Source organism: Pan troglodytes, chromosome 2, assembly GCF_028858775.2.
Source record: "Pan troglodytes isolate AG18354 chromosome 2, NHGRI_mPanTro3-v2.0_pri, whole genome shotgun sequence".
Taxonomy (NCBI): Eukaryota; Metazoa; Chordata; class Mammalia; order Primates; family Hominidae; genus Pan; species Pan troglodytes.
Genome location: NC_086015.1, coordinates 112,627,678 through 112,756,108, shown reverse-complemented (window position 1 = coordinate 112,756,108; position 128,431 = coordinate 112,627,678). Strand labels below are relative to the sequence as shown.

Below are 128,431 nucleotides of genomic sequence, written 5' to 3'. Positions count from 1 at the left end.
CCGAGATCCTGCCACTGCACTCCAGCCTGGGCGATAGAGCGAGACTCCATCTCAGAAAAAAAAAAAAGAAGAAGAAAGAAAAAGAAAAAAATTCTCTTCTTCCTGTTATTGGTGGTTATGAAGGTTAGATATTTTTTTTCCATGGGGTCAAAAGATACCTAAGTGTATGATTGCAAGTGGAAAAATAGGGGATAGGAATCAGGTAATGGCAGTTTTTCAATTTTCATTTGTGTGTAAATTTTTAATATAAATGTGGAGATGTAAAGCATTAATGCAAGTTAAAATGTTTCAGTGAACAGATTTCAGCAGTTCAACTTTATAATAATTATAAATAAACCTGTTAAATTTTTCTAGACAATGCCAGCATTAGCATTTTTTAAAAAACAAGTAAATTTCTTATTGACAGCAACTAAATGGTGTTTGTAGCATTTTTATCGCACAGTAGATTCCATCCATTCACTATGTTTTTCTAACTGAGTTGTCCTACATGCAAGTACATGTTTGTTTGTTTTCTTTTTTTTTTTTTTTTTGGAGATGGAGTCTTGCTCTGTCGCCCAGGGTGGAGTGCAGTGGCAAGATCTTGGCTCACTGCAACCTCCACCTCCCAGGTTCAAGCAATTCTCCTGCCTCAGCCTCCAGAGTAGCTGTGACTAAAGGCATGTGCCACCACACTGGCTAATTTTTCATATTTTTAGTACAGATGGGGTTTCACCGTGTTAGCCAGGATGGTCTCCATCTCCTGACCACGTGATCTGCCCACCTCAGCTTCCCAAAGTGCTGGGATTACAGGCCTGAGTCACTGCACCCAGGCAAGTACATGTTTTTAATGTTGTCTGTCTGCTGTGCTTTTCCTGTAAGTATGCTATTAAAATATATTAAACTATTAAAAAAAGAAACATTCAAAACTACAAAATACACGTAAACTGAACAACCCACTCCTGAATGACTACTGAGTAAATAACAAAATTAAGGCAGAAATAAATAAGTTCTTTGAAACCAATGAGAACAAAGACACAACATACCAGAATCTCTGGGACATAGCTAACGCAGTGTTTAGAGGGAAATTTATAGCACTAAAAGCCCACAGGAGAAAGCAGGAAAGATCTAAAATCAACACCCTAACACTACAATTAAAAGAACTAGAGAAGCAAAAGCAAACAAATTCAAAAGCTAGCAGAAGACAAGAAATAACTAAGATCAGAGCAGAACTGAAGGAGACAGAGACATGAAAAACCCTTCAAAAAATCAATGAATCCATGGCCGGGTGCAGTGGCTCACGCCTGTAATCCCAGCACTTTGGGAGGCTGAGGCTGTTAGATCACGAGGTCAGGAGATCGAGACCATCCTGGCTAATGCTGTGAAACCCCGTCTCTACTAAAAATACAAAAAAATTGGTCGGGCGTGGTGGCAGGCACCTGTAGTCCCAGCTACTCGGGAGGCTGAGACAGAATGGCGTGAACCCGGGAGGTGGAGCTTGCAGTGAGCCAAGATCACGCCACTGTACTCCAGACTGGGCGACAGAGTGAGACTAATAAGGAAAGAGAGAAGAATCAAATAGAGACAATAAAAAATGATAAAGGGGATATCACCACTGATCCCACAGAAATACAAACTACCATCAGAGACTACTATAAACACCTCTACGCAAATAAACTAGAAAATCCAGAAGAAATGGATAAATTCCTGGACACATACACCCTCCCAAGACTAAACCAGGAAGAAGTTGAATCCCTGAATAGACCAATAACAAGTTCTGAAATTCAGGCAGTAATTAATAGCCTACCAACCAAAAAAAGTCCAGGACTAGACAGATTCACAGCCGAATTCTACCAGAGGTACGAAGAGGAGCTGGTACCATTCCTTCTGAAACTATTCCAAACAAAAGAAAAAGAGGGAATCCTCTCTAACTCATTTTATGAGGCCAGCATCATCCTGATACCAAAGCCTGACAGAGACACAACAAAAAAAGAAAACTTGAAGCCAATATCCCTGATGAACATCAATGCGAAAATCCCCAATAAAATACTGGCAAACCAAATCCAGCAGCACATCAAAAAGCTTATCCACCACGATCAAGTCGGCTTCATCCCTGGGATGCAAGGCTGGTTCGACATATGCAAATCAACAAAAGTAATCCATCACATAAACAGAACCAATGACAAAAACCACATGATTATCTCAATAGATGCAGAAAAGGCCTTCGATAAAATTCAACACCCCTTCATGCTAAAAACACTCATTAAACTAGGTATTGATAGAACATATTTCAAAATAATAAGAGCTATTTATGACAAACCCACAGCCAATATCATACCAAATGGGCAAAAGCTGCACTCATTCCCTTTGAAAACCGACACAAGACAGGGATGCCCTCTCTCACCACTCCTATTCAACACAGTGTTGGAAGTTCTGGCCAGGGCAATCAGGCAAGAGAAAGAAATAAAGGGTATTCAAATAGAAAGAAAGTCAAATTGTCTCTGTTTGCTGATGACATGATTGTATATTTATAAAACCCCAAAAACTCGTCTCAGCCCAAAATCTCCTTAAACTGATGAGCAACTTCAGCAAAGTCTAAGGATACAAAATCAATGTGCAAAAATCACAAGCATTCCTATACACCAATAACAAACAAAGAGCCAGATTATGAGTGAACTTCCATTTAGAATTGCTACAAAGAGAATAAAATACTTAGTAATACAACTTATAAGGGATGTGAAGGACCTCTTCAAGGAGAACTACAAGCCACTACTCAAGGAAATAAGAGAGGACACAAACAAATGGAAAAACATTCCATGCTCATGGATAGGAAGAATCGATATCATGAAAATGGCCATACTGCCCAAAGTAATTTATAGAATCAATGCTATCCCAATCAAGCTACCATTGACTTTCTTCACAGAATTGGAAAAAACTACTTTAAATTTCATATGGAACCAAAAAAAGAGCCCACATAGCCAAGACAATCCTAAGCAAAAAAAACAAAGCTGGAGGCATCACACTACCTGACTTCAAACTATACTAGAAGGCTACAGTAATCAAAACAGCATGGTACTGGTACCAAAACAGATATATGGGCCAATGGAACAGAACAGAAGCCTCAGAAATAACGCCACACAGCTACAACCATCTGATCTTTGACAAACCTGACAAAAACAAGCAATGGGGAAAGGACTTCCTATTTAATAAATGGTGTTGGGAAAACTGGCCAGCCAAATGCAGAAAACTGAAACTGGACCCCTTCCTTACACCTTATACAAAAATTAACTCAAGATGGATTAAAGATTTAAACATAAGACCTAAAACCATAAAACCTCTAGAAGAAAACCTAGGCAATACCATTCAGGACATAGGCAGGGGCAAAGACTTCATGACTAAAACACCAAAAGCAATGGCAACAAAAGCAAAAATTGACATATGGGATCTAATTAAACTAAAGAACTTCTGCACGGCAAAAGAAACTATCATCAGAGTGAACAGGCAACCTGCAGAATGGGAGAAAATGTTTGCAATCTATCCATCTGACACAGGGCTAATATCCAGAATCTACAAGGAACTTAAACAAATTTACAAGAAAAAACAAACAACCCAATCAAAAAGTGGGCAAAGAATATAAACAGACACTTCTCAAAAGAAGAAATTTATGCAGACAGCAATCATATGGAAAAAAGCTCATCATTACTGGTCATTAGAGAAATGCAAATCAAAACCACAATGAGATACCATCTCACGCCAGTTAGAATGGTGATCATTAAAAAGTCAGGAAACAACAGATGCTGGAGACGATGTGGAGAAATAGGAATGCTTTTACACTGTTGGTGGGGGTGTAAATTAGTTAAACTATTGTGGAAGACAGTGTGGTGATTCCTCAAGGATCTAGAACCAGAAATACCATTTGACCCAGCAGTCCCATTACTGAGTATATACCCAAAGGATTACAAATCATTCTACTATAAAGACACATGCACACGTATGTTTATAGCAGCACTATTTACAATAGCAAAGACTTGGAACCAACCCAAATGTCCATCAATGATAGACTGGATAAAGAAAATGTGGCATATATACACCATACTATGCAGCAATAAAAAAGAATGAGTTCAGATCCTTTGCAGGCACATGGATGAAGCTGGAAACCATCATTCTCAGCAAACTAACACAGGAACAGAAAACCAAACACCGCATGTTCTTACTCATAAGTGGGAGTTGAACAATGAGAATACATAGACACAGGGAGGGGAACATCACACACCAAGGCCTGTCGGGGGGTGGGGGGCAACGGGATGGATAGCATTAGGAGAAATACCTAATGTAGATGATGGGTTGATGGATGCTGCAAACCACCATGGCATGTGTATACCTATGTAACAAACCTGCACGTTCTGCACATGTATCCCAGAACTTAAAGTACAATAAAATAAAAATAAACCTATGACTTAATAGTAAAATGAGTAACACTTTCCAGAAAATAAAACACAATGGCTATAAAAAATACAAAAAATAAACCTGGCACAGTGGCTTACACCTGTAATCCCAGAATTTTGGGAGGCCGAGGCGGGCAGATCACCTGAGATTGGGAGTTCAAGATCAGCCTGACCAACATGGAGAAACCCCGTCTCTACTACAAATACAAAATTAGCCAGGCATGGTGACATATGCCTGTAATCCCAGTTACTCGGGAGGCTGAGGCAGGAGAATCGCTTGAACCCAGAAGGCAGAGATTGCAGTGAGCCGAGATCACGCCACTGCACTCCAGCCTGGGTGACAGAGCGACACTCCATCTCAAAGAAAAAAGAAAAAAAATATATATATATATACACACACACACACACACACACATATATACACACACACATATATATATATAATGAAAAAATAATAAAATAAATAAAAATTGGCCGGGAATGGTGGCTCACACCTGTAATCCCAGCACTTTGGGAGGCCAAGGCAGGCAGATCAACTGAGGTCAGGAGTTGGAGACCAGCCTGGCCAACATGGTGAAACCCCGTCTCTACTAAAAATATAAAAATTAGCCGGGAATGGTGGTGGTTGCCTGTAATCCCAATTATTCGCAAGGCTGAGGCAGGAGAATTGCTTGGATCCAGGAGACAGAGGTTGCAATGAGCCCACAGGGTGCCATTGCACTCCAGCCTGGGTGACAGAGTGAGACTCCATCTCAAAAAAAAAAAAAAAAATTAGCTGTGCGTAGTGGCTCACACCTGTAGTCCAGCTACTCAAGAGGCTAAGGTGGGAGGATCACCTGAGCCTGGGTAGGTTGAGGCTGCAGTGAGCAGTGATCGTGCCACTGTACTCCAGCCTAGGCAACAGAGCAAGACCCTGTCTCAAAACAACAACAACAACAATTTTTAGAAGATGAGTCCTAGGCTGGGTGCGGTGGCTAACGCCTGTAATCCTAACACTTTTGGAGACTGAGGCAGATGGGTCACTTGAGCCCAAGAGTTTGAGACCAGCCTGGCCAATATGGCAAAATCCCATCTCTACCACAATTAGGAAAATTAGCCAGGTGTGGTGGCACATACCTGTAATCCCCACTACTTGATTGAGGCTGAGGCACGAGAATCACTTGAGCCCAAGAGGCAGAGGTTGCAGTGAGCCAAGACTGCACCACTGCACTAGCCTGGATGACAGAGTGAGACCTTATCTCAAAAAAAAAAAATGAGTCCTGACTGAAAATGTTTGAATGGCCTAAAGCTAATGATCTTTAACCATCTGGGCAAGAGAGGAAAACAAAATAAGTATGTTTTTCTTGGGCTTAAAAATTGAAATGCCCTCTCTCAATGGATCGGGAGAAAAAAAAGAGAAGGTCGCTGTAACTCTTCCCCATTCATTAAAAATCATCAAAAGTAAAAATATGAGGAAGAGAACATTAGACATCTCCTAAAAGTCTCTTTTATTTTAAGGAAACAAGGAAAGCTGACTGAAATAATTTTCTATCAACATTAAATTTATTGTTGCCTTCAAGTTTTCTGAGTCCAGGAGATGACAACCACATTATATTAAACAGCCCTGCTATGAACTGAATTGTGTCCCCTCAAAATCCATGTATTGAGGCCCTAACCCCCAATGTGATCCCATTTGGAGATGGCGATTTGGTGACATAATCAGGTTTACGTGGGGCAAGGAGTGTAGGTTCTCATGATGGGAGAGATGCCCTTATAAGAAGCAACAGAGATTTTCCCCTTTTTCTCCTTCTCAACCATGTGAGAACATAGACAGCAAGCGTCCATTTGTAAGTCAGTAAAAGGGCCCTCACCAGGAACCAAATCTGCCAACACCTTGATCTTCGACTTCTCAGCGTCCAGAACTGTGAGAAATAAATGTCTGTTGTTAACACCACTCAGTCTATGACATTTTGTTATAGCAGCCCAAACTCAGACAAGCCCCCTGCTTCTCTCTCTTACACACACACACACTCTCTCTCTTTCTCTCTCTCTCTCTCTCTCATACATACAGGTGTCAAATTTCCCAAGAATTGTTTAGCTGGAGCAGTTGGGTGTATGACACTCTATAAGGTTAGGCAGGTTGGTGAAGTTTGTCCTTGGATGATCTGTGTGATAGTACGAATACCATTAGCAACAGCCCAGTAGGAACATAATAACAAGCTGACATCTAGAAATGATGCTGAGAAAAACAAAACTTAAAGTACCTATGTAACCGGCTTATATAGGAGCCAACATAAGCAGCTTCTGGAAGCTATCCTTGGCAAGAGGAGCTCTACTCTTGCCCTGACATTTGCCTTGGGGACCAGCGGAAAGAAAAAAGAAAAGATATAGATTACAACTCCAAAAAGAAAAATTAAAAGCCAAAACAGGAACTAACTGTAACTCTTTAAGGAAGAAGAAAAATTCATATTATCTTCCTCCGCTACCGGGGCCACACTGAGAATTAAAGGAGCCCCCCAAGAAATTGTATTGGTTAGCATTCTAGGGAAGGGATGGCTGAGAAGCCAAGCAGGGCCACTAGAATCTATGAGCACAGAGCTTGTGGAGGCCTGAAACACGGTGCCAGGGCTGCTGCTGTCTCTCAGGCACCTATTTCTGCTCTTCCCTTAACAAAGTAACAAAGACAGAGGGAAGCCCAAATGCTTCATTTCTGGAAAAAGAAGAAGGAAAGGATCTAACAATATTCTCTGCCCTTTTTAAAACTTCTGCTGAGAATGTACAGAAACGGGCCGGGTGTGGTGGCTCACGCCTGTAATCCTAGCACTTTGGAAGGCCGAGGCAGGTGGATTGCCTGAGCTCTGGAGTTCGAGACCAGTCTGGGCAACACGGTGAAACCCCATCTCTACTAAAATACAAAAAATTAGCTGGGCGTGGTGGTGTGCACCTGTAATCCCAGCTACTTGGGAAGCTGAGACAGGAGAATCACTTGAACCCGGGAGGCAGAGGTTGCAGTGAGCCGAGATCACGCCACTGCACTCCAGCCTGGGCGACAGAGTGAGACTCCATCTCAAAAATAAAAATAAAAAAGAATGTACAGAAACGTCAGCTCCAGTTTCTGTAGTTCAGCTATAGTAGGATTGTCTGCTAAAGTAGGTAATGTATTGGGTTCAATAGTGTCCACCCAGTCTGGCACAGTGGCATGTGCCTGCAGTCCCACCTATCAGGAGGCTTAGACTGGAGGATGGCTTGAGCCCAGGAGTTCAAGGCTGCAGTGCACCATGATCGTGCCACTGTAGTCCAGACTGGGCAACATAGTAAGACCCCATCTCTAAAATAATAATGACAATAATAATGCCCCCCCCCCCAAAATTCATGTCCATCATGAATCTCAGAATGTAACCGTGTTTGGAAGTAGGATTTTTGCAGATGTAATTAGTTAAGATGACATCATGCTGGAGTAGGGTGGTCCATAAGCCAATGACTGGTCTCCTTTTAAGAAGACCCTGTAAAGACACAGAGACACAGAGACGCATGGGGAGAATGCTTTGTGAAGACAATGGCAGAGATAGGAGTGATGCATCTATAAGCCAAGGAACTCCAAGAATTGCCTGCAACCACCAGAAGCTAGAAGAGAGGCATGGAACATATCCTTTTTCAAAGCCCCCAGGAGGAACCACCCCTGCCAACATCTTGACTTCAGACTTCTAACCTCCAAAACTGTGAGACAATAAATTTCTATTACTTTAAGCTGCTGAGCTTGTGGTAATTTCTTAGGGCAGTCCAAAGAAAGTAATGCAAGCCGGGCAAGGTAGCTCATGCCTGTAATCCCAGCACTTTGGGAGGCCCAGGAGAACGGACCACCTGAGGTCGGGAGTTCAAGACCAGCATGAACAACATGGCGAAACCCCATCTCTACTAAAAACACAAAGTTAGCTGGGCGTGGTGGCACGTGCCTGTATTTCCAGCTGCTCAGGAGGCTGAGGCAGGAGAATCGCTTGAACCAGGGAGGCGGAGGTTGCGATAAGCTGAGATCGTGCCATTGTACTCCAGCCTAGGCAACAAGAGCGAAATTTGGTCTCAAGAATAAGTTACATCGACCATCCCATATTTGGCCGGGGCAGCAGCTCACGCCTACAATCCCAGCACTTTGACAAGCTAAGGTAGGCAGATCATCTGAGGTCAGGAGTTTGAGACCAGCCTGGCCAATATGGTGAAACCCCATCTCTACCAAAAATACAAAAATAACCAGGTGTGTTGGCAAGCACCTGTAATCTCAGTTACTCAGGAGGCTGAAGCAGGAGAATCGCTTGAACCCAGGAGGTAGAGGTTGCAGTGAGCCAAGATCACGCCACTGCACTCCAGCATTCCAGCTGGGCAACAGAGCAAGACTCTGTCTCAAAAAAAAAAAAAATTCATATGTACTATAAATTGCAAAGTAAATCTTTGCCAGTGCTTTTACTTCTTTCCAGACTCTTCTGGGCCACTGAAATTCTCTTTGCTATGTGCTTTTTAAGCTTCCTGATAAGAGGGTTTTATTTTTTAACAGTCCCTATCCCGACACACACTTAGCTTTCACAGTGAAAAACTAAATCTAATATCTCTGTTTTGATCAATCCAGCTTCAGTTATTAATACCTTATAACTAAATGATCTGACAAAGACAGCAGGAGAGAAAAAGTTTTCAACCCATTTTCTAGGGACACTCAATTGATCCCTGAGTTCTTTTGTGTTTAAAATGGCAACAATGAAGTTATCTTTGACCAAGATTTTCCTTCTCATTTCTCCGGAGAGGTCAAACATAAAATCTGGTCTAGAAAATCAATATGGAGGAAAAAGCAGAACCATTAAAATTCACTTAACAAACTTAAGAGTACACAGGAGTCGTTCATCCAAAATATGTGTGACTCTAGTTTCTGCTCTCCAGGAGTTAATCGGGGCCTGTGCCTCAAATCTAGTTTTTACAGGGAAATTCCCTGGGGTCCTTTTAAAAAATATGGATTTCTAAGTTTTACTCTTAAAGGTTTTTGTTCAGGAGGTTTTTCTGTAGATGCCAGGAATCTGAATTTTGTTTTCAGTGTATGCCATGACATGATATTCATGACACATGGAAAAATTTTAAAAGCAAGTAGGGGGGAAATATGTATACTGTGGGCCAGGCCCAGTGGCTCACGCCTGTAATCTCAGCACTTTGGGAAGCCAAGGTGGGCGGATCACGAGGTCAAGAGATCGAGACCATCCTGGCCAACATGGTGAAACCCCGTCTCTACTAAAAATACAAAAAAACTAGCTGGGTGTGGTGGCGCATGCCTGTAATCCCAACTATTTGGGAGGCTGAGGCAGGAGAATCACTTGAACCTGGGAGGCAGAGATTGCCGTGAGCCGAGATCGGGCCACTGCACTCCAGCCTGGGCGACAGGGCAAGACTCCGTCTCAAAAAAAAAAAAAAAAAAAAATATATATATATATATACACACACACACACACACACACAAACACACACACACACACACGAATATTTAAGGTAACTTTATTTATAATAGTCCACACCAGAAGTTAATCCAATGTCCATCTATATTTGGGTGGAAAAATAAATATTAGTTACTTTGGATGACAGTATTTACTGAAAACACACCTCATATTACCTTCTGGGCTGCTGCATATATTCAGATAATTTTAACCGAATTGTGGTTAAAAGGTGTTTTCATATGTAAAAGTTCATGGAGCACTTAAGGTTGGTACACTTTATTGTGTATATTATATGAGAATAAAAAATTTTAAAATGAACCAAAAAATATGATCGTGTGTGTGTGTGTGTGTGTGTGTGTGTGTGCCCTATTCTGGACTATTTTGTGTTCCTTAGTAAAACTGGAGCCTGCCAGCTTGTAGCAAGAGAGCAGTAGCAAGAGGATTCTCCCTGACCACATCCAGTTCTTACCTCTAGGTGGAATTAGAGGACCAGCTACAACCCAAACCCTCCCTGGGCACATCCAGAGTCTACATCAAGCTTTCCTTCCTACCTAGCCTCACCCTCCTGCCACTGGTGATCAAGAGAAGAAAAGCAGAAAGAGTGGGAAGCAGTCACTAATTCCAGCACTGGCCCAGGTACAAATGTTTACCCAGAAAATAAAAGCTTTAAAGGATCCCATAGAGTCACTGCTTATATTAATTATGTTATACAGTAGAGTAATTTCAACCACCTCTCATCTATCTCTACTCTAGGCCTGATAATACCCCTTTTGGGGAACGTCTGACCTAAAAGTGTAGAGTGGAGGCAAAAAGTAAGGAAGATCCACCCCTTTAATGCTTCCATTATATGTTCCCTATACTCAATCTATCAAAGGTCACATTCCTTTATTAGTGGAACAGGAGTGTTGTACACATAGCACAGTCTTCCCAATACTTGTTTCTGCTTTCTCCCAGTCTTTTGTAATTTTGTGGGGGATGAGGTCTCACTGTGTTGCCCAGGCTGGAGTGCAGTGGCATGATCTCAACTCACTATAACCTCCACCTTCCTAGCTCAAGCCATCTTCCAGCCTCAGCCTCCCAAGTAGCTGGAACCACAGGCAACGCACCAACATGCCCAGCTAATTTTTGTATTTTTGGGAGAGATGGGGTTTCACCATGTTGCTCAGGCTTGTCTTAAACTCCTGAACTCAAACGATTCACCGCACCCAGCTATCTTTTGTAGTTTTTAACAGGCGTATTCTTTTTTCTGTTTTGCAGATTGTCTTCTCTTTTTTTTTTTTTTTAATAATAAAACTAATTCTGGCCAGGTGAGGTGGCTCGCCCCTGTAATCCCATCACTTTGGGAGGCCAAAGCAGGAGGATCACTTGAGTCCAGGAGTTCAAGACCAGACTAGGCAACACACTGAGACCCTGTCTCTACAAAAAAAATTTAAAAATTAAAAACATTAGCCAGGCATGGTGGCATGATCCTATAGTCCCAGCTACTCAAGAGGCTGAGGTGAGAGGATCATTTAAGCCTGGGAAGTCGAGGTTGCAGTGAGCTGTGATTACACCACTACACTCCAGCGTGGGTGACCCTGTCTCCAAAAAATAAATAAATAAAACTAATTTTAATTGCACTTGCATTTTATATGTCAAGTATTACATCTTTAAGCCTACTAAATTTCTGATTTTAAAAAATTATTAAACAGTATCAAAAGCATAGTCATATTTGTTAAGTTTCATATTGGTAATTACTGGTTTTGAATTCATGTAAACATCTGCAATTGGCCAGTGTAAACAAAGAGGATAGACGATGGTAATGGACCTTAATTAAACAGCCATCACTGCAATCCCATACTATTCCTTTCACTTTACCTACTCTGCAGCTTTCAAACCAGGACAACAGATCATTGTGCTTCAACATAGGCAGGTTTCTTTTTTTGAGTCGGTGTCTCGCTCTGTCACCCAGGCTGTGGCGCAGTGGTGCGACTCTGCTCTCTGCAGCCTCTGCCTCCTGGGCTCAAGCGATTCTCCTGGCTCAGCCTCCTGAGTAGCTGGGATTACAGGCGCCTGCCACCACGCTCAGCTAATTTTTGTGTTTTTAGTAGAGAAGGGGTTTCACCACATTGGCCGGGCTGGTCTCGAACTCCTGACCTCAGGTGAGCCGCCGACCTCAGCCTCCCAAAGTGCTGGGATTACAGGCATGAGCCACCACACTCGGCCCAATGTAGGCAGGTTTCTTATTTGAAATGGTCCATGTAGTATAACATATTGTGGATGCTTCTTCCTTCCTAACCCATATGGGTTTCCATTGATATTTGTTCCTATAAGCTGCAATGTTTGTTCCAAGAAATCTGATAATGGCACGGCACTAATTTCCAAAAGCCTAGGATCCTCAGGATGATGCTTTAGTACCAGATCAATTGCAAATTCATAATTAACCACAGAGGAATGCCAGTAATGCTATTTGTTATTTTTCTCTACTGGTGCCCCACCAGGAATGTGTCCATGTTTCGTCATGGACCAGATTCCTATTTAATTTTTCTGTTTCCTTTGCTGCTAGCCAACACTCTGGAGTAGCTTTGAAGTACTCCTCAACATTCCAAGAAAATTCTTTGAAGTTTTCTTTTGAATGTAGAAAATTTTAAAACCTTTTAACAGGTTGTTTGTTAGGTTTTCTATCTAATCAAACCGAAAGGTATCTCTGTAAGTAGCAACGTAACAACATGTTCCATCCACTTTTTCTGTTGGAATTGCACTGTATATACCTGCATCTAATGCCTCATGACTTACAGTTTTCGTTGCCAAAACTTTAAATGGCTGATTCTGCCTTTCGGTGGAGGGCTCCTTTTTCACCTCCCTAGAAACACACGGCATTTTCCGCTACACGGAGCCCAGGCGCCTCGTGGTGGGCCCAGCAGGCGGTGCTAGAGGAGAGCGCGTTTGTGAGCAGCGCCAAGCACACGCGGGAAGAAAGCCCTGAGCAAGTAAGCCGGAGGCTCAGACCGCCCACACCACGCGCCCAGCGACAGCTGCAGCCCGCGCCCCCAAAACCTTACCTCCGATTTTTTTTTTCTTTCTAGACTTCCTCCTTCAGGATTATGATGAATGAAGGGTTAAGAATATGGAAATAGAGGCCGGGCGCGGTGGCTCACGCCTGTAATCCCAGCACATTGGGAGGCCGAAGCAGCCAGATCACTTGAGGTCAGGAGTTCGAGACCAGCGTGGCCAACATGGCAAAACACCATTGGGCATGGTGGCACACGCCTGTAATCCCAGCACTTTGGGAGGCCGAGGCGGGCGGATCACTTGAGGCCACGAGTTTGAGACCAGCCTGGTCAACATGGTGAAACCCCGTCTCCACTAAAAATACAAAAATTAGCCAGGTGTGGTGACGTGTGCCTGTAGTTCCAGCTACTCAGGAGGCTGAAGCAGGAGAATCGCTTGAACCTGGGAAGCAGAGGTTGCAGTGAGCTGAGATCGCGCCACTGCACTCCAACCAGAGCGACAGAGTGAGACTCCATCTCAAAAAGAAAGAAAAAAAAAAAAAAAGAATATGGGAATAGTAGAGATACCAGAATAGCTCCTGAAGATTATCAAAATATTGTCCCAATAACAACTTTAAAGGGGTAAATTGTTGAATAATTAAGGTTTATAGCTCTGCCATTCTTAGACAGCATAATTAAATAATTTAGTCATTTGCAAGAAAAATGATGGCAATAAATCCTTGGAAATGAAGATTGGAAACGGGGCTTGGAAACAAGGCCATCCATCCTGCTTTGTTTCCTCATGCAGTGTCCAAGTCGTAACTCGGCAAGGAGAGTCTGAAAATAATTTTGATTTTCTAATGGGAATATTGTCTTTAGGTTTTCCAAGACAGTGCATTTATTTATTTATTTATTTATTTATTTATTTTTGAGATGGAGTTTCGCTCCTGTTGCCCAGGCTGGAGTGTAATGGCGAGATCTTGGCTCACTGCAACCTCCGCCTCCCGGGTTCAAGCAATTCTCCTGCCTCAGCTTCCAGAGTACCTGGGATTACAGGCGCACGCCACCAGGTCTGGCTAATTTTTTGTATTTTAGTAGAAACCGGGTTTCACCATGTTAACCAGGCTGGTCTCGAATTCCTGACCTCAGGTGATCCACCCACCTCGGCCTCCCAGAGTGCTGGGATTACAGGCATGAGCCACCGTGCCCAGCCGACAGTGCATCTAAGAACAAGCTCCGGAAGTAGAAGTGAGTTGAGTCCAGAGGGGAGGAACATTCATCACCCTCTTCTTTCTTGACAATTGCCTCTTTTCTTTAGCTTGTGTGAACACCAACCTTCAGGCATTCTATTTACTTCTCCATTAACTTCCTCTCTCCTCAGATTTGCTCCCCACAGTCATTTCCTCAAGAACACCACCTTACTTCCACCAGCTATGTGTCCTCAGTTCCAGCTTTGCTTTTTTATGTTAAAAAGAGGCCTTTAGGCTGGGCGTGGTGGCGCATACCTGTAATCCCAGCACTTTGGGAGGTCGAGGAGGGCTGATCACCTGAGGTCGTGAGTTCGAGACCAGCCTGACTAACATGGCAAAACGCCGTCTCTACTAAATACACAAAATTAGTCAGGTGTGCTGGTGGGCACCTGTAGTCCTAGCTACTTGGGAGGCTGAGGCAGGAGAATCGCTTGAACCCAGGAGGTGGAGGTTGCAGTGAGCCAAGATCGTGCCATTGCAGTCCAGCCTGGCCAACAGGAGCAAAACTCCACCAAAAAAAAAAAAAAAAAGCCTTAGTAGAGACATCTTATTTTATTGTCTGGGTCTTTCCTGCCAGCACAGTGGACAGACTATGTAGTAAAGATGAACCAAACCCTAACTGTTTACTAGCTGGATAGCTGTGGGGAAGCTATTTAACTTCTCTAAACCTCAGTTAACTCATCTTTTTAAAAATGAAGATTAAGATTTATATTGATTTAAATTTAGATTTAGATTTAAGATTAGGATTACTAAAAGACTTTATATCATTGAACCTTTGTAAACACCTGCTGAAATATATATGATTATTAATTCCATTTTACAAGTAAGGAAACAGGTGAGAGGATAAGCGATCTGTCCAAAAGTTACCCAGCTGCCAAGTGGCAGAGTTGAGATTTGAACTGGCATATGGATCCTGAGTATAAACTTTTTATCACTCTGCTCTATTGTCTCACATACTTGTTTACTTAATATTAACTATTACTGCTTGGGAATTTAGGGTAGTGAACAGATTATACCTAAAATCATATTCTAAAGATGAACCTGGGCCGCACACAGTGGCTCAAGCCTGAAATCCCAGCATTGTGGGAGGCCGAGGCAGGCAGATCACTTGAGGCCAGGAGTTCGAGGCCAGCCTGGCCAACATGGCGAAATCCCATTTGTACTAAAAATACAAAAATTAGCCAAGCGTGGTAGTGTGCGCCTGTAATCCCAGCTACTCAGAAGACTGAGGCACGAGAATTGCTTGAAGCAGGGAGGCAGAAATTGCAGTGAGCTAGGATCGCCACTGCACACCAGCCTGGGTGACAAAGCAAGACCTTGTCTCAAAAAAAAAAAAAAGTAAGGGCTATCCTGTAGCAGGACGAGCCGCAGACAAAACCTCTCAGACACCGAGTAGTAGAAGGAAGGGCTTTATTCAGCTGGGAGCATCGGCAAGCTACTGCCTTAAAATCCGAGCTCCCCGAATGCACAATTTCTGTCCCTTTTAAGGGCTCACAACACTAAAGATTTCACATGAAAGGGTCGTGATTGATTTGAGCAAGCAGGTGGTACGTGACAGGGGCTGCATGCACCAGTGGTCAGAGAGAAACACAACAGGGCAGGGAGTTTCACAGTGTTCTTCTGTGCAATGTCCGGAATCTATGAATAACATTGGTTTCTAAGTTATGAGTTGATTTTTAACTACTGGGTTTAGGCCAGGCAGGCCCAGGCCTGGTTTCGGGCCTGGCGCCGGGCTGCCTGTGTTTGGTTTTACTTCCTTGTTGTTTTTTCTTAAAACAGGTACTGAGTATAAAACAATATAAAACAATACGAGAGGGTCTCTCTCTTCCCTCAATCCCAAATCCCCTAAAGCTTTCTTGAAAAATAAATAAATAAATAAATAAATAAATAAAAGATGAGCCTGTGCCTGTGTTTACATAGAAAGAAACTAGTGGTTAGCCATCACTGATAGAAAAGAATTGATTGGTGGCCGGGCGCGGTGGCTCACGCCTGTAATCCCAGCACTTTGGGAGGCCGAGGCGGGTGGATCACGAGGTCAGGAAATCGAGACCATCCTGGCTAACATGGTGAAACCCCGTCTCTACTAAAAAATACAAAAAATTAGCTGGGCGTGGTGGTGGGTGCCTCTAGTCCCAGCTACTCGGGAGGCTGAGGCAGGAGAATGGCGTGAACCCGGGAGGCGGAGCTTGCAGTGAGCCAAGATAGCACCACTGCACTCCAGCCTGGGCAACAGAGCAAGACTCCATCTAAAAAAAAAAAAAAAAAAAAAAAAAAAGAATTGATTGAGGCCGGGCATGGTGGCTCTCACCTGTAATCCCAGCACCTTGGGAGGCCGAGGCAGGTGGATCACTTGAGGTCAGGAGTTCGAGACCAGCCTGGCCAATGTGGTGAAACCCCATCCCTACTAAAAATACAAAAATTAGCCGGTCGCAGTGGCACATGCCTGTAATCCCAGCTACTCGGGAGGCTGAAGCAGGAGAATCACTTGAGCCCGGGAGGCGGAGGTTGCAGTGAGCTGAGATTGCACCATTGCACTCCAGCCTGAGCGACAGAGGGAGACTCTGTCTCAAAAAAAAAGAAAAAAAAATTGATTGATCATTATGAGAGTAGTTAACTCATTGATTTATTCATTTAACAAATATTTGAGGGCTAGAGAATAAATATCTAACTATGTATGAGACAAAATGTCATGGTTTTATCTCTGTACCTTTTCACATATTCTTCCCTTTGCCTGGAATGTCCACACATACACACATACATACACACACACATATATATACACACACATACACATACACATATACATACATGTACACACACATACACACACACCCCTCCACGATCTGGTCAGCGCCCCTACACTTTGTCCTCACTCTGGTAGAAAGCAGCTACTCCTCAGTCTGTTCTGGGTTCCCATCTTCTGCACAGATCTTTGATTCCCCAGTTAAACTCACAGAGGAATAAAGGAACAAAGGAGGAACATTTAAGAAGGAGAAAGAAAAGAAAAAGAGATGTATCTGGAGAGGTGCCAAAGGAAAGAAACCAAAAACAGAATTTAAAAAGTAGAGATGAAAACAGAGAATTAAAATAAAGAATGAAAAAGATGAGACCAAGCAGCAGTTTAACAGTACTTTTTAACACATGAAGGACCTTTACCTGGAGAATAATAATAGGCTTTTCTCCTTAGGGGATTATAAGGAAGGAAATCATTTACAGTGAAAGTGGCAGAGACAGAGTCAGAGAGCTTTACTGGGTACTTACCATAGGCGGGGCATGATTTCTACTATCAAGGGGCTTACAATTTAATGGAAAAGACAGCTGTGCATAGAAAAAAATGACTAATAATCAATTTAATGGAACAGATTACAAGAGCAATGAATTAAGAGGAGAGAGAGATCTCTATGAATTCATGAGCTGGGATAAAAAGGAAACACTTTACTGAATAGATAAAAATGGGGGCTTCTATCAATGAGAGACAGAATGGACTCAGGCAAAGAGAAGAACAGGAGGAGAATAGCACAAAACATGATTGGAAAGTCTGAAAACTGCATTCTTAGTAGCTCCTTATGAAACTCAATATTTCCACTTGCCCACTACAACCTGCACCAGCCTAGGCAAATCTCTTCTCTAATTTTTTTTCTCCTCTTTCAGTTGGACAATTTCTTTTTTAATTTTTTGAGACAGAGTCTTGCTCTGTTTCCCAGGCTGGAATGCAGTGGCATGATCTCAGTTCAGTGCAATCTCCACCTCCTGGATTCAAGTGATTCTCCTGTCTCAGCCTCCGGAATAGCTGGGATTACAGGCTCCCGCCACCATGTCCATCTAATTTTTCCATTTTTAGTAGAGACGGGGTTTTGCCATGTTGGCCAAGCTGGTCTCGAACTCCAGACCTCAGGTGATCTGCCTGCCTCGGCCTCCGGAAGTGCTGGGATTACAGGAGTGAGCCACCACACACGGCCTCAGTTGGACAATTTTATCAACATTCTTTTTTTCTATCAATACACAAAAACAAAGCTACTTCTATTCTAGCTATGTTCTCATTTCTCTTTCTTTTTTTTCTTTCTTTTTTTTTTTTTTTTTTTTTTTTTTTTTTTTTTTTTTTTTAGACAGAGTCTCGCTCTGTCACCAGGCTGGAGTGCAGTGGCGCGACCTTGGCTCACTGCAATGTCCACTTCCTGGGTTCAGGCAATTCTCCTGCCTCAGCCTCTCGAGTAGCTGGGACTACAGGTGCGCACCACCATGCCCAGCTAATTTTTGTATTTTTAGTAGAGGCGGGGTTTCACCATGTTGGCCAGGATGGTCTCAATCTCTTGACCTCGTGATCTGCCCCCCTCGGCCTCCCAAAGTGCTGGGATTACAGGCGTGACCCACCGTGCCCAGCCTTCTTTTTTTTTTAAAAAAAAACATGAAAATTCTTTGAAATAATTATCTATACTCCCAGTCTCCTATTCCTCCCCTAGAATTCTCTTTAGATCCCACTACAATCAGGCCAACCCCACAGCAAACACCAAACTGCACCAATCAGGTCATCAGTAACATCCATGTGGCTAAATTCACTAGTCAATCCTCAGTCATCTTACTTGACCTCATCGAAGCATTTGACTAACCTGATGCCTCTCCCCTTCTTGAAATGCTTTCTGTCTTAGCTTTCAGGATACCTAACTCCTTTGGGGTTTTTTTTTTTTTGGTGTTTTGTTTTGTTTTGAGAGAGGGTCTCACCCTGTCTCCCAGGCTGGAGTACAATGGCTTGATCATGGCTCACTGCAGCCTCGACCTCCCGTGCTCTATCAATCCACCCATCTCAGCCTCCCAAGTAAATGGGATTAGAGGCACATGCCACCTCACCCAGCTAATGTTTTTGTATTTTTTGAAGAGATGGGGTTTCACCATGTTGCCCAGACTGATCTTAAACGCCTGGGCTCAAGCAATTCACCAGCCTCAGCCTCCCCAAGTGCTGAGATGACAGGTGTGAGCCACTGCACCCGCCTACTCCTTTGTCTTCACTCCCTTGGTGATCTCATTCTATCTCATGGCTTTAAATATCATCTATATGCATTCTTGTGTTTTATTAAAAGGAAGATGTAAGTAAACGAAATTGGTCAAGGTATTTCTAATACTTCTTCACATTCACAGGCTGGATTTTCTGAATTACTTTTCAACTCAGTATTACTGATGTTCAAGGTTTTCCACCAACTTTGTCCATTATACCGTCAGAGCAAAAGAACACTGTGATCTCTGGGGGCTTTTGTGATCTCACTATAAAGTGTGTCAGTATAAGATTTCTAATCCACAACCAGGATTTATAGTCATTCTCAAATGTTCCTGAAATGATCCATTGCTTGCAATGCTGAAGAGTTGCAGTTTTCCAGTCACTCCACCAGGAATAATAATGTGGGACTCTCGGCCAGGCATCGTGGCTCATGCCTGTAATCCCAGCACTTTGGGAGACCAAGGCGGGTGGATCACCTGAGGTTGGGAGTTCGAGACCAGCCTCACCAACATGGAGAAACCCCATCTCTACTAAAAACACAAAAAAATTAGCCAGGCGTGGTGGCCCATGCCTGCAATCCCAGCTACTCCGGTTGCTGAGGCAGAAGAATCACTTCAACCCAGGAGGTGGAGGTTGCAGTGAGCCGAGATCACGCCATTGCACTCCAGCCTGGGCAACAAGAGCGAAACAAGTCCTAATAATGTAGGACTCTCATACCTGGGCAAGGGCAACTAGTCACATCTACCCCAGCTAATAATTAATGTAAGATGCCCTAGGTGGTACAATCGTTCATATATGATGCCCTAGACACATCCCAATTTTGGAAATGTTAAATGCGTCTCGATACTGATAACATATGGTAATAAACGTCACTTTTCTTCTGGTATGGGTGCACCAAAACTTTCCCTGCAAAGTTCTGTGTCACACAGAATCTTTTACTGCTCCATAGCATGGAAAGATTTGATTTGGGGCAAGAGATCTTTAAACTAGTGTGGAGGCTGCTATCAGAGGTTAATAGAAGAAAACTGATAGAAACTCGAGTCCTGCTCAGGCTGGGTCACGTGCAGAGAAAATGTCACAAGTTAGTTTAGAGGGATACCTGTGTCAATTTGGTTTTACTTGACCACTTGCAAATAAAGGATTTTGCGAATTTTTCACTTTTTTGTTTGTTTGTTTGTTTTGCTAGACTAAGTTGGAATAAATGGCTTGGATAGAGAAACTTGAAGATTGACAATTTAATACATTTGTGTTAAAAAAAAAGAAGAAGAAAACTCACATTTGATATCATTATTTAACATTTATTGAGTTCCCTAGTTCTTATAACAATTTATGAAATACGGTATAAAAGGTAATCCTATAATCCTCAAGAAAAAAATGTTGACTTTCAACCCTAGCACGAAAAGAAGGAGCTTCCTGTATTATAAGCCAATTCACAGTCTTAGAAATCCTATTAAAATAGCTGAATATTATGCTTGAATCTCTTAGACTCCTTTGGTACAAGACAAGGATTAGAAACTTGGCTATAGAGAAATGTTTTAGACCTGTGCATCATTAAATTTACTCATAAATTTGAGATGGCTGGAGTTTCCCCTGTGTAAGAAAACATGTGATTTTTTTTTCTCTTCTAGCATTATAGCAATGTTAAAATAATAAAGCAAAAAAAAAAAAAACCCTTAAATAAATGTATCCAAAAAATAAATGTCTCAGTATTCAGGGGAAGGGAAGAAACTAAAAGGGGTTAAGCATCAGCACTGCACTAGGCTCTTGATGGGGATCATCTTATTTAATTCTCACAGCATATTTATGAGGTGGGTATTTTTGGAAACCAAGACTTGGGAAGCCTAAGTAAGATCATGAGGCTAGGCAGGGCGCAGTGGCTCACACCTGTAATCCCAGCACTTTGGGAGGCCAAGGTGGGGCAGATCACCTGAGGTCAGGAGTTCAAGACCAGCCTGCCCAACATGGTGAAATCGTCTCTACTAAAAATACAAAAAATTAGCCAGGCGTGGTGGCACGCACCTATAATCCCAGCTACTTGGGAGGCTGAGGCAGGAGAATCACTTGAACCCAGGAGGTGGAGGTTGCAGTGAGCTGAGATCTCACCACTGCACTCCAACCTGGGAGACAACAGTGAAACACTGTCCAAAAAAAAAAAAAAAAAAAAAAAATCACAAGGCTAGTGGAAGCAGGGCTGAGATTGAAGCGCACTCTGCTTAACCTTCACCGTTTATGCTCTTGACACCTTCACACTTGCTAACAGATGATTTAGTCTACCAAAAAGTCATGATTTCTGCTTCATATATTCCTAGATTTCTGAAAGAGGGAGAATTAAGGAAGAAGCCAATTCACATGAGACAGAAGCAGAGATTCTGTTTCTGTCTGCCTGGTAATAACTTTAATAGTCTATTTATTAAGCAGAATTTTTAGAATACCCTCTGGCTATAGGTTACTTTGCTGACACCACTAATTAGATCCTTACCCAGGGCCCAGTCAAGGCCATTTCGTAACCCTCTACCTCCCTTCTTTGTTCGACTCCCTCTGCCTTATGCAACATTGGATAATTGGTAATGGAAATCCAAATAGAGGAGGCAGTGCTCCTGCACCCTAATTTTATAGCCTAAAGTCTTGGGGCTCTAAATCAAGCTTTAATATTGGAACGATTAAGCAGCTTCCTGCAGCTTCACCCATAATTATGACAAGTCCTGCAAATCCAGCCAGAATTCAGGGTGTTTAAACTACAATATACTCTGCTAGAGCCTATAGCAGGCGCATTTTTTAGTAGAATGGGCCGCTGATTTTTTTCCAGATGTGATTTTTCTTCTTCTTTCTTTAAAGACCTCATTTTATGTGTTGAGACAGCAACAGGAAATCTCTTTGGCTTTCTTCCCCCTCCCTGCTACTCTATTTATAGTTCCAAATGTTGCCAGGTGTCAGCAACAAAATTAAAGAGGGACCATTAGAGTCTCTCCAAGCTGTTGTTGTTATTTAGGGTTCATCTAATATGTTACATTAGCAAGTTGCAGTGCAGTTGCATTTATTCGAATATTCTGAACATTTTAAAGATGCCTAATGATTTACTGTTTTCCAAGCCCCAAACAAAGTCCTTCTCTATACTGTGTACATTTAAGCTGCTAAAACCTAAAGAATTAAGCCTGAGGGAATTATGATCTAAGCTGAAACAGTTCACTAAAAGTGGCTGTGCGAGCTAGAGTGTACTCAACTTCATTTTGTGATAATGCAGATAAGTAGCTATGTTTTTGTTTTTTTGAGACAGAGTTTCGCTCTTGTTGCCTAGACTAGAGTGCAATGGCGCAGTCTCAGCACACTGCAACCTCCGCCTCCCGCGTTCAAGCGATTCTCCTGCCTCAGCCTCCTGAGTAGCTGAGATTACACCCGCCACCACGCCCAGCCAATTTTTGTGTTTTTAGTAGAGACGGGGGTTTCACCATGTCGGTCAGGCTGGTCTTGAACTCCTGACCTCAGGCAATCCGCCCACGTCGGCCTCCCAAAGTGCTGGGATTACAGGCATGAGCGCTATGTTTTAACACCAAAAAAATGGAGCACATGCTTAAGGTTTAAAGGCATTCCCATGGCTTTAAAAGTAGCTGTACATGTTTGTCAACAGGTTCAATTTATTCATCTAGAAAATGGGAATAGTTTTAATTAAGTGATAACTTATGGGGATGGGGGAGAGAATGCTTTCTCTATTGCTCTTTCTATTGCTCTCGCTTAATTAGCTTTACACAAAAGGATGTGGTGGCTCATCTGTAATCCCAGCACTGTGGGAAGCCGAGGCGGGCGGATCACTTGAGCCCAGGAGTTCAAGACCAGCCTGGGCAACATGGCAAAAACCCTCTCTTTACCAAAAATATGAAAAAATTAACCGAGTGTGGTGGTGCACTTCTGTAGTCCAGCTACTCAGGGGGCTAGGATGGGAGAATCACCTGAGCCCGGGAAGCCAAGCCTGCAGTGACCCGTGATCGCACCACTGCACTCCAGCCTGGGTGACAGAATAAGACCCTGTCTCAATAAAAAAGAAAGAAAGAAACCTAGAAACTCATAGTGTACCAAGTTTCATAGCCATGACTAGAAGTATGCAGGTGGGTGTATGAAGGGACAGGAGTCACAGAACACAGAGTCTGTTTGCTGTATTTCTCAGTAGAATCCATTATGAACAAGCCTATACTTTGACCAGTGGATGTGAGGCATGTAGCCAGGTACTGCCATCTCCTCCCAGTCCTGCCAGGCAGCAGAAATGAAAAGAAAGCCACAGTGAAAAAATAAATAAATAACCAAACCTCAAAAAAGTGACCATGAGTTTCCCAAATAATAAATGGTTATGAGGGCCTAATTATAATGAGGCAATTGACGTTTGAGACTGAACTCACCAGGAAAGGTTTGAAAGTTAGCAGGGCATCTTTTATAAGACCAAAAGATGGGGTTAGAGAGGGACATGAGAAAACTAAACTTCTCTTCTACTATTTGCTTTGAGCAATTCTATGTGTTTTAGAGTTAATTTTTATCAAAATCTTTGGAAGATAAATATTTTTATAGCGACTTAAAAGATGATAAAAATGCCTGGTGTGGTGGCTCTGGTCTATAATCCCAGCACTTTGGGAGGCCAAGGTTGGTGGATAGCTTGAGCTCAGGAGTTCAAGATTAGCCTGGACAACATAGTGAGACCTTATCTCTACAAAAACAAAGAATCAGCTGGGTGCAGTGGCATGAACCTGTAATCCCAGCTACTCAGGAGGCTGAGGTCAAGGGCTGAGGTCGGAAGGATCGCTTGAGGCCTGGAGGTTGAAGCTGCAGTGAGCCGAGATCACACCACTGCACTCTAGCCTGGGCAACAAAGCAAAACACTGTCTCTCTCTCTCTCTCTCTCTCTCTCTCTCTCTCTCTCTCTCACACACACACACACACACACACACAGATGAAAATAAGGTGCACAGAAGCTCTGAAGTTGGTGACATGCCAACATAAAGCTGACCCACCCCAGAACCGTAAATAATCATGATATGCAGGTGGAGTGGAGAATCAAACTCGAGTCTGTCTGGCTACAAAGCCCACACTTTTTTCACTTTAATTTTTCAGTTTTTTTTTTTAATCACTATTCTAGGAGAAGAAAAAAAAATAGCCTGCATGGGCCGGGCGCAGTGGCTCACACCGGTAATCCCAGCACTTTGGGAGGCCGAGGCAGGTGGATCACGAGGTCAGAAGATCAAGACCATCCTGGCTAACACGGTGAAACTCCGTATCTACTAAAAATACAAAAAAATTAGCCGGGCATGGTGGCAGGCACCTGTAGTCCCAGCTACTCGGGAGGCTGAGGCAGGAGAACGGCGTGAACCTGGGAGGCGGAGCTTGCAGTGAGCCGAGATCGCGCCACTGCACTCCAGCCTGGGAAACAGAGCGAGACTCCACCTCCAAAAAAAAAGGGACAGCATGAATAATGTTTTACATATGTTTAGTTATACTTAAATGTATTTCAGTTCTAAAAAAAAAAAACAATAGAAGAGCCGGCGCGGTGGCTCACGCCTGTAATCCCAGCACTTTCGGAGGCTGAGGCAGGCGGATCACCTGAGGTTGGGAGTTTGAGACCAGCCTGACCAACACGGAGAAACCCCGTCCCTACTAAAAATACAAAATTAGCCGGGCATGGTGGCACATGCCTGTAATCCCAGCTATTAGGGAGACTGAGGCAGGAGAATCACTTGAACCTGGGAGGTGGAGGTTGCGGTGAGCCGAGATCACACCATTGCACTCCAGCCTGGGCAACAAGAGCAAGACTCCATCTCAAAAAAAAAAAAAAAAAAAAAAATAGAAGTACTACTACAAAGGAGATATGACTAGATGTCTAGGAATGAAAGCAAATCAGAAGCCTTCGGAAATCAGAAGAGATTCACAAGGTCATTTTATGGCTTTCTACAAAAATTATCTATTAACCAAATTATCAGTTTCTTTTACAGCACACACACCCCATCACCACGACCACTGAAAGGGAATAGAAAGTAAATGCCCCAGGTTAGCTCAGGCTGGAGCATTCCCAGAAAGAACTATCACCAGTTACTCTAAATCATGCCTCAGGCTCTCACCACTTAACTAGCAACTTAATTATAAAATAAAATATAATATCTGTGATGTATTCCAGCACTCACCATGGCCCCTGGCCCCAACTTCTGCTCCAGGGCCCAAGTCCATTTGCACTAGCCCACTTCAGAATAGTTGAGGGCAAGGCTTGATTCCCAAATCTCGTTGTGTTGATCATTAGCATGAACATTAGTCTGTCTAAGGCCAGGCGTGGTGGCTCATGCTTGTAATCCCAGCACTTTGGGAGGCTGAGGCGGGTGGATCACGAGGTCAGGAGATCGAGACCATCCTGGCTAACACGGTGAAACCCTGTCTCCACTAAAAATGCAAAAAATTAGCCGGGTGCGGTGACGGGCACCTGTAGTCCCAGCTACTCAGGAGGCTGAGGCAGGAGAATGGCGTGAACCCGATAGGCGGAGCTTGCAGTGAGTCAAGATCTTGCCCCTGCACTCCAGCCTGGGCGATACAGTGAGACCCCGTCTCAAAAAAAACAAAAAACAACCAAAAAAAAAAACCCATTAATCTGTCTAGCATCTAATGACATTTTAATTGCTCTAGCGTTAGCTAAGCTGGGACATTTACTCTCTATTCAATTTTTAGTGGCAGTGGTGGTAGGGTGTGTGCATATGTGTTTGCGGGTAGGATAGGGGAGCTATTGACAAAGGATGCTTCAAACTTAAAACTTTACGAAATTTCTGAAAGCCTTTCCCCGCCCCCTACCCAGAGACGGAGTCTTACTCTGTCGCCCAGGCTGGAGTGCAGTGACACCATCTTGGCTCACTGCAACCTCTACCTCCTGGATTCAAGCGATTCTCTTGCCTCAGCCTCCCCAGTAGCTGGGACTACAGGCGCGTGCCACCAGCCCCGAAGCCTTCTTTTTTACCAAGAACAACAACAAAAGATGTTTAGACAAAACGCTTGGTTTTCATAGTCCCAAGCCTTTTATACTTGAAGTTTCTCATTTCTTTACAACTGAAATCAGTGTGTAAATGCTTGTATTAAAAGGCAGAATGTGCTGTTTGAAGGTGTCCTAGAGCTTAGAGAATGGTTGGTTTATCTGCAGCTATCTCATGTTGATCTTTCAGTCATCTTCAGGATTAATTGATTTGCTTCAAATAAGATTTTTATACTACCAGCATCAGGGAGAATTTCAAAACCTCAATAGGGAACTTAAATAAGCAGAAAATATATATAAAGTATCATAGCAAATAAATATTTTTTAGTTTACTCTGCAAGTTATTCCAAAGAAACTTCTGAATTGCATGAATGAAACACATGGTTATAGAAATAAATGACGACCAATCAAATGAGAAATGCAAGTGCTATTTTTTCACAGCCTGTTATACAGCAAGGGAGGTAGCTACTGTCGCTGTGTTTTGGCAGTGATTCAAAGGCAGAGAAATGAGAAAGCTTTATAGCAGGGCAGTGCGTGGGGAGGGAAGGGTTCAGGTGTATCCCGATTGGAGGCTGTTGCCATGGGGAAGCTGTAGGCGGGCTAAACAGAAGTAGGGGCATTCTGCATGATCGGTTAGGGGTGCGTGTTTCGTTTTCTCTGTTTGGTCTTAAATTGGATGTAGGCACAAAAATTCGGGTAGATGTCAGTCATTAATCAAGTCCTGGCCGTGTGGGTCCAGTTGTTACAGAAGTTATCCGTTAGCTTCCTGGATTGTTACCAGCGATAGCAACCTGGCTTCCAGCAAGTCTGTCAGAAGAAAAACTTCTCTATATTCTTATCTTCAGTACCTGGGGCCTATACTGACGAAAGAAAGATTAAAAAGGAAAAAAAAGTTTTCTTCACATACAACAAAGAAGTAGTTTGCTCACCGAAGTTAGAGGTTCATATAGCTAATTTAGTAGAGAAAGGGGAGAGGGCAGAAATGGCTCTCATAGAACAAATAGGTTTCTTTAGGAAAAACAAATGAGTTTTTAGAAGAACAAACAGGAGTTAAGAAAATTTGCTATAATGTTTGTTTATGCAGGTGTGGGTGGTCTTTCCATCTTCTTCATGGCCATGAAACTCCCCAGGAGAGGGGATTTATGTAGCCTCATTTTTCAGAAGTTGCTGCTGTTAGTCAGATAAGACAAGCTCCAAGGATGCTATCCCTTGCATCTGTTGAATCTCAGATATCTTCAGTTTAAAATAATCTTCATATCAACTCTCGTGTTTCAAGTGGGTCCCCGCAACTTATAGCAGGCTGGCGTCCTGAACTACTTATTGTAGATAAAGAAGTTAGTTTCCTAAGCAGGTTGCAGCATAATTCAGAGTTCTATTTTTTTTTTATATGGTCCAACCATTTTTCATTTGTACATTCAGTCTCTGATCGTCATGTGTGATGCCATTTTGCAGGGAAGGAAGGCAGATCTTTTTTCTCTTCCTTTTCTTACAAATTCGTATTGCCACGAATATAAGCATATGTGCTACAGTTTAAAGGAATTCAGAATGAATATGGCATATTTTCAGCAAAGTTAGCTTCTCCTTTTTGTTTCAATTGTAATTGTGCTGCAATCACACTCTGTATTGGAAGAACATCTGTATCCCTTAGTTAGTAGATACAAAGAAAATGTAATGGAGATAGATATAGGGGAGTGAAATCTAGAGGCAAAATGAAGGGTAGAATCAAGGGAGGGGTTCGGTGCTCTTGCAGTACCTGGTTGTCTGGCTTTTACCCAAGAAAAGCCATGGGGAATGCTCAACAAGATGGTGAAGAGAAACAAGGGAAGAGAGAAATAGCACAAATAGAAAAAAGACACTGAGACTCAATAATTCTGATTAACATTTAACTGTCATCCACTCCAGAATGGTTAGAATGACTAACCCTCTTCATCCACACAAGCTAGTGTCCTTTTCTATCTTCTCCTTTAACAATTCTAAATTGAGTTTTTCTGTAATTCTGAGGCTAACCCCGTAGTCTCATCCTCACTAAAAGAGAGTACGGAAACTTATAGGACAAAATCAGGTGATCAAAGCAAAACAGAAATTACAAGGGAAATAAAAGGTAGGAATCAAATATTGGCCAGGCGCAGTGGCTCACGCCTGTAATCCCAACACTTTGGGAGGCAGAGGGGGGCAGGTCACTTGAGGTCAGGAGTTTGAGACCAGCCTGGCCAACATGGTTAAACCCCATCTCTACCAAAAATACAGGCTAGGCACGGTGATTCATGCCTATAATCACAGCACTTTGGGAGGCCAAGGCGGGCAGATCACCTGAGGTCAGGAGTTCAAGACCATCCTGGCTAAAGTGGCAAAACCCCGTCTCTACTAAAAATACAAAAAAATTGGCTGGGCACAGTGGCGCACACCTGTAGTCCCAGCTACTCAGGAGGCTAAGGCAGGAGAATTGTTTGAACCCAGGAGGTGGAGATTACAGTGAGCCAAGATCGTGCCATTGCACTCCAGCCTGGGTGACGAGAGTGAAACTCTGTCTCAAAAACTAATAAAAAATAAATAAATACATAAAATAAAATAAATAAATAAATACAAAACAAATAGCCAGGCGTGGTGACACACACTTATAATCCCAGCTCCTTGGGAGGCTGAGGCAGGAGGATTGCTTGAACCCAGAAAGCGAAGGTTGCAGTGAGCTGAGATTGTGCCACTAAACTCCAGCTTGGATGACAAAGTGAGACTCTGTCTCAAAAAAAAAAAAAATTGATCAGTGATATCAAGGGAAAGAAGATGTTCAGTGAAAATTTTGTCCTCATTTTACATAGCACACTCCACAACTTGGTATCTCTAAGCAGACTATGTTTTCAAATTTTAATCTTAATTTTTTATTAAAATAATTGTAATTTAATACATGTAACATGCACTGTCTGTACCAAGAGAGGGGCAGAAAGTCAAGACTGGCTTGTCTTGGGAAGAAAATGTCAAAATGTGCTTTAGATAGGGAGGGCTAATTGGCTTCCAAATTAAAATACTCAAGAAATGAGTCTACACTGCCAGGCCATTATCTCTTACTAGGGAACACTGGGAGACAAAACATATGTGCTGTGGTTGAAAAGGGCAGAAGTTATATTTGTTTTTAATTAGAAAAATTGTGATGGCCCTATAAATTATAGAATATGCAACTTTCCTTGGAGTCCCAAGAAGATGCTGGGTTTACTCTTCACATAATCAGTCCAAAAACACCAACAGTGCCACGTATGGAAGAATGCTCAGCCTGACTCTGATTCTCTGAAGAGAATCTCATCAACCCATTTGCTACTCTGCTGTAAGAGTCTAGCAGGCTATATAGACAAAGTAAATACAACTGATGGAATGTTGTTAGACTTGAATAAGATTTTAATTCTATAATATGTGATTTTCTCATCTACAAAAAGGTTTAAAGTTATAGCATAAAATTTTAAAACCTTGGCAAAAGCTTATATCCAATGCATTCAAAAGCTTAAGAACTCAATATTGCCAGAAGGACATTTTGAAGAGTGTCCCGTTTAAAGGCAGAGATTAACATTTTGATCACTACCTGAGGCTTCTGGAGCCCTGTCATTACTCAGAAAAAGGCACCTTCTCACCAGAAGATGGCTGGATGTCAGCTCATGCTTATCTCTGCCCAAATATCCTTGTGCAGGACGCAGCTAAGCAGGTAGTCTGACTGCAACCCCCTCCACCATTCTCTGACTCCTTTTTCCCTGCTTTATTTTCTCCACAACATACAACAGCATACAGCTTGCAGCATACTGTATGTGTTAGCTTATTTCGCTTATTTTTTATCTCCATACTATAATACATGCTCCATGATTACAAGAATTTTTGTCCGTTTTGTTCACTGTTCTTGTCACCAGCACCTGGTGTGCCTGATTAATCATGATAGTGTTCAATAAATATTGCTGAAATAAGAAACTATAGAGGAAATGAACCAGGTCAAGTGAAATAAAGACAAAATAAATTTTGAAGGCAAAAGGAATAGGATTTCCCTGTTATTACCCGGCTTGTCAGTAAAGTCCTACCGTGATAGTCAAAGTCAAGAGACAATCATATGAGACTCATTGTTCTTGACCTAGACCTGAGCACCACTGCACAGCATTAAAATCTTCCCTCTTCCTCCTCCTTCTGGTCCTCTTCTTGAATTCACCAATACCAACTCCATTTCTAAGGCAGTGCGACGTTTGCCCTCTAGTGATTTGCCACTCTGCAAGTCTGTGAAACCAAGATGAATTGGGTATACTGGTCTCATCATTTCCTACGGCACAAAAGAAGCACTTCTTTTTGAAGAATTTTCAGAAAATTTCCACATAGAAAACATTATAACGAAAGACCACTATTTTTTTTTATTCTTTTTTGAGACGGAGTCTCGCTCTATCACCAGGCTAGGGTGCAGTGGCACAATCTTGGCTCACTGCAACCTCCAACTCCCTGGTTCAAGCAATTCTCCTGCTTGTAGCGTACTGTATGAGTTAGCTTATTTCGCTTATTTTTTTAAATAAGCCTGGGAATAGCAGAAGTCAGTATGCAAAATGAAGATGACAGTTTTTTTTTTTTTTTTTAGACGGAGTCTCGCTCTGTCGCCCAGGCTGGAGTGCAGTGGCGCCATCTCGGCTCACTGCAAGCTCTTGCCTCCCGGGTTCACGCCATTCTCCTGCCTCAGCCTCCCGAGTAGCTGGGACTACAGGCGCCCGCCACCACGCCTGGCTAATTTTTTGTATTTTTTAGTAGAGACGGGGTTTCACCATGTTAGCCAGGATGGTCTTAATCTCCTGATCTCGTGATCTGCCCGCCTTGGCCTCCCAAAGTGCTGGGATTACAGGTGTGAGCCACCATGCCCGGCCCAGCTTCTTTTTATTAGGAGGTCTCTGATGCTACTTCTGAAGTCCTGAGGTATAGGTCACCAATACTTAGAAGTGGTTATCATGAAATATTGAAAAGAATTGCATAGGCCGAGCACAGTGGTTCACACCTGTAATCCCAGCACTTTGGGAGGCCAAGGTGGGTGGATCACTTGACGTCAGGAGTTCAAGACCAGCCTGGCCAACATGGTGAAACCCTGTCTGTACTAAAAAAATACAAAAAATTAGCCAGGCGTGGTGGTGCATGCCTGTAGTCCCGGCTACACGGGAGGCTGAGGCAGAAGAATCACTTGAATCTGGGAGGCAGAGGTTGCAGTGAACTGAGAGCAACTGCACTCCAGCCTGGGCAACAAAGCAAGATCTCACCTTGAAAAAAAAAATACATACATGGTTTAGTTTTTCATTACATAAAAATATTTAAAATAATTTTCAGACCAAGCGCAGTGGCTCAATCCTGTAATCCCAGGACTTTGGGAGGCCAAGGTGGGCAGATCATGAAGTCAGGAGTTCGAGACCTGCCTGGCCAATATGGTGAAACCCCATCTTTACTAAAAAAATACAAAAAATTAGCTGGACATGGTGGCAGGTGCCTGTAGTCCCAGCTACACAGGAGGCTGAGGCAGGAGAATCGCTTGAACCTGGGAAGCAGAGGTTGCAGTGATCCGAGATCACACCACTGCACTCCAGCCTGGTGACAGAGCGAGACTCCGTCTCAAAATAAATAAATAAATTAATTAATTAAATAAATAATAAGAATTTTCAGAAACTGGCACTCCCAGAAAATGGAGTCACTGAACATCCTTGAAGAGAGATCTGGGCATGGGTCTTCCTTTCAGGTATCCACCACAGTCACTAAGCCTGTCAATTTTACCACCTTGAAATTTCTTGGATCAATTCTGTCTTCTCAATTGACCCTGCTAGTCTTGGTTAAGATTATCATCATCTCTCACATTAACTGCTGAAATAATTATTTCTCCACTTCTGTTCTAGCCTTCACATTCCCCCTATTGCAAATGAGACTGTCATTCTTATTCTTAAAATACTAAATGGCTTCCTTTTACCCAAAAGATTAAAATCTAAACCAACGTTTCTTCTTTTTTTTTTTTTGAGACTGAGTCTCACTGTGTCACCCAGGCTGGAATGCAGTGGCGTGATCTCGGCTCACTGCAACCTCTGCACCTTGGGTTGGAGCAATTCTCCTGCCTCAGCCTCCCGAGTAGCTGGGATTACAGGTGTGCACCACCACACCGGCTAATTTTTATATTTTTAGTAGAAAGGGGGTTTCACCATATTGGCGAGGCTGGTCTTGAACTCCTAACCTCAGGTGACCCACCCACCTCAGCCTCCCAGAGTGCTGGGATTACAGGCATGAGCCACCACGCCTGGCCTAAACCAACATTTCTCAAAGTGTGTTTCATAAAACACTAGTCTTCAAAGTAAAAAATACATATGTATATGATGCTGGCAATTTTTCTTCTGAGTTGTTTTTAATATATTCATATAATAAAAAACTAAACCATTTATGCAATTGTTTTTACTATTTCATGATAACCACATCTAAGTATTGGTGATTTACACCCCAGAACTTCAGAAGTAGCATGACAATGTCTCGCTCTGTCACCCAGGCTGGAGTGCAGTGGCGCTATCTTGGCTCACTGCAACCTCTACCTCCAGGGTCCAAGTGATTCTTGTGCCTCAGCCTCCCAAGCAGCTGGGATTACAGGCTCCCACCATCACGCTTGGCTTATTTTTGTATTTTTAGTAGAGATGAGGTTTCACCTTGTTGACCAGGCTGGTCTTGAACTCCTGGCCTCAAGTGTTCTGCCCGCCTCGGCCTCTCAGAGTGCTGGGATTACAGGCATGAGCCACCATGCCCGGCCTAGACTGGGTAATTTTAAAACAACATAAATTTGTTGCTCATGGTTCTGGAGGGTGGGAAGTTTAAGGTCAAAGAGCCAGCAGATTCAGTGTCTCATGAGGGCTTCCTCTATGCTTCAAAGATTGTTCCTTCTATGTATCCTCATGTGACAGAAGGGGCAAACAAGCTCCCTCAAGCCCCTGTTATAAGGATTATGATCCCATTCCTGATCATGGAGCCCTCCTGACCTAGTTGTCTTTCAAAGGGCCCACCTCTTAATACCATTGCACTGGGGATTAGGTTCCAACATATCAGTTTGTGGGGGATGCAAAGATTCAGACTATCACTCTTATAAACATTTTATTAAATAATACATACATAAATAGTACACCCGGAAAGATACTGTGCATAGGTTATACAGCCTGATGAATAATCACAGTTAACATACTGGTGCAACAACCACCAAAATCAAGAAATAAAGTATTATAGGCCAGGCGCAGTGGCTCACGCCTGTAATCCCAGCACTTTGAGGCCGAGGTAGGTGGATCACGAGGTCAGGAGATCGAGACCATCCTGGCTAACACGGTGAAACCCCGTCTCTACTAAAAATACAAAAAATTAGCCGAGTGTGGTGGCGGGCACCTGTAGTCCCAGCTACTCGGGAGGCTGAGGCAGGAGAAGTGTGAACCCGGGAGGCGGAGCTTGCAGTGAGCAGAGATCTGGCCGCTGCCCTCCAGCCTGGGCAACAGAGTGAGACTCCAACTCAAAAAAAAAAAAAAAAAGAAAAGAAAAAGAAATAAAGTATTACAATCTAGCTACTTTCCTTTTGCTCTTCCAGCCACTATTCTTTTCCTCTTTCCCAGTTAATCACTAACCAACTTCTACGATTTACAATCTACTTGTATCCAAGGTTGACTTACATGAGCCCCTGTTGACATGTCATTAGTACACCAACTAATAGTAGAGATGGGATTCAAATTCGACTCTGTCTGTTTGTAAATTTTATGCTTTGGGAATGTTCTTAATAGTCGTTTCCATTCCCTACTGATACAGCAGAATTGCTAAGAAAAAGAAAGCCTAATTATTTCTTCAAATCACCAATGTTCCCACACTGCACCTTGACAGAAGAGAAAAATGCCCTTCACAGACAAACAAAACATGTGAATGAAAAAGAACATTAAATTCAATTGTTTATTAAATAATAAAGCTACTGATTCTAACACCTTTGGCTGGACACAGGAACTATATATAGGATATAAGAACTGTACATAAGTGTGTGTGTGTGTTTATATGTACATATGTATATTATATATATATACATACAATATACAAACACATACACATTTATGTGTATTAGAGCGAGAGAGAATAAGAGTCCACAACCAAATGTCTGTAATGAAATATCTTTCTGTAAGTTTGGCATAAACTCATTTGGTAGCACAACCTGCCCTGAACCAATATGAAACTAAATATAGTATGTTTATTATGACAATATAATTTATTATATAAATATAATACATAAATATATCTTTATGATCAAATGTTAATGTGTTTAGACAACTTATACCATCCCAAACTTCACTAGGTGTGTCATGTAACATGGCATATGTATTATATTATCTGATTTCTAGTATCATTAGTGTGACCAGTATGCATTCTCTTCCACTACCACACACCTCAAACAAAAAAAAGAAAACAGAAGGCTGGGCATGGCAGTTCATGCCTATAATCCCAGCACTTTGGGAGGCCGAAGTAGGTGGATCACCTGAGGTCAGGAGTTCGAGAACAGCCTGGCCAACATGGTGAAACCCCATCTCTACTAAAAATACAAAAAAATTAGCTGGACGTGGTGGCAGGCACCCGTAATCCCAGCTACTTGGGAGGCTGAGGCAAGAGAATTGCTTGAACTCGGGAGGCAGATGTTACGGTGAGCCAAGATTGTGCCATTGCACTCCAGCCTGGGTAACAAAAGCAAAACTCCATCTCAAAAAAAAGAAAGAAAGAAAGAAAGAAAGAAAGAAAGAAAGAAAGAAAGAAAGAAAGAAAGAAAGAAAAGAAAAGAAAGAAAGAAGAAACAGAAAAGAAATCTGGTAGTGTATACATAGATTGTTAAGTACTTAAAAACAAAACTGTTCGGAGGCCTAGGTGGGCGGATCACTTGAGATCAGGAGTTTGAGACTAGCCTGGCCAACATGTTGAAACCCCATCTCCACTAAAAATACAAAAATTAGCCAGGTGTGGTAGCACACGCCTGTAGTCCTAGCTAATTGGGAGGCTGAGGCAGGAGAATCTCTTGAACCCAGGAGGCAGAGAAGTTGTCGTGAGCCAAGATAGTGCCACTGCACTCCAGCCTTGGTGACACAGTGAGACTTTGTCTCAAAAAAAGAAAAAAAAGACTGGGCACAGTGACTCACACCTGTAATCCCAGCACTTTGGGAGGCCTAGGCAGATGGATCATGAGGTCAGGAGTTCAAGACCAGCCTGGCCAACACAGCGAAACCCCATCTCTACTAAAAATATAAAAATTAGCCAGGCGTGGTGGCACGCACCTGTAGTCCCAGCTACTCGGGAGGCTGAGGCAGGAGAATCGCTTGAACCCAGGAGGTGGAGGTTGCAGTGAGCCAAGACCGCGCCATTGCACTCCAGCCTGGGTGACAAAGTGAGACTCCATCTCAAAAAAAAAAAAAGAAAAAAAAAAACGGAAGGAAATTGAGATTGCTGAACTACTGTAACCAAAAGAAAGTAATGCAAACAATGTCCTCTTCTGCTGAGATGACTTGAAAACGGAATGAGACATTGGAAAACAATAATCATACTTAATGGAAAGTCTTCATAATCCTGTAGTATAACAAGCTGCCTCTTTCACCTGTCTCTAACAAAGTATACAGAAATGCCATTTAAATATCACGTATACTTGACTGCAGGATTTTTTCCATTTGATCATTTCTGAAATCCAAATGTACCATTCAATTAACGTATGCATGTGGTGTATAAGTAAAACATCTATGACTAAATCAGCAATGAGTCTTATAGCCATTGATATCTCAGGATATATATTATGCCCCATCACACTAAGGCATTCACCTAGCTGTTTCTACTAGAAGGCTATAATAATAAAATTACAAGGCCTTCAGAGGAAAGACAGTCATAGAATTCTAAGCAATGTGTTAGTGTGTAAGGCTTTAAATTGGAGCCATACAGACCTATTCAGCAATCCTTTCACTATGACTAAATTACTTTTGGGAGTAACTCCCTCAAGTTAGCAGAGCAGAAAATACATTTATTCATTAAGCAAACTGTTGTATCATTAATATATAAATATAAAAAGGTCATATTAGACTGTAAAAACACCAAAACAAGGTGCACCTAATTCTTAATAATTAGATAATATATAAATATAAAATTATATGTTGCATGTTATATTTTTGTGTTTGTTTAAAAGGTAGATATCACAATGAACACATATTTTGCAGCCTGCTTTTTCAAATTGCCACATAATATCCAAAGGGTGGCTATTCCACAGACATTTCCCAAAGTAATGAACATTTTTATTGTTTCTAATTTATTGCTATGTCAAATGTACTTCAGAATATCTCTAGAGGGCATGTTAAAAAATGGTATATCCTGGTTGCCTCTAGGAAGAACAAATAGTAGAACAGACACAAGGGTTTGAGAAAGATCTTTACTTTTCCCTGAATAACCTGTTATACATTTGAATTTTTTATGTGAAAATAATAATTACATTTACAAAAAGGTTTAAATACAATATCAGTATTGTATAGCCATTAAAATTGAAATACACAAAGAAAAGCTGCAATGAACTTGCTTTGTTGGATGTATTCTTTGGTTGCAATCTACCAGGCACTGTGTTAAGTGCTGTATGTACGTTGTCTCATTTTGCCTCACTTAATCTTCATAGTAATCTTATAAGACAGGTGTTGGCCCTACTTTTACAGATAAGAAAATTGAGTGTGAACAAGTTATCTTCTCAAGTCACAGAGAGAGGCTGTGTGTAACAAAACCAGAATTTAAACCAGATTTTTCTGGCTCAAAAATCCTTGCTCTCAGCCACTGACCTGTAATAACTACTCTGTTTCCAGAAAATGCTAAACTCTCCTACCTCTGGCTGTGCTACAACTTTGGTGAATCACTTGCAGGACTCTGGTGAACTAGATTTTCCCATGTCTGTGGACTTTTGTCTTTTCTGATTACAAGCCTTCCCCTCTTGATTAATCCCTACCTTTCCTTCAATGGTCAAGGTTGATCTCTTGCAATCTTTCCGTAAGCATCAGACTTAGTTGAAAGCCTTCTGTCTGCCTTTTGCAGCATTCTGTGCTACCAATGTGTTCATTAACGTATCAGATGACTTGTATGTCTCCCAGCCAAATGGCACATTCTTAGGGTCAGAAAAGTCTAAATATTCCTCATATTACTAGTCCCAATGTTTGTAATATTTAGCACATTTATTTAGCTAGTAATATTTAGCCTCAATCACTATATGCTTAATTCAAGTTAAGGACTAATATATACAAAGAATCATAGAATGTTGGAGCTACTTCAGTGGTTTCCAACCTCAGCTGCACACTGTAACTTCAGGAGTTTAAAAAATAGATTATCTGGCTTACTCTAGACTTAATAAATCAGAATATCTACAGGTGGAAATCCACAATCTATATTGTTTAAATGGCCTTCCAGTTGATGCCAAGCTTGGGAATCTCTGATCTACTCTACTTGTCTCGTTTTATGGAATATGAAGATGGAGATCTAGAGGATAAATAACTGGCCAATGTCACAAGCAGAAGTAAAGATAGGACTTGCACTCCAGTCTCTTGATTTGTAGCTGCTTCACTTAATCACTCAAAACTATTTATTAAATATCTTTGGCAGGGCACAGTGGCTCACACCTGTAATCCCATCACTTTGGGAGGCCAAGGCGGGCGGATCCCGAGTTCAGGAGTTCGACATCAGCCTGGCCAAAATGGTGAAACGCCATCTCTACTAAAAATACAAAAATTAGCCAGGCATGGTGGTGCATGCCTGTAGTCCCAGCTACTCGGGAGGCTGAGGCTGAAGAATCATTTGAACCCGGAAGCCAAGGTTGCAGTGAGCTGAAATTGTGCCACTGCACTCCAGCCTGAGTGACAAAGTGAGACTCAATCTCAAAAAAAAAAAAAAAAAACCCGTATATATATATGGTGAAACCCTGTCTCTACTAAAAATACAAAAATTAGCCGGGCGTGGTGGCAGGTGCCTGTAGTCCCAGCTACTCGGGAGGCTGAGGCAGGAGAATCACTTCAACCCAGGAGGCGGAGGTTGCAGTGAGCCGAGATCACGTCACTGCACTCCAGCCTGGGCAACAGAGCCAGACTCCGTCTCAAACAAATAAATAAATAAATAAAAGAGTACCTGGTGGTATAAAGCATATATATATAATTGGGGGACCTGCCTTACTTTTGGGGGTTGAGGGTAGTCACATAATCTTACTTAAGATGAGCTCTCTGAGCACTGGAAAGAACATACAGAAATAAATAAAAAATATTACCTCAAGATGGTCTTCGGCCCATGGGTTCTCTATGAGACATCTTTTAATTTTCTGTTTTCACTGTGATGACAACCTTAAAAATTAACAGAAACACTTTCTGGATCATGTTTTATAACTGAGTTCTGCCCGAAGCTCATATTGAACATGTGTGTTTTTTACTGAGTTGGCCACAAGTAGTACAACTGTAGTAATCTCAGGCTAAGGTGAAAAGAAGCTATCAACTTAGGCCAGGCATGGTAGCTCATGCCTGTAATCCCAGCACTTTGGGAGGCCGAGGCAGACAGATCACGAGGGAGTTCGAGACCAGCCTGGCCAACATGGTGAAACCTCATCTCTACTAAAAATACAAAAATTAGCCAGGTGTGGTGGTGCGCACCTGTAATGCTCAGCTACTTGGGAGGCTGAGGCAGGAGAATTGCTTGAACCTGGGAGGCAGACGTTGCAGTGAGCAGAGATTGCGCCACTGCACTTCAGCCTGGGTGACAGAGCAAGACTCCGTCTCAGAAAACGAAAGAAAGAAAGAAAGGAAAGAAAAGAAAGAGAATAGACTAATTTAATATGTATGTGTTGTATTCCTGCCTAGAGAAGATCAAATGTGCATCATGAATGCTGAAAGAAACACAGTTTCACAGTAGTTCACATAGAGGAGAGTGGTGAACGGTGTGTGTCATGACACAGAACCTATAGACCAGTCATGTTGAGCTCAAAAAGACCTGTAATCCCAAAGTGCTGGGATTACAGGCATGAGCCACCGTGCCTAGCCACATGGTCTCTTTCTTTTTAGTTAATAGCCATTAAGTAAAATTTATTTTGGGTGTGATGTTGTATATGAACTGTGAACATAGGAGTTATAATTTTATATTTGTATCCAATCAGGCATGATGGCTCACACCTGTAATCCCAGCACTTTAAGAGGCTGAGGGTGGATCACTTGAGGTCAGGAGTTCGAGACCAACCTGGCCAACATGGCAAAACCCTGTCTCTACTAAAAATACAAAAATTAACCAGGCGTGGTGGCACCCACCTGTAATCCCAGCTACTCGGTAGGCTGAGGCAGGAGAATCACTTGAACCTGGGAGGCAGAGGTGACAGTAAACTGAGATCACACCACTGCACTCCAGCCTGGGCAACAGAGTGAGACTCTGTCTCAAAAAAATAAATTTTATGTTTGTATATATTTTATGTTGTAATAAAATGAATCAATATTTGGACACAAGCATATATATATATTTTTCTTTAAACTGATGCCGGCTGGGTGCTTACATCTTTAATCTCAGTGTTTGGGAGGCCAAGGCATGAGGATCACTTAAGGCCAGGAGTTCAAGACTGGGCCTGGACAACATAGCAAGACCCCATCTCTAAAAAAAAAAATGTATTAGCTGGGCGTGGTGGTGCACACCTGTAGTCCTAACTACTATGGAGGCTGAGGCAGGAGGATCACTGGAGCCCAGGAGTTCAAGGTTACAGTGAGCCATGATCATACCATTGTACTCCAGACTGGGCAATAGAGTGACACCCTGTCTCAAAAATAAATGAAAAAGTTAATAATAAACTGATTCATACATTACTCACTAGGCAAGGGGGCAGATGTGTGCACATGTATTGGAGGGTCAGTGGGAGGAAGCATCCAGCAGAATTAAAAAGGTTCATAGGGGACCTAGGGAGAACTCCATAAGTGGCCCTGAGCATGGTTGGTGCAGAACCAGCTGCTGACATGGGCTACTAAGAGGAATTTAGCCTTTTTCCCTAAGAACAATGAGAAGCCCTTGCTCCTCACATTACATTAACCGTTCTGGAAATCTATTTCTGTTGTGGCATTTAAAATTCTAAAATAACTTTTTTTTTTTTTAATTGAGACGGCATCTAGCTCTGTTGCCCAGGCTGGAGTGCAATGGCACGATCTCGGCTCACTGCAACCTCTGCCTCCTGGGTTCAAGCGAGTCTCCTGCCTCAGCTTCCCGAGTAGCTGGGATTACAAGCACGCACCACCACACTCAGATAATTTTTTTTTTTTATTTTTAGTAGAGACAGGGCTTCACTTTGCTGGTCAGGCTGGTCTCAAACTCCCGACCTTAGGCGATCTGCCCACCTTGGCTTCCCAAAGAGCTGGGATTACAGGCGTGAGCCACTGCACCCAGCCACCACATCCATGAGTCACATTTTTTGTGAACTCCTGTGCATGCATACAATTAAATTTGTTGTATTTGTGTATTAATCTGTCTTTTGTCAATTTACTTTGCAGAGACCCAGCGCTGGACCTAAGATGATAGAGGAAAAAAAAAAATTCTACCTGCAATTCATGGACTTTCTCTATAAAATACAGTAGCTACAACCAGGCGCGGTGGCTCACGCCTGTAATCCTAGCACTTTGGGAGGCTGAGGCAGGCAGATCACGAAGTCAAGGGTTCGAGACCAGCTTGGCCAACATGGTGAAACCCACCTCTACTAACAATGCAAAAATTAGACAGGCGTGGTGGCGCATGCCTGTAATCCCAGCTACTCAGGAGCCTGAGGCAGGAGAATTGCTTGAACCTGGGAAACGGAGGTTGCAGTGAGCGGAGATCATGGCCACTGCACTCCAGCCTGGGCGACAGAGCAAGACTCTATCTCAAAAAAATATATATATATATTAGCTACTATCGATATGTAGCTATTAGGCACTTAAATCAGAAATGGTCTCAGTTGAGATGTTCTGTAAGCATAAAATACAGCCTAAATCTCAAAGACTTAATACCAAAAAAGAATACATCTTATTAAAATATATTTTATTGATTACATGTTTAAATTATATTATTTTGAATACATTGTGGTAAATAAAATATATTATTAAAACGTTTTCTTTTTTTTACTTTTTTAAAAATGTGGCTACTAGAAAATTTAATATTACATATATGGCTTACATTATATGTCTATTGGACAGACCAATATATAATCTTCATACTAGTACATGCATAATAATTTTTAAAACTTTTAAAACGTGAGGTATGTACAACTGGTACTACAGAAATGCAAAGGATCATGAGAGACTACTATGAATAACTATGCCAACAAATTGGATAATTTAGAAGAAATGAATAAATTTCTAGCATACAACTTAATCAGACTGAGTCGTGAAGAAATAAAAATTTTTAACAGAAAAATAATGAGAAGATTGAAGCAGTAATAAAAAAAAATCCCAACAAAGAAAAGCCCAGGACTAGATGACAGAGTCTGAAGAATTAACACCAATCCTCTTCAAACTCTTCTAAAAAATTAAAAAGAAAGGCGACCAGGCGCAGTGGCTCACGCCTGTAATCCCAGCACTTTGGGAGGCTAAGGCGGGCGGATCACGAGGTCAGGAGATCGAGACCATCCTGGCTAACATGGTGAAATCCTGTCTCTACTAAAAATACAAAAAATCAGCCAGGCGTGGTGGCAGGCGCCTGTAGTCCCAGCTACTAGGGAGGCTGAGGCAGGAGAATGGCGTGAACCCGGGAGGTGGAGCTTGAAGTGAGCCGAGATCGTGCCACCGCACTCCAGCCTGGGTGACAGAGTGAGATTCCGTCTCAAAGAAAAAAAATAAAAAATTAAAAAGAAAGGAACACTTCTAAACTCATTTTAAGCCACCAGCATTGTTCTCATACCAAAGCCAGATAAAAACATTATAAGGAAAGAAAACTACAGGCCAATATTCCTAGTGAAAATGAACATAAAAACCTTCAACAAAATCCAGCAAAATGAATTTAACAGCACATCAAATGATTATATGACATGAACAAGTGGTTTGTACATGGCACCTTTGTAACTGGCACCGTTGTGCTTATGTACATGCTAATGCATTTAATCCTCACAAGAGCCCAGTGAGACAGGCACTATTACTATCCCGATTTGCAGATGAGTAAACTGAAGCACAGACGGTACACAGAACATATTTGGAAGAATGTACAAGAACTGACAACAGTAGTGGCCTTTGAGGAGCAACTGGGGGATTAAGGTCAGGAATAAAAATGAGACTGATATTCACTGTTTATCTTTTTGTGCAGATTGAATTTTGTTACAATGTGAATGAATATATGTTACCTCTTTAATTTTTTTTTTTTTTTTTTGAGATGGCGTTTCGCTCTGTTACACAGGTTGGAGTGCAATGGCGCTATCTTGGCTCACTGCAACCTCTGCCTCCCCGGTTCAAGCGATTCTCCTGCCTCAGCCTCCTGAATAGCTGAGATTACAGGTGCCCGCCACCATGCCCAGCTGTTTTGTTTTTTGTATTTTTAGTAGAGACAGGGTTTCTCCATGGTAGTCAGGCTGGTCTTGTACTCCCGACCTCAGGTACTCTGCCCACCTCAGCCTCCCAAAGTGCTGGGATTACAGGCGTGAGCCACTGCCCCTGGCTTAATTTTTTTAAATAGAAAAATATATTGGCTCTTATATTACCTGTTTTTCTTACAAACAGAGTAATAATAATAATAAATAAGGAAATGCGGCCAGGTGCAGTGGCTCACGCCTGTAATCCCAGCACTTTGGGAGGCATAGGTGGGTGGATCACCCGAGGTCAGGCGTTTGAGACCAGCCTGGCCAACATGGTGAAACCCTGTCTGTAGTAAAAATACAAAATTAGCCAGGCATGGTGGTGCATGCCTGTAATCCCAGCTACTCCAGAGGCTGAGGCAGGAGAATCGCTTGAACCTGGGACGCGGAGGTTGCAGTGAGCAGAGATCGCGCCACCTGCACTCCAGCCTGGGTGACGGAGGGAGACTCTCTCTCAAAAATAAGTAGATAGATAGATAAAAATAGATTATAAAGGAGCTGAAAAATCCTATTGTCCAGTAACATTGTAGCCATCATAATGTTACAGTGCAAGTGTTTCTGGTGATGCTGGTATAAAAAAACCTACTGAACTGCTAGTCATATAAAAATATAGAATGTACAATTATGTACAGTACATACTACTTGATAATGATAATAAATGACCACATTACTGGTTTATGTATTTACTATACTATACTTTTTATTATTATTTTAGAGTGTACTCTATTTAAAAAAAAAGTGCTAACTGCAAAACAGCCTAAGGCAAGTTCTTTAGGAGATATTCCAGAAGGCATTTTTATTATAGGAAATGACAGATCCATGCATATTATTGCCTCTGAAGACCTTCCAATGGGACAAGATGTGGAGGTGGAAGACAGTGATGTTGATGATCCTGACCCTGTGTAGGCCTTGCCTAAGGTATGTGTTTGTGTCTTAGTTTTTAAAATAAAAGTTTAAAACTTTAAAAATAAACAATTTTAAAAATAGAAAAAGCGTATGAAAAAATATAAAGACATTTTTGTACGATGTACAATGTGTGTTTTAAGTTGTTATTACAAAAGAGTCAAAAAGTTTTTAAAAATTTAAAAGTTTATAAAGTAAAAAAGTTACAGTACTCTTAACTACTTGGGAGGTTGAAGCATGAGAATCGCTTTGATCCAGGAGGCAGAGGTTTCAGTGAGCCGAGATGGTGCCACTGCACTCCAGCCTGGGTGACAGAGTGAGACCCTGTCTCAAAAAATATAAAGAAAAAAAAAGTTAGTAAGCTACGGTTAACTTATTACTAAAGAAAGAAAAAAAATTTTAATAAATTTAGTGAAGCTTAAGTGTAGTGTTTATAAAGTCTACAGTAGTGTTCAGTAATGTCCTAGACCTTTACATTCACTCACCACTCATTCACTGAGTCACCCAAAACAACTTTCAGTCCTGCAGACTTCATTCAGGGTAAGTGCCCTATAGAGGCATACCATTTTTTATCTTGTATACCATGTTTTTACTGTATCTTTTCTAAGTTTACATGTGTTTAAATACAGAAATACTTACCATTGTGTTACAACTGCTTACAGTATTCAGTACAGTAACATGCTGTACAGGTTTGTAAATAGGCTATGCCACACAGCCTAGGTGCGTAGTAGGCTATATCATCCAGGTTTATGTAAGTACACTCTATGATGTTCCTATGACAAAAATCATGTAACGATGCATTTCTCAGAATGTATCCCTGTCACTAAGCAATGCACGGCCGTATATAGATTCATTAGAATTTTCTTAATAACAGAGATTAGCCAGGCACGATGGCTCGCTCCTGTAATCCCAGAACTTTGAGAGGCCGAAGCAGGCAGATCGTCTGAGCTCCAGTGGTGGAGACCAGCCTGGGCAACACAGTGAAACCCCATCTCTACTAAAATACAAAAAATTAGCCAGGCTAAGGTATGTGTTTGTGTCTTAGTTTCTAACAGGCATGGTGGCGTGTGCCTGTAATCCCAGCTACAAGGGAGGCTGAGGCAGTAGAATCGCTTGAACCTGGGAGGCAGAGGTTGCAGTGAACCCAGATTGTGCCACTGCACTGCAGCCTGCGTGACAGAGCTAGACTGTCTCCAAAAAAAAAAAAACACAGAGATTAAAAATCCTGTGTGAGCCAAGGAGAGATTCACTATGGATGTGCACAGGTGATCCTGTTGTTTCAACCACACTTCTACACTAATCACCACTATCAGAGAAACCCAAATCATTAAGATCTCTTAAGCAACAGCTTGTAGTTACTGAAAATTTACACTGAGTGGGAACTATGGAGTATTCAAGAGAATAAAATAAACACAGCTTCTGCCTTCAAGGACAGGAAAATGAGATGTCTACTTAAGCAATGATAATGAGCAATGCACAGAGACCTATTATTAAGCAGTAGCTAAATGTGTGAATTAGACAAGTGATTGAGTACTTCAGAAAAGGAGAACTCTGTGTTGGCTGCAGGGAGCTGGGGAATAGGTAGAACTTGGGCTGATCTTTAAAAACGAATAGGATTCAACTTGGATAAGCTGCGATGTGGGAGACTAAAAGATGAAGCACTCTGGCTTATTGTTTTATGCATATAGTCATATTACAGCTATGGAACCATGGTTATTATTACTAGCACATCACTTACATAGTATTCCAGACAAAAATGCATAGTTTAGATCTAGTTGTGAATCCTAGAGTTCCATGTGGCTGGGCCCTTCCCACAGCTACCCTGGAGAGCAGCAGCCAGGACTTTGCGCTACCCTATGGCCCAGGGCCTCCACCAGGGCAACCAAGAAGGTGAGCAGGGCACAGCACAGCCACCACTGCAGGTGCCTCACCAAGCATACAAAATCCAAGGGACATGATCCAAGAGGTGTGTGGCTCTCACCCTTACAAGCTGCGTGCCATGGAGCTGCTCAAGGACTCCAAGCACCAAACGGGCCCTCAAGTTCACCAAGAAAATGGTGGGAACACACGTCCGTATCAAGAAGCAGCAGGAGGAGCTGCGACCCAGCCTGGCTGCTATGAGGAAATTGCCAAGAACTGAGCCCCCTCCCCCTCTCTGTACACAATAAAACCTTCAGTCAATCTAATTGTGAAGAAATATCAGACAACCCCAGATTAAAAGTCATTCTAATAACTAAACTATGTTCTTCAAAAATGTCAATGTCATGAAAAAGAAAACAAACAAAAAAGACTGACAATCTGTTGCAGATTAAGGAAGACTGAAGAGATGTGGCAATCAGTACAACACATAATCCTAGACCAAATCCTTGATTTTTTATCTTTCATCAGGCAACACCTCATTCTGAGTCATAGAATGTCTTCCCCTTAAACTTCATTTATGTATTTTTGTAGAGACAAGGTCTCACTATGCTGCCTAGGATGGTCTTGAACTCCTGGCCTCAAGCCATCCTCCTGACTTGGCCTCCCTAAGTGCTGAGATTAAAGGCATGAGCCACCGTGCTTGGCCTTAAACTTTATTTTTAAAATTGCAGTAAAGGACATTACCGGGACAATTTACAAAATTGAAATAGGGACTGTAGATAAGACAAAAATATTGTATCAATATTTGAATTTGATAACTATACCATATGTGGTTGATACGTGGTTACATGAGAAAACGTCCTTCTTCTTAGGAAATAATGAAGTGCTGAGGAAGAAAGAAACATGATCTATGCATCCTATTCTCAAATGATTAGGAAATTTGTGCCCAGGCGTAGTGGCTCACACCTGTAATCCCAGCATTTCTGGAGGCCAAGGCAAGTGGATCGCTTGAGCTCAGGAGTTTGAGACCAGCCTGGTCAACATGGTGGAACCCGATCTCTAGAAAAAATTAGCCTGGCATGGTAGTGAGTGACCGTAGTTCCAGCTACTCTGGAGGCTAAGGTGAGAGAATCGCCTGAGCCCAGGAAATTGAGGCTGCAGTGAGCTATGATCATGCCACTCTATTACAACCTGGGCAACAAAGTAAGATCCTGTTTTTTAAAAAGAAAGAACATTTTGTGTGTGTCTGTGTGCGTGCATGTATAAAAAGAGAGAGAGAAAGCAAATATAGCAAAATGTTAAACATTAGTCAATCTGACTAAAGGGTACACAGTGGTTATTTGTACTATTCTTGCAATATTTCTATGAGCTTGAAATTGTTTCAAAATAAAAGTTAAAAATACAGCCGGGTGCGGTGGCTCATGCCTGTAATCCCAGCACTTTAGGAGGCCGAGGCAGGTGGATCACAAGGTCAGGAGATGGAGACCATCTTGGCCAACATGTTGAAACCCCGTGTCTATTAAAAATACAAAAATTAGCCAGGGGTGCTGGTGGGCGTCTATAGTCCCAGCTGCTCAGGAGGCTGAGGTAGGAGAATCGCTTGAACCCAGGAGTCCGAGGTTACAGTGAGCCAAGATCGTGCCGCTGCACTCCAGCCTGGGGGACAGAGTGAGACTCTGCCTCAAAATAAATAAATAAATAAATAAATAAAAATACACTCTCTATGCTGAATAAAAGATATTTACTGTGTTCCTTGAAAGGTGTAGTGGCAAATGGAAGCAGTTTGAGAACAGATTATGTAAAACCTTGACAGGGAAGGAGTCTACTTAATTCTATAGAAAATAGAGAACGATAAAGATTTTCTAGCCAAGGACTAGCTAAAAATCTGTGTTTCGGACGGCTCAACTAGGGGTAATAGTGAGGACTGGGTAAGGGGAAGGTGGGAGACCTCATCAGTCAGTAAGTGGTAACAGTAATTCAGAAGAAAACTGGTTAAATAACAGTCTGAATTAAGGAAAAGAAAAGAAGAAACATATTTAAGAATACTATGTTCAGGCCAGGCGCGGTGGCTCACGCCTGTAATCCCAGCACTTTGGGAGGCGGAGGCGGGCGGATCACGAGGTCAGGAGATCGAGATCGTCCTGGCTAACACGGTGAAACCTCGTGTCTACTAAAAATACAAAAAATTAGCCGGGCGTGGTTGCAGGTGCCTGTAGTCCCAGCTACTTGGGAGGCTGAGGCAGGAGAATGGCATGAACCCGGGAGGCGGAACTTGCAGTGAGCCGAGATCGCTCCACTGCATTCCAGCCTGGGCGACAGAGCGAGACTCCGTCTCAAAAAAAAAAAAAAAAAAAAGAATACTATGTTCAGCCGGGCATGGTTGCTCACGCCTGTAATCCCAGCACTTTAGGAGGCCGAGGAGGGCGGATCATGAGGTCAGGAGTTGGAGACCAGGCCAACACGGTGAAACCCCGTCTCTACTAAAAATACAAAAATTAGGCAGGTGTGGTGGCAGGCGCCAGTAATCCCAGCTGCTTGGGAAGCTGAGGCAGGAGAATCTCTTGAACCCGGGAGGTTGCAGTGAGCCGAGATGGCGCCATTGCACTCCAGCGAGACTTAGTCTCAAAAAAAAAAATAAAAAAACTATGTTCACTATTTGGGTGATGGGTTCAATAGAAGCATTATGCAATATATGCATGGGAGGCCAAGGCTGGCAGGTCCGCTGAGGTCAGGAGTTCAAGACCAGCCTGGCCAACATGGCAAAACCCCATCTCTACTTAAAAAATACAAAAATAAATCCCAGCACTTTGGGAGGCCGAGGCGGGCGGATCACGAGGTCAGGAGATCGAGACCATCCTGGCTAACACGGTGAAACCCCGTCTCTACTAAAAAAAATACAAAAAATTAGCCGGGCGTGATGGCAGGCGCCTGTAGTCCCAGCTACTCGGGAGGCTGAGGCAGGAGAATGGCGTGAACCCGGGAGGCGGAGCTTGCAGTGAGCCGAGATCGCGCCACTGCACTCCAGCCTGGGCGACAGAGCGAGACTCCGTCTCAAAAAAAAAAAAAAAAAAAAAAAAAAAAAAAAAAAAAAAATAAGCCAGTGTGGCGCATGCCTGTAATCCCAGCTACTCCGGAGGCTGAGACAGGAGAATTGCATGAACCTGGGAGGCAGAGTTTGTAGTGAGCAGAGACCTTGCCACTGCAGTCCAGCCTGAGTGACAGAGCGAGACTCTGTCTCAAAAAAGAAAAAGAAAAAGAAAAAAAGAATTAATGGCATTATTGGATATGGAAGACTAGGATGAGCTGCAGATAATTTTCAATTTTCTTATCTATGGTTTTGTTGATTGTTGTATTTTAGATCCAGAAGTAGTTTAGGGTAGTCTATTAGGGTAGTCCAGTAGTTAACATAGTGTACAGAAGAAAAAGTGTGATTTTTGAAGTCACGCAAACATGTCTTCAAATCCTGGCTTGAACATATATGATGTGTCTCTGAATATGTACTTTTACTTCTCTAAGCTTTTATGTTCTTATCTGCAAAAGTATAAAATCAGAACAAGTATATCTATCAGAACAATATTACTGAGTGACTAACAGTCTCATAGTCCAAAATCTATGTTTGAATCCTAGCTTTTTTATTTCTTAGCAGTGTGCCTCAGGACAGGGTATTTTTCTTTCTAAATTTCAGTTTCCTCATCTATAAAATAAAAACTGCAGCCAGGCGTGGTGGGTCACGCCTGTAATCCAAGCACTTTGGGAGGCCAAAGCGGGTGGATCATCTGAGGTCAGGAGTTCGAGATCAGCTTGGCCAACACGGTGAAACCCTCTCTTCGGATCATCTGAGGTCAGGAGTTCAAGACCAACCTGGCCAAGATGGTGAAACCCTGTCTCTATTAAAGATACAAAAATTAGCTGGGACTCAAGGCAGGTGCCTGTAATTCCAGCTACTTGGGAGGCTGAGGCAGTAGAATCGCTTGAACCTGGGAGGCGGAGGTTGCAGTGAGCCAAGATCCTGCCACTGCACTCCAGCCTGGGCAACAGAGTAAGACTCCGTCTCAAAAAAAAAAAAACAAAAACAAAGACCTTATTATCTTTGCACTGCTTTATCCCCATCACCTAATGGAATGGTATGGTTAATTTTATGTGTCAACTTGGCTAGGCTATGTGCCCAGCTTGGTTACATACTAGTCTAGATGTTGGTATGAAGTTATTAGGTAGAAGTGATTAACATTTACAGTCAATTGATTTTAAATAACGGAGATTACTCTCCATGATATGGGTGAGCCTTATCCAATTAGATGAAGGTTGTTTTTTGTTTTTTGTTTGAGACGGAGTCTCGCTCTGTCGCCCAGGCTGGAGTGCAGTGTGCAGTGGCATGATCTCAGCTCACTGCAACCTCCACTTCCTGGGTTCAAGCGATTCTCCTGCCTCAGCCTCCTGAGTGGCTGAGACTACAGGTGCCTGCCACCATGCCCAGCAAATTTTTTTTTATTTTTAGTAGAGATGGGGTTTTACCATATTGGCCAGGCTGGTCTCGAACTCCTGACCTTGTGATCTGCCCGCCACTGCCTCCCAAAGTGCTAGGATTACAGGCATGAGCCAACTCGCCTGGCCTAGATGAAGGTTTTAAGAATAAGGTTACTGGCGGAAGAGGTGGCTCACGCCTGCAATCCCAGCACATTGGGAGCCTGAGGCAAGCGGATCACCTGAGGTCAGGAGTTCGAGACCAGCCTGGCCAATATGGTGAAACCTCGTCTCTACTAAAAATACAACAATTAGCTGGGCATGGTGGCACGTGCCTGTAATCCCAGCTACGTGGGAGGCTGAGGCAGGAGGATCACTCAGACCCGGGAGGCAGAGGTTGCGGAGAGTTGAGATTGCGCCACTGCATTCCAGCCGGGGCAACAGAGTAAGACTCTGTATCAAAAAAAAAGAATAAGGTTCCTAGGCCGGGTGTGGTGGCTCACACCTGTAATCCTAGCACTTTGGGAGACCGAGGTGGGAGGATCGCTTGAAGTCAGGAGTCTGAGACCAGCCTGGCCATCATGGTGAAACCCTGTCTCTACTGAAAATACAAAAATTAGCCAGGCATGATAGCAGGTGCCCATAATCCCAGGTACTCGGGAGAATGAGGTAGGAGAATTGCTTGAAACTGGGAGGTGGAGGTTGCAGTGAGCTGAGATTGTACCACTGCACTCCAGCCCAGATGACAGAGTGAAACTCCATCTCAAAAAAAAAAAAAAAAGAATAAGGTTAAGGACAACAACATCCTGGTTGGGCACCATGGCTCATGCCTGTAATCTCAACACTGGGAGAATGAGGCAGGAGGATCTCTTGAGCCCAGGAGTTTGAGACCAGCCTGGGCAGCATGGTGAGACCTTATCTCTACAAAAAAATTGTAAAAATTAGCCAGATGTGGTGGCCTGCACCTGTAGTCCCAGCTACTTGGGAAAATGAGGCAGGAGGATTGCTTGAGCAAAAAGGTCAAGGCTGAAGTGAGCCATGTTTGTGCCACTGCACTCCAGCCTGGGCAACAGAATGAGATCTTGTCTCAAAAATGAACAAACAAAAAAACTGAAGTTGGCCGGGCACAGTGGCTCACAGCTGTAATCCCAGCACTTTGGAAGCCCAAGGCAGGTGGATCACCTGAGGTCAGGAGGTCGAGAACAGTCTGGCCAACATGGTGAAACCCCATCTCTACTAAAAAAAAAAAAAAAAAAAAAAAAAAAAAATTAGCCAGGCATGGTGGCAGGCACCTGTAATTCCAGCTACTCAGGAGGCTGAGGCAGGAAAATCACTTGAACCTGGGAGGCGGAGGTTGCAGTGAGCTGAGATCGCGCCATTGCACTCCAGCTTGGGAGACAAGAGTGAGACTTCGTCTCAAAACAAACAAACAAACAAAAACAAAAAAACTGAAGTTTTCCAAAAGAGAAAGAATTCAGCCTGAGTTTCCAACCTGCTGGCCTGCCCCATGGATTCTAGATGTGCCAGTGTCCACAATCATGTGAGCCAATTCCTGAACCTCTCTGTCTCTCTTTCTTTGGAAAACCCAGACTGATACTTTTATCATTCATTTTATTATTATTATTATTTTTCATTTTGTTGAGACGGAGTTTCGCTCTTGTTGCCCAGGCTGGCGCAATCTCGGCTCACCACAACCTCCGACTCGCGGGTTCAAGTGTTTTCTCCTGCCTCAGCCTCCCGAGTAGCTGGGATTACAGACATGTACCACCCGCCCAGCTAATTTTTGTATTTTTAATAGTGATGAGTTTTCTCCCTGTTGGTCAGGCTGGTCTCAAAATCCTGACCTCAGGTAATCCGCCCACCTCGGCATCCCAAAGTGCTGAGATTACAGGTGTGAGCTACCACGCCTGGCTTCATTTTCTCCTTTTTTTTTTTTTTTTTTTGAGACGGAGTCTTGATCTGTTGTCCAGGCTGGAGGGCAGTGGCGCGATCTCAGCTCACTGCAACCTCTGCCTCCCAGGTTCAAGCAATTCTCTGCCTCAGCCTTCTGAGTAGCTGGGATTACAGGCACCCGCCACCACGCCCAGCTTATTTTTGTATTTTTAGTAGAAAAGGGTTTTCACCATGTTGGCCAGGCTGGTCTTGAACTCCTGACCTCGCGATCCGCCTGCCTCAGCCTCCTAAAGTGCTGGGATTACAGGCGTGAGCCACTACGCCTGGCCTTACCATTTGCTTTCATTTTTTTTTCTTCTGTGTCCTTCTATGGGTTCAGTTGTGTTCTAGGATCTGGGAATGTAGCAGGGACCTAGAACAGAGGCTTTTCTCTCATGGCTAATATTCTTATGGAGGGAGACAAAAACTTGTAGGGGTAAGACAAATCTCTTTTGCCCTCTGAAAGTTCACTAGAAATCAACTGACAAAAGGCTGATTAAAAGGAGAAAGGCAGACAAAACATTAATGTACACATGCATGCATGGGAGGAACACAGATTTTAAAAACTCAAAGAAAGGGCCAGATAAGCTGGGCGTAGTGGCTCACGCCTGTAATCCCAGCACTTTGGGAGGCTGAGAAGGGCGGATCACATGAGGTCGGGAGTTGGAGACCAGCCTGACCAACACAGAGAAAGCCCGTCTTTACTAAAAATACAAAATTAGCCAGGCATGGTAGTGTATGCCTGTAATCCCAGCTATTCAGGAGGCTGAGGCAGGAGAATCGCTTGAACCTAAGAGGTGGAGGTTGCGGTGAGCCGAGATTGAGCCATTGCACCACTCCAGCCTGGGCAACAAGAGTGAAAAAAAAGAAAGGGCCAGATAGTTGATGCTTTTATACCACCTGAGGTTACAGAAAGAAGAGGGGCTCAGCGCATGGCAAGAGAGGTTATGGGAGGGAGAGAAGAGAAAAAGCTTTTTAGCTATTCTTATGTTTTCAGGCTCTCTAAATAGCCATCTTTAAATATGTCAAATAAGTATATCTGGTGTAAAATATTTTTTTGTTTCCTTTAGTCAATAAGCAAACAAATAAGCAGACCAATTTCAAATAGCTATCAGTGCCATGTGGGGAGAGGGCTATGAGACAGAGAAGCAGAGGGAAAGTGGTCTCTCCAGAATGGGTGCTCAGGGAAGGGCTGAAGAGGTGACATTTGAGCTGAATGAAAAGGGAGCAAGCCATGAGGTTATGGAGGGGCAGGTATTCTAAGCAAGAATTCCAAGGAGCAGCAAGTTTGAAGGCTGTGAAGGGAAGACGGGTCTGGCATGTATGAGAAGCAGCAAGAATAACTCTGCCCTGAAGAAGAGTAAGCCAGAGGAAAGTGATGGGGGAGAGTTCAGAGACCTTGTCAAATTGAAAGACTTGTAAACAGTAGTAACGCATTTAGATTATACTCTAAACTTACTGTGATTTTCAAGATTTACATTTTTAAATTTCTGCTACTTACATGTCGATCACTGGCTTAATGGTAGGCATTGAAATCATTATGCAGAATCTACTTCTGCTAGAGTTAATGTCTGTCCAAGGGTTTGCATTGCATTGATCCCCCTGCCCCAGCAGAATAAGTAGCTTCTGGGAGCTGAGTTGAAAATGCAGAACTCAGGCCCTGCTCCAGACCTACTGAATCAGAATTTGCATTTTAATAAAATCCCCAGGTGGTTCATGAGCACCTGAAAGTTTGAGGGGACTCAACCTTGACTGCATTATGGAAACACCTGGGAACCTAATTTGTTTAAAAAAAAACAAAAGTGTTACCTGGGTCACCCTAGAGTAATGGCATAATTGGTCTGAGGTGCAGCCTGTGCATCGGAAATTCTGGAAGCCACTTATCTTCCAAAGGTCAAAAAGGCCGCTGCCCTAAAGCCACAGTGGGTGACAGGCAGCTGTTTTCATGCTCAGCTGATTGCCCATGCTCCGTTTTCCTTTATGTCTTCTTGTAGCAGTTCCCACGGAATCACCTTGTTTTCCTTTCTTTGGTCACTAGAAAAAGTATTTCTCTCCCCAGGGATTCTCAGGGATGAGAAAGGCAGTCTGGTTGGCCCTGAATACACACATACTGGCTTTTAATGTTGAGTTAACTGCTCTCATTAGTAGGCAACAAGATGTCAAATAAAACAATCCTGAAGAAGTTGCAAAACACAGTGTTCTTACAAGTGTGATCCTGAGTCTAAAATTCCTAATTCCCTTCATATGGAAAGCCTAGAATGAAGTACTCAACTTCTCTGTCAGTCCCCAGCATTTCAAAAGTCCATTTTGTCTTGCATTCAGGAAAGCCTTTTCTTTAAACTGAATCTATAGAACAATAGGTTGTATTCTGCAGTTAATTTGCATCTCTGAAGACTTGATTTCTCCCAGGTCTCACCAGGCAGCGAATGAGCCCCCTGTGCGTTTCCTGACAGCCTTTTAAGTCACTTCCTAGGCTGACTTACGGAGCAAGTAAGAGTTCACAGGTCTCATGATTCCTAAGTTGCAGGAAAGGGTCTATGACAGCTATTCTTCCCTTAATAAAGTTATTTCTTTTACATTAAACTTCTGACACTGGGGTAGATTGGATGTAAGGGAAAAGGGAGACACTCCAAATTATCACACAATGATTTAGCCTCTTCAGTGTACTGTTGCAAAATGTTTAGTTTAAAATGCCTTTCTATAATTTATCATTCCTTTTCTTTTTTTTTTTTTTTTTTTTTTTTTTGAGACGGAGTCTTGCTCTGCCGCCCAGGCTGGAGTGCAGTGGCAAGATCTCGGCTCACTGCAACCTCTGCCTCCCGGGCTCACGCCATTCTCCTGCCTCAGCCTCTCCAAGTAGCTGGGACTACAGGCGCCCGCCACCACGCCCGGCTAATTTTTTTGTATTTTTAGTAGAGACGGGGTTTCACCGTGGACTCAATCTCCTGATATCGTGATCCGCCCGCCTCAGCCTCCCAAAGTGCTGGGATTACAAGGGTGAGCCACCGCGCCCGGCCTCATTACTTATTTAAGAGAACTATGAAAACAGTATCTCATTCTCTTTAGGTTTTCTGAACTTTGAGCCTCAACAAGTAGTTACCATTTTAAATCTGCAGCTTGACAGCTTGTAAGCAAAAGCATTGAAACTACTCACGAAGGGTCAGAGTAGAATGAATAATTTCACGGAAATGCAAATTTCATTTAAAACTTATTTAAAAGTATTAAATTGGGAGGAGATGGAAGTCTAAGATTTATTTCCCTTACTGATGATAAATAGTAATATTTACTGGCCAATACTACAAAAGAACTAGAAGATTGTATAAAATATTTTTACAGTGCTTTTTAAAGAGAGATTTAAAAGTGGAGGTGAGAGTGAGGATTGGGTTTGTTATAGGCCATTGCCCTTTTTTATTTTTTTTGAGACGGAGTTTTGCTCTTGTCGCCCAGGCTGGATAGTGGCACGATCTCGGCTCACTGCAACCTCGGCCTCCCGGGTTCAAGCGATTCTCCTGCCTCAGCATCCCGAGTAGCTGGGATTACAGGTGCCCGCTACCACGCCCAGCTAATTTTTGTATTTTTAGTAGAGACGGGGTTTCACCACGTTGGCCAGACTGGTCTCGAACTCCTTACCTCAGGTGATCTGCCTGCCTCGGCCTCCCAAAGTCCTGGGATTACAGGCGTGAGCCACTGTGCCTGGCCAAGCCATTGCCTTTTACAATGGTGATGTTATAGTCTGACTTCTTCCTAAAGTTCGAACTGCAGAAAAAATATTCTACTCTTTGGATCCATTCTGATGATGTTCTTATGATGGCTTTGAGTCTAGGCTAGGAGTCACTGGAATTAATTCAGGAATTAAACTCACTCATTCTGTAACATCCGGACCTTTGTAAACGTGTCTGGCTCATTTTTGTGACCACATTGCAGTTATCAGCACCATTCTTGGACACTTTAAATTTATTTCCTCTCCTAAGGATTTGTTATCTACTATTTGTACTGTCATTGCCATCATATTTAATGCAACCAGTAATTTCATCACACACACATTATATTTTCCATGCTTTGTTCCTAATGATGTTTATTCCTGCCTTAGGACCTTAGCACTAGCTCTGTCCGCTGTCTAGAATGTTCTTGCCTCATTCTTTATGTAATTGGCTCCTTCCTGTTATTTAGTTCTCCATTTATATGTTCCCTCCTCAGAGAGCCTGGGCAATAGAACGAGACCCTGAATCCGAAAAATAAAAAAATAAAATAACATAAAAACTTGAAAATTACATTTCTTCAATAATGAAACATCAAATATGAAGGTCAAATTGCCAACTTGGGTTTTTTTCTCCCTAAGTCAGAAAATAACAAAAAACAGATTGGATTTTTGATGCCATTTTAATTTCTGTTACTGTGACTAAACCTCAGATTGGATTCACTGTCTCAGAAAGGTATCCCAGGCATGGTGATGCAAAATATAGAGAAAGGGCCAAGAATAGAAATTCTGACATGAAAGTCACCTAAAAATATTGATAATGCATAGAACATTTTATAAGTTGATCTCAAAAAAAGCTTTATTAGAGTCATGGACCTGTAATTGATTACCAATATATGTCTCTGCTTTACTTCTGAAAAAATTGTTTGTTTTGCCTTATAAGCACTGCTGATAATCTGATAAATGCTAGCCATCTTGAGTGGAAGACAAATTTGCTGTATTTTATATAGTAAATCACTGCAATGGAGTTAATAGTTTATAGGTTTTCTATAAACTGCCTTCTTCTCACTTTCCTGATTGCTACAATTCCAGCTGCATATTCCATAACTGTTTAAAGGAGGATTTTATTTTTTAAACTGTATCTCTTATTTCCACATCTAACATGACTCATTTTTGGCTGCTATGTTCCTGCTCTTTGCAGAAAGATAAAGAGATCATCTGCTACTTGAACTTTTGTTTAGCTTGTTAGGTATTTAGGTTGACTCTAATGTGCCAGATGTTATCCAGTTGGCAAAACAGTGCTTTCTTACCCATCTGTGCGCTGATCTCTCCATTTAATTCTCCAGCTGTACTGTTCTCTGCATCCTTGTATAAATAACAATATTGAAATGTTTCCTAAGAAACGTGCCATTTCTTCTTAGCTTTTACTTCCTTGTCCACAAGGACCTTGGGGTCATCTGCACTTGCCTCCCAGGACTCTATTGTTCTTCTCACATGATATAAAGGCATCACAGTTGCAATACTGACATTCCATCTGTAAGGGTAAGACAGTTCTGAAGCTGACTACATCAACTGAGATTATAGCTTCTAAATTCTGCTAGGCACCATGAAGAGCTTTAGCAAAGATGGTTACCTTTTCTGAAGAATGCACCTATATTATTTATGCAAACTAAGAGCAAGTCATGCTGTACTGGCATTAATGAATGATGAAAGTATTTTCATTTTAAAATCATTTTCCCAATGCCCAAAACCTATTGAAAGTATTTCAATGTTATTAACTAATGTTACTAATTTACATAATCTTTTAAGTTTATGAATCAAATATTCTATAAAAGTTCATTACTTTCCAAGTAATTATTTAGACAGCATCCTTATTATTAGCTATTTTTCCTATACAAATGCTCAAACTGAGTGGAAAAGAAAGTAAACAACTCTAGGCTGGGAGCAGTGGCTCACGCCTGTAATCTCAGCACTTTGGGAGGCTGAGGCAGGAGGATCATTGAGCCACGGGTTCCAGACCAGCTTGTGAAGCATAGTGAGACCGTGTCTCCTCAAAAACTAAAAATATCAAGCAGGCACAGTGGCATGCGTGCCTGTAGTCCCAGCTGCTCCAGAGCCTGAGGCAGGAGGATCACTTGAGCCTGGGAGGTTAGGGCTGTAGTGAACCGTGATTGTGCCACTGCACTCCAGCCTGGTCGAAAGAGCAAGATGTTTCCAAAAAAAAAAGGATCAAATTATCATGTGGGAAAGCATGATACATTTATTTCTTAAGCAAGAATGATAAGGGACAAAAAAAGGTAGGAAGAGTTTATTTGTAATGGCTGCTTTCTTGCTTTGTTTAGCAATGTGCTAAAGAAAAATTATTGCTTTCCAGGACCAGGTGCGGTGGCTCACGCCTGTAATCCCAGCACTTTGGGAGGCCAAGGTGGGTGGATCACAAGGTCAGGAGTTTGAGACCAGCCTGGACAACATGGTGAAATCCCGTCTCTACTAAAACTACAAAAATTAGTTGGGCATGGTGGCATGTGCCTGTAGTCCCAGCTACGCGGGAGGCTGAGACAGAAGAATCGCTTGAACCCGGGAGGCGGAGGTTGCAGTGAGCCGAGATCATGCCACTGCAAAATTGTTGCTTCCCAAAACAAAGTTAGTGTTTTAAAAGATATGCCATTTGAATATGGTTTTTACCCAATTTATACTATAGATCATTATTATATCCAAAGCAGATATTGGATCTATATTGGAATCACTAAGAAAGAGGCTTACTTTAAAATATTAAATATCAATATTGGAATTTTGCTAAGTCTCATGGAAAATTATCAAGATGCCTTTAAACTTAAAAAAGTAAATAGATATTTTACAACTAATAAAGACCCAATGTTAATACTTTTTAAGGTTGAAACATTCTCCCTATGAAATAGATGTTTAAAGCAGAAAAAAAGACATTTTTAGATAGCATAAATTTTACTATGCATTTCTTTGAAGTAAGGGGAACTATTTCAAAGAGAAATGATGCAATGTAAGATAAACATGGGATACCATATTGCACCAGAAAACAAAGAGACTATCAAAGACTCACTGGGCATGCTAATATGAATTGCAAGAGAACAGCACAAGCCTAATGGCTAGGATAACCTGCACTCCAGAAATTGCTCTTTGGATTTTGTATCCCAGCACATTACACAATGCCTGGTATACATTAGGTGAAAATGCATATTAGTTGAGTTAATAAATGAATAGATATCTGAGAATTAGGAAATAGAGAAACAAAATTTAATCATAGTAATAGAAAGGGAAGTAGGAGCATACTAAAAATAAATGTACCACTTGTAATTGCAGCCCTTTGGGAGGCCAAGGCAGGAGGATCGCTTGAACACAGGAGTTCGAGACTAGTCTGAGCAACTTAGTGAGAACCCATCTCTACAAAAAAATATTGTTTTAAAAAGAAAGACAAAAAAGATTAAAATACATTAAATAAATAAATGTACCTACTTAGATGTCTTTTCTTCTATCCATCACACAATACCCTCTGCTTACTTCACACCACATACCCGCACTACCACCCACCACCACTTACCAACCAAAACCCAGACCTATGACATATATTCGACATTAATATTCCTTATCTGAGCCAATGGCAACACTCCTGTGGAGACACCTAAACTTAGGCTTGGCAGCAATTAAGAGAACTAACCCAAGTCCCTAGCATTTCCTTTTTTTTTTTTTTTTTTTTTTTTTTGAGATGGAGTCTCGCTCTGTCGCCCAGGCTGGAGTGCAGTGGCACGATCTCAGCTTACTGCAACCTCCGCCTCCTGGCTTCAAGCGATTCTCCCGCCTCAGCCTCCTGAGCAGCTGGGATTACAGGCGCCCGCCAGCATGCCCAGCTAATTTTTTTATTTTTAGTAGAGATGGGGTTTCAGCATGTTGGCCAGTCTGGTCTTAAACTCCTGACCTTGTGATCCACCCGCCTTGGCCTCCCGAAGTGCTGGGATTATAGACGTGAACCACTTCGCCAGGCCCCTAGCATTTTCTTTATTCATCCATTCAGTCATTTACTCATGACTTAGTCAATATCTCTGTGCTAGGCCTTTAGTCTAGTACTAGCAATATAAAGTTAAATAAGATGTAGTCCTTGTAATTTAGGAACTCCCAATCCAGCAAAGCATTATTTTGTAGAATAAAAACTATGCAACCTATATGAAGTGCTCTGCAAAAACCAAGAAGGGAGGAATCACTCAAGTTCACAGTACATCTTCCTCTCTTCCATATCTCTTTTGTTCTAATGTGATGTGAATAATAGCACCATTTCCTAGTACCCAAATTTAAACCTCATTATTATAACAAAGTTTAATTCCCATATCTTATAAGTTCCCCTGAGATTCTAACTTTGCAAGGCTTCACATAACTTGCCTTTCCAGTCCCACCAACAACCACCTCATTCTGGTCTTCCCTGTCCCTAGCAAGAAGTCCCACAATAGCCCCTGATCAAAGTAAGTTTCCTAAAGCACAACTCTCATCATGCATCTGCCAGGAACACAACTGTGCTATCATTAAATTCTCGTCAGTGCTGGCCCATAGGAGTCAATATGTTTGTTGGAATTGACCCCTGGCTCTTGCTAATGAACTTCCCCACGTGAGCAGAAGGGATTTAATATTCTTAATATCTTTTTCACTGTAGTGTCAAGAAAGCTTATGTCCACTAGCTGAGTCTCTCTCTCTCCTTTGGACATTTGTCTGAAAATTGCCTCTGAATCAAATCAAATGAGGTATCATACCTGAATATTCTAACATGCTTAAAAAATGCATTTCATGGCCGGGCACAGTGGCTCACGCCTGTAATCCCAGCACTTTGGGAGGCCGAGGCGGGCGGATTGCGAGGTCAGGAGATCGAGACCATCCTGGCTAACACGATGAAACCCCGTCTCTACTAAAAATACAAAAAATTAGCCGAGTGTGGTGGCAGGCGCTGGTAGTCCCAGCTACTCCGGGAGGCTGAGGCAGGAGAATGGCATGAACCCGGGAGGCAGAGCTTGCAGTGAGCCGAGATTGAGCCACTGCCCTCCAGCCTGGGGGACACAGCAAGACTCTGTCTCAAAAAAAAAAAAAATGCATTTCATAAAGTTTTCTATGACCCTTTACCAAAGTCATCTCTAGGACAGTATTTGTGAAGTTCATCTTAATTGTGCATCAGAGCCATTGTTCACTGTCTACACAGGGTAATCAATCTGTGTAAATAACCTAATTACTACTTTTGGTATTACACAGGCTAATATAAGGGTCATGTGGATTGAATGGTGCTATAGTCTGAATGTGTCCCCCAAAATTCATATCTTGGTAACTTAATTACCAATGCAACAGTATTAGGAGGTAGGGCCTTTTGGGAGGCCTTTAGGTCATTTGGACTCTGCCCTCATTAATGGGTTAATGCCATTATAAAAGGGCTTGATGGAGGGAGTTTGACCCCTTTTTGCCCTTTCTGTCCCTTCTGCTTTGTGAGGACATAGCGTTCCTCCCCTCCAGGGGATGCAGCAACAAAGCACCATCTTAGATGCAGAGAGACTGGGGCCTCATCACCTGATGCCTTGACCATGGACTTCTCTGTCTATGGATCTATAAAAAATAAATGTCTATTGTTTATAGATTATTCAGTCTGTGGTATTTTGTTATAGCAGCACAAACTAAGACAAATGGTCTTATCTATTCTCTTTAAAACCAATTCCATACATAGACAAAATGCGAAGCTCCCTAGATAATGCACCCACACAAGACTGCACCAATTCCAATGGTTTTCTGAGACTATCCTGCTATATAATTGCTGCTAATTGCCTACATTAGTAGTTCTCCTTGGAGGTGAGGGTTGATCTAAAAAAGGAACCGTAGTCAAGGATGTAAGGAGACAATAGCTGTGCCATCTAAACATGGACGCCACTGAACATATGTGGCTATTTAGATTTTAATTAACATTAAATAAAGGCTGAGCGCGGTGGCTCACACCTGTATCCCAGGACTTTAGGAAGCCAAGATGGGATGATCGCTTGAGCCCAGGAGTATACTGTTCCAGCTACTCAGGAGGCTGAGGCAGGAGGATCCCTTGACTCCAAGAGGTTGAGGCTGCAGTGAGCCAGGTTCACACCACTGCACACCAGCCTGGGTGACAGAGCAAGATCTGTCTCAAATAATAAAATGAAATAAAAATTAAATAAAATTAAAAATTTAGTTTATCAGTCACACTACCTGTATTTCAAATGCTCAGTAATCACATGTGGTTAGTAGGTACCTTATTGGACAGCAGAGAGTATAAAACATTTCCAGGACACAAAGAAGGGAACGACAGACACCGGGCCTACTTGAGGGTGGAGGGCAGGAGAGGGTGAGGATCAAAAAACTACCTAGTGGGTGCTATGCTGATTGCCTGGGTGATGAAATAATCTGTACATCAAACCCCTGTGACACGTAATTCACCTATATTACAAACCTGCACATGTACCTCTGAACCTAGAATAAAAGTGGAAAAAAAATTTCCACCATCTCAGAAAGTTTTTTTTTTTTTTTGAGACGGAGTCTCGCTCTGCCGCCCAGGCTGGAGTGCAGTGGCGCGATCTTGGCTCACTGCAAGCTCCGCCTCCCGGGTTCACACCATTCTCCTGCCTCAGCCTCCCGAGTAGCTGGGACTACAGGCCCCCGCCACCGCGCCTGGCTAATTTTTTGTATTTTTAGTAGAGACGGGGGTTCACCATGTTAGCCAGGATGCTGTCGATCTCCTGACCTCGTGATCCACCCGCCTCGGCCTCCCAAAGCGCTGGGATTACAGGCATGAGCCACCGCGCCCGGCCAGAAAGTTTAACTACACAACACAAGTCTGTAATTTAGGGCATCAGCCTGTGCTAAAAACACCTTCAGGCCTTGTTTAAAAACAGCTTTCTAGGTCTCCAAGTGTCTTACCCAGTAGGTCTGGAGAATCTGCATTTCTAACAAGTTTCCAGGTGATGTTGATGTTCCTGGTCAGGATTCACATTCTGATAACACTGACTTAAGGGTTAACATCTCATGTTTCTGAAAAAGAAACGTCTGTGTTGGAATCTTAACTCATCTCTCATTAACTGTATGGCACTGAGCAATCTTCTGACCGTCAGTTTTCTCATCTATAAAACAGGCATAATCATGAGAATTAATGAGATAATGTAAATATACTGCTTAGTACATATGTGCTCAATAAATGTTAACTGTTATAATTATCTATATCTGCCTGGAATATGTGTATTACTTACCCAGTTCCCATGCAAAGAGCACAACTAGAGGAAATCAATCAAAAATCAGGATTTGATGGTCAAGTGGGAAGCAAGTACTAGAGATCAGCATTAGGGCTCACAGCATGGTCCCTGGGAAGAGTGTCCCTATGGATAAGATCTTTGGCTCCTGAGGTGCCACCTGTGTTACTGAGTAAAGAAGATCAGAGGGCCAGGCATGGTGGCTCATGCCTGTAATCCCAGCACTTTGGGAGACGGAGGTGGGAGGATTGCTTGAGCCCAGGAGTTTGAGAGCAGCCTGGGCAACAAAGTGCGACCCCATCTCTACAAAAAATCCAAAAAATTAGCTGGGCATGGTGGCGCACGTTTGTGGTCCCAGTTACACGAGAGGCTGAGGCAGGGGGATCACTTGATTCCAGGAGGTCACTCGCCCAGGCTGCAGTGAGCTGAGATTGTGCCACTGCACTCTAGCCTGGGAGACAGAGGGAGACCCCGTCTCAACAACAACAAAAAGAAGGGTAGAGGAACCTAAGAACGTCCCCAGGTATGGCAATACTGAATACAAAGTTAACAAGTTGCACCTCTTTCTAAGGATACCCTGACCCTCTCACCTTTAATAAAATTAGGATATCTCTGCTCCATTTAGACACATTGCCTGATGAGTTGGGAAGTTACGTTTTTCTTTCTTCTGGTTCGTCTAAATCCATCCCCAGAAGAAAAACGGGAAGCTCTTTCAGCCTGATGCACAATCATTAATCCTGTAAATAACAAGTTAAGTCCCTTTTTAGTGTAGTTTAAATGTCAGTTGCTTAAAATACTTCTAGGCCAAGAAATGCTATTATTAAAAATACAATCTTTTGGCCGGGCACGGTGGCTCACGCCTGTAATCCCAGCACTTTGGGAGGCCGAGGTGGGCAGATCACGAGGTCAAGAGTTCGAGGCCAGCCTGGCCAATATGGTGAAACCCCATCTCTACTAAAAATACAAAAATTAGCCAGGCATGGTGGTGCACGCCTGTAGTCCCAGCTACTCCGGAGGCTGAAGCAGGAGAATCTCTTGAACCCCGGAGGTGGAGATTTTGGTGGGCCGAGATGATGCCACTGCACTCCAGCCTGGGTGACAGAGTAAGACTCCATCTCAACAACAACAACAACAAAAATCTGTTAACACGGGAAAGGGTGGCTCTTTTTTTTTTTTTTTGAGACGGAGTCTCACTCTGTCACCAGGCTGGAGTGCAGTGGCACAACCTTGGCTCACCACAACCTCCGCCTCCCAAGTTCAAGTGATTCTCCTGCCTCAGCCTGCCAAGTAGCTGGGACTACAGGCACGTGCCACCACGCCCGGCTAATTTTTGTATTTTTAGTAGAGACGGGGTTTCACCATGCTGGCCAGACTGGTCTCGATCTCTTGACCTCGTGATCCACCCACCTCGGCCTCCCAAAGTGCTGGGATTAGAGGCCTGAGCCACCGTGCCCAGCCAAGAGTGGCTAATTATTTTTAATGTTTTTTTTTTTCTAATTATAAAAAACAATGCAGGGTTGGGTGCGGTGGCTCACGCCTGTAATCCCAGCACTTTGGGAGGCCGAGGTGGGTGGATCACCTGATGTCAGGAGTTTGAGACCAGCCTGGCCAACATTGTGAAACCCTGTCTCTACTAAAAATACAAAAATTATCCAGGCATGGTTGCAGGCTCCTGTAATCCCAGTTACTTGGGAGGCTGAGGTGGGAGAATTGCTTGAACCCAGGAGACAGAGGTTGCACTGAGCCGATATTGTGCCATTGCACTCCAGCCTGGGCAACAGAGCAAGACTCTGTCCCAAAAAAGTAATAATTACAATAATGATAGTAATAATACAGATAGCTAATGCATGCAGGGCTTAATACCTAGGTGATGGGTTGACAGGTGCAGCAAACCACCATGGCACACATTTACCTATGTAACTAACAAACTGCACGTCCTGCACACACATGTATCCCAGAACTTAACATAGAATAAAATTAAATTTTAAAAAATAATAATGCTTGCTAAAAAGTTCAAATATTACAGAAATGTCTGACATAGAAAATGACATGGCTAATAATTTCTTCTCCTGTTCTTCACATTATTACTGTATCAAAAACGTGTCATAGCATACACATTGCTCAGAAATTTATTTTTTTAACTTCAAAATATACGAAAGGTAGGCTGAGTGTGGTGGCTCAAGCCTGTAATCCCAGAATTTTGGGAGGCCAAGGTGGGCGGATCACTTCAGGTCAGGAGTTTTGAGAGCAGCCTGGCCAACATGGTGAAACCCCGTCTTTACTAAAAATACAAAAATTAACCAGGCATGGTGGTGTGGGCCTGTAATCCTAGCTACTCGAGAGATGGAGGCTGGAGAATCGCTTGAACCCAGGAGGCCAAGGTTGCAGTGAGCTGAGATCATGCCACTGCACTATAGCCTGGATGACAGTGAGACTCTGACTCAAAAAAAAAAATGTGTATATATATACACACATACACACACCACACACATATATATATGCCTAAGCTTTCTTTACTATGTGACAATACATTGCTCCATTTCATTATTTTTAGTGGCTGGAGAAAATGGGATTGTATGAAGGAACCACAGATTGACCTATGCGGTTATTTATGGCTGGATATTTGGATATTTGGGTTATTTTAAATGTTTCAGTATTTCAAACAGCAACTATTTATATTTTCTTTTTTCTCAGATGGAGTTTTGATCTTCTTGCCTAGGATGGTGTGCAATGGCATGATCTTGACTCACCACAACCTCCGCCTCCCAGGTTAAAGTGATTCTCTTGCCTCAGCCTCCTGAGTAGCTGGGATTACAGACATGTGCCACCACACCCAGCTAATTTTGTTTTGTGTGTGTGTGTGTGTTTTTGTTTGTTTGTTTTTGAGACGGAGTTTTGCTCTTGTTGCCCAGGCTGGAGTGCAATGGCGCAATCTAGGCTCACCGCAATTTCCGTCTCCCAGGTTCAAGCGATTCTCCTGCCTCAGCCTCCCTAGTAGCTGGGATTACAGGCATGTGCCACCACACCCGGCTAATTTTGTATTTTTAGTAGAGACAGGGTTTCTCCATGTTACTCAGGCTGCTCTCGAACTCCCGACTTCAGGTGATCCTCCCGCCTTGGCCTCCCAAAGTGCTGGGATTACAGGCGTAAGCCACTGTGCCTGGCCTTTTTTTTTTTTTTTTGAGATGCAGTCTTTTTCTGTCACCAGGCTGGAGTGCAGTGGAACCATCTCGGCTCACTGTAACCTCCACCTCCTGGGTTCAAGTGATTCTCGTGCCTCGGCCTCCCAAGTAGCTGGGATTACAGGCACCTGCCACCACAGGCAGCTAACTTTTGTATTATTTTATTTTATGAGACGGAGTCTTGCTCTGTCGCCCAGGCTGGAGTGCATTGGCGCGATCTCGGCTCACTGCAAGCTCCGCCTCCCGAGTTCACGCCATGGCCCTGCCTCAGCCTCCCGAGTAGCTGAGACTACAGGCGCCCTCCACCATGCCTGGCTACGTTTTTTGTATTTTTAGTAGAGACGAGGTTTCACCGTGTTAGACAGGATGGTCTCGATCTCCTGACCTCATGATCCGCCCGCCTTGGCTTCCCAAAGTGCTGGGATTACAGGCTTGAGCCACCGTGCTGGCAACACATTAAATTATTAATTAAAATTATAAATTGGTTACCAATGAACATTTGCCTAGAAAGAATGACCACCCCAGCCGGGAGTGATGGCTCATGCCTGTAACCCCAGCACTTTGGGAGGCCAAGGTGGGCGGATCACAAGGTCAGGAGATTGAGATCAGCCTGGCCAACATGGTGAAACCCCGTCCCTACTAAAAACACAAAAATTAGCTGGGCGTGGCAAAGTGGTGGAATTACAGGCATGAGCCACTGTGCCCAGCCTGGAGATAATTTTAAATATCTCAATGTGAGGCTATTTGAGAATGTGAAGCCTGGGTCTCTTTGTGGCAGGCTGTGGTGTTATTTTTCTTGATAATTTTATTCACCTTGGTGGGGAAAAACATATTATTTATCTTTTGTCTAGGTATATTTTTTCTGTGAGTGATGAGCCATCAGAAAAAGCTTTCCTTTTCCTATGTATTTAAAGATTTACAGGCTAGTTGTTTAATTTCCCATATGTTAAGGGTCAAAAATGGATGTGCTAGCCGGGTGCAGTGGCTAAATACAAAAATTAGCCAGATGTGGTGGCGCACACCTGTAATCCCAGCTACTCGGGAGGCTGAGGCTGGAGAATCACCTGAACCTGGGAGGTGGAGGTTGCAGTGAGCCGAGCTCTTGCCACTGCACTCCAGCCTGGGCAACAGAGCAAGACTCCTGTCTCAAAAAAAAAAAAAATGTGCCTATAAAGAGATATGCCTGTTTTACTTATTTATTTTTTAGTACCCCTGCAGATGCAGGGCCTCAAAAAAAATTAGGTTAAGAACTCGGAATTGTTCCTCTCCAAAAAAATCTTTAGTTTTGCCGGGCGCGGTGGCTCATGCCTGTAATCCCAGCACTTTGGGAGGCCAAGACAGGCGGATCACAAGGTCAGGAGATCAAGACCATCCTGGCTAATACGGTGAAACCCCATCTCTACTAAAAATACAAAAAAATTAGCCGGGCATGGTGGCGGGCGCCTGTAGTCCCAGCTACCCGGGAGGCTGAGGCAGGAGAACGGCGTGAACCCAGGAGGCGGAGGTTGCAGTGGGCCGAGATCGCGCCACTGCACTCCAGCCTGGGTGACTAGCGAGAGTCCGTCTCCAAAAAAAAAAAAAAAAAAAAAATTAGTTTTAGTAAAAGATGAAAGATTTATGAGCAGGTACAGTGGCTCACGCCTGTAATCCCAGCACTTTGGAAGGCTGAGGCGGGAGGATCACCTGAGTTCAGGAGTTCGAGACCAGCCTGGCCAACTTGGAGAAACTCTGTCTCTACTAAAAATACAAAATTAGCTGGGTGTGGTGTCGCATGCCTGTAATCCCAGCTATTTGGGAGACTGAGGCAGGAGAATCGCTTGAACCCAGGAGGCGGAGGTTGCAGTGAGCTGAGATTGCGCCATTGCACACCAGCCTGGGCAATAAGAGCGAAATTCCATCTCAAAAAAAAAAAAAGAAAGAAAGAAAGATTTATATGACCTGGGCCAGGCGTGGTGGCTCATGCCTGTAATCCCAACACTTTGGGAGGCCAAGGCGGGCGGATCACGAGGTCAGAAGATCGAGACCATCCTGGCTGACACGGTGAAACCCCGTCTCTACTAAAAATACAAAAAAATTAGCCAGGCGTGGTGGCAGGCGCCTGTAGTCCCAGCTACTCCGCAGGCTGAGGCGGGAGAATGGTGTGAACCCAGGAGGCGGAGCTTGCAGTGAGCCAAGATAGGGCCACTGCACTCCAGCCTGGGCGACAGGGCAAGACTGTCCCCCCCCCCCAAAAAAAGAAAGATTTATATGACCTGAAGAGAAACCAGAGTATTATATATGAAACCATTATTTTTTTATTTTTTTATTTATTTTGAGACTGAGTCTTGTCCAGGCTGGAGTTGCAGTGGTGTGATCTTGGCTCGCCACAACCTCCACCTCCCGGGTTCAAGCAATTCTGCTTCAGCCTCCCGAGTAGCTGGGATTACAGATGCACGCTACCCACACCCGGCTAATTTTTGTATTTTTAGTAGAGACGGGGTTTCACCATGTTGACCAGGATGGTCTCGAACTCCAACCTCAGGCGATCTGCCCGCCTCGGCCTCCCAAAGTGCTGGGATAACAGGTGTAAGCCACCATGCCTGGCCTATATTACTATTTTAAAGCCACCAAAAAGAAGTTTACAACCTCACAAGAGGAAGTATGTAAAGAGAGTCCCTACCAATGTACTTCTAGGATTTCTAGATCTATCAATATTCAGAACATTCACAGTATTGTAATTCAGAGCCTTAATGGAAACAGTTACCTTTTATACCACTAAGCATACCTTGTGAATCTTGTGTTTCAGTAAAGTGAATCAGGCCAGTTCTCTGGCACATTCTTGAAGTGTTTGTTAGCACCATGAATGAACTGATTCTGGGGGTGCAGAGAATATTCTGTCTCTATCTTCATCTCTTTATTTTTCCACCGTAAGTTTAAAACAGCTGAGTAAAAAATTCTTCTATCCTTTATCATTATATTTTTCTCCAGTGATAGCAAATGCTTCAAAACCACAAAAGCATGTGGTTCACTGATGCCTTTGCAACTTGGGGTTGATGTTAAAGGGGTAGAAAACAGAGAGAAAAAGCCTGTGTTCAAAATCAATACACACTGAATTCTAGAGATGCTTTAACTCGGTATCATATTTGAGAGGGGAAACAGGAATAAAGAAATTGCACAGTTGTAATTTTCAACCATAACACAGCATCAGCTACATTTTGCTTTCCTTTGCGATACTCAAATGAAAGGCAGGCTTGTATGAATGCAAAGTATTATTACCTATCTTCTCTTTGAAGCCACAGTTATTTAGTAATCATTCTCATTTAAGTTAGTTTTACTGTTCTATGCATGGCTGTGCTTCAAGCTCAGGAGGAAAGCAATTCTTATCATAAAAGCCACCTTATTTCAGAGCTGGGTAAAATTTAAAGCCACAGGAAAGTGAATTATATTTAACAAGAGTTAAGGCTTTTGAGCAAAAATGCAAACATGCTGCAGAATTAAATTAGCTTGCTTTTAGAAACTCTCACTCATAAATTCCTTGGGATAATTATGTATGTAAAAAAGCCTCATGTACTCATGTTTTCTATTACCCGAGTTGTTGGGATACAAGAAATGAAAGAACTCCAGGGGGTGCCATTCACATCAGAGCTGTGTTCCCTGGAGATGGGCAGAACAGCCTTCCATAGCCAGGCTCACGTGGAGGATGGTTTGGAAGGGGTGAGAGACCGGATGAAGACAAAAGCATCAATAAGGAAGCTATCACAGTGATGCAGGTGAGATGAAATGAGATCCTGAATGCAGATAGTACTAGAGGATGAAAACGAAGAATCAGCCCTGAGAAACATTTAGAAGGTAGATTCATTAGGACTTGATGGGTAACGAGAAGAAGGAAGTAAGGATGCTGACAGAGGGAGCTGAAAAAATGATCTCAGTCACTTCATCTTACCTAAATCTTTATGAGCTCCTTCCTTTACTTCAAAGTAGGTCATTATATTTCAGTGAGTTCTTATGATAACAAAGAATAGTTCAGAGCCAGCCTGTTTTCAACTGAAATCGTTTCATTAGGGCCTGCAGTCTCACAACTGCCTCTCTTCCCCAGAAATGTACCAGCAAATGACTTGGGAAATCAACACTAATCAGTCTACAGGCACTATCAGTTGACTTGCTGAAAAACACACTTTGGGAAACTTATCAATGTCCTCTACAACAGTGATGAATCTCCTTGAGTGTTGATAAATATACAGTAATATATCTTGGCTTCAAAAGCATGTGAGGAAATACTAGCTAGAGCAATTAGGCAAGAGAAAAAATTAAAGGGCGTCCAAATTGGAAAGGAGGAAGTCAAACTGCACCAGTCAAATACAAGACCATTTGGAAATGAGAGGGGAAACCATCAGGAATAAGGAAATTGCACAGTTGTAATTTTCAACCATTTAAGATTTGGAAATGATCTTATATTTGGAAAAACCTAAGGATGCCACTGAAAAACTCTTAGAGCTGATAAACAAATTCAATAAATTGTGGGATACAAAATCAACATACAAGACATGCCTGGCCAACATGGCAAAAGCCCATCTCTACTAAAAATACAAAAATTAGCTGGGCATTGTTGCGCACGCCTTTAGTCCCAGCTACTCAGGAGGCTGAGGTGGAAGAATCGCCTGAACCCGGGAGGCAGAGGTTGCAGTGAGCCAAGATTGCACCACTGCAGTCCCAGGTGAGGAAGAGAGCGAGACTCCATGTCAAAAAAATAAAATAACATAAAAATAACAAAATATACGATAAAGCTATAGTAGGCTGGGTGCAGTGGCTCATGCCTGGAATCCCAGTACTCTAGGAGGCTGAGGTGAGCAGATCACTTGAGGCCAGGAGTTTGAGACCAGGTTGGCCAACATGACAAAACCCCATCTCTGTTGAAAGTACAAAAATTAGCCAGGCGTGGTGGTGCGCACCTGTAATCCCAGCTACTCGGGAGGCTGAGGCAGGAGAATCCCTTGAACCTGGAAGGTGAAAGTTGCAGTGAGCTGAGATCTCACCACTGCACCCCAGCCTGGGCGATAGAGCAAGACTGTCAGAAAAAAGAAAATAAAAGCTATAGTAACCAAAACAGCATGGTCTGGCATAAAACAGACACAGAACAACAGAACAGAATAGATAACCTTGAAATAAATCCACATATTTATAGCCAGCTGGCTTTTGACAAAAGTGCCAAAAACACACACTGGGGAACACAGTCTTTGATAAAAGGTGCTGGAAAAACTGGATATGCCTATGCAGCAGAATGACACTAGAACCCCATCTCTCACCCTATATGAAAATCGACTCTCAATAGATTAAAGGCTTAAATGTAAGACCCGAAGCTATCAAACTACTAGAAGAAAACATAAGAGAATTGATTCAGAACATTGGTTTGGGCAAAGATTTTATGGATAGGATCTCAAAAGCACAGGAAACAAACCAAAATTTATCCAAAAAAGGAACTAAATAGGCTGGGCATGGTGGCTCACGCCTGTAATCCCAGCACTTTGGGAGGCCGAGGCGGGTAGATCATCTAAGGTCAGGAGTTCAAGACCAGCCTGACCAACTTGGAGAAATTCTGTCTCTATTAAAAATACAAAATTAGCCGGGTGTGGTGACAGGCGCTTGTAATCACAGCTACTCAGGAAGTTGAGGCAGGAGAATAGCTTGAACCCAGGAGGTGGAGGTTGTGGTGAGCTGAGTTTGCATCATTGCACTCCAGCCTGGGCAATAAGAGTGAAACTCCATCTTAAAAAAAAAAAAGAAAAAAAAAAGGGACTAATATCCAGAATATACAAGGACCCAAAATACTCAACAGAAAAAAAATTACTATTAAAAATGGGCAAATAAATTGGGTGGGCACGCACCTGGAGTCCTAGCTAGTTGGAAAGCTAAGGTGGGAGGATCACTTGAGCCTAGGCTGCAGTGAGCTGTGATTGCACCGTTGCACTCCAAGTCTCAGTATTTTGCCCAGGCTGGTCTCAAACTCCTGGGCTCTAGCATATTCTCCCTCCTCAGTCTCCCAAAGTGCTAGGATGACAGGCAAGAGCCACCGCACCAGGCAGGGTAACTATAATTAGCAACAGTTTGTCATATATTTTAAAATAGCTGGAAGAGAGGATTTTGAATGTTTGCAACCCAAATAAATGATAAGGGCCAGGTGTGGTGGCTCATTCCTATAATCCCAGCGCTTTGGGAGGCTAAGGCAGGAGGATAGTGTGAGGCCAGGAATCTGAGACCTGCCTGGGCAACATAATGAAACCTCATTTCCACAAAATAATTGAAAAATTACCCAGGCATGACGGTGGATGTCTATAGGTCCAGCTACTTGGGAGGCTGAGGTGGGAGGATCACTTGAGCCCAGGAATCTGAGGCTGCAGTGAGCTATGATCATCCCATTGCTCTTCAGCTTGGGTAACAGACCAAGACCCTATCTCTAAAAACAAAAACAAAGAAATGATAAATGTTCGAGGCAGTAAATATGCTATAATAATTACCCTGATTTGATCATTACATGTTGTATACATATATGAAAATATCACACTGTACCCCATAAATATGTATAATTACTACGTGTCAATTAAAAATAATATTAAAATGGATTTTTTTTTTGTTTTTTTGAGATGGAGTCTCGCTCTGTTGCCCAGGCTGGAGTGCAGTGGCGCCATCTCAGCTCACTGCAAGCTCCAACTCCCAGGTTCACACTATTCTTCTGCCTCAGCTTCCTGAGTAGCTGGGACTACAGGCGCCTGCCACCACGCCCGTCTAATTTTTTTGTATTTTTAGTACAGACGGGGTTTCACCATATTAGTCAGGATGGTCTCGATCTCCTGACCTCATGATCCGCCTGTCTCGACCTCCCAAAGTGCTGGGATTACAGGCGTGAGCCACCGCGCCCAGCCATAAAATTGATTTTTTAAAAAGCATTTGAATCTGTTTAACAAACTTGAAATAAAGTAGGGACACAAGGCTGCCCCAGTGGTTGTACAGATTGTAGTCTCTGAGAGGGGGACCTGAGAACGGACAAGAATTGGGCTGAAATAAAGCTCAGGAGCCATTTGCCAAGCCCTGTGACTTCACTCACAGTTGCAAGAGCCTGGAGGAAGTAGCAACTTTTTCTAATTGGTGCACTTAAGTCTTTTTGCAATTTGTCAGCCCCAAAGTGTTTTTTTTTTAAATGTATACAAAATTTCATATGTGCTAATGATGGCCCTAGGACACAGAATTCCTTTGGCACTTAGCACTCAGGAAGAGAGTCAAAAAGTGAAAACCTAATAATCGAGATGATTCTGCTGGAGCACAATTAATTGGGGGTTGGGAGCATGGAACTAGTAGGGGAAGAAAAAGGAAAGCATATTAGGGGAGATTTCCCAGATGCGTTACTGTTTTTTGTTTCGTTTTGAGACGGAGTCTCGCTCTTTCACCTAGGCTGGAATGCATGGCGCAATCTCGGCTCACGGCAACCTCTGCCTCCCAGGTCCAAGCAATTCTCCTGCCTCCTGAGTAGCAGAGATTACAGGCGTGTGCCACCACGCCAGGCTAATTTTTGTATTTTTAGTAGAGACGGGGTTTCACCATGTTAGCCAGGCTGGTCTCGAACTCCTGACCTCAAGTGATCCGCCTGCCTCAGCCTCCCAAAGTACTGGGATTACAGGTGTGAGCCACCAACGCCCAGCCTGTTACTGTTTTAAACAAACATTTCAATGTGTAAGCATTGTCACTGAAGCCGATCTGTGGAGCCTGAAGGTTATACAGTTCTGGCGGTCCCTCTATAAGAAAATATATATATATATAATTACGAATGCAAGCTTGCCAGGGGCCTAACAGCAACTTGGAATGGGCCAGTGCAAGTAAAGGACCTGAAACTTAATTAGTTTCATGGTAAATCTGCCCCCTGGTTAGTAAGTCCAGTTCTTTAAATTAAATGTCTAAACAGGATGTGGTGGTGCACACCTGCAACTGCTCAGAAGGCTAAAGCGGGAGGATCTTTTGATCCCTGGAGTTCAGGAGTTTTGAGACCAGCCTGAGGAATGGAAGGAGACCAACCCACCCACCCCCAATATGTTATTTTTTTTTTAAAAGAGGATGTCTAAAAAAAACAAGTATTTGAGTCAATGATACTATGTTTACTGGCATTTTGGAACTCTTCCTACTTTTTGGTAATTAAGGACCAAAGCCACATTTTTTTTTTTTTTTTTTTGAGACGGAGTCCCACACCCAGGCTGGAGTCCAATGGCGCAATCTCGGCCCACCGCAACCTCTGCCTCCCGGGTTCAAGCGATTCTCCTGCCTCAGCCTTCCAAGTAGCTGGGATTACAGGCACGCGCCCCCACGCCCAGCTGTTTTTTGTATTTTTAGTTGAGACGGGGTTTTGCCATGTTGGCCAGGCTGGTCTCAAACTCCTGACCTCAAGTGATCCGCCCGCCTCGGCCTCCCAAAGTGCTGGGATTACAGGCGTGAGCCACCGCGCCCAGACTCGCCTTTTTATTTTCAGTGCTTAAGATATGACGGGGCACGGTGGCTCACGCCTGTAATCCCAGCACTTTAGGAGCCCGAGGCGGGCGGATCGCGAGGTCAGGAGATGGAGACCATCCTGGCTAACACGGTGAAACCCCGTCTGTACTAAAAATACAAAAAATTAGCCAGGCGTGGTGGCGGGCGCCTGCAGTCCCAGCTACTCGGGAGGCTGAGGCAGGAGAATGGCGTGAACCCGGGAGGCGGAGCTTGCGGTGAGCCCAGATCGCGTCACTGCACTCCAGCCTGGGCGACAGAGCGACACTCCGTCTCAAAAAACAAACAAACAAAAAAAGATATGAAGGAGGGCTGGGCATGATGGCTCACGCCTGTAATCCCAGCACTTTGGGAGGCCAAGGCGGGCGGGTCACTTGAGGTCAGGAGATCGGGACCATCCTGGCTAAAGGTGAAACCCCGTCTCTACTAAAAATACAAAAAATTAGGGGGCGTGGTGGCACATGCCTGTAAGCCCAGCTACTCGGGAAGCTGAAGCAGGAGAATCGCTTGAACCCGGGAGGCGGAGGTTGCGGTGAGCCAATATCTCGCCATTGCACTCCAGCCTGGGCAACAAGAGCGAAACTCCGTCTCAAAAAATAAAAATTAAAAAAAAAAAAATTAGCCGGGCGTGGTGGCTGGCGCCTGTAATCCCAGCTATTTGGGAAGCTGAGGCACGAGAATCGCTTAAACCCAGGAGGCAGAGGCTGCAGTGAGCTGAGATTGCGCCACTGCACTCCAGCCTGGACTATAGAGCGAGACTCTGTCTCAAATAAAAAATAAAAATAAGATATGAAGGAAGGGAGGAAAGGAGGGAGGGAGGGAAATTGTTTATAAACAAATAGGTTTGGGTTTTCTTGTTTTTGATGATAACCAGATCTATCATCTACCTCCAACTTTTCCCTTTTTAAACAAAAGTTATTAATTAACCTCACGATCTGCCTTACTCCCTAAATTTAATTTTAACTGACTCACCTTTTCCTAAAGTAAAATAACCACTAAAACGGCAATGATTATCCACTATAGGAGATACTGAAAGGTAGAATTATTATAAATTAGGTGTGTCAAGTTCTAGTGTACTTGTTAAAATACTAGACTCTTGGACATGGGGAAAGAGGTATTTTCATGCACTGTTACAAATTGGGGAACTCTATATAAATATTAAATAAACCCAGCTTTTGACTCAGCGCTTCTGGAATACACAGCAGAGAGATACAGACAAGGGTTCCCTCCCTCCCCCACAGCCACACCTCCTGCCCCCTCTCTCCATTCTGTTAGACAGGAAACAGTGTTACATATGAATCAATGCTGGTTTGTTTTCTGTAGATGCAGATTAATGACTTTGGAAGACTCACTGCCTCCGGGTAAACTAAAGGACTCATTAATTCAGTTCATTTTACTCAATTAAAAATTTTTTTATAAAAAAAGAAAGCGAAAAGAAAAAGCTGGGCTTAGGGGTGCTGGCCTTTAGTCCCAGCTACTCGGGAGGCTAAAGCTGGAGGATCATGTGAGACCAGGAGTTTCACCTGGGACCAGCCTGGGCAATATAGGGAGACCTCTTAAAAAAAAAAAAAAAAAAAAGGAAAAGGAAAAATAAAAGAAAACCCAACCAGAATACCCCTAAATCTCTCAAATTCATTCCTCTCCAACTCTTTTTTTTTTTTTTTTTGTCTTTTTCTTGAAACAAGGTCTCACTATGACACCCAGACTGGAGTACAGCGGCATGATCACACTGCAACCTCCACCTCTTGGACTCAAGCGATCCTCCCACCTCAGCCTCTCAAGTAGCTGGCACCCCTGCGCCACCACGCCTGGTAATTTTTTGTATTTTTGGTAGAAATGGGTTTTCACTATATTGCCCAGGCTGGTCTTGAACTCATGAGCTCAAGCGATTCTCCTGCCTCCCAAAGTGCTGGGATTACTGGCATGAGCCACCACGCCCTGCTCTTCTGATCCCAACATGTGCTGTGCCAGACACTGTTTTCTCCAGACACGCCCACAACCCTCTAAGTAAAGGCTATTATTTTCATGACTCTCATTTTATGGATGAGAAAACAAAGAGACCTAACGTTATTGCCCAGGTCACACAGCTAGTGAAGGGGAGGTTGGGGTTTAAATCCTGTCCGGCTAGCTGCTAAAGCCTTACATTTAAAAATCAATCAATCTGGCCTGGATTTGGTGTCTGTGTTTTTATGTTTTATTTTTATTTTATTTTTTATTTTGAGATGGAGTCTCACACTGTCGCCCAGGCTGGAGTGCAATGGCACGATCTTGACTCACTGCAACCTCTGCCTCCTGGGTTCAAGCAATTCTCCTGCCTCAGCCTCCCCAGTAGCTGGGATTACAGGCATGTGCCACCACGCCCGGCTAATTTTTGTATTTTTAGTAGAGACAGGGTTTCACCATATTGGCCAGGCTGGTCTCGAACTCCTGACCTCATGATCCGCCTGCCTCGGCCTCCCAAAGTGCTGGGATTACAGGCGTGAGCCACCATGCCCGGCCCTGGTGTCTGTGCTCTTAACCACAGTCCACACTTCCTCTCCAGTTGCAAGGCTGCTCAGTAGCCTCCTAACTCACCTTCTGTGCCGACTCTAATCATCCCCACTTCTGTCTCATTGAAGTTGAGGGGGCTTTACAAAATGCTCAGAGTCAGCCCATTCTTACCCACACCTTGAATATTTCAGTAGCTTCCTGTGGTCCTCAACCTAAAGATCAGAAGGCCTACCTATCCTGCTCAGCTCACACTTAACCCCTCCCTCTCTGAGCTCCAACCCCACTGCTCTTCTTTCAGTCCCTGACCATGCTGAGCTGCCTCAGGAGCGGGGTGCCTTCTCCCTAGGGCCCATCCTTCCCTTCCCCTATTCGGTTAGTTCAGTTCCCCATCTCCTTTAGATCTGATACTTTTCTGACTTCAAAACCCCTGTTGCAGGGCAGGGCAAGGGGCTCATGCCTATAATACAAGCACTTTGGGAGGCCAAGGAGGGAGGCTCACTTAAGCCCAGGGATTCGAGACCAGCCTGGGCAACAGTGAGACCTCATCTTTATAAACAAAGCAAAATAAAAACCCCTATTGTAGGCTGTCATACACAGGGAATTATCCTGCTTTGCAAGTGTCATAATTGAACAGTTTGCATTTGTTTTGATTATACATACAAATAAAATTCATTTTAAAAGCATGTGGGCTGGGCGTGGTGGCTTACGCCTGTAATCCCAGCACTTTGGGAGGCCGAGGCAGGTGGAGCACCTGAGGTCAGGAGTTCAAGTGCTTGGTTAACATGGTGAAACTCTGTCTCCATTAAAAATACAAAAATTAGATGGGTGTGGTGGCATGAGCTGGTAGTCCCAGCTACTCTGGAAGCTGAGGCATGAAAATTGCTTAAACCCGGGAGGTGGAGATTGTGCCATTGAACTCCGGTCTGGGTGACAAAGCGAGACTCCCTCTCAAAAAAAAAAAAAAAACACCAAAAATAGCGCTTAATACATTTTTATTCTGTAAGTGAATGGGAGATTTAGTTGTTCAATTATGAATACTTTTTGAAATCAAGATAGAAGTGTAGGCACTGGAATTAAAACATTAAAAACAGCAGTAAAGTTTTTCTTTTGACTACCAAATATTTGTAGGAAATTTTACACACAAAATTAGTTATTTCTCAGAAAACACAATAAACTTAGTTATTCCTACTTTACATTTGAAAAACCAATGCACAAATAGGTTGCACTCTGCCCCAAACTGCCTATAAATTACAACTCCAACAAACCTGACAAAAAGATATTTCACTTTTTTTTTTTTTTTTTTTGCTTTTTTAGGAGGAGAGGGGACAGGGTCTGGCTCTATTGCCCAGGCTGGGGTAAAGTGGCATGATCACAGCTCACTGCAGCCTCAAATTCCTGGGCTCAAGTGATCCTCCTACCTTAGCATCCAGATGGAACTACAGGCACGTGCCACCACACCCAGCTAATTTCTTTTTTTATTTTTTGTAGAGACAGGATTTCACTAAATTGCCCAGGCCGGTCTCAAACTCCTGGGTTCCGGCAATCCTTCCACCTCAGCCCCACTAAATGCTGAGATTACAGTCAGGAGCCACCACCCTCTGCAGACCATATTTGGCTTTTTGCTTACTTCCAGAACTCAGTAATATTATTTCCAAACATTTTAAATAAAATTGTACTCATTCATTTTATGTATAGGATGTCAGCTAACCCATGTTTTAAATGGTTGGTGCAATTCTTTTAGAATTGTGTTCCCAGAAATAGTAGCGGACCCAATAATTTATAAATGATTAATCCCAGCACACACTCCATCTGTTCATACCAAATTAGTTAGTAGCTTGCCCAGAATTAGATGTTTCAGTGCCTCAGTTTCTATTTGATTCAGAACTCCAATTATTACGTTTGTTTGTTTGTTTTGAGATGGAGTGTCGCTCTGTCACCCAAGCTGGAGTGTGGGGGCACCATCTCGACTCACTGCAACCTCTGCCTCTCCAGCTCAAGCAATTCTCCTGCCTCAACCTCCTTGGTAGCTGGGATTACAGGCACGCACCATGCCCGGCTAATTTTTGTATTTTTAGTAGAGAAGGGGTTCTGCCATTGTTGGCCAGGCTGGTCTCAAAACTCCTGAACTCAAGTGACCTGCCCACCTCAGCCCCCCAAAGTGCTGGGATTACAGGCGTGAGCCACCATGCCCAGCCCAGAACTCCAGTTATTCTGAATGTTACGTTCAATTACACTGACAAAAGAAAGATGATTCAGTTATACACTTTATACACAAACCTTAATTAGAAAGTCCTACTGGTGGTTATCAAAGGCTGTGGTAAAGAATTGTTAAATCAAAGCCCTAATATCTCCCAGATGACCTCAACTCACCTGGTTTCCTCTTTGCCGCCTTGGGGGTTGCCCAGTCCACAACCTGCACTTCCTTCTCTATTCCTGGGCTCCGTTTACTTACTTTTTCTGTCCGTGGATTTCTAGCCTGTGAGCAGATTACTAACACCATTTGGATAAAGACAGTCTCTTATTTATCATTTTAGGACAAGCAATGAGATGTAGGAAAAAAAAACAACAAAGTAAACCAAAGAACAAAAGAGACTTTGGACCCTGACAAGGGAGGGTTTCAGTCACACAGCCACTGCTTCCTTCACTTCACATCTCTTGACAATCTGACAGGGAGCACTGATCTGAGGAAGGATTTTTCAAATTATTTTAAGGAGAAAAACTTGAACTTCTTTGGGAGTCAGTAGGTTAGGGGTTCACTTACTGTGCTATTGGAAAAGTTATCAATAAAAATTTATACCAACTTTAGTCATATATAAAATGGGGAACAATAATGACTGAATTTAAAACTCACAATTTGAGATATAAAAAAATACTTGGGCGGGGAGTGGTGGCTCACGCCTGTAATCCCAACACTTTGGGAGGACAAGGCTGGAGAATTACTTGAGGGCAGGAGTTCGAGACCAGCCAGGTCAAAATAGCCAGACCCTCCCACTTGCCCTCTACAAAATAAATAACAAATACTCTATAGACTTTAAAAGCTACTATTATTAGTTCGTTGGCAGATGAAAAGATGCTCGGTATTAGTACAGAGAAACCTGGAGTTTTAGTTGGTTAACTTACTTAGGAAATGGAATGTATTTGGTACGAGAAAATAGCTTTCTTCAAGCCGCCAGTCTGGTCTCTGAAGTCTACTGTTTCCACAAGTTCCATTATTAAATCCCTTCACACATCCTGCTCAAGTCTCTGGCCACTGTTTTTTGTTTTGTTTTGTGTTTTCCCCGTAGAATCGTTCTGAAGGAGTGCTCAATCTCCCAATGTCTCCGGAACCATACTTTGGATAATTACATTTAAAGTGAACAGAAAAGGGCCAGGAATAGTATTAGTAATTCAACCCAGACAAAAGTCACCCCATGAATAAGAAAGAATGCAATTTTAGCATTTACAAATTGTGGGGGAGGGAACAGAAGGGGAGAAGAAAAGAAAAGGTGAGGTGGAGAGAAAAACGGTCTTCGGGCGGCAGGAAGTGGGAGGAGACTTTGCAAATCGCAATCTTGGGGCAGGGGCCATTTTGGAAGCATCTTGCGAGGCTCCGCTTCTTCTACAAGTATGGAGAAGGGAAAAGGCAAGGAGGTCAGTACAGTTTTAGTGGATTTGTTTTCTGTCTGTCTTTGTGTTTCTGTCTTCCCTGGGCACTCCTGATTTTTCCTTTAAGGAGAAAAGAATGTGCCTTCGAATTTTCTCCTCTTGACTTTTTTTTTTTTTTTTTTTAAGAGTAAGGCCCAAGAATATGATTGCAGCCTGGTATATTGGAGTGAGCAGACAAGTAAGAAATGAGGTTTTCTAGGTTTAGTTGAGGAGGTTGAGGGTGTCAAAAGATGGGGGGAAGAAAAAAAGAGGCCGGGCGCGGTGGCTCACGCCTGTAATCCCCGCACTTTGGGCAGCCGAGGCGGGCGGATCACCTGAGGTCGGGAGTTCGAGACCAGCCTGACCAAAATGGAGAAACCCCGTCTCTACTAAAAGTACAAAATTAGCCGGGTGTGGTGGCGCACACCTGTAGTCCCAGCTACTCGGGAGGCTGAGGCAGGAGAATCGCTTGAACCCGGGAGTCGGGGGTTGCGGTGAGCCGAGATCGCCCCATTGCACCCCCAGCTTGGGCAACCAGAGCGAAACTCCACCTCAAAAGAAAAAGTTAAAAAATTAGGTTTTCAGGTTTGTGTTTTGGAACAGGGTTTCACTTTTGTCTCCCTGGCTGGAGTGCAGTGGCACCATCACTAATCACTGTAACCGCCCAGGCTCAAACGATCCTCCCACCTCGGCTTACCAAAGTGCTACTGGGACTGCAGGCGCGCGCCGCTGCTCCCGGCCCGGGTTTTCTGTTTTGAAGAGGTGCTTAGTCCTGTCAGAAAGAACTAACTGAATATGGGGGCTAGAGGGAAATGGTAACAGGAGAAAAGGGTGGTAAAGGAAAGATTTTAGGAAGAGGTAATTGAGCTGAGTTTGGAAAAGAATGAAACCCCTTAATTTCCTTTAGACGGACACAGATCCTAAACACCGAGGGTGCTGAGAATGAATTCGTCCCCTTTTCCCATCGTCCTTAAGGACCTAGGAGTAATCAGAAGCCAAACATTGGGAACAATGCAGACAGAAACTGAAGGAAGAGAGGATTTAAGACGTTGCACAGGCACTGAACGGCCATATCCGAGCGCTCTCAGGTCCTCTTGACTTGAACTGGGTCATTTTTAACTGTCTCGGTTTTAAGTTTTTTGTGAGGTCCAAAGTGAGTACTTTTTGTAAGGGTTATGCAAATATAAATTTCAAATCAAAATGTGGAACTGCTATAGAGATGTAAAAATGCCATACAAATGTTAATTTGTCCAGTAACCCACCCTGAAAGTGAAGAAAAGGATTTAGATTTAGGAGAAATTTTATTATATTAATTTTTTTTTTTTTTAAGAGTTTGACTCTGTCGCCCAGAGTGGTGTGCAGTAGCCGATCTCGGCTCACTGCAGCCTCTGCTTCCCGGGTTCAAGCGATTCTCCTGACTCAGCCTCTCGATTAGCTGGGATTGCAGGCGCGCACCACCACGCCCAGGTAGTTTTTGTATTTTTGGTAGTGACTGAGTTTCGATATGTTAGCCAGGCTGGTCTCGAACTCCTGACCTCAATCGGTCAGCCCACCTCGGCCTCCCAAAGTGCCGGGATTACAGGCGTGAGCCACGGAGCCCAGCCTTTATATTTAAATTTTAATTTATATCTAATGTACCCCTAATCTGTGTCTTTATGTTACCTCTGATTCTCAGCTTCTGTGTCTGAGAAGTAATTGTTGCCAGATTGCTTGCTATGAGAATTAAATGAATGAAAAAAGGAAGGCCAAGGCCAGGCACAGTGGCACACGCCTGTAATCCCAGCACTTTGGGAGGCCGAGGTGGGCGGATCCCTTGAGGCCAGGAGTTTGAGACCAGCCTGGCCAACATGGTGAAACCCCCATCTCTACTAAAAATAGAAAAATTCAGCCGGGTGTGGTGGCAGGCACCTGTAATTCCAGCTAGTGGGGAGGCTGAGGCAGAGAATTGCTTAAACCGGGGAGGTGGAAGTTGCAGTGAGCCGAGATTGCACCACTGCACTACAGCCGGGGTGACAGAGCGAGACTCCTCTCAGAGAAAAAGAAAATAGGGAACCCTTGGGCGCAGTGGCTCGCGCCTTTAATCCCAACTCTTTGGGGAGCCAAGGCGGGAGGATTGCTTGAGGCTAGAAGATTGAGATCAGTGGGGGAGACATAGGGAGACCTCACCTCTACAAAAAATCATCCTGTAGTCCCAGCTACTCAGGGGGCTGAGGCAAAAGATCACTTGAACCCGGGAGGTAGAGCTTGGAGTGAGCTATGGTCCTGTCACTGCACTCCAGCCTGTGTGACAGGGCAAGACCTTTTCTTTAATAAATAAATATTTTTTTAAAAAATGAAAGTAAGGAGCATATCAAAGCCAATGCCTAGTATGAGACAGAGGCTCAATATATGTTACTGTCTCTGGATTAAACAACTTTTCCCCACTCCCACTTTGCTTCCTTTAATTCAATGAACCAATATTTATTGATTGCCTATGATGAAAAAGAAATCACACAAACCAATGTAATTGCAATTAACAAGTAGTGGAAATGAGGTAGTATTTAGTAGATTGGTCTGGAAGGACCAGGTTAAATAGCACTTGAGGTGAGACTTTTAAAAGAAGAGTAAGATTTTTAAGGTGTAAGATTTTAAAGTGTAAATAGAAGTAGGGTGGAGGTTGGGGCTGAGGAATGTAACAACTTTGGAAAGGAAAGGAATTATGTGGCTGGAGCTTGGTCAGGGAGAGCAGTGTGAAATAGGAGATAAAAGGCTGGTAGGTAATGTTAAAAACAATTACTTTTATGTTAAGAGCAATAAACCACTGAAACTTTTCATAGTGTCACTCTGCCAACAGTGTTAGAAAATTATTTGGAAGGCGTCAAGAATGAAGGACTGGGGGAAAAAATTCTGCCAGGTGAGAGATGATGGAATATAGTAAGTGAGTTAAGGGCCTCTTTTTTTTTTTTTCAGACAGTCTCATTCTGTCACCCAGGCTGGAGTGCAGTGGTGCAGCCTCTACCTACCTCCCTGGCTCAAGCGATCCTCCTATCTCAGTCTCGAGTAGCTGGACTACACGCACACACCACCATGCTCAGCTAATTTTGTTTCCTTATGTAGAGGCAAGGTTTCACTATGTTGTTGCTCAGGCTGGTATCCAATTACTGGACTTAAGCAATCCTCTTGCCTTGGCCTCCTATAGCACTCAGACTACAGGCGTGAGCCTACCTAAGCGCTTCTTCCCCCCAAGGCAGAGCCTGTTTTCTTCTACTCTTGTTTGTATCTGTCTTTTCATGTGCTTTCAAACTGGCTTCCTCCCATTTTTTCCATCATTGTTTCCCAGTCTTGTAAATGAAACTGAGTATTAAGATGATATCCAGAGGAGAATCCACACTGCCAGTGGAGTCCAGTAACTGCGTTGGTGCCTTAGAAGTGAGTTATCTTGAGGCAGGTAGTGTATGTGTGGTTTGGACACTAGAGGAATGACTGACCAGCTCCTCTGTTCCCCAGTGGACCTCCACAGAGAAGTCGAGGGAAGAGGATCAGCAGGCTTCTAATCAACCAAATTCAATTGCTTTGCCAGGAACATCAGCAAAGAGAACCAAAGAAAAAATGTCTGTCAAAGGCAATAAAGGTAAGAGGTCTTCAAATCCTCAAATCCCACCTTCTCGGGTCTTAGAAGCCAGAGGAATTTTTCTGAAGAAGAAAAACCAGGGAAGAAATTTCCATCATGTATTGTGCAAATCCTGCACTTCATGGAAGCCAAGCTTAAACTGTTACCTTCCTGAAGCATCTTTTGGTCACCACTGCTCTAACTGATCCTTTCCTATCTTCAGACTTCCACAGCATATTTGGTTCTGCTGATCATTTTTTCCTTCACTTGCTATTTGGAGTTAAGGATTTCAGTGTGCAATGATTTGGGAACAGACAGCTGTAAATTTGAAGACCCATTCTTGAAACCGGACTTCCTATTCTAAAAATAAGTTAGGACAATATCTACCTTTATTAAGCGGTGGGAATGGAGTGTTAAAATTTACATAGAGTAGTTAAGTGAAGCACTTAGACTATGCCTGAGAAGTAATATGTACAGAGTAAACCCTACTATTAGTGTCATTACAGGCTGGTTTTTTTTTTTTTTTTTTTTTTTTTTTTTTGAGACACCAAGACAGGGTGTTGCTCTGTCATCCAGGCTGGAGTGTGGTGGCACCATCTCAGCTCCCTGCAACCTGTGCCTCCCGAGTTCAAGCAATTCTCCTGTCTCAGCCTCCCAAGTTAGCTAGGATTGCAGGCGTGTGCCACCATGCCTGGCTGATTTTTGTATTTTTAGTAGAGACGGGGTTTCACCATATTGGCCAGGCTGATTGCAAACTCTTGGCCTCAAGTGATCATCTGCCTTGGCCTCCTAAAGTGCTGGGGTTACAGGTGTGAGGCACCATGCCCAGCCTTAGAAATTTTTATGGCACGATCCTGGCCCACTACAACCTCTGCCTCCCAGGTTCAAACAGTTCTCCTGCCTCAGCCTCCCAAGTAGCTGGGATTACAGGCATGTGCCACCACGCCCAGCTAATTTTTTTAGTAGAGACGGCGTTTCACCATGTTGACCATGCTGATCTCGAACTCCTGACCTCAGGTTATCCACCCACCTCGGCCTCCCAAAGTGCTGGGATTACAGTGTGAGCCACTGCGCCCAGCCAGAAATCTTTACTGAATGAAGACAAGGTATGTGAGGTGCAGAAGCGGGATGAACAGAAACACAGCAGAGCTAAGGAAACATACCTGCTATGAAAAAACCAGAGTGCTTCCCTGACCTAGGGTGGGCTGGCAGAATTAGGGGTATTAGTGGTTGCCTGTGTAGCATTGTCAGGTGTTGATTTTGCTCTGGGGGTAGAGGACACCACTGAGTATGATCTCAAGTCTAAGACAGCGGTAATTCCCCTGGGATGGAAGTGCAACCTCCGCTGCCACCACCTGGATTCTGTGGATTAAGGGGCTCACAAAGGAGCAAGTGTACCTGAGTAGTGGGGAAATTTAGGAATAAAACTGGGTTTTAGAAGTGGTAAATCCTAGGTTTGAGAGGGATTGGACTATTAACTAAAAGTGATTTTAGGCTGGGTGCGGTGGCTTAGGCCTGTAATCTCAGAACTTTGGGAGGCCTAGGTGGGCAGATCACAAGGTCAGGAGCTCGAGACCAGCTTGGCCAACATGGTGAAACCCCATCTCCACTAAAAATACAAAAAATTAGCCGGGCGTGGTGGGGGGCGTCTGTAATCCCAGCTACTCAGGAGGCTGAGGCAGGAGAATCACTTGAACCCACGAGGCGGAGGTTGCAGGGAGCCAAGATCGCGCCACTGCGCTCCAGCCGGGCGACAGAGCGAGATTCTGTCTCAAAAAAGAAAAAAAAAGTGATTTTACTTTTGAAATTCAGAAAAGCTACACAAAGATAATTACTACTAATTTGATTCCATTCTGCTTCAGTGCTCTGCCCTAAGAAAAAGGCAGAGCACACTGACAACCCCAGACCTCAGAAGAAGATACCAATCCCTCCATTACCTTCTAAACTGCCACCTGTTAATCTGATTCACCGGGACATTCTGCGGGCCTGGTGCCAACAATTGAAGCTGAGCTCCAAAGGCCAGGTGAGGGCCCAGGCTGGGGACGGTGCTGCTGGGAGGAAGGGTGGGAACCTTATTTGCCTTACTAACTCAGTTTTCTATTGTCTTAGAAATTGGATGCATATAAGCGCCTGTGTGCCTTTGCCTACCCAAATCAAAAGGTAACTTTTTAAAGGATGGACGTTTCAATGCTTATCCTAATTACCTATTGTAGCCTCAAAAGTGAGTAAAGGAACTGTCTTAGCCTCACCTTGTTCCTCCACCCCTAGTTCTAAGAAAGAACAATATTTCCCATCTCTACTTCTCTTTTTTTTCTTTCTTTCTTTTCTTTTTTTTTTTTTTTTTTTTTTGAGACAGAGTCTCGCACTGTCACCCAGGCTGGAGTGGAGTGGCACCATCTCGGCTCACTGCAACCTTCACTTCCCGGGTTCAAGCAATTCTCCTGCCTCAGCCTCCAGAGTAGCTCGGATTACAGGCGCCTGCCTCAGGTGATCCACCCACTTCGGCCTCCCAAAGTGCTGGGATTACAGGCGTGAACCACTGCGCCCGGCCAGCAATTTTCTTTTTTTCTATTTTTTTCTTTTCATTTCTTTTCTTTTCTTTTCTTTTCTTTTTTTTTTTTTTTTTTTTTTGAGACAGAGTCTCCCTCTGTCACTTAGGCTGCAGTTCAGGCTGCAACCTCTGCCTCCCTGGTTCAAGTGATGCCCCTATCTCAGCCCCTGGAGTAGCTGAGATTACAAGCATGAATCACCATGCCTTGATAATTTTTGTATTTTTAGTAGAGACGGGGTTTCACCATGTTGGCCAGGCTGGTCTCGAACTCCTGACCTCAAGTGTTTCACCCACCTTGGCCTCCCAAAGTGCTGGGATTACAGACCTGAGCCACTGGGTGGCCAACTGAGCAATTTTCAAGAAGACAGTACATTGTTATTAACTATGTATAGTTAGCAACTTGTACAATAGATCTCTTGAACCTAGTCCTCCGAAGTGAAACTTTGTATTTGATCAAGAGTTCCTTAACCCTTAGGCCATTTTTGTTAGAATTTTAATCTGTATTTTTATCTTTATTATTTAACCCTTTTTGTAGGATTTTCCTAGCACAGCAAAAGAGGCCAAAATCCGGAAATCATTGCAAAAAAAATTAAAGGTGGAAAAAGGGGAAACGTCCCTGCAAAGTTCTGAGACACATCCTCCTGAAGTGGCTCTTCCTCCTGCGGGGGGGCCGCCTGCCCTGGAAAATTCCACTGCTCTCCTTGAGGGAGTTAATACAGTTGTGGTGACAACTTCTGCCCCAGAGGCTTTGCTGGCCTCCTGGGCGAGAATTTCAGCCAGGGCGAGGACGCCAGAGGCAGTGGAATCTCCACAAGAGGCCTCTGGTAAGCACAACATGAAGAGCTTATTCTGGTCCAATGGGGAAATAAGCTTAGTAGATATCAATCACTGGTACATTTTAGGGTATATCAAAATCCCTTTGAGGGCCGGTGATTCCTGGACCCTGCCCACAGAGTTTCTGATGCAGGTCTAGGGCAGGACCTGAGCATTTGCATTTCTTTTTTTTTTTTTCCTTTTTTTTTTTTTTTTTTTTGAGACAGTTTCTCCCTTGTTGCCCAGGCTAGAGTGCAGTGGCATGATCTCAGCTCACTGCAACCTCCACCTCCCAGGTTCAAGCAGTTCTCCTGCCTCAGCCTTCCTGAGTAGCTGGGATTACAGGCATGTGCCACCATGCCTGGCTAATGTTGTGTTTTTAGTAGAGATGGGGTTTCTCCATGTTGGTCAGGCTGGTCTCGAACTCCCGCCCTCAGATGATCCTCCCACCTTGGCCTCCCAAAGTGCTGGGATTACAGGCGTGAGCCACCGCACCTGGCAAGAGTTTGCATCTCTAACAGTTTCCCAGGCAGTACTAAGGATGCTGGTCTGGGGACCACAGTTTGAGAACCACTGCTCTAAATTATTGATGGCATCAGAAGGGGATAGCAGTCTGGTTTTCTTTCTTTACCCTTTAAGCAATTTAAATTAAAGGCAAGGTCTAAAATTAATTGCCTGCAACTGAGCCCCAGAATGGCATTAATAAGTTATTTAAAATATTTCCCAGCGTTTTCATTGTAAAATGGGTAATACCTACCTTATATGTTGGAAGAATTACAGAAAATACAACAAAAGAAGACAAACTGCTTAGCATAATCCAATGTGTGTTAAGAGCTGAGACCCCTGAGCTTATTTCATGAAGCCCTTTCCAGACACTCTGGGTTAGTCTTTCTACCATCTGCCCACCTACAACTATACTACTTCCAACTACATTTTTAAGTTTTAACAGGAACTGTCTTGTATGCTTTTTGTTTTGTTTTGCTTTTGATATGGAGTCTCGCTCTGTCACCCAGGCTGGAGTGCAGTGGTGCAATCTTGGCTCACTGCAAGCACCGCCTCCCGGGTTCACGCCATTCTCCTGCCTCAGCCTCGTGAGTAGCTGGGACTACAGGCCCCCGCCACCACGCCTGGCTAATTTTTTGTATTTTTAGTAGAAACGGGGTTTCACTGTGTTAGCCAGGATGGTCTCGATCTCCTGACCTCGTGATCCACCCGCCTCGGCCTCCCAAAGTGCTGGGATTACAAGCGTGAGCCACTGCGCCCAGCTTGTATGCTTTTCTAAAGGAGAACAGAATAGAGAAGAGGTTAAGTTAGGATTTCAGGGTTCACATCTTGGAGCTGGTTAATCAAGGGTGATGGGCCATAATGCAGTCTTACATCAGTATGTCATCCTGGTGTGTGGGTACCTGTCTCTTTCCTTTGCCATTGCCAGGTGTCAGGTGGTGTGTGGTCCATGGGAAAAGTCTCCCTGCAGACACAGATGGTTGGGTTCACTTGCAGTTTCATGCTGGTCAAGCCTGGGTTCCAGAAAAGCAAGAAGGGAGAGTGAGTGCACTCTTCTTGCTTCCTGCCTCCAATTTTCCACCCCCGCACCTTGAAGACAATATGTTGTGCCCCAAATGTGTTCACAGGTAATTACCTGATGCTTTTCTACAAACTAAAAGTGGGTGCCGGATTTTCAATTGCAGAAAGTTAAGATATACATTAATCTTAAATAGCCAGGTATTTTAAGCTCAAATTGTCAGTAAAGAGTTTCAAGAAAATTATTACTCAGTTAAGTTTATCCCCAGGAAAAAGAAAGCATTTATGTGTCAGGGTTTAATGCTTCTACCTGGAGACACAGAATTCTGGGAGCAACAAACATTATATAATTACTATATTCAAAGTGTATGCCCTACACAGAAATAATGACTAGCAAAAAACCTCTTCCTTTAAGTAGCCTACAGTCTTAACAGGGATGGTGGGCATGTAAACACCTAGAATAACATGACGAATATCAAAGAAGAGGTTCCTTAAGGGAAGAATCGACTAGATGGAAAGGAGAGATCGGTAATTTCTCAGCCTGGGAAACATAGCAAGACCATCTCCCACAGGAGGAAGTATGTGAATGTGTGATTGGCTTTTCCTTCTTTGGGATATCCTACTTTTTGCTGTGAGTGTTTTGATAATCTCTCTATGCCAAGCAAGTTGAAGAGAACTGAGGAGGTCACTTTGGGTAGTCCTTTAATGACATACTTGGGTTTTTGGGAAAGTGATGAGAAGAGCCCCTCCAAGGCCTCTTGTCCATGGTTGGCACAAGTCAGGGAACATATTACAGAGGCATGATAACTTGGCTGATGATCTTCATTCTTGAATGACAGGATCACAGGCTTGCTACCTATGATCCTAAAGTTGTAAGGGCAATTTCAACAGCATTCCAGCAGCGGGTTTCTTGGCTATTTTTAATATTTCTTCATTCTTTTTAAAAACAAATATTTTATTTGCTTTATAGGAACAAGGTCTTAATAAAAAGCCTCCAATGGGAATAGAATATCAGGAAAAAGGCCACATCTATGGTAATTAATGGCAGAAAAGCTGGAGAGTTGGATTCTGCGGTGCTGCTGACAGGTGAACTCTGGTCCTCTGCACCTGTTTATGGGCCATGCAGACTGGTGGGGTGGCAGATGTTAGCCTAAGACCCCTAGCAGTGCCTGTTGCTTTGTGAGTGGAGATAGAGACTCTTACATTTAAAAATGGAAAAACATTTCACAAATTACCATAAATTGTAGTTAATATGTAGAAAAACTCATTCATACTACTTTTCTAAAATAGACGTGACTTCAGCAGCAGCTTTGTTGTTGTATTTTGAGACAGTGTCCCACTGTTGCCCAGGCTGGAGTGCAGTGGTGCAATCTCAGTTCAGTGCAATCTCTGCCTCCTGGGTTCAAATGATTCTCCTGCCTCAGCCTCCTGAGTAGCTAGGTACAGGCACCTGCCACCACACCCAGCTAATTTTTTGTATTTTTAGTAGAGATGGGGTTTCACCATGTTGACCAGGTTGGTCTCAAACTCCTAGACTCAAGTGATCACCCTCCTCAGCCTCCCAAAATGCTGGGACTATTGGCATGAGCCCCTGCGCCTGACCTTCAACAGCTCTTTTGAGTTCTTCAGCTAAGCATTATGATGGACTTGAGTAAAATGGTAGTTGGCTCTTGTGCTCAATTTTCTCTTCCTCTGAACACTGACTACTTTAGGAGCTGCTTCATTCCAATTGCAATTTCATAAAACGTAAAGTATTTTAAGGCAAAGAAAGGCTGTTAATTCCCTCCCTCCCCCAAACACATGATTTTTAATATTCTAAACAATATTTTTCAAAGTTCTCTTAATAACCTGAGATTTCTATGGTTTGACTCCAGGATCAAAACACAAGGGACTTTGTATTATTTCACTTATAATTGTTTTGTATATTTCTGGAGTTTAAAATGTTTAAGGTTGCTTCCCACTCATAAATACATAATATATTGAACTTAAAATGTGTTTATTAACCGATTCTCCATAAATAAAAATAAGACCTGTATGTAAAATAATTCATCTGTTGTATTTAACCATATTCATTGCATGCAAATTTTATTGTTAGTGTTCTTAACTCAAGTAGGAGTAAACCAAAAAGTGTGATTTTTCTTTTGTATGACTCGTTTGTTCTTTATTAGTTGGTGGTATGGGTTGGATCATTTGTTTTTAAAACTACTTAGGTATGATTCACATACAAAAAGCTGTACATATTTAACGTATCCTATTGTGTAATTAATTTTTAATTTTTTTGTGTGCTTCCTAAATTTATAGTCCTGCGAGTCTGGGAACAGATCTGTTATTCACTTATCCTGATTTAATGACAGTTTCCAACATTGTTTTGTTATTACAAGTAGGGGATCTTTTTTTTTTTTTTTTGCCCCTTTAATGAAGATACTAAAAATAATGCACTGGAAGGAGTGGAAGAGTTGGAAAATTTGTAACCATCATAATACAGGTGTAATAGGTTTGGGAAAGAATCCTCAAAAATGTTAAAGCAAGGGAGGAAAGTTTGTTGAGAAGCAAGATGTTCTTCTCTCCTGCCCCCCCGCCCCATTGGTTGTTGGTGGTCAGAATTATTCAGTGTAATAAATAATAGACATTTTTTCTTATACTATGTGTATTGTTCGTTTTGTTTCCTTTTTAAACTTCTCCCCTACTTTATTTGGATGGGTCAAGTTTCTGTTCTGTTTCCTTCCTTTCTATTAATTTGGAAATGTCCTTGGCTTTACGATTCTGCTTGTAGATACTTCCCTGTTTCTAACACATTTCAATAAACTTAAATTTCTCTGTATACAAAATAAATTAATAATTGGAGTCTACCAGTAAGACAGTTTATTTACTCATCTTCCTGCCCCAGCAAGATAAAACCTTAAGGTTACATACTTGCCAAATCACCCTAATTTTCACAGGCCTCCCCCAAAGTTCCTATCAATCACATTCAGTCCCCCACTCCCTGTCTCCCTGCTATGCTCCCAGAATACTAAGAGGAAGACAGTTGGAGCTATAAACTCCCTGTGTCTCAGATGAGTTCCCTGGCAGAGGCATGACATCTTGCTGTTGTAGGGGGAGCTGAGAGAAGAGGTTTATATTCCCAATTTCCCATCTGGATGTTAAGATAACTTGTACAAATAGGTCTGTGCCCACATTGTATCTGGTGTGGGAAACCTGGAGCCAGCCTTGCAAATTTCTCTTGGCTCCAAAGGGACATGGCAGCTTCCAAGGGTAAACGTTGGTCAGGGCTTCTGAACACATTGTTGATGGAAATAAAATTTCTACATTTTGGCACGATGGGGCTTACTGACGTAAAAATTGGAATTTGGCTACAGCCACCTTAACCAAGGATTCCAACTTAGCACCACCAGGAATGTTACAAACTAAAATGTCTTTTCTGATAAACAATGGGAAATACACAATATCATTGCCAAAAATATAATGTAAATCTAATCATGAGGAAACAATTAGTCCTGATTACACCTGTTGTCTCAGGCTAATTAAATGAGTCTACCTTGCTTTGAATGACACTTAGACATAGCCATATGTGAAGAGCCACAGGGGCCAGGGGCAGTGGCTCACGCCTGTAATCCCAACACTTGGGAGACTGAGGCTGGCAGATGACTTGAGCCCAGGAGTTCAAGACCAGCCTGAGCAACATGTTGAAACCCTTTCACCAAAGTACAAAAATTAGCCCGCTGTGGTGGCCTGTGGACTGTAGTCCCAGCTACTCGGGTGGCCGAGATGGCAGGATCGCTTGAGCTGGAGGTTGAGGCTGCAGTGAGCCATGATCGCACCGCTGCCCTTCCAGCCTGGGCAGCAGAGCAGAGACCCTGCCTCAAAAAAAAAAAAAAGGGTCAGGCGTGGTGGCTCACACCTGTAATCCCAGCACTTTGGGAGGCCGAGGCGGGCGGATCACGAGGTCAAGAGATCGAGACCATCCTGGCTGACAAGGTGAAACCCCATCTCTACTAAAAATACAAAAATTAGCCAGGCGTCTGTAGTCTCAGCTACTCGGGAGGCTGAGGCAGGAGAATGGGGTGAACCCGGGAGGCGGATCTTGCAGTGAGTAACGAGAGGACAATCTCTGTATTCACAAAAAGCTAAAATTGGCCGGATGCGGTGGCTCACACATGTAATCCCAGCATTTTGGGAGGCCGGGGGTGGTGGATCACCTGAGATTGGGAGTTCAAGGCCAGCCTGACCAACATGGAGAAACCCTGTCTCTACTAAAAACACAAAAATTAGCCGGGCGTGGTGGCACATGCCTGTAATTCCAGTTACTCAGGAGGCTGAGGCAGGAGAATTGGTTGAACCCAGGAGGCAGAGGTTGTGGTGAGCCAAGATCACACCATTGCACTCCAGCCTGGGCAACAAAAGCAAAACTCCATCTCAAAAAAAAAATAAAAAATAAAAAATTAGCTGGGTGTGGTAGCACATGCCTATAATCCTAGCTACTTAGGAGGCTGAGGCAGGAGAGTCACTTGAACCTGGGAGGCGAAGGTTGCAGTGAGCCAAGATTGTGCCTCTGCACTCCAGCCTGGGCAATAGAGTGAGACTCCGTCCCCCACACACACAAAAAGGGCCAGGTGCAGTGGCACACACCTGTAATCTCAACAATTTAGGAGGCCCAGTGGGGCGGATCACCTGAGATCCGGAGTTTGAGACCAGCCTAGCCAACATGGTGAAACCCCGTCTCTACCAAAAATACAAACTAGCTGAACGTGGTGGCACACACCTGTAATCCCAGCTACTTGGGAGGCTGAGGCAGGAGAATCGCTTGAGCCCGGGAGGCAGAGGTTGCAGTTAGCCAAGATCCCGCCATTGCACTCCAGCCTGGGCAAAAATAGCGAAACTGTATCTCAAAAATAAAAGTTTTCCATAAAATGTGACAGTGATTCTCATTTAGTCCCCAAACCAGGAGCATCCATATTAGCCTGGAACTTTGAAATGCATATTACTTCATCTCAGACCTACTGAATGACACAGGGCATGGTTCAGCAATGTGTTTTCACAAGTCCTGCAGAAGAGTGTAAGAATTGCTAATCTTGGTGATAAAAAGTAAAGCTGGTTTTCCAAAGGGCGGAAGTAATGGGAATTGACTGGAAGAGCCCCAGAGGAATTTTTCTGGTGATAGAAATATTTTCTATCTTGATTGGGGGAATTGGCTAATCATTTTATTTTATTTTATTTTATTTTATTTTGTTTTATTTTATTTCATTTTATTTTTGACATAGTGTTTCTTGTTGCCCAGGCTGGAGTGCAATGGCTCGATCTTGGCTGACCGCAACCTCCGCCTCCCAGGTTCAAGTGATTCTCCTGCCTCAGCCTCCTGAGTAGCTGGGATTACAGGCGTGTGCCACCACTCTCTGCTAATTTTTTTGTATTTTTAGTAGAGACAGAGTTTCTCCCTGTTGGTCAGGCTAGTCTCAAACTCGACCTCAGGGGATCCGCCCTCCTCGGGCTGCCAAAGTGCTGGGATTACAGGCGTGAGCCACCGCACCCGGCCTGGCTACTCATTTTTTAAAGCTCATTACAGTGTACACTCAAGATCTGTGCATTTCACTCTAAATTTTATCGCAAAGGTGAAAAAATGGTTAGTTTGGAAATTAAAGAGGAAATAGTTTGTGTCACATAACTACCCCTAATATTTCTGTACATGTCAGAGCTACAGATTGAAAGAAGTCTTGTTTATCTCCATGGTAGATGACTAGGAGGAGGACCACAATACATCAGGGGGTTTATAACACCAAGGAGGGTTCTAAAGAGGTAAACAGAGTGGACAAGAATTCCTCCCCATTCCAGAAGTCATGCAGCTCTAACTAGAATGCAAAGGTTAAGAACTTTCTACATTCTGCTCTTCCTTCAAACTCCTGTTTCAGGCCGGGTGTGGTAGCTCACGCCTGTAATGATTCTCCTTCCTCAGCCTCCCAAGTAGCTGGGATTACAGGTACCTGCCACCACACGCAGCTAATTTTTTGTATTTTTAGTAGAGATGGGGTTTCACTGTGTTAGCCAGGATGGTCTCCATCTCCTGACCTCATAATCCGTCCGCCTTGGACTCCCAAAGTGCTGGGATTACAGGCATGAGCCACCGAACCTGGTCTTTTTTTTTTTTTTTTTTTTTGAAACAGAGTCTCACTCTGTCACCCTGGCTGGAGTGCAGTGGCGAGGTCTTGGCTCATTGCAACCTCAGCCTCCCAGGTTCAAGCCATTCTCCTGTCTCAGCCTCCTGAGTAGCTGGGATTACAGGCATGTGCCACTGGGCCCGGCTTTTTTTTTCTTGAGATGGAGTCTTGCTCTGTTGCCCAAGCTGGAGTGCAATGGCGTGATCTCGGCTCACCACAACCTCCACCTCCCGGGTTCAAGTGATTCTCCTGACTCAGCCTCCTGAGTAGCTGGGACTACAGGTGCACACCACTAGGCCCAGCTAATTTTTGTATTTATAGTACAGATGAGGTTTCACTATGTTGGCCAGGCTGGTCTCGAACTCCTGACCTTATGATCCGCTGGCCTTGGCCTCCCAAAGTGTTGGGATTATAGGCCTGAACCACCTCGCCCAGCTAGTTTTTGTATTTTTAGTAGAGACGGGGTGCCACCGTCTTGGCCAGGCTGGTCTTGATCTCCTGACCTCGTAATCCACCCACCTCGGCCTCCCAAAGTGCTGGGATTACAGGCTTTAGCCACCGCGCCTGGCCCCAGTGATCTATTTTTCATTTTAATTATTTGGCTTTTCCGTGATGTTGTAAAAATGTAATGAGCCTGAGTTCTTTAATTTAACATAATGTATTTGAGACTGGTACATGTTTTTGCATGTATCATTAGTTTGCTCCTTTTCATTAATGAATAGTGCTATTCCATTTTGTGGAGGTACCACAGTTTGTGAACCCTTCACCACTTGAAGGATATTTGGTTATTTTTAGGTTTTGATGATTACAAATAAGTCTTCCATAAACCTCTCTGTAATTTGTTGTTTGAATATTGAAGTTTCACTCATTTGGGCTAAATACTCAAGGAAGGAGATTGCTGGGCCATATATTAAGTGTACATTTAGCTTGACAAGACACTGCCAAACTGTTTTCCAAACTGACTGTGCCATACTGTATTTTCACTGAAATATATGAGATGCGGCCGGGCGCAGTGGCTCATGCCTGTAATCCCAGCACTTTGGGAGGCCGAGGCGGGTGGATCACCTGAGGTTGAGAGTTCAAGACCAGCCTGACCAACATGGAGAAACCCTGTCTCTACTAAAAATGCAAAATTAGCCAGTCGTAGTGGCGCATGCCTGTAATCCCAGCTACTAAGGAGGCTGAGCCAGGAGAATCGCTTGAACCTGGGAGATGGAGGTTGTGGTGAGCCGAGATCACGCCATTGCATTCCAGCCTAGGCAACAAGAATGAAACTCCGCCTCAAAAAAAAAAAAAAAAACCCAACCAGAGTTGCTCCACTTTTATCGATTATATACTGGTGTTCCATAAACATCTATTTTTGTAGAACATATTTCTCTGGCCGGGCTTGGTGGCTCACGCCTGTAATCCCAGCACTTTGGGAGGCCGAGGCGGGCGGATCATAAGGTCAGAAGATCAAGACCATCTTAGTTAACATTGTGAAACCCCATCTCTACTAAAAATACAAAAAATTAGCCTGGGGTGGTGGCGGGCGCCTGTTAGTCCCAGCTACTCGGGAGGCTGAGGCAGGAGAATCGCTTGAACCCGGGAGGCGGAGCTTGCAGTGAGCCAAGATTGCGCCATTGTACTCCAGCCTGGGCGACAGAGCGAGACTCTGTCTCAAAAAAAAAAAAAAAAGAACATATTTCTCTGATTTAGAAAGTGTTAGCTGGGTGTGTTGCCATGAGCCTGTTGTCCCAGCTATTGGGGAAGCTGAGGCAAGAGGATCACTTGAGCCCAGGAGTGAGAGGCTGCAGTGAGCCCTGATCATACCATTGCACTCCAGCCTGAGCAACAGAGTGAGATCCTGTCTCAAAATAAACAAATAAATAAAAGCTATTTTGAAAAAAGGTAAGATTAAATTTAAAAAAATAAAAATGATTTTGAAAGCACTTATCTAAATGAGAAATACAATGCATTTTTATTTACCTTACAATATAGAAAATAAAGTATGTATTTGAATAAAGTAATGCATTTTTGTCAGGTGCGGTGGCTCACGCCTGTAATCCTAGCACTTTGGGAGGCCAAGACGGGCAGATTACCTGGGGTCAGGAGTTCAAGACCATCCTGGCCAACATGGTGAAACCCGGTCTCTACTAAAATACAAAAACTAGCTGGGCATCATGGCGGGTGCCTGTAATCCCAGCTACTCGGGAGGCTGAGATGGGAGAGTCTCTTGAACCTGGGAGATGGTGGTTGCAGTGAGCTGAGATGGCGCCACTGCACTCCAGCCTGGGCAGCTGAGTGAGACTCCTTCTCAAAAAATAAAAATTAAAAAAAAAAAAAGTAATGCATTTTTATTTCAGGACTATTGTCTATTATTGGAATAAATAAGAGAAAAAAAGTATTCAGAAAAGATTTTTTTTTTTTTTTTTTGAGACAGAGTCTCGCTCTGTCCCCCAGGCTGGAGTGCAGTGGCGCGATCTCGACTCACTGCAAGCTCCGCTTGCTGGGTTCACACCATTCTCCTGCCTCAGCCTCCTGAGTAGCTGGGACTACAGGCGCCCACCACCACACCCAGCTAATTTTTTGTATTTTTAGTAGAGACAGGGTTTCACCTTGTTAGCCAGGATGGTCTGGATCTCCTGACCTCGTGATCCGCCTGCCTCAGACTCCCAAAGTGCTGGGATTACAGGCGTGAGCCACCGTGCCCGGCCGAAAATATTTTTTTGAAGGTTGTTTTTAATAGTTCAGCCCCCTGTTAGTGGCTACTTTTAAGCTTTGAAGTATACGTACACTAATTCCCAAACTAAAATTGGTGCTATCTGTTTTAGAGTTATTTTAGGGGCCTAATTAAGAGCCTTCTATGAACTGGACACTCTACTGAGCCCCATGGGAATAAGGATGTGTCTGAGAACTTCAGAGTGCCACAGTCTGGTAGAAATAGTCACATCAGTCTGTGATAAGTATTTACACCAAATCCTTTACCAGCAGCAAAGAAACAGACATCTGCTATACAACAGAGTTGGGTGGGAAGGGGTAGAAATGTGGAGGTTCAGGCAATATTAATAACCCTAGCATTGGCCGGATGTGGTGGCTCACACCTGTAATCCCAGCACTTTGGGAGGCCGAGGCAGGCGGATCACCTGAGGTCGGGAGTACGAGACCAGCCTAGCCAGCATGGTGAAACCCCATCTCTACTAAAAATACAAAAATTAGTTGGGTGTGGTGGCAGGCACCTGTAATCCCAGCTACTCGGGAAGCTGAGGCAGGAGAATCGCTTGAACCCGGGAGGCAGAGGTTGCAGTGAGCGAAGATCACACCATTGCACTCCAGCCTGGGCAACAGAGCGAGACTCCGTCTCAAAAAAAAAAAAAAAAAAAAAAAAAATAGGCTAGGTGCAGTGGCTCAGGCTTGTAATCCCAGCACTTTGTGGGGCCGAGGTGGGAGGATGACGAGGTCAGGAGTTCGAGGCCAGCCTGGCCAACACAGTGAAACCCCATCTCTACCAAAAATACAAAAATTATCTGGGCATGGTGGCAGGCACCTGTAACCCCAGCTATTTGGGAGGCTGAGGCATGAGAATCACTTGAACCCGGGAGGTGGAGTTTGCAGTGAGCCGAGATCGTGCCACTGCACTCCACCCTGGGCGACAGAGCTAGACTCAGTCTCGAGAAAACAACAACAACAAAAACCTCTAGTATTGATTGAGCTTCTCTTCTGAACCAGAGTGCAAGGCTCTGAAAGGTGACTGAAACCTACCTGGCCATTGCTGTCATAGAACCTGCTAATTGAGGAGATGAAATTACCGTAAGATTCCAAATACATACAGAATTACAGATTCAAATGATTTTTTTTTGAAGGACTAGAATGACAGAATGACAAGAGGAATCTCTTTTAGGGTTACTCTTAAGAAATGCATTTAAGCTTAAAGAACGAGGCGTCAGATGAGTGAAGAGGGACAGAAATAATATTTTTCTTAAAAACTTAAAAGAGCAGGCTCAGTGTGGTGGCTCACACCTGTAATCCTTACACTTTGGGAGACCAACGCGGGAGACTGCTTGAGTCCAGGAGAGACCAGCTTGGGCAACATAGTGCGACCCCGTCTGTACAAAAAAATAAATTTAGACAGACACGGTGGCACATGCCTGTAGCCATGGCTACTCAAAAGGCTGAGGTGGGAGGATCTCTTGAGCCCAGCAGGTAAAGGCTGTAGTGAGCTGTGGTCGCACCACTGTACTCCAGCCTGGGCAACAGAAGCTAGAACAGACTGAAGGGTAAAACAAGAACTGGCAAAATTCAAATAGGAAACTATAGGAAATTCACACAATTATTTCAACAATAACAACAACAACGAATTGTAAGACGTAAGAAGTGGAAGCTGCGTGTGATGGCATGTGCCTGTTATCCCAGCTACTCAGGAGGCTGAGGCAGGAGGATTGCTTGAGCCCAGGAGTTCAAGCCCAGCCTGTGTAACATAGTGAGATCCTAAAATAAATAACTAAAAACAGATGGAGATAACTTAGAGTAAAGAAAAATTTAAGGCCTATTTCAATTTATCACAGACCTTGATTGGACGCTGATTCAAACAGATTGTTAAAAAAAAGAAAATGAAGGAAGAGAAAAATATATAAGATAAATGGAGTTTTTTTTTTTTTTGAGATCCACCACCTGGGTTCAAGCAATTCTCCTGCCTCAGCCCCCACCAGTAGCTGGAACTACAGGTGCGTGCCACCATGCCTGGCTAATTTTTGTATTTTTAGTACAGACAGGGTTTCTCCATGTTGGCCGGCTGGTCTCAAACTCCTGACATCAGGTAATCCACCTGCCTTGGCCTCCCAAAGTGCTGGGATTACAGGCGTGAGCCACGGTGCCCGGCCAGATAATTGGAGTTTTGAATACTGCTGGATATTTGAACATAACATATATTTGAATACTTTGATAATATTAAATAATGATTTTTTAAATTATGTTTAGATGTAAAAAGGATATCGTAGTTATAATAGGAACAAAGTATTTCCCCCCCCTGGATTTATTTATTTATTGAGACAGCCTCACTGCAGCCTCGGGCTCCTGGGCTGAAGGGATCCTCTGACCTCAGCCCCCTGAGTAGCTAGGACCACAGGCATGTCTCACCACACCCACACGCCCAGTTATTTTATTTTTATTTTCATTTTAATTTTTTTGGTAACAATGAGATCTCACTATGTTGCTGAGGCTGGTCTCATACTCTTGGGCTCAAGTGTTCCTGCCACCTTGGCCTCCTGATGTGCTGAGATTACAGGTGTGAGCCATGGCACCGGCCTTTTCCCTGAATTTATGAACGAAATCATAGGCGATCTGGCACTTGTTTCAAAATAACCCATGGAGGATGAATGGACGGCAATTTAGATGAAACCAGACTGGCTGTAAGTAAATTACTATGACAAAAAGTAGACATACTTTTGTACATGTTTGAACCTTCCCATAATAAAACATTCTCAAAAAGCTGGGGAAAAAACCCCAGGAAAACAAATAAGATGTTTTTTTTTTTTTTTTTTTTGGGGGGGGGACAGAGTCTCTCTCTGTCGCCCAGGCTGGAGTGCAGTGGCGTGATCTTGGCTCACTGCAACCTCCACCTCCTGGGTTCAAGCGATTCTCGTGCCTCAGACTCCCGAGTAGCTAGGGAGTCTGTTCCCTGTTTGTATTGACTACTTCCACAACTGGTAAGCTCCTCCTCAAAAAGTGTAATCTTCTCTTGTTTCCCTAAGCTATTCCAATATAGATTCTTCCCATATATTTTCATAAGATTTTCTTACTCTTTTTTTTTTTTTTTTTTTTTTTGAGACGGAGTTTCGCTCTTGTTGCCCAGGCTGGAGTGCAATGGCGCAATCTCGGCTCACCGCAACCTCCGCCTCCCGGGTTCAAGCGATTGTTCTGCCTCAGTCTCCCTAGTAGCTGGGATTACACGCATGTGCCACCATGTCCGGCGAATTTTTGTATTTTTAGTAGAGACGGGGTTTCGCCATGTTAGCCAGACTGGTCTTGAACTCCTGACCTCAGGTGATCCGCCCGCCTCGGCCTCCCAAAGTGCTGGGATTACAGACGTGAGCCACCGCGCCCGGCCTAAGATGATTATATTGTAAAAAATGCAATGAAGAAAAGAAAACATGGTAATGAAATGGTCTTCCCACTCGAAATCCTGCCCCTACCTAAGGCATTAGGAGCAACTCAGGCCATTAGGTCAGCTTTCCTCTAAATTGCCCATTAAAAGCACCAGGGGCCACACCCAACCGGGTAGGCGGAGTGCTTTCCTGGCTGCATCTTAGAGGGCTGCATTCAGGTTCCATCCTGGAAGGGAGGAGCCGGAATTCCGATCATTATCTGCCGCGGACTGCCTGTCTCCAAAGCCCTTTGTTTATGTCCTGATCTAGCTAAGGCTTCTAGACTTCAGGAGCTTAAGAATCGTCCGGAGGGCTGGGCGTGGCGGTGCAGGCCTGTAGTCCCACCCACTCCGAAGGCTGCAGAGGGAGGATCAACTTGAGTCTGGGAACTCAGCCAGGAATTCAAGACCAGCCTGGGCAACACAGTGAGGCCCCCTACCCACATCCTCTCCGTCCCCGCAATCCCCTTCCATCCCAGGTCTCATCTCTACAAAGAATTTAAATATTAGCGGGGCGTGGTGGGGCGGGCCTGTAATCCCAACTACTGGAGTGTGGGGGGAGGGGCGGGGGTGGGACGGCATGGGCTGTAGTGGGAAGATCGCTTGAGTCCAGGAGGTCGAGGCTGCAGTGAGCTATGATCGCGCCACCGCACTCCAGCCTGGGCGTCAGAGCCTGTCTTAAAAAAATAAAAAAAGAAAAAATTACCTGGAGGGCTCGTGGAAGCACAGATTCCTCAGTCCCTCAGCCTCACCCTCCAGGATCTGATTCAGGATGTCTTGGGTGGTGGGGTGGGGCCTCATAATTTATTTTTCCAATCAGTTCCTCAATAAACTGAAGCTGAGCTTTTTCAGACTACATTTTTTCTTTTGTAAATTTATTTATTTATTTATTTATTTATTCATAGAGATGATGTCTCACTATATTGCCCAGGCTGGTCTCGAACTTCTGGACTCAAGTGGTCCTCCTTCCTCGGCCTCCCAAAGGCCTCCCAAAGGATTACAGACATGAGCCACCGTGCCAGGTCCAGACAATATTTTGAATGTGTTAAATATACTAGTAACTTAAATGGACCATGGTCACCCTGGGTCCTGAGATTAATGGACCCCAAATCATTTTCCCAGGGACAGAAAAAGCCCATTGTAAAGGTACTTGGTTGTCCAGTGCTGCCATATTATTTGTGAATGAAATTTCCTTTAGTTGCTCTGGCTTCTTAGAGTGACTTATGAGAACACCTGCTTCATATTTTGCCACATTCCGTGTCCAACATTAGGCTCCAGCAATTCCTAAGTGCATCCGTTTCTTCTGCCTTCGTTACTCCACCACTTGCCTTGGTGTTTTGGCTCTTGTTGCTATTCTGAACAGCCAAATCCTTCTCCTCCAACCAGCTCAATATTATTGCAGGCTTAATATTTGTATTTAGAACTAGATCGAAGAGAGATTATGTTATCCAACCCCCACAATTTAAATCTGGAATCTTTCAGTGAGTAACATACCCACGTGCATAAATCAGGTATAAAATACCTGCGTAAAATGCTCTGAATCTTTTTTCCATTCCCTCCGTAATAAGTAATTTGTTACCAATATCGTCTTATAACTGTTTTAAAACATTCTGTTCATTCCATTGGAACTTGTCAACAAGCGTTTGTCATTTTCAGTTTTCTTTCAAGTTTCACCTATTTTTTTTTCTTCTTTCTTTCCTTCTTTCACTTGTTGAGACAGAGTCTCGCGAAGCTGGAGTGCAGTGGCGCGATCTCGGATCGCTGTAGCCTGCGCCTCGTGGGCTCAAGCAGTCCTCCCACCACCCCCTCCCGAGTAGGTGGGATTACAGGCGATCGCCGCAACGCCCGCCTAATTTTTGTGTTTTTTCGTAGAAATGGGGGTCTCGCCATGTTTCCCAGGCTGATCTCGAACTCCTGGACTCAATCGATCCGCCCCCCTGGGCCTCCCAAAGTGCTGGGATTACAGGCATGAGCCGTCGCACCCAGCCTAATTTTTTAAAAAACATTGTCATTGAATGGACAAGACAGGGTATAAAATTGATAAAATTATCCCATTACCAGAAAATGAGGGAGGGCAAAAAGAGGAGGAAAGGAAAACAAGAGCTCATCTGGGTAACAGGAAGTAGAAGGAGACATTTGCTTATAAAAGGAGAAAGCAGGTTAAGAGAAGTAAACTACCATATCCTTAACATTGCTGTCCTTGCCTTCCCCAGGGTGTTGCTGAAAATGTCAGATGCAAATTTGGATAGCAGCAAGAAGGTAAGTTTCATTCTAATAGAATTACTTTTCTCACAGTCGCTTTTCAGAGTCTTTCTAGGTCTCCCTTATGTTTCTCTTTTACCACAAATCTTCATTCCTGGATGTAAGAAATCTCCATCTTGAAACCTCCTCCTCTTTGCAAATAGATTGTTAGTTTTCTTTCATGTGATTGTGCTTTTATGTGCATTTGGGTGAGAGTAAAAAGAAGTAAAATTTTCTCCTCTTAGTCCAAAGGAAAATATTTCTTTGGTAGGAAAGATGAGAAGTGCTATAGCTGGACAAGATAAAAATGGTAAAAATAAATAAATAAAAATGGCATGGAGAATAATAATATTAGAGAAAAGATAATTAAAAATTAAAAATAATTTTTTTTAAAAAGCAAAGGTAAAAAGAAAGTGAAGGCGGTAATGTGGATAAAGTCATAAAGTAAAGTGACCAATTGGTTACTTTCTTTCGGAGTAGGAAATATCTACTCCCAGTGGCCTTGGTATCAAATGAGTTTCAAGATTAGGCTTGGGTAGTCCTGGCTCTATGAGAAACTAGAGGAGGTGTCATAGTGTATTTACAGGCGTCACTGTACCCGTCCTCTGACTAAAGGACTGAATTGGCCAATATTAGCTATGTGATTATGGGGAAGTCACATAGCTGCTTTGAGCCCCTACTTTTCTCTGTAATAGAGTAGTATTCCCTAAATAATGTCAGTATTATTTTGAGGTAAACTAAGAGTAATGGGAAACTACTGAAGAGGTTAAATAGGAGACAGGAGTGTGGCATCAGCACTAGAAGAGAATGTTGCAATAGGACTGGAATGGAGTTTATTCACCCTTGGATTTGAGAAGAAAAGCTAACTTCAGAACCATACCCAAGCCTGTGTTACTCTATGGCATTGCTCATTTAGTTTCCTCATTTGTAAAGCAGGAAAATTAATAAATTACTACAAGTATACTATGAGAATTAAATTAGAGAAATAACACCTAGCATAGTGCCTGTGTACTGTAGAGAACCAGTAAATGTTAGTTTCTTTCTATCTACCTGCTTTCCTACTTTATCTTTTATTCATCAGATCATAAAAACAACATTGAATGCCTACTCTGTGTAGACTGCTGTGTTTCTGTGAAAGCAACAGAGAGTAAAACAGATACACTCTCCTCAGGTCTTGGAGCTGAAATGAGCCCAGTGTGGCTGGAGCTCAGAAAGCTCAGAGGTCATGAGCTGGAGAGGCAGGCAGGGACCAGACTGTTGGAGAATTTGTAAGCTACACAGCTCTGTGAGCTAATTTGAGTTTCGTCATTAACCAGAATAACAATGACAAGCCATTGAATAATTTTCGACAAGCATGGAACAATCGGTGCAGAAATAGCAGAGTTACAGTGGATTTGGGGATAACAGGAGGTTATTGCTTGTGCTGTGAAATTTGATATGGGAATTGGGAATCTTGGGAATCATGTGATAGAAGATGGAAAGGCAGGAACACACTCCATACAGATTTAGGAGACTTAATGAAAGTATTTTGTGTTTTGGCTGATGAGGAGGAAGGCCCTGAGGGAAATAATTCTCTAAACCCGAGCCCTACCCTTCTGTTTTCTCTTTCATTAACACCTACATGTAAATTGGCTTTTGCCCGTTTTTTTCCATGTTTCCTTTATTTGATAAAGGGTCTGCTAATCAACATCACATTCTAGGAATCCCAGTAATTCTTTTCTCCATCCACCTACTGTCTTCTCAGTTCCTTATTCATGACTTTTGCCTTGAAAGCAAGCGGTACAAGGTTTAGTTGTACCGCATCAAATGAAAATCAGTGACTGACTTCTCTTTCCAGAATTTCTTGGAGGGGGAAGTAGATGATGAGGAAAGTGTGATTTTGACACTGGTGCCAGTTAAAGATGACGCAAATATGGAACAAATGGAACCAAGCGTTTCTTCAACTTCTGATGTCAAACTGGAGAAGCCTAAGAAATACAATCCAGGTATGAGGACAGGGATTGCTCAGTTAGTTACTCCTACAACTCTGGGAAGCCCAGGAAACAGTAAGATTTGTCTTTCCTATTCTCTGACTATACAACACCCAGCTTAAATCTCACCTTGTTAATCTGTGTTAAGAAATTTTGCAAACTCTGATACTTCTCGCTTGCTAAGCCCAATGTACTGCCATATTTTGATTAATTAATTTATTTTTTGGAGATGGAGTCTCACTGTGTCACCCAGGTTGGAGTGCAGTGGCACAGTCTTGGCTCACTGCAACCTCCGCCTTCTGAGCTCAAGCGATTCTCCTGCCTCAGCCTTCCAAGTCGCAGGGATTACAGGCATGGGCCACCAAACCTGGCTAATTTTTGTATTTTTAGTAGAGATGGGCTTTCACCATGTTGGCCAGGCTGGTCTCGAACTCCTGACCTCAAGTGATGTGCCTGCCTCAGTCTCCCAAAGTACAGGCATTAGCCACCACGCCTGGCCTGTACTGCCTTACTTTTAAGACACAAAATAAGCATGGGGAGTGCTTTGGACAGAGAGTGCTCTTCTGGACCAGCTCCACATGAGTTCAAATTCCCAACACATAAAGCTCAATCTCCTCTTCTATAAAAACGAGATGAATACATATTTGCCTCCTACGAAGATTAAATAATTTTGAAAAACATCTGGTATTTTGCTTAGCAAGTAATTACGAATAGCAGCTCTTAAAATCATGACCCTTTGTATCTGTGCTCAGTGTCTTAGTGCTTCCTATAAAAGCATCAAATAAGAGTTTTTTTTCTTTTTTTTTTAAATTTTTCTGGAGACGGAGTTTTGTTCTCGTTGCAAAGGCTGGAGTGCAATGGTGCAGTCTTGGCTCACTGCAACCTCCGCCTCCTGGGTTCAAGCGATTCTCTTGCCTCAGCCTCCCCAGTACCTGTAATTACAGGTGCCCACCACCACGCCCAGCTAATGTTTGTATTTTTAATAGAGATGGAGTTTTGCCACGCTGTCCAGGCTGGCCTCAAACTTCTGACCTCAGGTGATCCACCCAACTTGGCCTCCCAAAGTGCTGGGATTACAGGCGTAAGCCACTGCGACCGGCCCAAATAAGTATTTTCAGAAGGATTTTATCTTCTAGGCCAATAATGAGGATTTCAAGATGAAGTAAATAATGATGGGTTAGAGCTAAGCAGACTGAGGTGAAATGGGGAGCTGTAGAGAAAAATTATTCAGGCTGACAGAATGATGTGGACCATTGTTGATTGGGGATAGACAATGTGGTGGTTTCTTTGATTTCTATAGGAAGAGCTGATATTTTGTGGTCCAAAATCTAGACATTTTGGAGGATAAATCCAACATAATGTTCTATTCAGTTGGTTGTTGAGGGCAACAGAAAATAACAGGCTGCTATATGTAGCATAAAAGAAACGTGGATTTTAGAATCCAAACATAGGTTTGAGGCCGGACATGATGGCTTACACCTACAATCCCAGTGCTTTGGGAGGCCAAGGAGGGCTGATCACTTGAGGCCAGGGGTTCAAGACCAACCTGGCCAACATGGAGAAACCCTGTCTCTACAAAAAATACAAACATTATCCAGGCATGGTGGCACAAGCCTGTAGTCCCGGCTACTGAGGAGGCTGAGGCATGATAATCACTTGAACCTGGAAGGTGGAGGTTGCAGTGAGCCGAGATCGCACCACTGCACTCCAGCCTAGGTGACAGAGCAAGACCCTGTCTCAAAACAAAACAAAGCAAGCTGGGTGCAGTGGTTCATGCCTGTAATCCCAGCACTTTGGGAGGCCAAGGAGGGCAGATCACAAGGTCAGGCGTTCGAGACCAGCCTGGCCAACATAGTGAAACACCGTCTCTACTTAAAATACAAAAATTAGCTGGGCATGGTGGCGCGTGCCTGTAGTCCCACCTACTCGGGAGGCTGAGGCAGGAGAATTGCTTGAACCCAGGAGGCGGAGGTTGCAGTGAGCTGAGATCGCGCCACTGCACTCCAGCCTGGGCAACAGAGCGAAACTCCGTCTCAAAAAAAAACAACAAAAAAAACCTACATAGGTTTGAGTCCCAGGTCTGCTATTATAATGGGCAAGTCTTTAAATACCTGAATCTCTTACCTCCTTTTTTTTTTTTTTTTTTTTTTGAGATAGAGTCTCACTGTATTGCCCAGGCTGGAGTGCTGTGGCGTGATCTCAGCTTACTGCCGCCTCTGCCTCCTGGGTTCAAGCAATTCTCCTGCCTCAGCCTCCTGAGTAGCTGGAGCTGAGATTGCAGGTGTGCACCCCCATGCCCAGGTAATTTTTCTTTTTTTTTTTTTTTTTTTGAGACGGAGTTTCACTCTTGTTGCCCAGGCTGGAGTGCAATGGCGCGATCTTGGCTCACCGCAACCTCCGCCTCCCGGGTTCAAGCGATTCTCCTGCCTCAGCCTCCCTAGTAGCTGGGATTACAAGCATGTGCCACCATGCCTGGCTAATTTTGAATTTTTTTTTTAGTAGAGACGGGGTTTCTCCATATTGGTCAGGCTGGTCTCAAACTCCCAGGTGATCCACCCACCTCGGCCTCCCAAAGTGCTGGGATTACAGGCATGAGCCACCATGCCTGGCCATATGCCCAGGTAATTTTTCTATTTTTAGTAGAGACGGGGTTTTACCATGTTGGCCGGGCTGGTCTCGATCTCCTGACCTCAAGTGATTTGGGCGAATTTGCCTCAGCCTCCCAAAGTTCTGGGATTATAGGTGTGAGCCACCGTGCCCGGCCTTGTTACCTCATTTTTAATATGAGAAATAAAAATTGATATGTGTATATGCAAATTGGGTTGTGAGAAATGTGAAAAGATCTTTGTAAAAATTTTTTTTTGAGACGAGACGGAGTCTTGTTCTGTCGCCCAGGCTGGAGTGCAGTGGCATGATCTCGGCTCACTGCAAACCCCACCTCCCGGGTTCATGCCATTCTCCTGCCTCAGCCTCCCAAGTAGCTGGGACTACAGGCGCCCGCCAGCACGCCCGGCTAAGTTTTTTGTATTTTTTTAGTAGAGACGGGGTTTCACCATGTTAGCCAGGATGGTCTCGATCTCTTGACCTCGTGATCTGCCTGCCTTGGCCTCCCAAAGTGCTGGGATTACAGGCGTGAGCCACTGTGCCCGGCCCTAGATCTTTGTAAAATTTTAAAATAATCTTGCTAACTTTAAATTATTACTACTTTGGTTCCATTCTTGTCTTAGGTCATCTACTTCAAACAAATGAGCAATTTACAGCTCCACAAAAAGCTAGATGCGAAATACCAGCCCTTCCCTTGCCGACCATTTTGCCTCCCATTAATAAGGTGTGTCGGGACACTTTGCGGGACTGGTGTCAACAACTCGGTTTGAGTACTAATGGCAAGGTTAGTACACTTGGGTGAATATCTGCTGCTGGGAATTATTATGGGAGTCTTTGTCAACTTTTAACTTAATCTCTCTCTTCATTTCCTAAGAAAATCGAAGTTTATCTGAGGCTTCATAGGCATGCTTACCCTGAACAACGGCAAGTGAGTAATGAGTGTGTTGATGGTGTGAAGGTGGGTTCTGATCATGATTCGTCTGGTCCCTACCGTCGCACCGTATCTATGTGTTGTACCTCTAAGGCAGGGTTTCTTCACTGTGGCATTATTGATATTTCGGAACAAATAATTTTTTGTTTGTTTTGGGGCCTGCCCTGTACATTGTAGGATGTTTTGCAGCATCCCCAGCCTCTACCAGCTGGATGTCAGTTGCAACCTTTCCTCCCCCCGCACAGTTTCAACAACCCAAAATTTCTCCCAGTGGAGAATTTACAGTTTATGGGAACTAATATTCCGAAACCCTTCCCACATTGACATACATGTTCAGGTCAGTACAAAGTATAATAAAATTGGCCGGGTGTGGTGGCTCACGCCTGTAATCCCAGCACTTTGGGAGGCCGAGGTGGGTGGATTACCTGAGGTCGGGAGTTCGAGACCAGCCTGACCAACATGGAGAAACCCTGTCTTTACTAAAAATGCAAAATTAGCCGGACATGGTGGCACATGCCTATAATCCCAGCTACTAGGGAGGCTGAGGCAGGAGAATAGCTTGAACCTGGGAGGCGGAGGTTGCGGTGAGCCGAGATCGTGCCATTGCACTCCAGCCTGGGCAACAAGAGCGAGACTCCATCTCAAAAAAAAAAAAGAATAATAAAATTGACCCAAAATTCCTTACAGCCCTAGCGGTTTACTGAATACTCATCATGAATTTCATTTGCAGGATATGCCTGAAATGTCACAAGAGACCAGATTACAGCGATGTTCGAGGAAACGCAAGGCAGTGACCAAGAGAGCAAGGCTTCAGAGAAGTTATGAGATGAACGAGAGAGCAGAAGAGACCAATACAGTTGAAGTGATAACTTCAGCACCGGGAGCCATGTTGGCATCATGGGCAAGAATTGCTGCAAGAGCTGTTCAGCCTAAGGCTTTGAATTCATGTTCCATTCCTGTTTCTGTTGAGGCCTTTTTGATGCAAGCCTCTGGTAAGATCAACCTTAAAGTGTGAGTCCCACTCCAGAGGACAAGGTTAACTTTTATTAGTCCAAGACTGAAGCGTGGTCAAAGGGAAGGCATTTGCTAAAATATCTGAAGATTAGAAATTGGATTCACATGGGACATCTCTCTTCTATCTGTCATATTGATGGATAGTCATGTTGTGTCTGGATGGGTCTCTAAATCAGGTGACTGAGTAGTGGCCCTTTTCCATCACTAAGCATAACCTGATAATCTTGGACCACAGTCTGAGGTCTTCCCCTTTTCTTTCTCTCTTCCTTAAGGCATTTATGACATAGTGAATAAAGAGGAATGTGTTGGTTCAAATTCTTGCTTTACCATTTCCTGGATATGTGACATTGGCAAGTTACTTACTTTAAGCCTTAGTATCCTGTTCTTTTTTTTTTTTTTTTTTTTTTTTTTTTTGAGATGGAGTTTCGCTCTTGTTGCCCAGGCTGGAGTGTAATGGCGTGATCTTGGCTCACTGCAACCTCTGCCTCCCAGGTTCAAGCAATTCTCCTGCCTCAGCCTCCTGAGTAGCTGGAATTACAGGCACCCACCACCACGCCCAGCTAATTTTTTGTATTTTTAGTAGAGACGGGGTTTCACTATGTTGGCCAGGCTAGTCTCGAACCCCTGACCTCAGACCATCCACCCACCTCGGCCTCCCAAAATGTTGGGATTACAGGCGTGAGCCACTGCTCCCGGCCAAGTATCCTGTTATATAAAATGAAGATTTACATGTTTCATAGAATAGTAGTGGCTGAGCTTGGTGGCTCATGCCTGTATGCCTAGCACTTTGGGAGGCCAAGGTGGGAGGATTCTAGAGCTCCTGAGTTAGAGACCAGCCTGGGTAACATGGTGAAATACCCTGTCTACAAAAAATATGAAAAAAAGCCGGGCATGGTGGTGTGTGCCTGTAGTCCCAGCTACTCAGGAGGCTGGGGTGGGAGAGTGGCTTGAGCCCAGAAGGTAGAGGTTGCAGTGAGCTGAGATTGTGCTATGGCACTCTGGCCTGACAGACAGATCCAGACTCTGTCTTTAAAAAAAAAATCTTGGCCGGGCACAGTGGCTCACGCTTTTAATCCCAGCACTTTGAGAGGCCAAGGCACGTGAATCACCTGAGGTCACAGGTTCAAGCAATTCTCTTGCCTCAGTCTCCCGAGTAGCTGGGATTACAGTCATGCGCCACCATGCCTGGCTAATTTTGTATTTTTTTTTTTTAGTAGAGGCGAGATTTCTCCATGTTGGTCAGGCTGGTCTCGAACTCCCAACCTCAGGTGATCCACCTGCCTTGGCCTCCTAAAGTGCTGGGATTACAGGCGTGAGCTACCGCACCTGGGGCCCTCTAAGAAATCTTGAGGATAACTTAACTCCACTTTTCTCCAACTCCTGCTCTTCTTTTCTTGGTATTGCCTTTATTTCCAGGGTCTGCTATCTCAAGTCACCTTCCTTTTTGGCTTGAATCCTTTTTTTACTCCCCCATTTTCCCATTTCCAGAAGTATTCTAGATCCTATTTTATTCCAGCTAACTAGTATGGTAGGACACATTATTCATCATACAAGGAAACCAGGCAGAAGGAAGACCTGAAGTTGAAATTGGCATATCCTCTGCTCTTCAAGCTACATTCCTTTATGTGGGGACAGTGGGCACCTTTTAATAATTTGTGCAAAGGCATTGTCCAGCCATAAAGCTGTGTGCCTGGGGGCACTGCCTTCCCAAAGAGGACACCTCTTTCTAATTTTTAATAATATGCTGTATGAGTTACTATTATCCCACAGTGACTTATCATTTTATATTTCTCTTCATTCTGCAATTGTTAAGCATCTGCTGTGGTCCAGAGGTATGTCTAGCTGCTGGGTATATACTGTGCTAAACACACACATCTTCTCTTGTTTCACAGTCTAATCGGGGAGCTATCACACTACATGTACTGCTTATTTACAGATATGTAAATTCACTGTGACTGCTCCTTTCCCTCAATTTCAGACGTTCCATAAGTGTACCACTTATTTTCTTGCAAATATCCCGTCTCCTTAATTAAATTGTTCCTTACACTTTTAAACAGACGCTTGTCTGTTTCCTATAGCTGAGGCAGTACAATGTAGTGGTTAGGTAAATGGGCTGTAGGTCTTTCAGAATACTGACTTTCTCTCAATTTCAGACATTCCATAAGTGTACTGCTTGTTTTCTTGCAAATATCACATCTCTCTACTTAAATTGTTCCTTATGCCTTTTTTTTTTTTTTTTTTTTTTTTTTGAGACGGAGTTTCACTCTTGTTGCCCAGGCTGGAGTGGAATGGCATGATCTCAGCTCACTGCAACCTCTGCCTCCCAGGTTCAGGCGATTCTCCTGCCTCAGCCTCCTGAGTAGCTGGGATTACAGGCGCGTGCCACCACACCCAGCTAATTTTGTATTTTTAGTAGAGATGGGGTTTTGCCATGTTGGTCAGGCTGGTCTCGAACTCCTGACCTCAGGTGATCCACCCACCTAGGCCTCCCAAAGTGCTGGGATTACAGGCGTAAGCCACCACGCCCAGCCTGTTCCTTACACTTTTAAACAGACGCTTGTCTGTTTCCTATAGCTGAGGCAGTACAATGTAGTGGTTAGGTAAATGGACTGTAAGTCAGTCAGAATACCTGGATCCATGACTTGGCTCTGAGTAACTTATGATATTTAACACCATAAGCTTCGTTTATGTCACCTGTGAATAAGAAATAATAAGAAAAGCAAATAGAAGGTAAATATTAATAGTGTACTTAAGAGTAAATGTATTAATACACATAAATCACCTAGCAAAATATTGGACACAAAACAAGCATTTCAAAATGGCAACCATTATTTTTTATTTTATTTTATTTTATTATTATTAGTATTATTATTTTTTGAGACGGAGTTTTGCTCTTGTCACCCAGGCTGGAGTGCAGTGGTGTGATCTCAGCTCACCACAACCTCTGCCTTCCGGGTTCAAGCGATTCTCTTGCCTCAGCCTCCCGAGTAGCTGGGATTACAGGCATGCGCCGCCATGCCCAGCTAATTTTGCATTTTTAGTAGAGATGAGGTTTCTCCACATTGGTCAGGCTGGTCTCAAACTCCCCATCTTAGATGATCCTCCCGCCTCAACCTCCCAAAGTGCTGGGATTACAGGCGTGAGCCACCGCGCCTAGCCGGCAAATTACTATACTTTGTGTTATGTAACTTGTGAAATTAGATCATAGTGTCATGTGGTCTACGTTTTCATGCATCTCATTCAATTGATTTGTGAGCAGAATACAAGAGCAAATTCAAGAGTGACTTGCTGAGAGGTTATGTTGGGGTGCTATCTTGATTTTTGCTGTCTATATTTGTTTTTCCTTTCCAGGCGTCAGGTGGTGTGTGGTCCATGGCAGACTTCTCTCGGCAGACACAAAGGGTTGGGTACGCCTGCAGTTTCATGCAGGTCAGGCCTGGGTGCCTACCACTCACAGGAGGATGATTTCTCTCTTCTTGTTACCTGCCTGCATTTTCCCATCCCCAGGCATCGAAGATAATATGTTATGCCCTGACTGTGCTAAGAGGTAACTCTTATGTATCTTGTTAAGCATGGCACACAGAAAAGTAGGTGTATAGATGGCTTTCTAAATAATTTAACAGTAGAAAGCAGAGGGTGAACATGCTGTCTTCTTAATTTGCCACATAGATCAGGCAAAAATAGGATGCAAGAAGAACTCACTAGTGAATTACAACTCAATAAATGTGGCTAGTTCTTTTTTTTTTGAGATGGAGTTTTGCTCTTCTCGCCCAGGCTGCAGTGCAGTGGCACGATCTCGGCTCACTGCAACCTCTGCCTCCTGGGTTCAAGCGATTCTCCTGCCTCAGCCTCCCGAGTCTCAGCTGGGATTACAGGCATGCACCACCACGCCCAGCTAATTTTTGTATTTTTAGTAGAGAAAGGGTTTCACCATGTTGGTCAGGCTGGTTTCAAACTCCTGACCTCATGATCCGCCCACCTCGGCCTCCCAAAGTGCTGGGATAACAGGTGTGAGCCACCGTGCCCGGCTAATTTCTGTATTTTTAGTAGAGACAGGGTTTCAGTATGTTGGCCAGGCTGGTCTCAAGCTCCTGACCTCAGGACATCCACCCAACTCGGCCTCCCAAAGTACTGGTATTACGGGCATGAGCCACCACGCTGTGCCTAAATGTGGCTAGTTCTTAGCCTTAACAAAGCATCTGACAAGTCAGGACCTGATTTCTGCCTTAATTTTAGAGACTTGTTCTAAAGGAAAAAAACACACATTTGAGTTTTTACTACATGTCAGATACTCACCTTGGAATGCAAAAACAAAATCCATCTAGCCTACTCAACTAAAAATGAGTAAGAAGGCCAGGCGCGGTGGCTCATGCCTGTAATCCCAGCAGTTTGGGAGGCCGAGGCGGGCGGATCACCTGAGGTTGGGAGTTCGAGACCAGCCTGACCAATATGGAGAAACCCCGTCTCTACTAAAAAATACAAAATTAGCTGAGCGTGGTGGCACATGCCTGTAATCCCAGCTACTCGGGAGACTGAGGCAGAAGAATCGCTGAACCCGGGAGGCAGAGGTTGCGGTGAGCCAAGATTGCGCCATTGCACTCCAGCCTGGGCAACAAGAGTGAAACTCCGTCTCAAAAAAAAAAAAAAAAGAAAGAAAAGCTATGAAAATATATGGGAAGAATCTATACTGGAATAGCTTAGGGAAACTTAAGAGAAGATTACACGTTCTGAGGAAGAGCTTACCAGTTGTGGAAGTCGTCAGTACAAACACACGGAAATAAAGAATATGATGGCCAGCTGCAGTGGCTCACGCCTGTATTCCCAGCACTTGGGGAGGCCAAGGTGGACAGATCATCTGAGGTTAGGACTTCAAGACCAGCCTGGCCAACATGGTGAAACCCTGTCTCTACTAAAAACAAATAAAGAATATAATATACTTAGAAACTGCCAGTTAGTCAATGTGATTGAAGCTTATATTGACAAATGAGTTTGGGGAGTGGAGGAGCAAACCATGAAAGATTTTATGTCTACATTATCCTGTAAGTCATTATCTCCCAGTAACTTTTGGGACACAGACTTGTTTGAGAATATAATGATAACTATGTGCTCTCCAGGAAAATATACATGCACATAAACACTGCTTTAGACTATAGAATTCCCGATGTCCATCCATGAGTAAAAATTTCAGCTTTTGGTGATAAAATTGGGTGGAAGTGAGATGAGAGAGGTGTGGAGATAAATTAAGGGCTTTTTTTTTTTTGTAAGTGGGCTAAATCGGCTCACACCTGTAATCCCAGCACTTTGGGAGGCCGAGGCGGGCGGATCACGAGATCAGGAGTTTGAGACCAGCCTGACCAATATGATGAAACCCCGTCTCTAGTAAAAACACAAAAATTAGCTGGGCGTAGTGGCATGTGCCTGTAATCCCAGCTACTTGGGAGGCTGAGGCAGGAGAATCGTTTGAATACGGGAGGCGGAGGTTGCAGTGAGGCAAGATCGCACCACTGCTCTCCAGCTTGGGCAACAGGAGCGAAACTCCGTCTCAAAAACAAAAGAAAAAGAAAAGAAAGTGGGCTAAATCTTAGATGGGAGTATAAATAAGAGATTAGTAATTCAGGAAAGAGATAATTCATTACACTGACAAAGCATTTAAGGAGGAATGAGACAAATGTAAGATGTAGGAGTAAAGAGAGCAAGATGCTGTCTTAGAAGTGGAGGAAACATAGAAGTCCAATTCGGTGGAGAAGAATCTATGGTGTTTGGGACAAGTTCTAGAGTTCTGAGAGAAGTATGAGTTAGAGCTAAACATCTTTGGGAGTCATCAGCACATACATTGTGGATAAGAGTATGTAGGAAGGAACTGAGGGAGGAACCCTAAAGATAATCAGCGTATCAGTGGAAGGTGGACAGTGAAGACAGAACACAGTTAGAGGTTAGCAGATGAGTGAGTAAAGGGAGCAATGGACAGAGTCTTAGAAGGAAGAAATGGTTGGCAGCGAGATGGCCATGTAAGGTAATGATGAATGTGGTGCTCTTGGGACTGGCTGTTTAGGACACTGCTGATGGCCTTTTTGAAAGTAGATTGAGAGGATCAGTAGAAGCCAAAATATGATTTCAGTAACTTAGAGTAGAACATGTGCAGAACTAGAAGCAGGACATGTTGATCACCTTCATTAGCTGAGCCTGGCAGGAAGAGAGAGCAGTTAGTTGAGGCAGTAACCTCAAGGGAGGTTCCTTTCTTTTCGTCTCTCTCTCTGTCTGTCTCTTTCTCTTTTTCCCCTCCCTCATTGACTCTCGTCATTCTTCCCTTCTTCCCGTTTTTCTTCTTTCTTTCTCTCTTTTCCTTTTTAAATTTTTTTTTTTTTTTTAAATTTGAGATGGAGTCTGGCTCTGTCACCCAGGCTGGAGTATAGTGGCATGATCTCTGCTCACTGCAACCTCTGCCTTCCAGGTTCAAGTGACTCTCCTGCCTCAGCCTCCGGAGTAGCTGGGATTACAGGCACGCACCACCACACCCAGCTAATTTTTGTATTTTTAGTGGAGATGGGGTTTCACCATGTTGGCCAGGCTGGTCTGGAACGCCTGACCTCAAGTGAACCACTCGCCTTGGCCTCCCAAAGTGCTAGGATTACAGGAGTGAGCCACCACACCCGGCCTTAAGTTTTTTTTTAATGAAAAAACCATAAGCATTTATGAATGGGGAGGAGCTGCATGAAGAGAGGGGAATGGAGAGTATAAAGATGAAGGAAGCCGGGCATGGTGGCTCACAACTGCAATCCTAGCACTTTGGGAGGCCAAGGTGGGCAGATGACTTGAGCTTAGGAGTTCAAGACTGGCCTGAGAAACATAGTGAAACCCTGTCTCTATAAAAAAAATTAGCCAGGTGTGGTGGCATGCACCTGTGGTCCCAACTACTGGGGAGGCTGAGGTGGGAGGATCACCTCAGCCCTGGAAGTCAAGGCTGCAGTGAACTGTGATAGTGCCCCTGCACTCCAGCCTGGGCAGCAGAGTGAGAACCTGTCTTAAAAAAAAAAAAAAAAAAAAAGGATGTGAGATCCATTGCAGTATGTGGCATGTAAGCCCTGAGAGTAAGTGAACAACCCTTTTCCTTTATTTACTACATAAAGTCTTTTTGTGCACCATTCCTAGGTTTTAGGGCAAATGACTCAGGAACTCCAGAAGTGCATTTTTTTTTTTTTTTTTTTTTGAGACTGAGTCTCACTCTGTCACCCAGGCTGAAGTTCAGTGGCTTGATCTCGGCTCACTGCAACCTCTGCCTCCCATGCTCAAACAATTATCCGGTCTCAGCCTCCTGAGTAGCTGGGACTACAGGCCTGTGCCACCACGACCGGCTAATTTTTGTAATTTTAGCAGAGACAGGGTTTCACCATATTGGTCAGGCTGGTCTCAAACTCCTGACCTCAGGTGATCTGCCCTCCTCAGCCTCCCACAGTGCTAGGATTACAGGCGTGAGCCACCACACCCGGCCCAGAAGTGCATGCTTTATTTTATTGGTCATTTTAAAGGGATTGGTAAGGGATGGTTTATCTTGCTGTAGCAATTTTTCACAGTTCTTTTCTACTTGCCTTACAGGAATAAGAAGATGATGAAAAGATTAATGACAGTAGAGAAGTAGCAGCAACCTGTTTGAATACAATGTAAGAGATCAGAATATGCCACCTCAAAATAAGTATTTTGATTTGAAGGCAATTGAAAAGAGTCACATACAAGAGAAACTCTCTGCCTTCCCACTATTTACTAAAAAACAGGAGATAAATGTATCAAAGTCTCTTGTCTGCTGTCTACCAGGAAGTACAAATGGTGGCACGCCTGTAGATAACTTGCATCCCAATCATTGCTGTGCTGTGTCCTGACCATCTTTGGTATCTCCTGATGCCTTGAGTACTGACTTACTAAATAGTTAGCTGTACAGAATACAATTTGGTTTTGTTTTAATTAATGGACTCTTTTTTGAAAATGAAAACTTGAGTGAAAAGTATAGGGTTCCCATGTATTCCCATGTACACGGTGCTTCACACCCCCTCCATTTTCCTCTGTTAGTAACTTGCATTAGTGTGCTACATTTTTTACAATTGATGAGGCAGGGCTGGGCATGGTGGTAGTCACCTGTAGTCCCAGCTACCGGGGAGGCTAAGTCAGGAGGATCACTTGCACCCAAGAGGAGTTCAAGGTTGTAGTTCTCTGTGATCACACCTGTGAATTGCCACTGCACTCCAGCCTGGGCAACATAGTCTCTCAAAAAAAAAAAAAACTAATGAGTCAATATTGATAATTCTTTTTTCTTTTTCTTTTTCTTTCTTTTTTTTTTTTTTTGAGATGGGGTCTCATTCTTGTCGCCCAGGCTGGAGTACAATGATGAGATCTCAGCTCACTGCAACTCCTGCCTCCCAGGTTCAAGCAATTCTCCTGCCTCCGCCTCCCAAGTAGCTGGGATTACAGGTGCACACCACCACGCACAGCTAAATTTTTATTTTATTTTTTTTGAGACAGAGTCTCACTCTGTTGCCCAGGCTGGAGTGCAGTGGCGTGATCTCAGCTCACTGCAACCTCCGCCTCCCACCTCCCGGGTTCAAGCAACTCTCCTGCTTCAGCCTCCCGAGTAGCTGGAATTACAGGCATGTGCCACCACACCCGGCTAATTTTTTTGTATTAGTAGAAACGGGGTTTTACCATATTGGCCAGGCTTGTCTCGAACTCCTAATCTTGGGATCCACCCGCTTCAGTTTCCCAGCTAATTTTTTTTAATTTTTGGTAGAGGACGGGTTTCACCGTGTTGCTCAGGTGAACAGCCTGGTTCAAGACCGTTGAACTCCTGAGCTCAAGCAATCCACTCGCTTAGTCTTCCAAAGTGCAGGGATTACAGGCGTGAGCCACTGTGCCTGGCTATTTTATTATTATTATTATTATTATTATTTTTAGACAGAGTCATACTTTATCACCAGGCTGGAGTGCAGTGACACCGATCTCAGCTCACTGGAACCTCCGCCTCCCAGGTTCAAGCGATTCTCCTGCCTCAGCCTTTCGAGTAGCTGGGATTACAGGCACCTGCCACTATGCCCAGCTAATTTTTTGTATTTCTTTAGTAGAGATGGGGTTTCACCATGTTGGCCAGGCTGGTCTTGAGCTCCTGACCTCGTGATTCGCCCACCTTGGGCTCCCAAAGGGCTGGGATTACAGGTGTGAGCCACCGTGCCCGGCTATTTTATTATTTTTTTATAGAGATGGGGTCTCACCACGTTTCCCAGGCTAGTCAAACTTCTGGGCTCCAGCAGTCCTCCCACCTCAGGCTCCCTGAGTTCAGGGATTACAGGTGTGAGCCTCTACACCCAGCAGATACCTTATTATTAACTAAACTCTGTAGTTCATATTAGGTTTTATTATTCGTGTTGTACATTCTATGGTTTTGACAAATGTAAAATGACATTTATCCAACATAGTGTCATACAGAATAGTTTCACTACCTTAGAAATACCTTGTGTTGCACCAATTCATCCCTCCCCGCAAGCCCATACACTGGAAACCATAGATCTTTTTGCTCAGTCACCCAGGCTGGAGTGCAATGGTGCAGTCATAGCTCATTGCAGCCTTGAACTCCTAGGCTCAAGGGATTCTCCTGGCCCAGCCTTCTGAGACACTGGGACTACAGGTATGTGCCACCGTACCCAGCTAGTTTTGTTTTTTAATTTTTAGTGGAGACTGGTCTCACTGTGTTGGCGAGATTGGTCTCAAACTTCTGGCCTCAAGCTGTCCTTCTGCCTTAGCCTCCCAAAGTGCTGGGATTACAGGCATAAGCCAGTGTGCCTGGCCCATGATAGCTTTGCCATTTCCAGAATGTTGTGTATACTTGGAATTATACAGTGTGTAGCCTTTTCATATCGGCTTTCAGATAGCAATATGTAGTGAAGATTCCTCCATGTGTTGTCATGGCCTGATAGCTCATTTCTGCCAAACTGTCTTTAAAAGTGGCTGTAGCATTTTGCATTCCTACCAGCAATGAATGAGAGTTCTTGTTGCACCATATCTTTCTTAGTATTTCGTATTGTTTGGATTTTAGCCATTCTAATAGGCGTGGCACAGTATTTCAGTGCTTTTTTTTTTTTTGAGACAGACTCTCTCAGAGAGTGCAGTCACCCAGGCTGGAGTGCAGTGGCGTGATCTCAGTTCACTGCAACCTTTGCCTCCTGGGTTCAAGTGATGATCCTGCTTCTGCCTCCCGAGTAGCTGGGACCACAGACGCATGCTACCATGCCTGGCTAATTTTTGTATTTTTAGTAGAGATGAGGTCTCGCCATGTTGGCCAGACTGATCTAAAACTCCTGACCTCAGGTGATCTGCCCACCTTGGCCTCTGAAAGTGCTGGGATTACAGGCATGAGCCACTGTGCCCAGCCAGTATCACATTTTTTTAAATTTGGAATTCCTTAATGATATGAAGTAGAGCATTTTTTATATGTTTATTTCTCATCTGTGTATCTTCTTTGGTGTAGTGTCTTTTCAGGTCTTCTGCACAATTTTTATTTTTTAACTTACTATTTATTTTTTATTGAGAGAAGGTCTTGCTCTTTCACCCAGGCTGGAGTGCAGTGGTGCGATCATGGCTCACTGCAGCCTCGACCTTCTGGGCTCAAGCGAGATTCTCCCACCTCAGGCTCCTACTGGGACTACAGGTGCACATTACCATGCCTGGCTAATTTTTCTATTTTTTTTTTGTAGAGATGGGGTTTTGCCATGTTGTCCAGGCCGGTCTCGAACTCCTGGCTCAAGTGATCCATCAGCCTCAGCCTCTCAAAGTGCTAGGATTTTGCTTGGCCTTTTTGCACATTTTTTAATTGGGTTGTTTTATTATTGAGTTTTAAGAGACCTTTGTATATTTTGAATAACAGTCCTCTATCAGATATATCTTTTGCAGATAATTTTCTCATTTCTTTCCTTCCTTTTTTTTTTTTTTTTTTTTTTGAGACAGAGATTTTGCTCTTGTTTTCCCGGCTGGAGTGCAATGGCGCGATCTTGGCTCTCTGCAACCTCCACCTCCCGGGTTCAAACAATTCTCCTGTCTCAGCCTCCCAAGCAGCTGGGATTACAGGCATGTGCCACCACACCCAGCTAATTTTTGTATTTTTAGTAGAGACAGTGTTTCTCCATGTTGGTCAGGCTGGTCTCAAACTCCTGACCTCAGGTGATCCATCTGCCTCAGCCTCCCAAAGTTTTGGGATTAGAGGCGTGAGCCACCACGCCCAGCTTTGTTTCCTTCTTTTTAAATATCACTTTACTCTCTTCTTGTTTGTAAGGCTTACGAAGAGAAGTCCAATGTAATTCTTACCTTTGTTCCTTTACAGTTAAGATGTTTTTTTCTCTTACTTTAAGATTTTCTATTTGTCTTTGTTTTTCTGCAGTTTGAGTATGATATCCCTAGGTGTTGAATTTTTGGTGTTTATCCTACTTCCTGTCTCTGAGCTTCCTGGATCTCTGGTTTTGTATGTCATTAATTTTGGGATATTTTCAGTCATTGCTTCACAACTTTCTATTCTTTTCTCTCTTCTGGTATTTTCATTACATGTTGAAACCTTTTTGTAATTGCCTCGCAATTCTTGGATATTCAGTTCTTTTAAAAAAGATTTTTGATTTTGCTTTTCGGTTTTGGAGGTTTCTATTGACATTTCTTTAAGACCTCTGATTCTTTTGTTGGCAGTCCAGCTATAGATGAGTCCATGAAGGCAGTTTTCATTTCTGTTAGTATTTTCTTCTAATTTCTATCATTTTATTTTGATTCTTGGAATTTCCATCTTCCCACTTGCATTACTCGTCTGTTTTGTATCTTGTCCACTTTTTCTGTTAGAGCCCTTAGCATATTAATCAACACTGTTTTAAACTCCTGGTCTGGTAATTTCAACATCTCTGCCATATCTTAGTCTTGATCTGATGCTTCCTTTGTCTACAAATCATGCTTTTTGTCTCTTTCTGTATATATATGCTATTTGTCTCTCTATATATCTATATATAAATATAGATATTATATCTGTGTATATAGATATATACATATAAGTATATATTTATAAATCAGACTTGTATTGTATAAAAGAAAACCAGGGGCCTGGCGTGATGGCTTGCATCTGTAATCCCGGCACTTTGAGAGGCCAAGGTGGGTGGATCATTTGAGGTCAGGAGTTTGAGACCAGCCTGGCCAACATGGTGAAACCCTACCTCTACTAAAAATACAAAAATTAGCCTGGCATGGTGGCAGTCACCTGTATTTTTAGTAGAGATGATTGTACTTTTAGTAGAGACAAGGTTTCTCCATGTTGGCCAGGCTGGTCTCGAACTCCTGACCTCAGGCGATCTGCCTGCCTCAGCCTCCCAAAGTGCTGGGATTACAGGTGTGAGCCACCACACCTGGCCAATAATTTGTTCTTATTCCAAAAAGAAAATTATACAAATACCAAATGGAAACAATCTTAATTTTGTTACTTAAAATATTAATGTGAACAATTATTTAATTATTACAACAGATCAAATAATGGAGTTCTCAATTTGAATTGAATTTGGCAATAGCTTTCAAAACCTGACATTTGTATCAAAACTAATAAACAGTTTTTTGTTTTTTTGTTTGTTTTGAGATGGAGTATCGCTCTTGTTGTCCAGGGTGGAGTACAGTGGTGCAATCTTGGCTCACAGCAACCTCCACCTCCTGGCTTCAAGCGATTCTCCGGCCTCAGCCTCTTAAGTAGCTGGGATTACAGGCACCCGCCACCATGCCTGACTAATTTTGTATTTTTAGTAGAGACAGGGTTTCACCGTATTGGCCAGGCTGCTCTTGAACTCCTGACCTCGTGATCCACCCACCTTGGCTTCCCAAAGTGCTGAGATTACAGGCATGAGCCGCCGCGCCCAGCTAATAAACAGTTTTTCTACAGAACCTTCTCAATGAAGGCTAATTTAGTAATTTATCCTCTTAGTTCTCAGCTCTGTGCAGAAAGGGAAGAAGGGCAGTTAAGGAAGATGTTATGGTCCAAGTAAGCACTTCAGCTCACCCTTTACACTTAACTGCTTAAATTTAGAACTCTGCGAGCTTGAGAATATGTGTGCTTGTGACTTGCAGTATATTCTGTGGAATTAAAACAAGGCTCTCCTGAACTCAGCCTATTGATGGCTAATGGCACAGTTGTCCAGTAGGCAGACTGTTTTAGAATGAGCCCAAACTTACACGGAGAATAGAACAGAAAAATTTCCACATTATACGTCACATGGAAGCCATCCCAGTTGAGTGCTTAGTCAGGCTCTCAAAATGCTATAGCATCTGCCTTCTGAAAGTATCATTAATCAATGGTCTTCTAGTATAAACATGTCTTGCCTAAAGACTAGCCTGAAGACCAACACAGGATTGGAAAACATGGTGTCATTAGTCTTTGAAATAACTAAGAAGGGGTCCAATTCAGTAACCCAAAGGAAACAAATTCTGACTATACACTATTGTCTAGTATTTCCATCTGCCATTCTTTCTCTATTAAAAGTTACATTTGTTCCATTTCTTTTCCTATTGTAGTGCACAAAACACCCTAACTCTCTTGACCCCAAACTCTGGGTATAGCTCAAAGCGGCTCTTAAATATACCATTTCAAATTTGCTTCTAGGTACTAAAGGAGGGATGTACTTTCAGACCATGTAACCTATTACGAAGGAGTGGAAGAGGAGACAATTTGAATGAATCCTCATGATCTACAAAACAAAATCATAGTGACTAGGACTCCACAGTGAAGATAGTTGACTAGTGACACAGCCCCATCTAAAGAATCCCTTTCTGTATGTCTGAAAACCCATTAAAATAAAGTCACTGCAATTGGCCTTGTATTCATTCAGTGTGTGTTAAAGATCCGTCAGGAAATCTCTGATGTTACAAACTGACTGTGGTTGGGGACACAGACAAATGGGAAGCACTGCAGACAGGACAGATAAGGGAGAGGTGCCTGACTCGAGCAAGGAAGGGACAAGAGTAAATGGGTCTGTCTAGACATAACCCTAGAGACCAGGGTGAGAAGAAAAATGGTCTACATCTGTTAATGGTTTCTATGTGCCAGGGGCTGGGTTAGAAGTTGGTGAAAGAAAAATAGACATGGCCCCCACCCTTATATAATGTAAAGGATGGTAAGGAAGACTGATACTGTACGATGTACCTATGGAGATCCAAGATTTACAAAGAGACAAGGAGCCAACAAGAAGCAGTACTAGAGGGGTGCTTCTATCATTGTGTGGTAAGGGAAAGGCTTTTTTAAATAAAGTCACATCTGAACTCGAAAAAGGAGCCATTCAGAAAACAGATTCGGGGAGACTAACAATTTGCCTAAGCAAAGAGAACTAATATTTTCAGAATCCAGAATTTAAATCAAGTTGTCCTGATTCCAAAAAATCATAATTTGTATTTAATTGTTCAATAGTTCCTAGAAAGCAAATTTCTTGAAGCCAGAGGCTATATATATATAGAGAGAGAGAGACATGGATCTTGCTCCGTTGCCCAGGCTGGAGTGCAGTGACGCAGTCTCGGCTCACTGCAACTTCCGTCTCCCAGGTTCAAGCAATTCTCCTGTCTCAGCCTCCCGAGTAGCTGGGACTACGGGTGCCCACCACCACGCCCAGCTAATTTTTGTATTTTTAGTAGAAATGGGATTTCACCTTGTTGGTCAGGCTGGTCTCAAACTCCTGACCTCAAGTGATCCACCTGCCTTGGCCTCCCAAAATGTTGGGATTACAGGTGTGAGCCACCACATCCAGGCCAGAGGCTATATTTTTATCACTCTATCTTAAATCTAACACATAGTAAGACATTTAATCAATTATTCTTGAATTGATGTATTTGAAATATTTAGCTTTTTATAGATTAAAAAGTAGAACATTAAAGGCTATATAACAATTATGTTCTAGAAGAGATCTGCTTTCAAATCTTTGATGAACATACTAGACAATTTGGGTTAGGAAGAAAACGAATGAGGGTACAGGTAAGAGAATTAGAGATAAATTTTACATCATTAGGGTTATGTTGGAGATAATATATTACATAAAACAACAAACATTGAAAGAAAATCAAAATATGAGAACATTTTTCATGTTTTTTTGAAGATTGGGTGTATATGTGCATAATAAAATAATGTAATTCAAAATTCATGGGTTGTAGAAATGGTATACTGTTTCTCCTTGTCTCCTTCCTTCACGATATGAGGATTTAAGGTTTTTTTGTGTGTATCCCATCAAAGTATATGCATGTTTAGGAAAATTTATTTCAATCTTTCATTCTTATGAAAATGATGCAGTAAATAATATTGTATTTTTGCACTACCATGAGTCTATTTTTTTTTGAGACGGAGTTTCTCTCTTGTTCCCCAAGTTGGAGTGCGATGGCGTGATCTTGGCTCACCGTAACCTCTGCCTCCCGGGTTCAAGTGATTCTCCTGCCTCACCCTCCTGAGTAGCTGGGATTATAAGCATGCATCACTATGCCCAGCTAATTTTTGTATTTTTAGTAGAGACAGGGTCTCTCCATGTTAGTCAGGCTGGTCTCGAACACCTGACCTCAGGTGATCCGCCTGCCTCGGCCTCCTAAAGTGCTGGGATTACAGGCATGAGCCACCGTGCCTGGCCGAGTCTATTCTTATTATAAATTCCTAGAAATGAAATTGCTAAGCAAAATATGGATATTAGTCATTGAAACTTTTTATGGCTAGGTGTGGTGGCTCAAGCCTGTAATCCCAACATTTTGAGAGGCTGAGGTTGGAGGATTGCTTGAGGCCAAGGGTTCAATACCAGCCTGGGCAATGTAGCAAGACCCCAATCTCTACAAAAAATAAAAAAAATTAGCTGAGCATGGTAGTGTGTGCGCGTAGTCCCAGCTACTTGGGGGACTGAGGCAGGAAGATCACTTGTGCCCAGGAGATCAATGCTGCAGTGAGCCATGATCGCACCACTGCACTCCAACCTGAGCAACAGAGAGAAAAATTTTTGCCAAATTGCCCTCCATAGAGATTAGTTCAGTGTGTATTCCTATGCATCCCATGATGATTAAGAAGGCCTGTTTCTAGCCGGGTACTGTGGCTCATGCCTGTAATCCCAGCACTTTGGGAGGCTGAGGTGGGTGGATCACGAGGTCAGGAGTTCAAGAGCAGCCCGACCAACGTCGTGAAACCCCGTCTTTACTAAAAATACAAAAATTAGCCAGGCGTGGTGGTGCGCACCTGTAATCCCAGCTACTCAGGAGGCTGAGGCAGGAGAATCGCTTGAAACCAGGACGCGGAGGTTGCGGTGAGCCGAGAACGCGCCATTGCACTCCAGCCTGGGCAACAAAAGCGAAACTCTGTCTCAAAATAATAATAATAACAATAATTAATTTTAGTATCTAATAGGACTATTTTGCTTTACTGCTCCATTAAAAAAATATCTGGCCAGGCACGGTGGCTCACGCCTGTAATCCCAGCACTTTGGGAGGCCTAGGCGGGCGGATCACGAGGTCAGGGGATCGAGACCATCCTGGCTAACAAGGTGAAAGCCCGTCTCAACTAAAAATACAAAAAATTAGCCGGGCGAGATGGCGGGCGCCTGTAGTCTCAGCTACTTGGGAGGCTGAGGCAGGAGAATGGCATGAACCCCGGGGGGCGGAGCCTGCAGTGAGCCGAGATCACGCCACTGCACTCTAGCCTGGGGGACAGCGAGACTCGGTCTCAAAAAAAAAAAAATCTTCCCCAGCTATTACTTAGTCCATTTTTACATATAAACTTTAAAATCAAATTGTTTACCCTCCCAGGAGAAAAAAAATTCTTTGGGAGTTCTTACTGGATCAACATCAAATTAATAGATAAACTTGGAGAGATTTGACATTTTTAGGTCTTGGAGTCTTCCTTCCAAGAATATGTTATACCTTCCCATGTTTTTCCAATTGTCATTTATGATTTTTAGAATTATTCTATGAATGTATTTATGTAAATTGTTACATTAAAAATTTTTTGCAGTATGTAGATATGTATATGTATGTATGTAAATATATATGCACACATATACATAGATATTTTTTCTTTTATAACTGGTTATTTTATTTCTTTTTTTTTTTTTCTTTTTGAGATGGAGTCTCGCTCTGTCACTCAGGCTGGAGTGCAGTGGCGCAATCTCGGCTCACTGCAACCTCTGCCTACTGGGTTCAAGCAATTCTCCTGACTCAGCCTCCTGAGTAGCTGGGATTACAGGCATGCACCATCATGCCTGGCTAATTTTTGTACTTTTAGTAGTGACGGGGTTTCACCATGTTGGTCAGGCTGGTCTTGAACTCCCGACCTCAGATGATCTGCCTGCCTCGGCCTCCCAAAGTGCTGCGATTACAGGCGTGAGCCACCGCGCCAGGCCTATTTCATTTTTTAGAGATGGGGTCTGGCTCTGTCACCCCCGCTGGAGTGCAATGGTGCAATCATAGCTCACTGTAGCCTGAACTCCTGGGCTCAAACAATCCTCCTGTCCCAGCCTCCCAAGTAGCTAGGACTACAGGAATACACCACTACACCCAGCTAATTTTTGTATTTTTCTTATACTGACGGGTTCTCACTTGTGTTTCCAAGGCTGGTCTCAGACTCCTTGCCTCAAATTCTTCTCAAAAGCAGAATCTGGTCTTGTCATTCTCCATCCCAATCCACCCCTTGCTAAAATCCTTCAAAGCTTTTCCATTTTTCTCAGCCAATGGGAACCCCCCTTTACAAGGCCCTTAAGGGCCTGGTCTTCATCTCCTGTATCTCCAGTATCTCATCCTGTTTCTTCTTTGCTCTCTAGCCTTCAGCTAAACTGGCTTTCTTTTTATTCCTTTGTATTAACCAGCCTTCTCTTTACTTCCAGTGGCTGAGTTAATGTAAAGGAATCTTTATATTAGGAAAAGGGTTAGGAAAGGAATCTTCCTAACCTTTTTGCTTAGTTAAAAGTTACTCATAGTTTAGATCTTAAACATCAGTTTCTCAGTGAAAGGATCACAGTCCACCAATTTTCTTAATCCATCCTTAGTGCTCTCCTGCCTCCCTCAAGAGGGTGAATAATAGATTGTTATTAATTAGAAAAAAGTAGATGACTGTTTGATTGAATTACTAATCACTTAAGTGGCTACTGAGTTTAGACTTTTTTTTGTGTTTTTGTGTTTTTTTTTTGAGACAGAGTCTCACTCTGTCGCCCAGGCTGGAGTGCAATGCCAGGATCTCGGCTCACTTCAACCTTGACCTCCGGAGTTCAAGCAATTTTTGTGCCTCAGCCTCCTGAGTAGCTGGGATTACAGGTGTGCACCACCACACCTAGCTAATTTTTGTATTTTTAGTAGAGACAGGGTTTCAGCATGTTGGCCAGGC

At 43.4% G+C, this 128,431-nt stretch overlaps 2 protein-coding genes, 1 long non-coding RNA gene and 1 pseudogene across 11 annotated transcripts; 2 read left to right on the top strand and 2 right to left on the bottom strand.

Moving 5' to 3' along the window:
* Positions 1–11,548: 11,548 nt before the first annotated feature.
* LOC101059339 (RNA ligase 1-like) lies at positions 11,549–12,724 on the bottom strand (annotated as a pseudogene).
* Positions 12,725–26,171: 13,447 nt separating this feature from the next.
* On the bottom strand, positions 26,172–80,256 carry LOC101058805 (uncharacterized). Of its 4 annotated transcripts, none has more exons than XR_679105.4 (6): positions 80,051–80,256; positions 63,344–63,490; positions 62,428–62,627; positions 56,799–57,022; positions 38,349–38,421; positions 26,172–30,301 (listed from the first exon to the last, which is right to left on the bottom strand). It is a non-coding gene; the product is annotated as an uncharacterized LOC101058805 (long non-coding RNA). The 4 variants fall into 4 exon arrangements; XR_001713517.3 differs by lacking the exon at positions 80,051–80,256 and adding an exon at positions 79,301–79,500; XR_001713519.3 differs by lacking the exon at positions 80,051–80,256 and adding an exon at positions 79,301–79,500 and having other exon boundaries at positions 62,428–62,538.
* Positions 80,257–80,295: 39 nt separating this feature from the next.
* On the top strand, positions 80,296–91,669 carry DPPA4 (developmental pluripotency associated 4). Of its 4 annotated transcripts, XM_063806957.1 has the most exons (8): positions 80,498–80,560; positions 81,885–82,021; positions 84,041–84,164; positions 86,006–86,166; positions 86,253–86,303; positions 87,230–87,518; positions 88,940–89,138; positions 89,999–91,669. In XM_063806957.1, the coding sequence occupies exons 3-8, from the start codon at positions 84,143–84,145 to the stop codon at positions 90,033–90,035; spliced, it is 759 nt and encodes a 252-aa protein (XP_063663027.1). In that variant the 5' UTR covers positions 80,498–80,560; positions 81,885–82,021; positions 84,041–84,142; the 3' UTR covers positions 90,036–91,669. The 4 variants fall into 4 exon arrangements, with proteins under 4 accessions (XP_016797107.2, XP_063663028.1, XP_063663027.1 ...); XM_016941618.3 differs by lacking the exon at positions 81,885–82,021 and having other exon boundaries at positions 80,296–80,560; XM_063806958.1 differs by lacking the exon at positions 81,885–82,021 and having other exon boundaries at positions 80,445–80,560; positions 89,008–89,138.
* A 9,796-nt stretch (positions 91,670–101,465) lies between these two features.
* On the top strand, positions 101,466–123,923 carry DPPA2 (developmental pluripotency associated 2). Of its 3 annotated transcripts, none has more exons than XM_024355597.3 (9): positions 101,466–101,724; positions 103,512–103,557; positions 105,377–105,524; positions 108,737–108,897; positions 108,988–109,041; positions 109,775–110,036; positions 113,410–113,605; positions 117,652–117,716; positions 123,707–123,923. In XM_024355597.3, the coding sequence occupies exons 2-8, from the start codon at positions 103,525–103,527 to the stop codon at positions 117,692–117,694; spliced, it is 897 nt and encodes a 298-aa protein (XP_024211365.1). In that variant the 5' UTR covers positions 101,466–101,724; positions 103,512–103,524; the 3' UTR covers positions 117,695–117,716; positions 123,707–123,923. The 3 variants fall into 3 exon arrangements, with proteins under 3 accessions (XP_024211365.1, XP_024211364.1, XP_009444383.1); XM_024355596.3 differs by having other exon boundaries at positions 101,544–101,777; XM_009446108.4 differs by lacking the exon at positions 101,466–101,724 and adding an exon at positions 103,216–103,327.
* The last annotated feature ends 4,508 nt before the right edge of the window (positions 123,924–128,431 follow it).

What these genes read in the sequence shown, in the direction of transcription:
- DPPA4 (XM_024355598.3), top strand. Translation starts at nt 83,882, where the DNA reads ATGAAACTGAGTATTAAGATGATATCCAGAGGAGAATCCACACTGCCA. An exon ending in GTCTGTCAAAGGCAATAAAG is followed by an intron (nt 84,165 to 86,005) that starts GTAAGAGGTCTT and finishes ATTCTGCTTCAG; the next exon opens with TGCTCTGCCCTAAGAAAAAG. An exon ending in AGCTGAGCTCCAAAGGCCAG is followed by an intron (nt 86,167 to 86,252) that starts GTGAGGGCCCAG and finishes CTATTGTCTTAG; the next exon opens with AAATTGGATGCATATAAGCG.
- DPPA2 (XM_009446108.4), top strand. An exon ending in ATTTGGATAGCAGCAAGAAG is followed by an intron (nt 103,558 to 105,376) that starts GTAAGTTTCATT and finishes TTCTCTTTCCAG; the next exon opens with AATTTCTTGGAGGGGGAAGT. An exon ending in GCCTAAGAAATACAATCCAG is followed by an intron (nt 105,525 to 108,736) that starts GTATGAGGACAG and finishes TTCTTGTCTTAG; the next exon opens with GTCATCTACTTCAAACAAAT.